The sequence below is a fragment of the Pristis pectinata genome, chromosome 1, assembly GCF_009764475.1.
Source record: "Pristis pectinata isolate sPriPec2 chromosome 1, sPriPec2.1.pri, whole genome shotgun sequence".
Taxonomy (NCBI): Eukaryota; Metazoa; Chordata; class Chondrichthyes; order Rhinopristiformes; family Pristidae; genus Pristis; species Pristis pectinata.
In genome coordinates, this window is record NC_067405.1 from 35872029 (window position 1) to 36016207 (window position 144179).

General features: G+C 39.1%; 1 protein-coding gene across 1 annotated transcript; it reads left to right on the forward strand.

Annotated features, from left to right (window-relative positions):
• Positions 1-2287: 2287 nt before the first annotated feature.
• On the forward strand, positions 2288-74149 carry LOC127575767 (growth factor receptor-bound protein 14-like). Its single transcript, XM_052025833.1, has 13 exons — positions 2288-2546; positions 23513-23669; positions 38284-38405; positions 39166-39237; positions 40061-40198; positions 53793-53903; positions 54190-54285; positions 59424-59504; positions 60801-60917; positions 62859-62928; positions 65322-65409; positions 69179-69272; positions 72607-74149. Exons 1-13 carry the CDS (start codon positions 2460-2462, stop codon positions 72751-72753), a joined length of 1380 nt encoding a protein of 459 aa, XP_051881793.1. The 5' UTR covers positions 2288-2459; the 3' UTR covers positions 72754-74149.
• The last annotated feature ends 70030 nt before the right edge of the window (positions 74150-144179 follow it).

Genomic DNA, 144179 nt, shown 5'->3' on the forward strand with positions numbered 1-144179 from the left:
GATCAATCCTTGGATCAGCCACATCCTTGGAATGGGGGGGGGGGGGGGAGAGGGGGAAGAGGAGGGCGGGAAGAGAATAAGCTAGTTTTAAGTTGCAGAGGTCGGGGAGGCTGGAGTTGCTGTGGAGATGAGCTATTGACACGCACTGCCTGTGTGAAAACAGCCAAAATTACAGATTTTTTTTCTACAGCAGAACTAGAGAAATTCAGTGAAACTGAGTTGAATAGTCTGCATTGTCCAGATGGAAGATAAGTTGTTCCTAAAGTTTTCATTGGGTATTATAACAGGTGAAGGAAGCCCCCACAGTTCAGCATGATAGAATGGTGGAGAATTAAAGTGACAGCCAGCTGGAAGCTGAGTTGTCTAACCACACTGGGTATTTGGTAATGTGGCCACCCCATCCACATTTAGTTACTCTCGTGTAGAGGAGATCACGTTGAGCACAATACAGTAGACTAGGTTGGAAGAACAAGTGAATTGTTACTTTAAACACAAACCCTATTTCTTTCCATAGATGCTGTCTGACTTGCTGTATCTTTCCAGTATTTTCTAGTTTATTTCACATTTGCCAGCATCTGCAGTTTGAGTTTCAGAAGCTTTGTGCTTGCAGACTAAATGGAAAGCTTTGGCAAAGCAGTCAACCAACCAACTTGTGGTTGTCCTCTCCAATATGGAGGAGATGGCATTGTAAACCAAGCATACACAATATTCCAAATTGAAATTCCAAGTCCAATTATGACCTTGTCCTTGTGTTCTAATGAAGCACTTAAGTGGACCTATTGAGGGATTTAAGTGGTGGGTGCCTGGAATGCACTGCCAGGATTGTTGGAGGCAGATATGATGGAGGTGTTAGAGGCTGTTAAAGAAGCAATGAATATCCAGAGAATGGAGGGATATGGACCATGTGCAATCAGATGGGATTAGTTTAATTGTGCATCTTAGTTCAGCACACATCATAGGTTGAAGAGCCCATTCCTGTGCTGTACTATTTCTATAAATGGATAACAGGATGGGACTCTGAGTACATGCCTGTCTTTTTGGATGGTGAATGTTAGTGAGGCTGAAGAATTTCCAGTGACAAGTGGTGGTCACTCCCCTGTCTAGTGAAAAGATGCATGGGGACCCAAAACCCATCAGCTGTACACTGGGAGATGGCACAGTGCCAGCATCCAGCAGCAGTGGGAGGACGAGTTTCATGGTGGTGGGGAGAAGCTTCTGATGAGCAATGATGTTTTCTATTGGACTTCCAGAGGTACTGATGCCAATTGCTCCATCTGTCTTTACCCAGAATCAGCTTTCTCAGCTGACACTTTCCTGGTTTGTCACTCGGCATACTTGTATTTGGGTGCTCCAATGGAAATTGCACCTATTACAGGCCAGCTTCTGCTTTAAGTTAAATAATTTGCAACTGTTTGTATATGTTATTAAATTCCTCTGCCACGTTAAGCAGCAGTCCACCAGTTATGCTGTAAACTATTGCTAGCTGGAACCATTAAAATTTTACTTGTGGTTTTATTTTGGCAGCTTTACTATTGTAACTTAGTAACCTGAACTTTAGATTTAAATTTTTTAAACTTTTTACTGTCATGAAACTTAAGTTGTGTTATTGCTGCTGTTCATGGTGTGAGTGACACCAGGGAGACCTTTTGATAAATGGAGAACTTCTATCTGTGCTCCAAAAAGTAAAGTACATTGTTCATTTTGTGCTTAAATATGGGTTGTGCTTTAGTTCTAAGTAATGTACCCATTTAACTTTAGGGAGGGGAAAGGGAAGAGAAAGGAGATTAAAAGTCACTTCATTGTATCCAAAAATGGTTTTTGTGCTCAAAGGCATTGCTAGTTAGAATCACTACTCTCTGCTAAATTCCAGCTTTTGAGTAATCATAATGAAAATTTGTAGGTAGTTATAAAATTGGGTACATTCAACCATTTTAGTTTGGAACCTCTTAAATATTTAAAATCTTGGAATTCCTCAATTGTTCTGTGACTGTTCAGTTTTGAGTGTTTTATAACATGTTAAAAAGTAGGAGAACCTTGGTGCAGAATAACTTCAATTACTAAAATGTTTTCTGATTTCAAATGGTGGCATGTTTAATACAGTATTTGAAAGGGCTAAAACTAGAATTTCCTGATGAGCAACAGATTTAAAACTATCCTTTAGCAGACAGGAGATTTGTTCTTGCTTTAAGTATAAACAAAGTTAGAATTTGTTTTCAAGGGCAAAGGAGGAGCTTTGTAGTGACTGGCTGCTGATTTGTCCTGTCCTATGATCACATCTCTTTTAATTACTTCGAGCAGCATAGGATTCACATAAGTAGGGTGATATTTGATCCTTTAACTCTGTGCTTTGATAGCTGCTTTTATGCAATGATAAAGAATTTTGTGTTCTGTGTACTGCAAACAACATTGTCAAGAATTTTCATCGACTGTGCAACAGATGTGTCTTTAGTGATTGCTTAATGGTTATGCTTTCCAAAGAACAGATGAGCTTGTATGCACGACGAGTGACATTGCCTGCAATCACTCCACTTGTCCTGCAGAAACGGGTAAGAGACTTTGGTATCTGTGTTCAATTTTCTTTCCAAACTTTCCAAGCCCCAGTACTTAAATATGGAATTCAGCTACATCCTCTTGAACTAACTCCTTAACTGTTTGAAGACTGAAGAACTTTGAAATTTGTAGGCATTTTGCATTAAAATGTTGCAATAGTTTAAAATCTATTTTCTTTTGCTGCAACTCAAGAACATAATATGGTACTTTATGACATGCTTGATGATTTTACAATTTTGTTTGCTTAACAACATTAACAACAAATTGGGTTCTAATGTATGGCAATTGTGGAGGCAGTGGATTGAATTTTCTGATCTGACTGAAGTTTGTTGAACCAATAGTTCAAAGGACTTTGTGCTTGGCTATCCTGATGGAGCATTTGAGGTCAGTCAATAATGTATTAATGACCTTCTGGCATCTGTGTTGCTGCTGATTTGCACAACTCTCATTTGATTGAGGAAGGCTGGGAGTAGGTGAATAGCTACACTTTACCCAAGATCTCATACCAGCATGCAGAGTAGCTTAGTGTATTTTGAGTTTTGTAATATTAACAACTCACCTAATGGTTGCTATGAGTAGGCTGCTCCTATTTTAATACATTTGCAAGATGCCACCACCTTGGTGGTATTGCAATGTTGAACACCACCTGTTGGCTAAAGATAGCAATGTCACATCGTGATTCATGAAATTTTCCTGTCATCAACTTTCAAGAAATAACACTTCACTTACATTTATATTTTCAGCTAAAAACTGAATTTCTAATTTTGTCCAGTGTACCAGTAGTGTTCTGCAAGCCTGCCTGGTAAATCTACTGCCATGACTGAAATCTTGCATGTTATCCTTAAGTTCTGCAAGCACTAGAGCAACTGAGATCAACCAGAATTATAAATGTTACTTGCCATACTTAAAATGAAATAATAGTTTCACTGTTTGACGTTTGGATATCTTCTCTGTCCAGCGTAGTAAGATCTGTGGATAGTCATGGTTTGGTGTCAATGTACTATGGCTTATTGTGACTGATCTGAGATTGGCCACGAGGCATTCATTGTTACTTTGTCCTTTGGCTTGAATTGGCTAAATGTTGGTCATCCATTGACAAGATTCCCAAACTAAAATAATGCAGGTGTTGATGTGGGATTAATAAAGCATGGGTATACTTCCCACATGGCATCAATGGAGAGAAAATTGTATCTTGGGACAATGACCTTATCAGAACATAAACTATTTCTGTCTGCACCTATCCATTGTGTATCTGTATTGGCAGTTGTGTCTAAGTGCCAGTTCAGCTTGCATGTGTTGATCCAAGAGCCCACCTTAGTGGAAACAAAAATTACACATTGCTGGGGTTGGGGAAACTCTGGGTAGCTTCATGGAAAGTTACATTTAATCTGAGACTGCTCACCAGAGCTAAAAGGAAGTTATTTTGTGTAGAAGAGATGGTAGAGGAGGACATTGGGTGGAACAAAGGGGATTTCTCAAGTGGAAAAAAGTGGCCATTAAGGATATTTGAGCACTTGTGTTTTGTATACAAGGAAAGAAGAGGGATGGCAGGCGAAATTGGCCAGTCTTGATACAAATGGAAATTGAGTTACCTAAAGTTATCACAAATTATTTCATACTTCCAGTGTTTGCAGTTTAAGTCTACCTTGTATGTAACTTGTTCCCAAGGCTCTAGACAATTTGGAGAAATACTGAGGTGATTGGAAGGTGTATACTCTAAATACTTAGCAGCTTGAAAACATTTTCACTTCTGTTCATCTACAGTGCATTGGTTAGATGTGCACAGGATTGCAAATAGAAATCAAGATGAAGTTTGAGGTAACATGTTGGGGTGGATAAATAAGTCAAATTAATAAATAGTACAATTCCTATCCTGTAGAGGAACAGGAGTATCTTGGAGTACCTGTTAACAGAAATTTGAAAGTTGTAGATGTAGGTCAGGTAGTTAAGATGCCATGGAATACTTTGTGGCACTAAAGTATACCATTTGCTAGATCTGTGCCTCTGTATATAACTGGAGTAGTAATTCAGTGAACAGGAAGGAACTACCCTTGCAAGTCAATATCAAGGATGTATTTAAATTAGTTGAGGAATTAAGGGGGGGGAAAGAAGTAACTTGTTACTCATGAAATATTGGTGCTCCCCAGCTTGAAGCTGCTGGAGGGAAAAATATTTCAAAGCATGAGCACTTGAAGAGCAATAACCTACAAGACTAGGGGTGCAAAGCTGGGAAATGGGAGAGACTTGAATAGCTCACTTTTTGCCTACCTTGAGCTTTATCAGCTGACTTTATTTTTAAGGCTCTACTATGTAAAGCCCATGTTGAGATTTAGATTTCCTGGTCATGTTGAACATTAGTCATCTGCACTTTGCAAATTGAAGCTTTCATCCTTAAATTGAGAATCTAAGGACTAACGAGGGATGAAGTTTATTAATCCAGCAGCAAAATTTCTATAGACTTTGCAGATCAGTCTGACCCCTCCATCTGATCTTGAGAATGGCTAGCACAAATGTTGATTATCATTGAAAGTTAATACAATAACATGAGTAGCAGAATCTTATTACTATAGCTATATTTTAATTTCTAGTCCCTTCTCTGACTTTGTTCCCTATTTTGAAATGCTTGCTTCTGACTCAAATGAAAATTTGTGGAATCCCACTATCTTGATTTGAGTAGTTACATTTGCTCCTTTTGATGTCTACAAAACAAAGCACAATTGTACATGATAGAATGAGAATTGGTGTATAAATAGTACAAGGCAAGTTTTGTGGTCTGAAAGTTTAAAAGATGAGCAGGAAAAAATTGAAGTTGAAAGTTGGGGGTGAAAATTATTGGGCATTAACTACAAGCAAATAAAGGACTTCAAAATCTGAAATGGAGGCTGAATAGTCTGTGGAAAGTTGGTTGGCTCTATTCACCTCGACATGGTGCTGACACTCATTGCCCTGGCTATCACCTTTCTGTATCCATTCCACAAAGGGTCTTCCATTTTCCATATCTCCACGAGTAACAGTGTGCTCAGTGCTCTACAGCTGAACTGTTTTAATGTTGCTGAGGCACTCTAAAACTGATGCTTGGTCCTTTAAGCCATTGCATGCCTGAAAATTCCACAGCAGCATATGGGCACACTTCCAGTCAGTGGTGTTCCAAATGACTGGATTTGGCTCAAATATTAAAATAAGGCAGACTTAAATTGCTGCAGGGCTAAATGCTAATGGATGAATTTAGGGCTACTTCTTGGCAAGAGCGCTTAAATGAAAAATCTGGCCTTGTATGTATACACACTGAAGCATCCTCATTCTTCAACATGAAGCAGTTTCTCAGTATTTTTGAAATCTCAATGTTTTTGCAACTTTGTACCAGCTATTTGTTTACTATACCCACAAACATTAATTTATTTTGCCATTGGTTCCTACATCATAGCATTTGCATAATTCTTTGCTCTGCAATACAGTGATCTTTAAAACTTTTGCCAACTAAATTTTCTCCAAAGAACAGGAGTTAAATTCACTACAGGACAGCTTGTTCAAATGCCATTCATTTTACTACAAGATGGTCAAATGCATAATTAATAATCTGTTTTAAGACTGTACTGTTACCAACTGGTTTTGCATATACCACATTGCATCTCCTGTCAACAAATGTGATATCTGGATAATTGTGTGCATGAGAGCATTTATAGTACTATTTGCATTTTCCATCAATCCTCAATGGTTGTGTTTCAGTAAGTCTCAGCATATTACATCAATTACTTATTTTCTACTTTGAGAAATGACTTCTTGTGAGCCATTTTAACTTTACTGCATGATGGACACTTGGCTGTGTTCTGTAAAAGGGCTAGTATGTCATGAGGTTGAAATTACTTTGAGGGTGTGATGTGCTGGATGAAAATCATGAATGTCTGTATAGCATTTCTATACTTTGGAATTTCAAACCAGTGTGACTTTTCTAAGGTACCAGGGCTGAATTTAATTCAACTTGTTTGAATGACAAACTAGCAGGGTGCAATTAATATGGTAACCTTTTCCATGGGTTAATTTTAACCTGCTTATTTGAATTTTTGACAGGTATTGATGCATGGAGTTGTAGTTCATCTATAAGTGTTCAAATTTGAGCTTCAATCTACTTTATGGATTGATAAAATTTGAGGCTTTTTCCTTTTTGTCTCCCAGTTTGCAACTCTCTCCTTCAAATTGTTTCTCCCCCCCCCCCCAACAATTCTTTCCATCTCCCTCACCTGCCTGCCCGCCCCCCCCCCCCCCCCCCAACCCACTGTCAAATAACCCCAAACCTCCAACAAGCCATGTATTTACCTACCAAGAATTAATGCATATAGTCCTTGGACAGTGAGCTCCGGACTAGAAATATTACTTCTACTATCCAGTTTAAACTTTCTGCCAGGAAGCCCAGGATTAAGTGTCTTTAGTTTGGCTCAGCAGAAGACTAGGGTCTCATTTGCCTTGACCCCCATGTTTGCATTGGTGCCTAGAACTGAAACTTGGCTCATCGTTTGCTGAGATCTAGAAGCTGATGCATGCAGAGTAGAGATATTCCTCATAAAAAGGAATATTAGTGTTGAAACTCTGCCAGAAGAAATAAATTGTGAAAGTGCAATTGGAATCATTTGCTTTGGTTAATGGTCCAGAAACTGAGAAAATCCTTGTAAATATTAAAGGCACCTTTTGGTATAGATAATTCTGTATCACTATTTTACCCAATGTCCTTGTACATGAAATGGACTTCCAATCACTTTGCAAGTTTTAATCTGCAATAATGCTATGATAAGTAGCAGATGCCATTTGTTTTCTGGTATGGTCATTTGTTGTAATATTTATAAATTCATTCCTGTAAAAATGTTAATGGAATCCAAAACCACCAAATATAACTACTGGAAGTAACTTGATTGCAAACATAGCCTGACACTCAGCTTCTTAATACTATTATTTAAAATTTTACAAAAATCTTGGTTTTTCCTAATTGAGCATCTAACCAAACTTTAATTATATATTCCACCTGCTAGAAATGCAAAACAAATGTGGAATTCGTGATCCACCTTCAGGTGGTTAATTATGGAAATTACTTCACTAATATTGATGTTGCCAATGAACCACAGGAAATTCTATGCAGAATATTTTACAATAAAATAGAGGCTTCTCGAAGCAAATGCATTCTGAGAACATGGAGCAGATGTCCTTTATTAATCATAAATTAAGATTGCTGATCCGACTGAAGGTCATTCTGAATTCCTAGCCCCCTCATCCAAAGGTTTAAAAGAATATCTAAACTTGAGATTTTGCCACCAGCAGTCTCAGTTCCACTTCGTGTGCTCATTTTTTTGAGGAGCAAATGGATCCCTGTATTTAAAACTGTAATACATTAGTTTGAGCCTGTGTTCCTTTTTCCTATTCTTAATTGGACAGCATGAAAATGGGCCCTTCGGCTGAACTTGTCCATGCTGGCCAAGATGCCTATCTAAACTAGTCCCATTTGCCTGCATTTCACCCATATCCCTCAACCTTTTTTGTATTAATGTACCTGTACAAATGTAGTTTTAAGCATTGCAATTGTACCTGCATCTACCACTTTAGCAGTTATTTCCATATACCCACCACCCTCGCAGTGGAAAAGCTTGCCACTTCTCTTCCCACCTTCCAGGGTCCAAACGGTCCTTGTAGGTGAAACAGCAGTTTTTGGAAGTGATATGTTTACTAATTTAACATGCCAACAGAAGGAGCCCATTCAGCTCCATCAGCTTTGTCCATTTAATTATTTCATGGTGAATTTGCACCTTTGTTTCCTGATCTTACAGAATGTAAAATGGTCTTTAAGACTGCTTGGATATCAGGACAAAGGATCATGCTTTTGAGAAGTTGGTGCTGTAGGTTTTCTACTCTTTACTCAGAAAACAATTTAAGTTTTTCCAAGTCAATTTTATTGTCACATGTGTAATGAAAAACTTGCAGCAGGATCACAAGCACAGCATTCACAAAAAACCATTTGTTCTAGTTGTGTTTTTTAAAAAAAATTATTTTAGTGCAAAGCAGTCAGTGTTGCTAAACTGTAGTGATTGGGGTTGTGCTGGTTTGTTCAAGAACCAAATGGTTGAACCAAACCAAATAGCCGTTCTTGAATCTGGTGCTGTAGGACTTTAGACTAGGCTGGCTTTCTGTGGGTCAAACACCTTGCAGCTCATTAAGTCTTACAATGTAGATTAATAAATTATTTTCCAGCCTTGCATTTTTCTTGAGCATCTATGGTCATGACAGCCTTGACCTATGTTTCAAGTGGAGTGGAGATGATCTACAGCAGATGTAAGCAATTTAGTTTGGTGTGGAAGCATAATTGAGTCAAGTTATGAAGTTAAGCTCCACTTAACAGTTGGAGTACCTGAGTCAGGTAAACACTTCATTGTAAATGCATCACCCCTGTTTTAGTGGTGCTATAATTCAAATAGCAAGTTAAATCTAATATGGACAAGCTTCATCCTTCCATCAAAGCTACCAAAAATGCCTTTTTCATTTTGACAGTGATACCTTGCCCTGTGCTACATTTTGCAACTTGGTCCCAGGAATGTGGAAGAAATAGCTTCAAGGAAAAGAAATCTGGCAGAAAGCTTTAGATTTGAAGAAAATTCCTATTTAGTAATTTAAAGAAAACTGAAAAATGAGCTGTCATCAATAATCAAATGAGAGTCTTAAAAGGAAGCAAAACAGTTCCACCAGACAGCAAAATTTATTTACAGATCCTGGCCTCTGGCAGATTCTTCCACTAGGAGCTTGGCTCCCAGCATTTTGTGGCTAAATGCAGCAGAGGCTGGCTCAGCCAAGGCAGCAAACTGAAGTCTCACTGCTGATGGTCATCGAGTCTTGTCAGCTATCTGTGTGACTAGAGCAATTGAAAGCTTGAATATCTGGATATGGGCAAACATTTGGCATTTCTAAAGAAATAATGGTACCTCTTTTGCATTTTAGATGGCAGTGCATTAGTTTTGTTAAATTTAAGATCATTTGTATTAAAACTGAATTTACTTTTGCATGGTCTATTTCCTCCATTCATTTAAGTAGGAAATGATGCACTTGATCTGGTTCAAACATACAAACTTAGTAGGTAGGCTTTCTGGTCAGAGGACTAGGAGACCTGTGGAAAAATCATGTCATCTGGTTGGCTGTGCTGCTAACTGGGATTTCAATGCATCCTCATTAAAGTGTAAGGACTGGTTCTGGGGTCTGCCCCAATAAATTATCCTTGACTTTGCATTGTTATTAAGCAGAAATTATTAGTAAGCCACATCTGATATTAGGATGGTTGACTAAAGCTTGATCAAAAAGGTAGATTCAAATGTCTTGGAGGAATGAGGTAGAATGGATTGGGGAGGAAGTTTGGGGGCTATGTACCTGAAGAAGGCAACCAAATGTATTGATGAAAGTAAATGTTGGAAGAACTACAGGACTTGATGACAAATGATTAAGTAATTTGAGAATGAAGTTTTTGTGGAAGCAAAAATTAAATCTATCTATTTATTTACCAACTTGAGCTACTTCTCTGTAGCCACACTCCTGGTTATGGTGCATCAGTGTTTCCTTACCCCCAATGGATCTGTAAAGGGGGTGTTTTGAAGCAGAAATTTTCCTGAAATTGTTTTGGATTGTAAATAGACTCCTTTTTCATTGTTTCAATCTTTTTAAACAAGATGTGAAAGCTTTGGAGGATGCAGAGGAGACTTACCAGGATGCTGCCTAGATTGGAGAGTTTGTCTTATGAGGCACAGTAGTGTAGCAGTTAGTATAACACTATTACAGCACCAGTGACCTGGGTTCAATTACAGCCACTATCTAAGGGGTTTGTATGTTCTCCCCATATCTGCATGGGTTTCCTCCTACATTCCAAAGATGTACAGGTTTGGAAGTTGTGGGCATGCTACGTTGGTGACACTTATGGGCTGCCCCAGAACACTAAGCAAAAGATGCATTTCACTATTTTGACATACATGTGACTAATAAGGAATCTTGACCATAGGTTGAATGAGCTAGAGGATAATGAGAGGTAACTTGATAGAATTGTACAAATAAGAGGCATAGATTGAGTGGACAGTCAAACTTTTCCCCAGGGTGAAAATGGCTAACACAAGGGGCCATAATTAAGGTGATTGGAGGAAGGTATAAGGAGATGTCAGTGGCAAGTTTTTTTGATTACACAGTGGGTGTGTGGAACACTGCTGGCAGAGGTTGCGGGGGCAGATACTTGAGAGACTCTTGGATAGCCACATGAATTTTAGAGAAATGGAGGGCTTTGTGAGAGCAAAGGGTTCGATAAGATTTCTTTAGTCACATGTATATCAAAACATAGTGAAGTGCATCTTTTTGCATAATGTTCTGGGGGCAGCCCACAAGTGTCACCACACTTCTGGTATCAACATAACATGCCCACAACTTCCTAACCTGTATTTCTTTGGAATGTGGGAGGAAACCCACGCAGTCATGGAGACATAGATAATAGAGCAGGATAAAATGTTGGCACATCGTGGACTGAAAGGCCTGTACTGTGCTATTCTATAAGAATTTGAAAATGAAACTACATTTACCAAAGTTAAAGGGTGTAAGTGCCACCTTTTGTACCAATAAATGCTTCAACTGAAAAATAAGTGTAAACAAGTACATAAAATGGTACTGATTTAACACTAGGACATGAAGACCTGCTCAGATTCCTTTTTGCTGCATAATTTTTCCACATTGCAACAGAGCTTCTGTCAATACATTTTCTCCACTGACTTTGAATTATGTTCTGCATAACTCCAACCCAGTGCTATAGCAGTAGTAACATGTGCTACCTGCAATGACTGTGGGAACACTTTTATAAAATTCTCTTCCCATTTCAGCAAATGTATTACCAACTAATGTATAATTGTCTGTATGCAATTACTCTGAACAAGAAATTTGGATTTTCATCTCCTATACTTGGTTCTTTATGCTGTGTGAATGTTTAGTCTAGGCCATGTATTTAACTTTGCTCAGTAACTAGAAATATTTCTCATTCTGTCTTAAAACTGGGTAGTTCATTTGAAGTGATCTGAGTGATGAAGGCCAGTAACACTTGGCTTGAAGCTGCCACAAAAGGTCAATATTTGTGTCTGGTCTAGATCTTGTTGCAATTAACTCTTCCGCTTTTTGAAAATGGATAGTGAAAGTTGTAATCAAAGCTGATATTTTTTTTTACTCTTTGTGGTATCAGTAGTGGTTCTGGTGTGAATGATGTTGTACCACTTACTGACCTAGTTATTGCGGTACTTGGCTGTCATCTTCAGTCTGGTTCTAATGTCCTATGTTTCAAGCAGGAAATAGATTTGTTTTCACCAATCAGATCAAATGGCACAAAAACCTGGAACTGTGCATCACCAGGCATTTGGCCCGAGGAGACTATCGCCATAGGGTCCTCATTCCAAATTTGTTGTCTTTCTCTTTCAAACTATACTGCATAGGCTGATCAGCAGCATAATTGTATGTTCAGGAAGAGCAAGAGTGCAGCTCCCAGACAGGAGAATGTGCAGGTATAGTTTGCTTTCGTGGGTTGGGGCATGTGTATGTGCCCTTAAAGTGGTATGTGCACCATCTTATTTTCTTGGTGATTATGATGCTGCCCTGCCCCCCAGCTTGTCTCCCTTCTGCAGCTGGAGCATAAACTCTAGCCTGTTGCTGGCACATCCTGTCATAAAGATACAATGGATAAAATGGGCACTTTTTGACCATGCCAGCCATCAACCAATCATTTACACTAAACCTACGTTAATCACATTTAAGTTCTTCTTGTTTCCATCAACTTATCCCCTTTCCTCTTTTCCCCACCCTGATTCTACCACTCACCTATACTCTAGGGGCAATTTAGTGACCAGTTAACCTGCCAGTCCTTATCTGAGGTGTGGGAGGAAACCAGAGCGTCTAGAAGAAACCCATGTCTCAAGAGACTGTGTGCAAATTCCACACGGTGGGAAGAAAAACCAGCACTGGAGACATTGGTCTTTGATAAAAGTATAGTCACACAAGGACTTCATGCTGTGATCACTTATTCAAGCTTGTCCAGGAGGGGGAGGATGGAAAATACATGATCATACTTGCATACCAAACCTTTACAGAATTTGGTTACCATGAAGGCAGATGTAGGAATTATCAACATCCTCTATGTTCACTCCTGACCATCCAAGTTGTAGGTGAGGAAGAATTCTCAATTGGAAACGAGAGTTTCTTGAGTTTCATAATATAATGACCTTCACCAGCACTAAACGAAAGATTTTGTGTGAAAAGCAGTTTTGCTTACAGAATTGCTTTGAAAGTTAATGATCAACAAATGTTGGCGATTAGTATACAGGGCTGAAATGATCTGGTCCAGATGCAGTACTATCCTTTCGGCTTCTGTTTTTGAATGCCAGTAATTTGCATTCATGGCTTATGTAAAAGGGAAATGACTATTGCCAATTCAAGGAATTTGACTCGACTCTATGTAAATTCATTGTACTTTAGGAACTTTGGGGTGCTGCCAGATGTGCAGTTTGGGGCAGTCCAAAGGCTTAAGTCCTGCTTTTTTTCAAGCCAAGTGAATACATAAGTTTCTGTAATAGTAACCTTGACCCAGCTGATTTGGATTAGACTAGGTGTTTAATTGATCATTTGATTTTCTTTGGGTTGAAAGGAAAGCCTCTTAAATTTGGTGGCAGGGGTGTGGGTTGGTAAGCAATTTTACTGTGTGACATACCTTTTCATAGTTAAGTAACAGTGTTTCTGCTTTGAGCAAAATGGATATCATTTCACTTGGTATTGCTTAGCAAGTGTGTAGTATTCCATTGCATTTGGTGACAATATCTGGTCTTGTCTATCTGTAGTCAATAGAAAGCCAAAACATAGTCTTTGCATAATCCCATGTACTTGCAAACCAAGGCTATACCCCACAAATCTTGTATTGTATTTCACTAATTAACCTTGGATTATTATTCAGAAATGTGCTTCAAATATTGAAAATCATAAGTGCTCCTTTTCCTATCAAAGACTAGGACTGCTTTTGGGGGTGAAGAAATGATTTGTCGGGCTAACAAAGTGGTTCTTCAACCATGTCTGACGTGCTCAGTACATTTGTTTTTTTTAAGAAGTCACATCTTGCTAGCTCAGGTCAACCTTTACAGCATATCTCACTGTGCAATAACAGAATTAGTCATAGTTATACAGCATGGAAATGGGCCCTTGAGCCCATCTTGTGCATGTGGACCAAGATGTCTCCCTGATCTAGTCCTGTTTGCCTGCATTTGGCCTATATCCCTCACTAAACATTCCATATACCTGTCCAAATGTCTTCTAATTGTAATTATACTGATATCTCCCACTTATGCCCATGTACCCACCATACACTGCTGTGGTCACCCTCCAGAAAGGAGGTAACAAGGTCTGGCATTCTGAGGTAAAGGTCAGTTAACAAAAAGCATTGCTATTTCCACTTGGAGACTGCCAAGTTTCATACCTGACTTCTGGGCCATAACCCCAGCACAGAATGTCAGGCCATTGGTGAAAAGTAAGGTCAGTGACTAACGGGGAGGTCCTGCCTTAACAACCTCCAGCCTAAGTCTTCCATCTGCAAATGGTCAGTTTTGTTTCTACTTCCTCTGCAGAATCCACAAATTGGACTACTCTGATGGACCTTCTGTTTCACCTGTCTCTTGATCCCAGAACACTACTTCCAATCCTTTACTCATGGGTGTCTGCTTTGCAGAGCACTATATTCTGTCTGTGCAGGTGACCCTGAGTTCCCAATTGTCTGTCTGCCTCAGTCTTTCTGCACTGAACGCAAATAGGAGCAGGCCATCTGGCCTGTTGTGTCTGCTCTGCCATTGAACAAGATCATGGCTGAGGCTGATCTGGCTGTGGACTCAGATCCACCTACCTGCCTTTCCCCATAACCCTTAATTCCCCTAATATGCAAAAATCTATCTGACTGTGTCTTCCCTGGACACAGAATTGCAGAGTTTACTTGGGAAGGGGTGGGTGGTGGTGGAGGGAAGTTCTTCTTCTGTTCAAAGCCTAGTGCCCTGAATCTTGAGACTTTCCTCGTTCTAGTCCATCCCACCAGTGGAAACCACCTTCCTGCCTCTATCTTGTCTACCCCTTTCATAATTTTGTTTTCATAAGATTCCCTCTCATTCCTCTGAATTCCAGTGAGTGTAGTCCCAGGCAACTTGATCTCCCCTTAAACCCCTTTCCATTCAGGAATCAACCTGGTGAACCACCTCAAAAGCCAGTATATCTTCCCTCAGTAAGGAGACCAGAACTGCATGCCATACTCGAGGTGCAGCCTTACCAGTACCCTGTACAGTTCCAGCATAACCTCCCTGCTCCTAAATTCAATCCCTCTAGCTTTGAAGGCCAGCATTCCATTTGCTGCCTTGATAACCTGTTGCACTTGCAAACCAACCTTTTTGCAATTTATGCACAAACACTCCCAAGTTGCTCTGCACAACAGCATGCTGCAATACTTCACCATTTAAATAATCTGATCTTCTATTTTTCCTTCCAAAGTGGATGACCTCACATTCACCAACATTGTACTCCATCTGCTAGACCCTTGCCCACTCATTTAACCCATCTATGTCTCTGCACACTGCATCCTCTGGACAATTTGCTTTTCCACTCAATTTGGTGTTGTCAGCAAACTGATGCTACACTGTCCCCCTCTTCCAAATTAATGTATATAGTGAACAGTTGTAGGCCCAGCACTGACCCCTGCAGCACCTGCTCACCACTGATTTGTTTCTCTGGTTGGCATTCATTTATCCCAACTTTCTGCCTTCTATTGGTTAACCAGTCCTCTATCCATGCTAATACATTATTCCCGACTGCATGCATCTTTGCATCTTTTATGCAAGACCTTATTGAATGCCTTCTGGAAACTGTTACAAGGCCCAATGCAGACATGAGTAATAGCACCTCTCCTGCCTATTGTGTGGGCACACTGCAGCCTTTCAGACTTGATATCAAGTTTTGTAACTTCCCCTCTATCAGAACTGGCCACTGGCATTGTAACTTGCTCATTTTTTTGATTTCAGATTTTCTCTCCATTAGCACTGCTGAACCTACTGGGCATGTATACAGCCCTGCATTTCACAACACCTCTTTGTATTATTACTCTAACTGCAGCCATTAACGCATCATCCACTACTTAGTCCCATGGCAATCCTAGTTTAACTCATCAGATATTTTCTTTTTTCCCCTATGTATTACATTTTTCCACACCCCACTGAAAATGAACACTTGACTTTCAGTTCTGAAGGGTCTTCAACATGTTAACTCTATTTCTCTGCCTGACCTGGGTGTTTCCAGTATTTTCTGTTTCTATTTATGCTTGCATTTGCTGTTGCTTTAATTCCCACTTTCACCTCTGACTTTGGCCTCTTAAACTGTTCTTTACTCAGATCTAATAAGTCACTGTCTTGAATTATTAACAGTTTGTTTCCTCATAAGCTGATTGGCCCAAGTATCCCTAAGATTTTTTGTTCTGAGAATACCATTGGTAGCTTGTTTAAAAATTGCAATCCTTCTGCAGTAAAAAAATTTGGAAATATTTTTGGATTAATGCATTTAGTAATGGAGTATTTAATGTAGTATGAATTTGATGCAGTTTTCTGAAATTTTGAATATGCCAATTGTAAACCTTATTTGCATCCACTAAATGTGCCAGAATACGTTTAGAATAAATGACAATATTCTTTCACTTTAAAAATATTCTCTAGCATAATTTTAATTGTATTTTGAGGGAGTGTTCTTGAACGTGTGATAGTCTAATAGGCTGAGGGCCAGCAAAGATAGAACATAGAACATTACAGCACAGTACAAGCCCTTTTGGCCCACATGGTAGTACTGACATTTTACCCTGCTCTAAGATCTATCTAACCCTTCCCTGCCACAGCCCTTCATTTTTTTTTCTATCATTCATGTGCCTATCTAAGAATCTCAATGTCCCTAATGTATCTGCCTCTGCCAGCAGTGTATTCCATGCAACCACTACTGCTCTTTAAAAAAAAAATCAGCTGACATCCTTCACACCACCACCACCCCCCACCACCACACATCCAAGTCATTTATAAAAATCAAAAAGAGCGGGGCTCCCAGAACATATCCTTGCAGAATACCACTGGTCACTGACCTCCAGGCAGAACACACTCCATCTACAGCCACCCTCACTCTTCTATGGGTGAGCCAATTCTGAATCCGCACAATGTTTCCCTGGGTCCTATGCCTCCTGACTTTCTGAATGAGCCTTCCATGAGGAACCTTATCAATCACCTTACTGAAATCCATGTACACCACATCCACTGCTCTACCTTCATCGATGTGCTTTGTCACATCCTCAAGGAATTCAGTCAGGCTTGAGGCATGACCTGCCCCTCAAAGCCATGCAGTGTGTCCCTAATCAGCCTATGCTTCTCAATGCCTATAAATCCTGTCTCTCAGAATCTTCTCCAGTATTTTGCCACCACCGAAGTAAGATTCATTGGTCTGTAATTCCCAAGATTATCCCTACTCCCTTTCATGAACAAAGGACCAACACTTGCCACCCTCCAATCATCTGGCACTACTTCTGTGGCCAGTGAGGATGCAAAGATCACCAAAGATGCGGCAATCTCTTCCTTCACTTCCTATGATAACTTTGGATATTTCCCATCTGGCCACAGTGACTTCTCTATCCTAATGTTTTCAAAAGTTCCAGCACATCCTCTTTCCTCATGTCAACATGCCCTAGCATATCAGCCTGTTGTATGCCATCCTCCCAAACATCAAGGTATCTCATTGGTAAATACTTCACTTCAGTATTCACTAAAGGACCTCCCCCCTACCTTTTCAGACTCCAGGCACATGTTTACTCTTTTATCCCTGATCAGTCCTACTCTCACTCCAGTTATCCTCCTATTCTTCACATGTGGAATGCGGGGGGAGTCTCTCCTTAATCCTACTTGCCAAGGCTGTCTCGTGCCTCCTGCAGCTTGGGAGTGACTGACTCCCTGCAGCCCTGTTGTCTTTGAACTCGTCATTCTCCTGTAGGAGCTGAAGGTCATAACCTTGATATAAAAGTACTGACCAAAAGTTGATTTCAATAAATCAAAAATATTTAACCTTTATGGTCATTGTTTCTGGAAACCAGAATGACAATTTGATGCATAGCTAATTCTATACGTACTTTTTTCCACTTCTGGCAATTAATGCAGTTTTGGGCATATTTTGCCATGTATAAGTAATTAAAATTGCAAGTGTGGAACAAGTGAAGGTTGAAGACTGGGGATCTGAATGATAGGAAATGTATTAACAGAAGATGGTTAAATTCTTCGGTGCTTTGTCAAGTTGTGTACCTTTTCAGGGATTTAAAGTAATAAGTGCCAGTATTAACAGTGGATAGATGTGTACTTGAAATATATTTATAGTTTAGCAATTCTCTACTCCCATGTTTCAGAAATGTTACCAACTAGCTGCTTTAAATGCTTAAATTTGAATATAGTAATAAACTTTAAACTATAAATTAGAGCCCATAAAACATTGCTTTGAAAATGAAGAATATTTTGGAATGAAATTATTAAATGTGATCTAGAAATGTATCTATTTAATGTGTATGCCAAAATTATACAATTGTTCTGATATTCTAGACATTGGTGCAATTGAAGTCTTTTTAAATCAAGTGTTGGCACTTGACAACATTAGCACTGTTCCTCTCAAATTAGTTCTTGAGCTTTGCATTGTCAGAATCATGTACTGGAATTAAGTGTGACTGAATTTCCAATGTCTTGAGGAAAATACCTTGACATAGAACATAACAGGCCCTTCAGTCCACAATGTTGTGCCAACCTATATTTTCTCCAATCTTTATTAATTTCAAATTAGTATACATAATAGTAATTATACACATGATGTAAAGAGATTGGGATTACAATAATAATTAACACAAACATAAAGAGTAAAATATGTAATCTGAACCTCCCAATCTCTTAATAATTGAACATGAAAAAGATTTAAGAGATTTTTTGAGAAAAAACCCAAACTAAAAGTAATAATGAAACAAAATGAATGGTGGTAATAAAAGCTAACCAAGAACTAAACAAAAGCTGGACTGTTGTATTTCATAAATTAAAAAATATGTCATTAACTCTACTCCTCTATATTCAAATAGAAAATTATTGAGAAGGATTCTGAAAGGTTAACTTGCATCATATGAAAATGCTGGATAAATGGGCTCCAAGGTTCTTCAAAATTAACTGAAGGATCAATAGTACCACTCCTAATTTTTTTCTAAGTTTAAACATTAGTTTGGGAAAACCATTAATATAGTAGGTGGTTTAGGATCTTTCCATTTAAATAGAATGGATCTTCTGGCTATTAATGTAACAAATGCAATCATACAGCAAGCTGAGGCAGATAAATGGCCAGAATCCATCATTAGTAACCCAAAAATTGCAGTAATAGGATGTGGTTGTAAATCATATTCAATACCACTGAAATGATATCAAATGTCTTTCCAATACTTTTCCAAAAGAAAGCAGGACCAAAACGTGTGTCAGGGAAGCCATCTCCAAATTGCATCCATCACAGGATTTATATAGTTGTAAAAGCAAGCTAACTTATTAGATATATGGGTCCTATGAACCACTCTAAACTGTGTCTAAACACATCGAAGAGGTATTAACTAATGGAAGAATTTTCTTCCATCTCTCTATAGGCAGAGGTACCTGAAGTTCTTTCCCATTCATACTTAATGAAAATACATTTAGGGATACCAGATAAAATTATCAAATCAAATAAATTATTGCTATCAAGCCCTTCTGATAAGGGTTAAAACATTTTTTTTCTGTAACTTCAATTGGATGTGATATCAGGAAAGTAGGTAGAGTAACATTTAAAGTTTGATCTGAAAATATCTAAAATATGATTTAGGCAAATTGTGTTATTAGACAACTCTTCAAAAGACAGAAGTTATCAATGAATAGATCACAAACGTGTTATTCCCTTCACTTCCCATAAAAGAAAAGCTAGATCAATTCTAGATGGTGTTTGGGGGGGGGGGGGGGAGGGGGAAATTAGAATAGGACTTGAGAAATTCAGTCCAAACAATTTATGAAATTGAAACCATATTTGTATTTAGTTATTGAATCATTTGTTTATACAATTAAGTGCAAAGGGGAGTGAGGCCCCTAAGAAGCCAATGAAAACTCTTGCACTGACTCACTGAGAGACACCCATCATAGACATTGAGTTACAGCTAAATCTTGTGTCCAAAAAATTAAATACCTAATTGCCCAATAGTAAAATCTAAAATTAGGCAAAGCCATACTGCCATCCTTCTGTAAATATTTCTTAACTTTGGGTTTTTATTCTGCCATATGAATGAATTTTAGCATCTATAATATCAAAGGATAAGAGAAAGGTTGGAACTGCCTGAAATATATACAGCAATTTAGGTAAAATAGTCATAACAGCATTGATTTGACAAATCAGTAAGGACAATGGGGACCATTTAGTAAACAATTGTTTAACATGATCAATTAAGGGTAGAAAATTAACTTTAAATCCTTATGACTTGGTAATTTTAACAACAAAATAGTGCCAACCTATATAAACTTAGTCCATGATCAATCTAACCCTTGCCTCTTACACAGCCCATAATCTTTTTTTTCTTGCATCCATGTGCCTATCCAAGTGTTCCTATTGTATCAGCCTCTACCACCACACCCAGCAGTGCATTCCAGGCACCCACCACTGTGTATAATAAAACCTACCTCTGACATCTCCCCTAAACTTCCCTCCACTCTCCTTTGAATAGATATCCTCCAGTGTTGGCCATTGATGCCCTGGTTTAAAAAGGTGCTGGCTGTTCAATCCTATGCCTCTCTCAATTTCATACCTCTATCAAATCACCTCCCATCCTCCATCACTCCAAGGAGAAAAGCCCGAGTTCACTGAACCTTTCCTCACGACGTGTGGTCGAACCAGAGTTTTAGAGCAGCAACATTTAGCTTGTGGCTCTAACTCAATCCCCTTACTAATGAAGGCAAGAACACCATGTGTTGCCTTAACCACCCTATCAACTTGCACAACAACCTTGAGGGATCTATGGACTTGGACCCCAAGATCCTCCTGTTCCTCCACACTGCTGAGAATCGTGCCACTAACCTTGTACTCTGCCTTCAAGTTTGTTCTTCCAAAGTGTATCACTTCACACTTGTCTGGATTGAACTCTATTGCTACTTCTCTGCCCAACTCTGCAAACTGTCTATATCCTATTGTAACCTATGACAACCTTCTACACTATATCCACAACCTCTCCAACTTTTTTTCACCTGCAAACTTACTAACCACCCTTCCACTTCCTCATCCAAGTTTATAAATCACAGAGCAGGGGTCCCAGAACTGTTCCCTGTGGAACACCACTAGTCACCGACCTCCAGGCTGAATACTCTCCTCCTCCCACTTTCTGCCTTCTATGGGCAAGTCAATTCTGAATCCACAAAGTCAAGTTTCCATGGATTCCATGCCTCGACTTTCTGGATGAGCCTACCATGGGGAACTTTGTCAAATGCCTTTTTATAAAATCCATACACACAACATCCACCACCACTATCTTCAATTTTTGTCACAAAATTCAGTTAAGCTAGTGAGGAATGACCTGCCCCTCAAACCATGTTGACTATCCCTAATAAGACTATGCTTCTCCAAATGCTTAAATCCTGTCACTAAGAATTCTCTCCAATAGTTTGTCCACCACTGATGTAAGACTCTCCGGTCTAATTTCCAGAATTCTCTATTGCCTTTCCTGAACAACATTTGACATCCTCCAGTCCTCTATCACTCCTGTGGCCATGACCCAAAGATCATTGTCAACACCCCAGCAACCTCTTCCTTGCTTCCCTTGGTAACCTGGGATTTATCCTGTCTAGCCCCAGGGACTTAACTATCCTATTTTTTTTAAAGAAGCTCCAACACTTGTCTCTTTCTTAACCTTGACATGCTCTCAAGCACATTGGCCTGTTCTATGCTAACCTCATTTATCAGTCCTGCTCCCTGGTAAACACTTGAAGCAAAATATTTAGTAAGGACCTCCCCTACCTGCTCTGCCTCCAGGCACATGTTTCCCCCTATATCCCTGAGCAGTCCTACCCTGACTCTAGTCATCCTCCTGTTTTTCACATGTGTAGAATGCCTTGGTTTTCCTTTAATCCAACTCACCAAGGCCTTGTGTTCCCTTCTAGCTCTCCCAAGTCCTTGAGCTCACTCCTGGCTACCTTTTTATAACTCCTGAGCCCTGTCTGATTTTTGCTTCCCAAACCTTGTGCATGCTTCCTCCCTCTTGACTAAATGTTCCTCCTCTAATCAACCATGGTTCCTTCACCCTACCATCCTTTCCCTGTCTGTGGGACAAACCTGTCCAGAACCCCATGCAAGTGGCCCCTAAATAACCTCCACATTTCTGTTGTGCACTTTCTTAAGAACATCTGTTCCCAATTTATGCTCCCAAGTTCCTGCCTAATACCATCATAATTAACCCTCCCCAATTAATACTTCTCTGTATCATCTGCTCTTATCCTTGTCCATGGCTATGCTAAAGGTCAAGGAGTTGTGGTCACTATCTCAATGCTTACCCACTGAGTGGTCTGTCACCTGACCAGGCTCATTGCCTGGTACTAGATCCAGTACGGTGTCTCCTTTTGGTCAGCCTGTCAATGTACTGTCAGGAGTTCTTCCTGGACACCCCTACCAAATTCTGCCCAATGTAAACCTTGGTTTTACAAGATTAAAATTTCAGAAGTTTATTGTGCATAAGTTGCTTCAGGAATTGTAAATACTTGCTACTTTAGGAAAGTGTTAAACAGCAATGATAATAGGTTCTTCCATCTAAATTTTGATTATGCTGGAGAATGTCATTAAAAGGGTCCTATACTTGAGGTCTGCTGTTTTGTTCTACTCTGGTTCTCGTTCAATTTTGGTCTAAATTGCTGGGCTGACGTAATGAATTTACTGTTTGGAATAACGTACAAGAAGCTATGCTAATTAAATGGCCATGACTTGGCACTTGACTGCAATTTAGAGGACTAAAATTAAATGATAACCAGAGAACAAAGCACCAGACCTCAAGTATAAGACCCTTTTCATAGCAATTAATAAAGAAATTGAAGTGAGGTAGAAAAAGTGTTTTTAGGTTACAGGGGCACCCTAGGTTACAGATGACATAACTTGGGGAAATCCAACTTTATGCAAATTATCCCATACATTGTTAAAGCATTTTTTCAAACTAGTAATGTTTCATGGTATTCATGACTGGATACAGTATATATTAGCTTAATCATGGGTAGTGTTGGGGTGATTGAATGAAACAAACTTGTAGCAAGTGTATACAATAAGATGGATTACTGTAGAAAATGGATGTTTCTGGGAAGAAATTGGCTTGTGGACAGTTCCCAGGAATAGTAACCTGGGGGCTGCCTGTATTTGCAGTAAGGGACAGTACCAGGTGATTAGGTGAAGTGTGTAGTTGTGAAGTCAAACTGATGTTAATTAGCAACAGTTCAATGGTGCAATGACTTTGACCTACTGTCAGTTTTGTACATAGTATTAAAATTCTTTTTCACATCTGGTAAGTGGTTAAAACTATTGAGACTAGATGGGGCAAATCTATAGAGGTGGCTAAAGGACAAATCTTGCTCTTGTTTCAAAAAAATTTAATTTAAATCTATCCATTTTAGTTGATGGTCCTTGTGCAGAAAAGGTTATTTTGGCTCTTCAAAAATATTTGTAAAATCTGTTTTTGTACCTTTTGAAAGAAATGTGAAGGGATCCTAAATCGAGCAGAATTCTGAAGGATTTGTCCTTTACAATTGTCAGAGAGGTTGATGTAGGTAAATTACATAATGACCAACAATTTCATTTTAGTTGGTTATCTTTTTATATCCAGGTAATTAAGGTATTTAATGAAGATGGCAACAGTCAAGCATTGGAAGTGCCAAGTGACAGTGCAGCTCGAGATGTGTGTCAGCTGCTAATAATGAAAAATCATTATGTTAATGATGGTACCTGGACTATCATTGAACAATTGTCTCATATTGGCATAGGTAAGCAAACAGTTATTGGATACTTGTTTAATTGAAGTAAAATTAGTACTACAGCTTTTCTATTTCACACTTGGTAGATATTCTGTGTAAGTTATTGGTAGTGTTATGCCCATGTAAATATAATGCAAGCATTGTAGTCATATAGCATGGAAATGGGGCCCTTTAGCCCAACTGGTCTATGCTAACTATATTGCCCAGCAAGCTTGTCCCATCTACCAGTGTTTGGCCTATAGCCCTCGACTTCTCATATCCATGTACTTATCTAGATGTCTTTTAAATATTGCTAATGTGCCTGCTCGGCCACTATTTCTGGCAGTTCATTCAAAATATGCACCACTCATGTGAAGAAATTGCCCTAATGTCCCTTTTTAAATTTCTCTCCTGATCTTAAACTTATGCCCTCTTAGTACTCTTTTTCTAGGAAAAAGACTGTTTCACCCCGTCTATGCCCCTCATGATCTTGTATACCTCTATCAGGTCAACCCTCAATCTCCTATATTCCAGGGAATAAAGTCCAAGTCAATGCCATCCATCCTTGTAACTCAGGCCCCCAAGTCCAGGCAATGTCCTGGTAAATCTTCTCTGCATTTTCTAGTTCAATAATCTTTCCTACAACAGGGTGACCAAAACTGTACACAACACGAAGTGCAGCCTCATCAACATCTTGTAAAACTGCAACATAACTTCCCAACTCCTATACTTGATGCCCTGAGGACAGTGTGCCAAATGTCACCTTTGCCCTACCTATTGTGACACTATCAACAAACTATGCACTTGCACTCCTAGGTCCCTGTTCCATAACACTCTAGGGCCCTACCATTTGCTGTACAAGTCCTACCTTGGTTTGATCTCCCAAAATGCAATACCTCATTTTATCTGGATTGAAAGCCACTTGCTAATCCTCAGCCCACATACCCAGCTGATCAAGATCCCCCTATAATTTTTCATAATCTTCTGTACTATCTACAACACCTATTCTAGTATCATCCACAAACTTACTAACCAGGTCTTGTACATTCACATCCAAATTGTTTATATAAATTACAAACAGTGAAGGTCCCAGCAGTGGCCCTTGAGGCACACCACTAGACAGGCCTCCTGTCTGAGAAACAACCATTGGCTGTCACCCTCTGCTTCCTACCACTGAGCCAATTAAAATTCCCATCTGTCACTCCCCCAGATCCCATGCAACCTAACCTTCCAGACTAGCCTGCCATGAGGGACCTTGCTAAAGTCCATATAGACAACATCCACTACCTTGCCCTTATCTACTTGGTTTCCTCTAAGAATTCCAAGAGAGCTATGCTGACTGTCCCTCAGAATCCCATCCAGCAATTTATCCACCACTATTTCCTGGCTTGTTTTTGCTACCCTTCTTAAACAATGGTATCACATTAGCCACATCCAGTTCTTGAACCTCTCCTGTGGCCAGAGATGGAGCAACACTCTGCAAGGGCTTTTGTAACTTCTAGCTCCCCACATGGTCTGAGAACACGCTATTAGTCCTTGGGGATTTATCCACCTTAGTGCACTTTAAGGCCTCCAATACCACCACCTCCCTGCTAATTCATATGTGGCCCAAGATGACACCACTCATTTCCCCCATCTCCTTAGCTTCCATTTTCCTCCACAGTATAAAAAAAACCTGGAGAGAAGTGCATTTTAAAAAATCTTGCCCTCTTCCTTTGGTTCCACACAGCCAGCCATGCTGATTTTTAGAAGGAACTGTTCTTCCCCCGAGCCACCCTTTTAGTCGTAATATACCTATAGAATATCTTGGCTTTTTGCCTTGCCTTCCCTGTCAGATCCTCTTCATGTCCTCTTTGGCCTCTAACTTAAGTGCATTCCTACACTTGTAGTCATCAAGAGACTTGCTAGTTTCTGATTGCTTGCAGGCAATGTATGCTGCCTCTTTTCTGAACCAGAGCCTCACTATCCCTTAGCAACCACTCCCTGAAACCTGCCAGCCATGCCCTTCACCCTAACAGGAATATGCAGGCCCTGAACTTCACACTTTAAGGCCTCTTGCTTGGCAGATTCTCATTCCCATGCAAACTGTTACCCAATCGACCACCAGCAAGATTTTGCCTAGTGGCTCCAAAATTTGCTGTGTCCCAGTTCAGGACCTTAACCTGTGAATTGGTCATATTCTTCTTCATAGCTATTTTAAAACTAATAGAATTATGGTCACTGGACCGAAGGTGCTCACTGACAGACACTTCTGCCACTTTGCCCTACCTCATTCCTCAGGAGGCAGTCCACTGTCACACCCCCTCTAGTCATTTCCTCTATACATTGATTAAGGAAGACAGATTCCACTCCATCCAAGCCTTGCACTATGGTTGGCCCAGTCAATATTAGGGAAGTTTAAAATCTCCCACTAATACTAATTGTTTACAACTAGTTGCAATCTCTACATATCTGCTCCAATGCCTGACTATTTGGGGGGGGGGGGGTGGGGGGGCTGGTGCTATAATACAATACGATCCCATCAGGGTGATTTCTAAGTTCTACCCATATGGCTTCACGGGATGATGCCCAAGAATATCCTCAGAACTTGTTCTCTTTTATCAAGAAGGCAACTTCCCCCTCTTACCTGCACCTGTCACACCTGTAGCATCTGTATCCTGGAACATTGAGCTGCCAGTCCTGCCCTTCCCTCAGCCATGCTTCTCTTTATGGTTGTATCTGATTTCCCAGAGTTAATCCACACACCACGATTTCATCCACATTACCTGTCAAGCCTCTTTGCATTGGAATAAATGCAGTTTAAACCAATGGTCTTTCCCCTCTTACTGTGCTCCTGTCTTTCCTGATGACTAAATATGCTCTCATTGGCTATACAGTATCTCCCTGATTTCTCATCAACCATCCTGCTGCTCATGACCCCATCCTCTGCATCTCTAGTTTTAAAAACCTCCTGAGTGTTATTTACACAAAGGCAAGCAACTTTGCTTTAAAGCAAATGATTTGTAATGCTTGGAATTTAATATACAAGATATTTGTGTGTGAGCTGTGCTTTGATCTGCACATTGTGACCATTGTGTTGCACAGAAGCAACTTTTAGTCAAGTAAGTGCATATAGTACAAAACCATGTTCTGGACACTGAACATCCAAGTTTTATCCTTCTAGAGATAGCAGCTACTCTGGCTCAGTTTACATAACTGGCCATCAGAGGTAATTTAAACCAAATTGTCTGATTTGAAATTCCATTAATACTGTATCAGTCTGTCATTTTACAGCCCCTCCAGATTTTATTTGCCAACAAAATGGGTGGGGTGTAAAGCTGACAGTTGATCTACTTGTTGGTTTTCTACTGGAAATGTAAAAAAAAATCACACTTTTACATGTCCTCATTAGTGTTATCAATTTAATTTGTGTAATAAAGTACTCTTAGTATTCCTCTGTTAAATGATCCATGCTACTGAATTCTAGCTTTTTCATTGATAATGTGGCTGAACATAGTACTTAGTCACCCCCATTAGGTGGTTTTATCATGAAGTTGATTTGCAAAATTTTTTAACCTTTTGGTCAATAGTTTACAGTAAAACATTTTCACTATTTTAAACAATCTTTAAGGATTTCCCTGCCTGCATCCCATGACCAGCTCACTGTAATAACGACTGCAGCTTCAGTCTGGTGCACCAAGGCAGGTCCTCTTTTAAAATGGGGTAGGGCTGCTTCTCTCTCTCTGATTTGGCAGCTTGTCATTCTCACTTTAGTTGTAGGCAAATGGAGCACCTGAGTCAAGCAAACACTGTCAACTAAGTTGAATAATTTCAATATCTACCATAGAACCATAACCAAAGGCATTGGTGACACTTGTTTTATGGGGGGTAAAATTCTGGTTTCTGCTAAGATTTGTGTAGACAACAGCTTCCTACATTCACCCTCAAACTATCTCATTAATGTTTAAAATTATGCTGCCTGTACTAGACAATCCTTCAGAGTTTTTTCCTCTTCCTTTAATCACTAGACCATCTCCAATTAGATCTCTCCTCAAGTAGGGGAAATTTAGGAAATGGCCAATTCAACCTCTTCTGGTAACTTGACCCTTTTCAGTCATGTTGGTTTTTGAATTATGTTGGTACAAATGTTGCTATGCCTGAACATAGTATCTGGCAAGAATCTGATGCGCCCTTGATCATGTAGGTCATTAATTTCTATTGCATTAATTTGATAACTTTGCAGTGAGGGAAACCAGGTACTGAGTAAACAACAGCATTTAATTTTATCTAGATTGGCTAAGGAAATGCAAGGATCAAAGTAAACTGGAGAGGATTAAATTCTGTGCAGTGGGGGGGAGGAGACACAAGGACAAAGTAATTTGAAAATTTTAATTTTCAGTATCCAGTGACAGCCTGAAGCAATGAAATTGCATACACTACATTGCTAGAGTGAGGGACTGATTATATTGTTAAAAGGGCACTTATTGATTTGTGGGATGTGGGTGTTGCTGGCAAGGACGGAATTTTTGGCCATGCCTAATTGCCTTCAAATGTGGTGAGCCTTTTTCTGAACTACTGCAGTATATGATGGTCCTCTCTCAACACTATTGATTAGGGTATTCCAGTGCTAAAGGGATAGCAATGTGTTGACATGTCAGCCTTGTGCCACATAGAAAGGGACTTGGTAGTGACATCTCCATGCATCTGCTGCCCATTCCCAAGCGTAGAGGCCATAGGTATCAAAGAAGCTTTAGCAAATTGCTGCAGTGCATTTTCTGGATAGGTGTTGCATGATGGAATAAATGTTAGTGGATTGGGCACTGAGTGTATTTTCTTCCAGATGGTGTTGAAATGAGATTTACTTAGACTTGAAGTGACTTAACTACTGCACCTGTTTTGTAAATACAGAAACTAGGGTGCTTCAAATGTCAGGTAGATAATGTGCCATTTACACTAACAGTGGAGTGAGCACAGACTGCTGGAGGTCCTTCAATGGTGAGTGAATTATGTTCAAAGGGGCCTAGGTGTGCTTGTTACACCTGCACATTGGCTTTCACTGACTTGTGTACAATCAATTAGGAGGCCAAAAGGGCTGCTGGTGCTGGAGGAGGTGGCTCGTATTCAGCTTGGATAGCTCTAATCCAATGGAATGAACACCTGAATTTTCCAATTCCAAGTAACTCACTCATCCCAATGTTCCTTTCTCACTCCCACCAGTACACCCAGGTCCTTTCCCTTTTTGTTCACCTTTTTCCTTCCCCTTCCTGTCTGTCTTTCTTCACCAACTCTCCCCCCCCCCCCCCGCCCCCCAGCCAATAACCTCCCCAGCATGGTTCCATCTGCCTATCTCTTCACCATCCCAGTCCCCCATCTGGTTCCACCTACCAGCTTCTCTCACCCTTCCCACTTCCATATACTGCCTATCTTCTCTCTACACTGTCCTGATGCAGGTCTCAACGCAAAATGCCAACAGTCCCTTTGCATCCATTGATGGTGCTTGCCTTGCTGAGTTCCAGTAGTTTGTTCTTTATTACAAGAGGGTTTTTAAAATGGGAGTAAGGTCATAGTTGCAATTATATAGGGACTTGGTAGAGATTGCACTTGGAACACTGCAATTTTGGTCTTGCCTAAAAAAGATGTACTTGCCATGGAGTGTAATGAAGATTCACTACACTGTTTCACAGATGGTGGGTTTGCAGTATGTAAACAGTGAATAGACTGGGGTTTCATCTTAAACTTTATAAGAATGAGAGGAAACTTGCAAAATATTTAAAGGACTTGGGAAAAACTAGATGTAGGGAGGTTATTTTCCTTGACTGAAGTCCAATTTTGAGAATCGGGGTTTGCTATTTAGATGTTGTTTTTCTGTCTCTCAAAACAGTGAACCTTTTCACATTCTCTACCCAGGAGGTTGTGGGGGCTCAGTCACAGGTCATTCAAATTGAAGATCAGTAGATTTGCAGGCATTAAAGGAATTAATAAATGGGGGGGGGGGGGGAAGTACTGAGGTAGATATTCAGCCATGGTCTTGATAAATGGCAAAGCAGACATGAGCACCGGATGGTCCACACCTCCTACTGTTGGTGTCTGATGATCTAGGAGAGAAATAGTTATTGGCCTGAAATATTAAATCTTCTGAACTGAAAGGGAGAGAACACGTGGAGAATGAAGGGAAAGGCTGTGATAAGGTGGAGATCAATTTTGTCCAGCTGATATACATCCTGTTCATGCTTCTAAGGGTGAGTACTTGTATCCCTCCAGACACATTAGCTGTAAATAGAGGGAGATGATTGATTGACAGTGGTGAAGTTGCATTGAAAAGTGCATTGGTTGAAGTCTGAGAACTTCCAGCATTTTTTAGATCAGGCAGCATGTCTCAAGATGAGAAAACTGAGTTAATGTTACAGGTGCAGATCTTGCAACAAAACTGGCTAGTTCTGGCACAAATGAAGGCTGGTTATCTGAAATTGTTGAAGTCAATAGAATCTTGTCAGCTGCAAAATGTCTGGATGGTTGGGAGGTTTTGTAAGAGTCCAGAGTGGGAATTGACTGGCAGCCAGAAGTTTGGGATTACCCTAGTGGACTGAACAGATGTTCTGCAAAGTGATGACCCAATTTCTGTTGAGCTTTTCCAACATTAGGGGAGACAATGTCATGAGCACCACTTGGAAACTCTTTGAAAACTGTAAACCCTCCACTTCTTTCTCCCATTTCTGAGGAAGGGTCCCTGACCTGAAACACTGATTTCCCTTCCCACAGATGCTGCTCGACTGGCTGAGTTCTTCCAGCATTTGTTTGATTCTGATTCCAGAATCTGCAGTCATTTGTTTTCTCCTGTCAGCATTTGTCTCCCTCATTTGCACATCAACTAGCTATGATTTAACACTCACTCATACCCTCATACTATTTATCACCTGGACAACCTTGGTCTCTACCCTCTAAGAGTTCTCTCCAACCTTCCTTCTACCCACTCTCCTTCCCAGGTAACAATACACTTTTTCTTTTCCAGTTCTGGTGCAGGGTCACTAACTAGAAACACTAATTTTTCCTTTTTCTCTCTCCACAGATCCTAGTTAACTTCCTTGAGCATAAGTGTTTTCTATTAAATTTTGATTCCAGTATAAGCTTTTCCACACTAGAGGTAGAGTAGACCTATTTCAATGACATTTGAATGCTTGCTTTTAATTGGACACCAAACTCTTTAAACAGAAGTGAAACTGAAGGAATATTGCAAAATTAAGGGAAATGGTGAAAAAAGTTTCAGGTTGGAGGTAAATGTACAATGTTCATCAAAGATTGCAGCTGTATTTTTTTTAAAGTGCCCTGAAGTTTAGAAATGACCAATGCAGTAAGTGGAGAGGATATCAAAACCTGGAGGGCATGAGTAAGTTTCAATGCGCTGAAGTGATGGATGATATTAAACCATGGTAATGGTTCATTTGGGTAGGGAGAATGAATGGTACTGTGGTACTATTTACAAGGAGTATGCAGTAGAAATTTTCTGGAATATTTGTACTTTGAAGATGATAGTTAGTAAAACAGTTTTGAAATGCCTGTGAAAATCTTTGTACAAGGAGCATATGTACCAAAGCAAGTTAAGTGAAACCTTTTAGAGCACTGATAAAGCTCTAGCTAGTTAATTCTAAATGTAAGGCCCTCGGAACTGAGGATGCAGAGAAACATTGAATTTAGCAGAGATGAATTTTAAGTTTAATTTTAATCTGGTTATTCACTTTGGAAGAGAAGAACATCTTGATAGATATTCAAGATATTGGAAGGACTTGGTTAAGAAGTGTTTTCATTTGTCTAAAGAGTTGGAGACAGCATGAGCAATAGCACTTTTGAGTTTAAGCTCTAATGTACTACTGGAAAGTGCAATTAAAGATTTAAAAAGTTTATTTAACAGGAAATGACAAAGTTGAAGCCTTTAAATTTCCCTGCCCTTTTGTCTGAAATAATGACTCCAAAGAGTTGGAATGGGCAACTCTCCCATGCTGGCTCATTCTGAATTTTGCTTCAAAAAGCTGCTGCCATATTTTAGGCCTTTTTAAGATGTACTCTGAGATGTCTGACTGAAATGGTGATCATTACAGGTTTCTTGTAGAGCATTATTTTTTCACTGCTCTCCAAAGGAACACATTATTAATGGATCCTACAAGGATTAGTTTTCAGCCCATTATTATGAATGATCTGCCTATCATGGCATTGACAGAAATGGAATTCATGATTTGAGTTTGGCCATCTCCATGGTGCATAACATATGCCCGATGCTGACCCATTTATTCGATCTAAGGTCAAAAATCAAGGTTGAGTGAAATAAATCTGGTTTTATAGCATAATTCTTCAAGAGAAAGGACTGTAGATACTGGAATCTAGATGAAAAACTCCTGGAGGGAATTCAGCAGGCCAGGCAGCATCCGTGGAGACGCAGGTGATTAGTCTCATGATGGACAAATGGAATTGAGGAGTCTATAAAAATAGAAACTCCTTTCACCTTGTGAATTTGAATGGAACTGTTAACCCCACAAATCTTTTTTTAAAATAAATAAATAAATAAATAAATTATCTTTCTTCCTGATGTGAGTCTCCTGAACGAAAATAATCTGAACATTTAATCTGAAAAACTTTAAAAATCTTCTTGCACTTAACTGGATTGTTTAAACCGTTAACACTCCATGAAATTTAATAGTCTTATCCATTTTAACAGATTAACCCTCTACATACTTTTTTTTAATCTTGGTATATGCGAGTCTTGCCAGCAGGAAGAAGTTTTAAAAAAAAATGTTCAGAGGAAATAGATATGATGACAATTTAGAAAAATTTGTAGTTTAGCCCAGAAGAAAAACCTTAACAGCCCCACCCCCTCCCCAACAGCCTGAAAACTGGCCAATAGACAGCCAGAAAGCTACCCTCTAATTGAACTAACCCCCAGTTCTATTGGTGGCAGTAGTCCAAATTGAAAAATATACAAACCATGTTTTGTCTAAAGGTGAACAACCTAATCCAAACAAAGATATCAAACTAACAACATAGTTGTGAGATTGAAACAGCCGAAGGGATTTAACAGTCGACATTTAAAAAATATAGATTAATTATTTCAAAAAAAGCAAACAATAAGTTTAAATTATTAATTAAAACAAAACATTTAAAATATTAAAAGGAAAAAAGGTTTAAATCTAAAAATTGGATAATTAAATAGGTAGTAAATCAAAGGGAAAAATACTGTCTCTTCAGCATTTCTTAGCTTCTAAAATTAAAAGCTAGTTCAAAAGAAATTCCTCAGCCTCTTGGATGGATTTAAACCATTTGTGAGATTTATGAGGTAGTGTAACTCTCAACCTTGCTGGGAATAATGCAGGATAATTGCTTTGATAGAGATGAGCCATAATTGGTTTGTAGGTCAGACTTTCATAAGTTCTGGGGTGTAATCTTCAACTATTTGAAACTTCCATTGTTTAAATCGAATTATTCCACGTCCACGAGTGGTATGAATCAAGTGTTCCTTGATGTTGACATAATGGAATCTCAGTATTACTTGCTGAGGTTTTTGATCCAGAGCAGGTGAGCCCTATCCAGAATAGGCTGAACAGGGAACATTATGGAACCAAACACTGACCAAAAGTTTAGAAAAGAATTCCATAGGGTCTCTGTTCTCTGGAAGATTGATTCTTAAATTTTTCCTTCTGCTACGTCCTTCCAGGTCAATGACCCTCTGCTTTTCCCGGTTTTGCTTGGTTGTAATTAAGGCTTTTCCAAATGAATGGAGTTCGGCATCTCTCTTTACCAGCTTGGTTGAGTTCAGCAATTTAGTTGCATTTCTTTGGCATTTTCCTGGATAAGAGTATTTTGTTTGTCTTCAAAGTCCTTTTAAAATGGACTTCAATTGGGCAAAGCTCTGTTCAAAATTTCTATCCAGATTAGAAATAGCTTCCAAAGTAGGTTGGTCTCCAATTCCTTTACCATTAACTGACACTTTAGATCTGGTGGTCATCTTAACAGTTAAAGATCAAGATTAAACTTGTGCCAGTATTGTAAAAGACTTATTAGAGTGGTAAATAGTAGATTGAGAAGTGCCAGGACCAAAGCCAAGTTATGACTTAGTCTATCGAGTGCCACCGACAGACTCAAGTCCTGAAGGGTCTTGACCTGAAACATTGACTGCCTGCTGAGTTCCTCCAGCATCAGTGGTTTTCTTCATAATTCAAGAGTTCACATTGCAGAATGAGATTGTTTAAAAACAGTATTCAGGTATATTGTGAAAACTTTCTTACATGTGAACTTTCTCATGCCTTGCTTAGAAAACTGCCTCTGTTACTATTTGTACTGTGGATGATACTGGAGCCTCTGCAGAAGGTTCAGAGGAAAGCTTTTAGCTGAATACCAAGTTGGAAAGCTTGGTTTTCATGATCAGCTTCAGAAAAGTGGCTTTTAGTTTTTAAATTTTGATTATCTAAGAATTTGTCATTTATATCTATCAGCTCTGCCAAAAAAGACTTTGTACAGAAAGAGCAGATTTGCAGCAAATGTTTAAGGCAGAATAAATTCCAAGCTCTGTCCAACGTGGTAATTAAGTGAAGGTAATTTTGATATGGTATAAGGTATTGGAAGATGCATCTTCTAGTCATTCTGCTTTTGTAATTATTTAAATAAGGTTTTAGCCAAAACCAATGAGCTTTGTATGAGGGGCCACTGCCAATCAACTCGTGTTAATGTAATCCTGGGAAATCTTCTGGTGGACTTGGTGGCATTATAGTGAAAACAACTCTGGTTCATCTGCCATCATTTCTGGCTAATCCATTCTATTCATGTTTCCTGATTTCACTTCCCCTTTCACCCTTTCCTGCCTCTCCATTTGTGATTTACAAGATGCTATTTCCTCAGATTCTAAATTCTTGATGTCCAATTTGGCCCTGAATTGAACTTCACTGAGGCTTAGCATCTCTACTTTGAGGTTCCCAAGCTCTTGTTCATTTCTACCAAATCAGCCACATTGTGACCCATTAACTTGTCTCAATTTCGTGTGATACTATTTCTTGCATAGAGTTCAAAATCTGTCGACAGATCTTGTACAGGGCCCTCTTTTCTACCCTACTTCCAAATCTTGTCAAATATAATATGGTGACTTTGGAATTGGTGAGATTTTAAAATCAAAACTGGAGACTTAAAGCAAATTGCACGACATTTTATTGTGTTCAGTGAGGAAATTAAATGCAGGGAAAAGTAGTTGCATTGGAAGAGTCTTATTGTCTCATGTACTGAGGTACAATGAAAAACTGTTGCATGCCATCGATACAGATAATTTCATTACAACAGTGCATTGAGATAGTAAAAGGGAAAACAATAACAATGCAGAAGTTAGTGGCATAATGTGCAGTGCAGACTGACATTAAGGTGCAAGGTCATAGGTAGATTGAGGTGGAGTCCATCTTGCCATACCAGGGGACTGTTCAATAGTCTTATAACAGCAAGATGGCTGTCCTTGAGCTTAGTGGTACATGCTTTCAGGCTTTTGTATCTTCTCCCTGATGGGAGAGGGGAAAAGAGGATGTCTGAGGTGGGTGGGGTCTTCTATGTTGGCTGCTTTACTGAGGCAGTGAGAAGTGTAGATAATCAATGGAGGGGAGGCTGGTTTCTGTGTGCTGAGCTGTCCACAACTCTACAGTTTCTTGTCTCAGGCAGAGCAATTGTCATACCAAGCCATGATGCATCTGGATAGGATGCTTTAAGGTGCATCAGTTAGAAATGAGGGTCAAAGGGAACATGCCAAATTTCTTTAGCCTTCTGAGGAAGTAGAGGTACTGGTGAGCTTTCTTGGCTGTCACATCTGTGGTTGGGCCAGGACAGACTATTAGTGATGTTCACTCCTAGGAACTTGAGGCACAACCCTCTCACCCTCGGCACCGTTGATAAACAGAAGTGTGTGTGCACTGCTCCCCTCCCTGAAGTCAATGACCAGCTCTTTGGTTTTGCTGACAAGGAAAGGCTGTCAGGACATCATGCAACTGGGCTCTCTATCTCTTTCCTGTACTGACCCATCATCATTTGAGAGATGGTCCACTATGGTGTCATCTGCCAACTTGTAGATGGAGTTTGAGCAGAATCTGGCCATGCAGTCGTGTGTAAGGAGTTGTGGCCCACAAAGCTGCGTCCTCCAGTGTTGATAAGCATGGCCAAGGTGTCGCTCCCTATCCTTGCTGAAAGTGGTCTGTTAGTTGGAAGTCAAGGATCCAGTTGCAAAGGGAGATGTTGAGTCCCAGGTCTAAGAGTTTAAAGATGAGTTTGTTTGGAATTAGTACTGAAGGCAGAGCTATAATCGATAAACAATAGTCCAGCATAAGTGTCTTTACTGTCCAGATACTCCAGGGATGAGTGTAGGGCCAGGGAGATGGTGTCCACCATGGACCTGTTTCAGTGATAAGGGCATTCCAATGGGTCGAGATTTGTCTGGAAGGCTGGAGTTAATGCATGCCATGACCAGCCTCTCGAAGCACTTCATGATAGAGGATGTCAGAGGCATCGGGCAGTAGTCATTAAGGCACATTTCTTAGCGACCAGGATCATGGTGGTCATAAAGTAGGTGGGAACCACAATTTGAAGTGGGGAGAAGTTAAAAATGTCTGCATATATCCCTGCCAGCTGGTCTGTGCCAGATGCAAGGACAAGCTGGGGGCACCATCTTGGCCAGAGGCTTTCTCTGGGTTCGATCTCCAGATGAATGATCTGATGTCTGCAGTGGTGACTGGATTCGGGTCCATTAGAGGCTGTTGGGGTGGGTAGTGACATTCCAATCCCCTTCTGTTCAAAATGTACATAGAATACATTGAACTCATCAGGAAGGGATGTGCTCTCGATGCTGCCCAACTTCATTTCATAGCCTGTTATAGCATTCAAGCCCTGCCACAACTGGTGGTAATTGGAAACATTTAGAAATTGTCAATAATGTGTTCCATTGGGAAAAAACTGCATAAGGGTTATCCTCCTGTGGCTAACTAGGAAGTTGACATTAGCATTAGATTAAGATTATTATGTTGCCAAGACTAAGGAGCAGGCCTAAGGATAGGGAGAGGTTTAAAGATAGGATGATTTACTGTGGAAGTAAAGGACATGAGTAAACAAGCAAATAAGGTTGGGAATATTCTTGCCATCTGTATTTTCCTCCTGAGGCTGGAGAAGTTTTGATGGAGCACAAGGAAATGGCTAGGAGTTTGAACAAATGTTTTACTTGACCTTGCAGTACAAGGTGCAGGAAGTGTACCAGAAAAAAATGTGAACCGAAGGAGAGACAGAATCTTTAATGTGTCATGTATTTGTAAATGAAAGTTGAGTGTCTTGATAGACTACAGCTAGAGGTTGTAAAGGAGGTAGCTGTATAAATGGTACGTTGGTTCAATCTTGCAGACTGTCTTGGATTCTGACAGTACTACTGGATTGGAATGTAGTGAGTGGATTATAATGTGGTAAAAATGAAACTTGAAAGAGGAAGGTTCTTGAGTTCAGTGGTTTGGTGGGGGGGGGGGGGGTGGTGTACAAAGAGGATCTTTTAAAATTAGTTCCACCATAACATGATTTAAAAATTGTGCAGTGAACTCTACTTTCAAAAATGTGTACCTTGGATCCAAACTTGTCCTTCCTGTTGAAGATGATTTGTTCACATGAAAAACTGAGTTATTGTCATCTGTACACTTATGCACAGGTGCAATGAAAAACTTGTATGCAGCAGCATCACAGGTACATAGCATTGGATCAGCAGTGTTCACAAGAAAAATGAATACACTTACAAAGAACACAATTAGTACAGAAACAATATGACCACTTTGCACTACACTGGATTTTGTTCTGACATAGTGATTAGGGTTGTACAGATTTGTTCAAGATCCAAATGCTTGAAGGGAAGCAGCTGTTCTTGAACCTGGTGGTGTGGAACTTCAGGCATCTGTTCCTCCTGTCCAATGGTAGCAGTGAGAAGATGGCATGGCCCTTTTGGTGGGGATCTTTGATAGATGGTGCTGCCTTCAAGCAGCACCTTGTGTAGATACTACAGATGGTGGGGATGGGATGTCTGATGTATTGGGCTGTCCACTACTCTGCAGTTTCTTGCACTTGCGTGTAATTTGAATTGCTGTACCAAACCATGATACAACTAGCCAGGAGATACTTTCAACAGTACACATGTAGAAGTTTGGTGACATGCCAAATCTCCTTGACCTTGTTCTATAAAGAATTTTGCATCAAAGTGGAAGTATTTTGGAAATGCTGTATTAGAAAATAATGCTATGCAAAGGCTGCAAAGCCTATGTGTGCCAGTGCTCATTTCTATCTTATCAAAAATAAACTTAAATGCAAGGATGCTTTTGAAAAAGGTTTACCTTATTAAAGTCGGTGGAAAGTGAACCTCTTGTTAAAATTTCTACTTGCACATTCTTTAAATTACAAAGTGTCAGTAACCTTATAGTTGGAATCAAATTTATCACCTATTTGATTTATAATTGTGGCATTTGCAATAGCTATTGTAATTTCATCTAGTTAAAAACTTCAATCTTGCATGCGATACTAGCAAAATCTACTGACTTCCACTAGCTGTGTGCCCACTTTTTTTTTAAATGAGCTCTTGTTAAAAAGATAAAGGGGTTAATGCTCTGGAATTCTATTTTATTCCTTTGTATAGAAAGAATTGTAGAAGATCATGAATCAGTGATTCGAGTACAGTCAAGTTGGGTGATGGATACAGACTGTAGATTCTACTTCAGAAAAAATTATGCCAAATATGAATTCTTTAGAAATCCATCGGTAAGTGAGATCAACAATTTGGGTAACTGAACCTATATCAGTCAAATGGTTTTATTATCAACATTGATATGAGGAGTTAACATGAATGAAAAAATGACTTTTGAAGATGCTGTGTATCTGATGTATTGGGAGTTCAATTTTTTACAAATGCTCCCTGTTTTATTTTGTACACTCAATGCAGTATTATAAAGATTACTTATCCTTAATATTAACAAGTCAGATTTTCCTCTTGTAGGCTTGAGAAATTCTGTGGAGAAATCACGGTGGGAAATTATCCGTGAGAATTGTACACCTGGAAAATGGGTGCATTTTTCTGTTTCAATGAAGAGTTCGGAATTGCACAGGCACTTTAATAGTGTATACAGCAGTACAGATTTCCCTGTTCTCTTGGTGTCTAGTTATGTCCAAGTTCTAAAGAGGGAACGTTGCCCTAATACAACTTTAAAGCAATTCAGTCTTGCTGACCGAAAGGAATTAAACAATTTTCATGTATTGTGATGTTGAGCCAGGCTTTCAAAGCTGTTAACCCCTTTCATTTTAAAAAAAAAAGTGAAGTTTCAAATGTTAAATTTAACTCTTCATTGCTTGGCAACTGTTTTGTACACAAATTCTATCATAAGGGCAGAAGGGCCTGGGCTCTGGCTGGACTAAGGAATGTTTAGTGACATAAGAATGATTGCCTGAGATTGTGGTCAAAATGCTTGTATAAGTGCAGAACTCCATGCAAGAATTTCTTCAAATGTGCTTTTTTTCCTCCTAGTTTTTCCCAGAACACATGGTGTCTGGTTGCAATGAAACAAATGAAAGTTTAAGTTATTCACAATTGATACAGGTGAGGCATTGCATTGTGCAAACAATGCTACTCAAATTTTGGTGGGGTGGGTGGAGAAATAGCAATGTTTAATTTTTTTTGTAATTAGTTACTGGGATGAGTTGATTTGAATGAAAGCTAGGTTGAAATGAAACAGGTGGTTAGTGGTTTGAAAATGCAATTTTGCAGCATCTTGGGCAAGTGCAGAAAATTTTGTAGTTGAGCTGGCGGCGTGAATATAGGAAAATTTGCGATCACAAAGGAGAATGAGATCATGGAATGAATAGATGTGTGGGTCATGGTGAACGTGAAGGGCCTGTGAATATGGATATGTGGAGGAATGGTTAAGAGGGGCAGGAGAGTGAAATTGGATGAAAAGCAACTGTTAAAGGCTTTGACACTGCATTGTATAGTGTGACATTAGTGCACTGCACTGGGATTGTATCAAACTAATTTGCTAAGTTCAGGTGCCCAGTGCACCACTAGCACTCCCAGATTTTTGGAGCTTTCATGCTTATGATGCATGTCAAGAGGTTTGCAGGCATGCACAGTAATCTCTCAATACAGTTCACATCTAATGTAACTTTTGTAAAATTGTTCAATCTGGATAAAGTCCACAAACAAGTTCCTGCATACTGAAGCAGGTCTTACTGGGTGGGTTCTGATTGGCTTTGCCTAAAAGGGTACCTAACTGCCACCATATTCAGCTTCAAGTATATATCCCAGTCTCCATGCTACACCTATCCAAACCCATCACAAACTGTTTTACAGTAGCAAGAAAATTTGAATGAGATGAAAATTGATCTTCCAACTTGCACTCACATTTGGAAATTTGCTTGCTTAGGAATTCCTTAGTTCAAGATCATGTCCTGAAATTCATGGGTACCTCCATAGTAGAGACCAAGGGAAGAAGAGCTGGAAGAAGAATTATTTCATCTTACGAAGGTCTGGATTGTACTATTCTAGTAAAGGAACATCAAAGGTAAGAAATTGGTATTAATCCAATTTTCTGAAATTGTCTTGCTATATTTTAAAATTGTCTGAAACTGGATATTGAAATATTTCTACAATGTTGTAACTCTTCAGAATAACAAGAAATTTGAGGCTCTAGACTATCCATTATATTGATCTCTTAAACGCCAATATTTTATTAGTAAAACGTTATAGCAAAAATCAATGTTGCTTTGCAATAGTGGGTATATTTAGAGTAAATGGGCAAGGTGTTATGAAAAATTGTGACATAGTGAAGTGTAGAAGAGCATGGGAAATTTGGAGAGCAGCTCCATAGATTCTTGAATTTGGACCAGTTTTTTTAAATGTGGTTAAGAAGACTTGGGAAGTACCAGCCTTTATCAGTCATAAAATCAATACGAGAACAAAGTATTGTTAGGCTATGGTGAGAGTACACAACTGTTCTGGTCAATGCATTATGAAGGAATTATTGGTTCAAGAGCGCAGAGGGTGTTGCTAGGAATAGAATTAAGGGTGACTTGGTTAATATCCTTTTTGGAAGAAAGACTGGAGGAAGATTTCCTAGGGATATGAAATGATCAGTGTAGGCGAGGAATGAGTAGGACTCATTTCCTTTGGCCTCCCCACCAGGTCTGGGCAAATAGATTTTTAACTCTTGCTCCAGTATGGCATCTGTCAGTTGCTTGATGTAATTTCTAATCTTAAAGTCAGAATTTCTGACATGTACTATAGGTGGTTCATCAGAATTTGTAGTTACAATGGATAACTTCTCTAACATTTAAATTGGGAAGAAGTTTCAATGGAGCTTCAGAATCTCAATGGGTTGCATGAGAAATCTCTTTTAAAAACTTCCCTGCACTTGCCCTCTATTCACACACAGCTTTATTATAGGAATTGTCGCACAACTGGGATGTCCCTTCAAGTGTTTGTCTTCCCATAGCTCCTTAATAGTTATTTGGAGCCTATTATCATTATTTGTATGATATTGTGAATATTTTACCTCTGCGCACAATTTTAAAAAGCTACTGCAGATTGGTTGTTTCCTCGTCTGTCACTTTCAGCTTGTACATTCACTCTCTTGGTTTTCTAAGGGTGTGCTGGAATATCAAATACTTTGATTCTTGGCTTCGTAGACCACTCTTGTGCACTCCATCCCAGTTCTGACAAAGGTCTCCAACTGAAACATTAACTCTCCCTTCCCACAGATGTGGCCTGACCTGAGTATTCCCAGCACATTTGTTTTTGTTTTGGTGTAGTTTCATTAAATAAAATCGTGCAATCAACTTTCATGGAAGATAATGCATAACTACTAAACCTGTCAACTCTGCAATGGATTATCTGACACTTTGTGGTTAGTATTTAAGCTTAAACTCTAAGCTTGGTACTTTACAGTTGGGGTTAGGAGCAATATAAATTCCCCCTCATTGGAAATGCCAGTAACAGATTCTGTTATTGACAATGCTTTAATTGGTGTATTGACAGGATATAGAAGCTATATTATAGCTATAAGCACCTAACATTATCAAATAGTTGGTTTGGAAAAGAAATGCTGTCCTTTTAATAAGAAAGGAGTCTGAGGTGGAATTATGTAATTCAGTGCGCTGCAGATCCTCTACTTTTTTTTGAAGTGGCTAATTCTTTAATCTTGAAGAAACCTTCTCTGTAGGATCTACTGTGATAGCTTTAAACTTGGTATCTGAGATTGGGGCTAATTAGTACAGAATTGTTAATGTTGAGCTACACCTAAATTTTTTTTGCTTTCGAAGTTACAAAATGTTTCAATTAAGTAAAACAATGTACAGTATTCTTAATACCATATTTTTGCTTACTATTTGGTTAAATATCTAATGGAATGAGCTAGATGAATCAAATTGTGTCAAGCTATAGAGTATGGTTAATTCATATTCTGTTCATTATTTTCAATGTTATTTTTGAGAATCAAGTCAACTAAAATTTGTCAGAACTGCTTCAACTTCAGTTCAGGCTGTTATTCATTTTCCATGATATTAACAGAATTTTAAGGTACTTTGAATATTAAAATACAATGGTAATTGCTCACTTTCATTATTGTACTGTTCATAGACTTTCATTGGCAATATTTTGACTAAATGCATATTTTGGGAAGGGGGTATGGATTTGGAAGGGCCAGGGCTGCTTGCTGGATTGCATATTTGGCAGACATCATTGTTTTGAATGGATTTTAAAATCCATAAAGTTCCAAAGTCTGAATTTTAAAACTGTTCAAGATGAAATGCAGATAGATTCTAAGTTTGTATTGATAGAACTTTGGGGACAAAACCAGAAAGGACCAATAATAGAGTGGTCCTGTCTGGAAGTCATGAAGACATGACTGACCCACTGCATCAACAGAATGGAGTTGAGTGAGGTGATGTTATGAGGTGGAAAGGGAGCATCTTGATGAAAGATGCCCAGGAAAAGGTTGTTTAAGCTGATTTTTTTTCCTTCCCAGGACACCAAGTTTCTCTGGTCAATTAATCTTGACTGAATAACTGGGTAGGGTAAAACCAGAACTTCTAACCTGGATTGTAATAGAGCTGAACTGTAGTTTTTGGCAATGAGTTGCAAGTTTTGTCTCCTGAACAGTAAAGCACGAGGTTAGAGCTGATAGCTGAGCAGTACAGCTTGGTGTAGGTACAAGTATGGCAGCTGACTGTATGTTTTGCCTTACCCTATACAGAAGTAATTCATAAAGTAAATTTAAATGGTTGGTAGTGAAAATTGAAACCACTTTTAGTAGGTTTATTTCTTCTCACTGAGCAGAGGGAAGTCAAGTGGCTCCATGCAAACACCAACTTTAGGAAAAAGCTAATTACTGTACCACTCCTGTTTTTATTCCTTCACTCTACATTTCCTTTTAAATCATTATTTTGCTTCCATATCTTAAGATTCCATGGCCAAAGTCTTAAAGTTCCTCTCCCATCTATGATATTAAATTTATGTAGTGGTGACTTGTGTGCAGGATCATGACTTAATATTTCAAGAGATCTGATTTGTCCAAAAAAACAATTAACCTTTTGTATAATTTTCTTGTTTACTTTGTCAATAACACCTGTGGTTGTGGCTTGCTGAAATCCTCAACTTCAGTTCTTGAAGGAATGGTTTGTGGAAAGTTGCATATTAAATGATGACTATATAAAAGACTTGGCGATGTTGGAGGTGTTTTGTGTGCACCTGGAGCCTAAATATGCCCCATTACTACTAATCACATGGGTGATGTAAAACACTTTCAACTTTAGGATCTGGATGTCATTTGCAAAGCCAGCATTTATTTACCACCCTTGATAAATGGCTTAGCAAGCAGCAAAGAGTTGAGTTGATTGGTGGATCTGGAATCACTCGGGCAAGACCAGGAAAGGATGGCACCAGAAGGATGTTGCTCAACCAGATGGGATTTATTATCTGGTAGTTTTGTGCTGGTTGTTGCTGGAACAAATCTTTATTTTAATCCCTGCAGATTAATAGAAAGTAGCATTTATCCAGATGATTTGAAATTGGTAGATTATCAGCTAGATCACAGGGAATGAAGTATTCATATCTGATGCATTCCCAAGGAGGGGGGAAAAGCAAAAAGACTGGTTACCTCTCCATTGTGCTTTTAAAGTTGTGCAATATTCCAGCCCACCTTGTCAAAATCGGTGTTTATTAATAGCTTGCCTTTGATTGCAGTACAAGATCGTAACCTTGTGAAACAAAGTTCTCCCAAATGAGAGGTCTCAAATGTGTAATGCTCATTTTGCCTTTAATCTTAAATGAGTCGATCTGGATGAGTCATAATTACTGCACTGCTATGCTAACGAGCTATATTGTACTTGTTATTTTATAATCAATTGGTTAGTTTTTTGTTTGATTTCTTTCAAAAGGTTTTGGAATTTAATTTTAGTAGTTTACAATATAAGCAAGATTACATAATAGGAAAAACTGCTTTCCACTCAATTGTTCTATCTGATGAATTGCCCTTTAAATAGAAATAATTAATGAAGCTGATTTATTTGCAGATGAGGGAATTTTGTTCCCTGTTCTAACCTGCATGTGCTCTGAAATTCAGAGCTTGCTTTGCTGAAAGGATTTAGACTGCTAAATAAAGGAAGTATGCCTCTATTACAATGTAGATTAATTTATTACTCGTGTTGTATTGTGGAGTTTAACATCCTATTTATTAAAATGGAAGTTTGTGTTAGGGATTTGAAATTGGAGACTCCTCTAATCTACATTGCTGCACCTACTTAAAATACTAATGTTGCTTTTAGTATTGTGTAAAATTCATTTTGTATAGTGTTCTTGCACAAAGCTGAATTGAGTAGCTGTCAAACCTGGTGCTTGCCAGGATATTCAAGCCTGAGCACAAGTAATTGAGAGATCTTTGACAAAATCTACACCTCAACATAATGTTCACTTCAGTCTGAAAGCATCAACAATGTGTATAATTGGAAACACTAAGTGAACTTAATCTGGTGCAGTCTCATTTACAAAAAAAAACTTTCAAGAAACCAATGCCTTGAGGGTGGTCAGTAGTTGATGGGGTTCTGGATGCTGAGTGGAGTTTTGCAGTGGTTAAAGTCGTAATTTGCACAAAAGATTGTAGCTGTTGAAGATCAATCATCTGAGCTTCAGCTTTGGAGAACTTCCTCGAGGCAGCTGCTTGAGGTCAAAGGTGGGCATGTTAACTGTGCTCACTTCCATGAAGCAATCAATGGTTTTGTGCAACAGAACATGGACAAGCTTCAGCCATAAACAATGTGGCTACAGAAATAGCTGGGAGTAGCTGTAAGTAACAGCATTTGTTGCCTTTTTGGTGAGCTGCTCAACCATTACTGCAACACTTCAGAGGAAGGTACTCCTGTGCTATTTCATTAGTGTTCCAAGATTTAGACTTAGTCATGGTGAATGAACAGGAAGATATTTCAAGATGGGGAACTGAGAGACTTGTGTTCCCATGTGCCTGCTCCATTTTTTCCACCTTGGTGGTAGACAACGTCATTGATTTGGGAGGTTCTGTTAACATGCTGGTGAGTTGCTGCATTAAATTTTGTAGATATGGTGACCATGACAATGGTTAAGAGTAGATGTAACTATCATTGAGTGGGCTACTTTGTCCTGAATGAGTGCCTGTGGTGTTGGAACTGCACTCGTCCAAGCTAAAGTCATTTTTCCAGAGGTGCTGCTGTAGATTGTGGAAAGGCTTTAAAGAGTTGGGTGGGTCATTCACCATGTGATGCCTACCCTCCTGAACTGTTCCTGTAGCTACAATGTTTATGGCTGAAGATTGTCCGAATCTTGTGCACAAACCATTTCTGCTTGTTACGTGCCCACTGCTGACCTTAAGTAGCTGCCCAAAGGAAATTCTGCAATACTGGAGCTCAGTTTGGCTTTCAGCTACAACAATGTTTTGTGCAAGGTATGACTTCAACCATTGGACAGCTCCACTTAACATTCAAAACCCTATTAACCACTCCAGTTTCTCCTTAAGCCAATAAGCCAAAGGCTGTTGCTCCTCTTCCTCAATCTCCAGGCTGCTGCTCACCCTCCTGCTGAACTCTGCCCACTATCTCAAGACACTGCTCCTCCATTCAAACATCCACCACCCCCCCCCCCCCCCCACCTTTCCCTCCACCATTAGGCAGTTCCTCTTTTCAACCACCCAACTCCCAATTTGCTGCTCTTGTCCACGCCCCCTTCCCACCTCCTCTGCTGAACTCTGCCCCCTCCCACCAAAGTGGCTGCTCTGCTACTTGAACATCCCCCATTTCCTTCTCCATTCACATGTTCCTGTTGTATATGGTAATAACATGAAGCAATTGCACAGTTCCCAGGGATACTCCACTTGTTAGTTGCAGTATCTTCCCTCCATGTTTTAATTGAATTACCATCCTAGGAAATGTCTGAGTCAGCCAGTAAATTATTTATCACCAAGACTGAGGTCATCCATTCAGCTAGTCCTGTTGTACTAACATTAATTTGTCAGCATTGTGCAGTGCCAGCAGAAGACCTGATCAAATTTGACCAGACCTTAGAATACGATTGGCAAGCTCTGTGTTATACAGACACAATGAGAAACTTGATAGTCAGCATGGAAAATCCATTGGCTCTTCTGGTAGTGAGCTGGGAAACACTTTCAGGCTAGCAAGGGGTGTAAAGGAGCCAGTTCTAAATTGTGAAATCAAGACCTGGGTGGTAAGGGTCAGGAAATGTGGATGATGGAAGGTTAGTCAAAAAAGAAGTGCAAGTAAGATTTTAGGAAGCTGAAATTGGACAGGGCCAATGAGGAATATGAAGTGGGAAAGAATTTGCAGGGAATTGAGAAGGCCAAAAGGGGCCACAAACTGTCCTTGACAAGTAAGATTAAGGAAAATCCCAAGGCACTTTGTATATTAAAAATGAGGATAGGACGAGAGGGAATTTGTGTCTGGAACCAGAGGAAATCGGTGAGGTACTAAATGAGTACTTTGCATTGGAATCACCAAGGAGGACATGAAAGATAGATACTACGGTCAGTGTGGGGCATGCTGATATCATAAAGGAGGTGTTGGGTCTCATGAACATTTAGATAACTCTTCAAAGCCTGACGGGATCTATCCTAGGTTATTGAGAAGGGAGATTGCTGGGGCCTTTACATATCTTTGTATCCTCTCTAGCCACAAGTGAAGTCACAGGACTGGAGAATAGGCAGTGTTGGCCCTTTTAAGGGCAATGAGGATAATCTGGCAAATCGATCAGTGAGTCTTGCATCAAAGGAAGGGGAAATGATTTGGAGAGGCTTCCTGGGCAGAAGATCTGCATTGGAAAAGTACAGGCTTATTAGGGATAGTCGGCATGCCTTTGTGGGGGAATATAATGCCTTATGAACAATTTGAGTTTTTTGAGGTGACAAAGATTGAGGGTAGGGCAGTGTGTATTGTCCATGTGGATTTGAATAAGGCATTTGACAAGGTTCCTCATGTAGGTTGATCCAAAAAATTAAGACATGGGATCCATGATGACTTGGTATATTGGAATCAAAATTAGCTTGACCACGGACGATAATGGTGGAAGGTGCTCTTCCAACTGGAGGTCTATGACCAGTGCTGTTCTGTGGGAATCGGTGCTGGGACTTTTTATAATATGATTTGGATGGAAATGTAGATGTGTTGTCTGCAAACTTAGCAATCAGCCCAAACAATGGGTTGTGGATAGTAAGAAAGGTTGACAAAGGATACAGCAGGATATTGATCAGTTGGAGATGTGGGCAGAGAAATAGCAGATGGAGTTTAATCTGGACATGAGGTTGTGCACTTTGGGAGGTCAAATGCAAGAGAAAAGTAATGGGAGTAAAGAGCAAAGCTGGAGGAACTGAAGTCGGGCAGCATCTGTGGAGGGGAATGGACAGTTGATGTTTGTGGTCGATGGCAGGACTCATGGAAGCATTGATGTAGAGAGGGATCTTGGGATACAAGTCCATAGCTCCCTGAAAAGTGGCAACACAAGTAGATGGTGTGGTAAAGAAGGCATATGACATGGTTGCCTTCATTGGTCAGTGAGTATAAAAGTTGAACTCCTTTTGCAGTTGTATAAAACTTTGGTTAGGCCTCATTTGGAGTATTATGTGTAGTTCTGTTTGCTGCATTGCAGGAAGCTTTGGAGAGGGTGCAGGACATTGCCAGGATTAAAGCATATTAGCTATAAGGAGAAGTTGGACAAAATTGGATTGTTTTTCTCGTGTAGGAGGCTAAAGGAAGACCTGATAGAAGTATATAAAATTGAGAGGCATGGATAGGATAGATCAGTCCATTTTCCCCAGGGTAGAAATCTTAAATACTAGAGGGCATAGCTTAAAGGTGAGAGGGGGAAAGTTTTGTTTAAAGGAGATTTATGTAGGTGCCTGGAATGTGCTGCCAGGGAGGTGATTGAAGCAGAGACAAGTGCATTTATGCAAGTGTGTAGGGAATGGAAGGATATGATCATATGCAGGCAGAAGAGATTAGTTTAATTTGGCATTGTGGTTGGCATAGACTTTGTGGGCCAAAGGTCCTGTTCCTGTGCTGCACTCTATGAAATTGCTTTTGTTATTCAAGGATTAAGTTGGTAATATTTGGCAAATTTGTGTTTATGCAAGTAAATTGTGTAGCAGTAAAGTAGAAAGTCTGATTATTGATCAGTAACCTCGGTATTCAATGAGGAATAATCTGTAACTTGTGACTCAAATGGACCATTTTGCCTGACCAGTCCATGTTGTTAACTCGAACCTTTTTCCTCATCTAAGCTTATTTGAGCAGCCCTCTATTTTCTTCCTCAAATGCTTATCCAGCCTCTCCTTAAATATGTTGTATAAGTCACTTTGTGGTCATGCATTGATCAGTTGCATTGAATCTGTAACATGATCATGGTTAAAAAAAAAATTGTGCGTCCTTAGATCTTCCATGGAGTCAATCACAATTTAAGTGGCTTTTTTGACATTCAGACTGTTTTGGGACCACAGTGTATATTTTTAGTTCAGACATGTGAATTGGTCATTTATTGGGGTAAGCAAAATAAACTTTAACTCTATGGTAGGTTTGTTCAAAGGTTAATGATTAACAAATGTAGTGGAAAATTCAGCTGAACAGTATTCTAGGAAGTGAACTTCTGAATTCATCCGAGCAGTGTGGTTTGTTTTATTTTTGAAAACACAGCCCTGTATCAGTATGATTAAATGCACCCTTTTACTGAAACCACTCAAGTGAGAAATAACTGGTATCCTAACTTTAAGATATTACCTGAATGATGGGTTATATAAATTAACACATGGTAATTTATGAAAATGTTTGTTCTTTTCTCAGACTTCTTCCAGGAGGTTTTGTAAATATCTACAAGTATGGTTACCTGCACATTAACTGAAGTTGCTTACAAAAAGTTTGTTCATAGTAGAGCACTTTACCTTATCGTCCCTTGATGCATGCATTCAAAGCAAGTAAAGGATTTTTGTTAAAACTTCAGGTTTTTGATTTCAAAGTATATTTATAAACTCTATTGTCATGTATTCTATTTGTTTTGTTTTTGAGGATAGACTTGGATAGCACATCTGGTGTTCCAAAAAAGTGCAGATGCTGGAAATCTGAAAAGAAAGCAATGTCTTTAACAGCTAGGAGGTCAGGCAGCAGTAGAGACCTGTGGAGATGTATTTAGCATTTTAGGTCAATGACTTTTTTGCTGCTTTGATGCCAAGTAGGTTTGGGGTCTCACCAATTCCAAGCGAATGAAACCTAGTATCGGGGCTTGAGTGAGACGATCTTGCTCTCCATTTTGACTGAGTTTCCCTTTTCTGGGTTTAACTTGATAAAAGGTCTCTCTCAATAGAGGCTACACTCACCTACAACTGACTACATTTGTTATATAAATGCACCACATGCCATAATTTTTATTTCCCACTGAAACACTTCCTAAAATGAAATTAATGCATTAGTTATTACAGCAAATGTGCAGACAGATGACTATGCATTTGCACCTGACACTGGCTATTGCTATTTTTGTTATGGGTGTCTGCTATATATCTTCAAGTTAATTTGAATAAAAATTGATTTCACTGACAGTTTTATATAGGGAAAACATTTTTTTTTAAAAGTGGGTACTACATGAAAGTGGGTTAAAGTTCCTATCAGTTTCCTCCAAAACTTCAATCAATTCAAGGTGGGTTTGATGGAATGGTGGTATCCTCAGACTTCTAAGTCTTATCAGCAATGAGTTTAGGTAGCCTCCAAGTACATTTCTATAGATCACTGGAACAAAGCTGTCCCTCTTTTGACCTGATTGTTACAAACCTGCTTTCCAATCAGACAAAGGGCATTTCTGCTTGCTTAAATCTGTACAGTAGAATTATAGTGTAATCTTGGTGTGGAATAACCTCTATCTACCTATACTTATTCTGGGATAATCTGATTTGTGATTGGCCACTATCTGAGTATTGGACAGCTTCACTTGCAGCAACCAAATACTGAATGCAGCAGTTATAGTATCGGCTATTTGGGCCAATGCCAGTTGAACTAGAGCTCTGGTTTGTATCATTTTCTTATCTCATTCTTGTAGAAATTCCCTTTTGAAACAAACTTAAATGGAGCTAAGTACTATCAATGTCCCTTTTCCAGCAGTTTGTCTTTTAAAGATGCTGTCACTCCTTATTTGTAAATATTAAAAATTATAGAAACTGCTTCTGGTGAATATTGGCTTTATCCGTGACCTTGCTCTGTTTCCTGTAATGAAATATTTAAGATTGAAACTGGTATGAAGCCAAACTGAAATTTAACCTTGGCACTACCTTTTGGTGTCCAATTATATAGCTGTACCCCCACCTTCAGTGCTGCATTGCTGTTTAGAATACCAACTTGAAAATGCTTTTTATTTTTGCTGCTCTTCTGAAGATGTACCCCTCCATGTTTTTCTGCATTAAATTGAAATTGCCTCTTTTTATAAATGTGCTTCTCTTCCCAGAGCCTTTTCCAAATTCTTCATCTGGTGGTATTCCTGTTTCAGTATCAGCAAACTTGAACAGACCCTGAAATAGTTCCATCTTTGTCATGCCAGAAACACATTCACTTTCAGTATTGGCTTGCTCCCACAGTTATACATCCTATCTAAGCAGCACTCTTTTAGTACTAGATATCAGTCCTTGCACTATATTGTACAAGTTAAATGGATTGGGGGGGGGGGGTAGGGGGGAGGTGTGGAAATATATATATAGATTACCATTCCTGTTTAGCCTCTGCGTTTCCAAATCCCATTTTTCTTGGAGGTTAAACCATTACTACAGGCCAGATGAAGATCTTGCAAAATCTCCCGTAGTGGGGAAAATATAAAGTTTTGTTTTTGGCAGGATATTTATTTTTAAAGAAAACTGGTGCATTATCTAAATGGTGAGTAGTGTTCTCACATAGAGGGATGTGGATGTCCTGGTGAATAATTCATAAAAGGCAAGGTATGCAGGTAGAACAAATAGGAAAGTTAACAATATAAATTGCCAGGGGTATTTGGTTGGGGGAGTTATACTTTAGTTGTATTGAACGTTGGGTGGGGACCTGTCTGAAACATCGTGCAGTATTAGTGGTCTCAGAAGGACATTTGTGTTTGAAAGCAGTTCAGAGGTTTACTAGACTCATACCTGGATTGAATAGGTGGTCAAATGGGGAAGGCTGGACAGGCTAAACTTGTATACACTAGGGGTGAGAATGAGAGGGTAACTTGATTGAAACACTGGATCCTGAAGGGTCTTGACAGAGTGAATATGGAGAGAAAGTCTTCCCTTGTGGAATAATCGAGAATGAAGTGTTTCTTTAAAAAGTGTTGCCCATTTAACTTCATATCTATCTTCCTTTTAAGGGTTAAGAAAATTTTGCTGGTCTTAAATGGACAACCTCTAAACTGTACCCTACTGTTCTAGATTCTCTCATGAGAAAACATTCTCCTTGGTGGTGGAAACAGCCTTTGAGTATTTTTAAGGTAGAGGTAGATGTATTGATCATAAGTAGAGAAAGGGATGGTGAAGGTTAATCCAGGCAAATGGAAATGCAGAATTGAGATTGCAATCAGATCAACCATGGACTGATAAGTGGTAGAGCAGGACTGAAGAGTTTAGTGATCTACTCTTGTTCATAACTCACTCACAACTTGTTCTGAAATGCAGATCACCTAAGAGCTTGCTTTTTATCTTTAATTCCATTCAATGTTTTTGAAATGCTGCTTTGAGTAAGATGCATTTCAGTAGTCCCATTTTCCTCAATTTGAGGAAAAACTCGTGTTGCTGCAATTTCCCCACCTCCCATTTAAAATACTTTGAGATGACCCACTTCGCACCAAACTGCCCCATCCCTGTTAACTGTGCTTAAATCTACTGCACTTCTAAAGCACTCAAGTTCTTTGTCACTCTTTTCACATTCCCTATTTATACTGTTATATTAAATTAGATTGGAGAAATAATTAGTTTAAAGCATGGAGTTGTTTTACTGCTGAGTAGAAAATTAATCCTTATCCATAATGATCAAACAGCAACTTGTGCTGGAAAATACTTGACATCTTCTATTTGTCAATGTGTTAGTGTGACATCATAGTAGTTTGATGCTCCAAGTAGTTTGAAATAGTTCAAGTTGGAGATTTAATGGCTTAATGTTTTGATTAAAACCAATGTAAATGATTAAGAATGGAAAATGTAAAACATTTGAAAAGATTAGTGTAATAAAAAGCTTTCAATGATTTGAGACAAATATTAGTATACGGGTAGAATTGGGAATTCTTGTAGTCACAAAAGCCCAGATTTTACTATGACTAGATCTATCATTCTTGTAAGTTACAAGGATTCAGACTTATTGAAATGTGGTCCAGTCATTATGACTCACAGGTCATTTGGCCAAACTTTTGAAAGGGTTAGGTGGTGTATGTTCTGAGAGTATGAACTAGAGAGCATAGTGTCAAGATAAAGGGCTTGGCCATTGTGCTGAGATGAAATTTTTTCCATTTGGTGACTTGGTAATCTAGAATTCTCATGCATAAAGTAGTTTGCTCAGTCTCGCTGAGCATTTTTAAAGTAATTAAAGATGGTGATGGACTAGCTAAAGAATTAAATTGAAAAAGGGGGAAGCACTTCTATTCCCTCTATGCAAAGCTGCACAAGCAGGTGATGTGGAGCAGGGTACGGCTGATGTTTGTGGGGCAGTACATTCAATAAAATTTGACAGAACAATAACATCTGGAACAGCTAATGTCACAACACACCCACCATCATAAATATCCTTCACTGCCAAAGACTTTTGAGCTTGATGGCCAGAGAGCTCTTCTAATAAAGCAAATAGGCAAAAGTTTCAAGAAGTGCTTTCAAGATTGTGATGAAGCATGGTTAATCCTCCTCAGTTGGCAAAGAAGATGGTGATCTGCTCTCTTGAATGTTTTTAATCTGTTGGTCCTCAAGTTGGATTCAAGTTCCATGCAACTGTCTGAGTGGCACATTTCATCGATATCCTCCTTGGAGGAACTAATTTTGTTTCTACTGCAGTCTAACAATGACCATGGTTAACTGTGCTACTCTTCCAATTGATGATTGAATTCAATTTCATAACTTTGCATCTCAAGTACAGTATCAACCTATTCTGAAATTTTCCAATCCCAGAAATTTGTTTGGATATTTAATTCCCAGAAGCATGCAGTGTTCAAGAAGATGAGCTGTGTCAGCAAAAGCTAAGTCTGCAATGACTCCATCAGAAGTCTGGGCTATCCTTAAAGTAACCTGTGTTATAGAAATTTCAAATGATAACATTTTGAGATGGAATCATCTGGTTATGAACAGAACATTAATATTCCTCTATTCCCTTAATTGTAAATTGTGATATCCATGATTGATGATATGTCCTTTATAGTGGTCAGCTCTCTAAGTAGGCAATTAATTCATTACCATATACACAGAATTGCATCGTGGTTATCTATTTTAGCAGAGTGGCTATTTTGAACTATTTAGTGAGCTATTTGCACTCCTTTGGTGCTTGCTTGTCATCTATTGCCTAATGTTGAATGGCTCTGACTCTTGAAGGCTAAAGGTAAAGCAAATATCTTGAAATTTATTTAGTGCACTAATGTTTTCCTACCGACAACAGGAACCAAGACATCTGCAGTTTGTTGCTGAGTTCAGTGAGAGCAATGCTTACACATTGTTATCAGGGAAGAAGATGTATGGAGCACCAACAAACTTTGGATTCTGTATCAAGGTATGGATTACCAGATATGAATAGTTGTCCTGTAAATCTAGACCTAAATTTCCTTATTCACAAACTGTATTGTACAACTGTGTGCAAATTGCAGGCTGAGGTTTTCAAATAGTCTAACTTTTTTTATTAGGGAGTAACAGTACTGGTTTAAACTAAACTGAAAATAAATAGATTTAAGGAGATAAAGATAATTATTTCTAAGCTTTAATTCAGGAAGTTTCATCTATTTTTAATTCCAGCAGGTGTTAAGTTGTGCATTAATGCTAAATCTGCTGTGATCTTCTAGTTTAACAAATCGGGAGAGGCCAGAGACCTGAAGTTGTTTTGTGCAGATGATGAACATAGTAGGACATGCTGGGTGACGGTGGTTCGGCTTTTTAAGGTATAATTACAAGAAATTGTCCATTTTTTTTCATGTATTCTTGGTTATCTACTTAAAAATGGCCTATTTTCAATGTCTTTACTCTCAATCAGTTTTGTGTACGTATGAGCATATCAGTTCTGAATAGTGCTTTGAATACACTTTCACAGGTTAAGTCTGGTATGAGTGAATGGAAATTTAATATGTAAATCTGGATTATTGAATTATTTTAAAACTAATTTGTGTTGTCCCAACTTTTTCTTATTGCTGTCAGTAGATAATGTGAATTTTGACTGAAAATAGATGTTAAATTTCTTGACTCGAGCACCACTACAAAGTTTGACTTGGCTTTTGGGCAATGCAAGCTGTGGCTGGCACCCAAACCTAGTCACTGGGACAGTACATAAACACTAATGTTAATGTTTGCAGAGCAGTTCAGCTTGCCAGCATGTCACAAAACAAGCTAGTATCCCTCAATTTTGTTGCAGTACTAGGCTTCCAAACTATATCAGGCTTCTAATTTTCAGATGTTTGAGGTAAGGTAGCCTTTAATGGCAAAGCAAACTCAATGATCCATGGATTGATCAAAGAGCAGGGTGGTATATTTCATCCACTTTGCTATTTTAAATTTCAGATATAAGATTTGCTTCTCAACACCATTTTGAAGTATGAATGGAATTTGAGGCATTGCAGGCTATGCAGTGGCTGAGACTATAATGGGTAATAAGTGCATAATCTATTTGAATGGTGGAATAGACTTGAATATCAAATCCTGTTTCCATTCTCCTTGTATTGGATGTAAAGTTCACCAAGGTGGTGAAAACTTTGAGGGGATGAAGTTAATTGTTTCGGGCTGTATGATTTTTGAATTGCTTCTGGCAGAGACCAGTTGCTTTGGAATACAAACAGTTTCAATATTGTAGTTATCTATAATAAGATGTTTACTTTGTTTCATTGTAGATTTAATAAAGATAGCAAGACTTGAGCTTTGAGCTTGAGCTTTGCTGCCAGTGCGAGGAGTAATATGTAGAATGTGGATGTTTTAACAACATTAAGTTGGCTTTGACTTTTTCTGTTTTTAACAAGATAAATAGAAACAACTAATCCCAAAACCAGTGCTGAAGGTCCTAGCTTGGCAAATTTCTTGCTTTCACAAACTAAAGATTTTAATAGCAGTTATTAGGCACTCACCTGAGAGCATATGAAGTATATTCAACTGCAAGATTCTGTTAGTATAACTACACATTCATTGCAATGATTAGTAACTTGGTTTATTACTGTCACATGTACTGGGGTACAGTGAAAAACTGTTGCATGCCATCCATACAGATCACTTCATCACATCAGTACATTGCTAGTACAAGGGAAAGCAATAATAGAATGCAGAATAGTGTAGGAGTCCATCTTGGCATACTAGGGGACCATTCAAAAGTCTTGTAACAGGACAGAAGCCGTCCTTGAGCCTGGTGGTATGTGCTTTCAGGCTTTTGTATCTTATGGGAGAGGGTGGGAAGAAAATTTATAGGGTGGGTGGAGTCTTTGATTATGTTGGCTGCTTTACTGAAGCAGTGAGAAGTGTAGACAGTTCATGGAGTGGAGGCTGGTTCCGATGATTATGAACAAAGCATGACAGCAGGTTGACATGCAGTAAAATTCCACAATAAATGATGGCGAGTTAATGCATTTTTTTGACTGGTTATTGTAAGGATGTTCAAAGGGAACAAGTGCTCCCAAAAATGCTCTGAATCCATAATATTCATGTGAACTGGTAAAAGTTTGCCAACAGTTATGGTAAAGATGATAAACAGTCATAGGAAATTGTAAGTAAAATATTGATATTGGGTCAACTGATAGATTTTTTTTTCAGTTGAAGATGATCTGTAAGATGTAAACAGCAGTCAAAATAAATTTAGACAGCAAGGGCTTTGTTTGATTAACCTTGACTGTTTTAAGGAAAACTTGTGTGGGGGAAAAATCCTTGTGATTTGTACTCCACTCCCAAAAAAATCTTTTTGATAGAGTTCCACATTAGATATTCCTATTTAAAAAGGAGTTGCACTTTGGAGATTAAACCAACACACTGTATAGCAGCTTATCATTAATGTTGTATCAGTCTGGCTTAAAACAATAGTCAGGTTTAAAACAAATCAAAAATTGTCATGTTAAAGGACCATCTATACACTAAACAGGCCAGTGTGTAATATTAGTAATTGAGTAATTCAATCATGTCAATTACTTTTCTCAAATGTTGGAAGATATTAATGCCTAGAAATGGAATCAATGCTAAGTAATTAAAATCTGTGTAACCTAAATAGGTTTTGACCATTTGAGCATTTCCTGTTCCAAGTTCCCTGTGATCTTGATGCAATATTCTTTCTACCAGGTTCTTCCACCCCCCCCCCCCCCAAAAAAAAAATCTCATAATAGTCTTGCTGATTTTCCCCACTCATTGGCTCTGCTTCCTCCTATCCCTGGAAAATCTGCTATTAGCCCAATCAGGCCAACTTCCCCGAACAAGTTTGGGCTTGGTTTCCTCTGACATTTGGTCATCACTTTTTTTAAAAAAATTAATGCAGAGGGACACTGACCAACATGGTTATTGTTGCGATGAATTCGAACCATTCCTGTGGTGTAAACACATCTCAATCTGTCAGAATTGTTGAATAACATGCAGACATTCACTTCTGCATTGAAGATTATCAGGTGAGATTTTAGCCCTCCTTCCTTCCCCACCTCTTCAGGCCCCTGCCATCCCAGGCATGGTTTCCAGTAGTTCTGGTAACTGGGGGTTTTGAATACCCTCTTCTGCATAAGATGTTTGGAGTTGAAGAATACTAGAAACTTTCTATTATAAGAGTTTTTCTTGCTTGCATGAGATACCTTGGGCATTGATGGAGAAAACAGAGGAAATGAGGATCTATTTTATCTAGGACAACAGTGAAGGAAGTGCAGAAAGCAAAAGAGAACAGATGGGTTGTTTTGCCTTACAACTCTAACATTTATTCTGACTTGGCTTAAGCTGATTGGTACCCAGAAACGCGAGAGATGCTGCATGCAATTAAAAGGTGGTTAAGGAAACAAAGCTGCTGAATTTAATAATTTGCCCATCTAGATTGAGATTCTGGCCATCTTCATCACCTGAGATTTTAAACCACATGAAATTCTAAAATCAATTAGTTCAGTGGTCTAAATAACTTGCTGAACTGATCAAAAGCTTATCAACTCTTGTAGCATGTTAAATGCACTGAGTTTTGCCTTTTATAATTTTGTTTATGACACTTGGCAAAAGCTAGGAGCAATAAAGTAGCTGAGGGTTGCTGCTGCTTCCAGGACACACCCAAATATTAATTTGGGGAAGAGGTGAAGTGCTACGTGCAAATATGCTGTTTCATTTGTTGTGCTTGAATGCTCTAACTGTGTCAAGTGCATAAATGAGAGGAAAAACTTGAATGAGGAGAGAACAGAACTAGCAACTGGATTGGTGATTCACACAGTGCATTTGACACCTTGCCATATAAAGCACCCCAGGTGATCTATAACTGCACATCTATACATAAGGCAAACTAACTGTGACCTTGTGGTTCAAGTGTAGAAAAAATCTGCTACCTGACCCGAGTGTTTTCAGTATATCTTCATTTCTGCTGTCCACCATTGGCTTCTGTTTGGGTTTATTACTAAAATTGGCTCCACTGCCCCTTGAATCTACATGCCCAATCTCAACTCCATTTTAAAATGAAGAGAACTTTTATTAATGCCTTTTGAGTCATAGAATGTTACAACATGAAAATAGGCTCTTTGGCCCACTGATTCTGTGATCACGACTTACAAAACCTACCCTATTTATTCTGAACAATATGGTCTCAATGCAACGCCAGACCAATAGGACATGATATTATAGCATTGTCAAGACTCCAAAACTAATGAGGGAGGAAGCAGTGCCCAATTTTCCCCCTTGGCTAGGTTCCCTCAACCTGCAATAAGATGATTTTGCCATGCATTGTTTAATTGCATTTGCTTTTTGTACTGATGTAAAAATTCTGGTACAAGAGTTGCATTGACTGCCATATAAAACACTGCCCTGCTTGCACGTTCAAAGAATTTGTAAACTGAATGTTTAGGGCAACTAATGTGTGAAAGGGAATTGCATGGTTTTGTTGTATTTCATTACTTTGACATTTCAAAACATTTTACTGTCATTGAAATGTTTTGGAGTAACTGTCAGCCTCTTGACCACAGGAAGGTCCCAAAATTAGCAGTGCTATAAACATGTATCTGGGTAGTGACTGTTGGTAGGCACTCTAAACATCCAATGACACTATTTAAAATGAGAGCTGTGAGTTCTCAATGCTTGCCTGAATGCTACTGGTTCTCAAGTTCAGGTATGTGTACTAGTGCATTATTACTTCAGTACTGCAGTTGCCTATCAGTGTACTTTGCACACTTACAGGATATGGGAAAGGTCCTACTCATTTGTTTTTTATCCAGGCATTTGTTTCACTCCAAAATAGTCTCCTCTGCAGGAGTATTTTTAATCTTGCTGTCAAAGCAGCCGTTGGTTATATTGTTTCTCGTAAATGTTGAGGTCTTAAGTAGTGATTTTATCAGTGACTTGGTTTTCTTAGAATCCTTTCAACCTGTATCACTTAATTGACTTGTCCAACTTGCACCCTTCCTGCCACTGCTGCATTTCATTTTTACTGTCTCTTATACTTGCATCAAATTCAACTAAGGGTGTAGTGGAAAGTGTACAACATTTGGACCTCCTTCCTTGGTCCCACTTTGCTGAAAGAAGCTTTATATTATTTGGAGAGCTTTAGGGAAGAAATTCGTAGTAAAGGTTGGGAACATTGATATTTCATACTCTCATCACAAGGTACTGGCTCAACAAAAGCGTAGTTGAAGGCTGATTTTAGCTTTTGTTAGCAATAAACATATTTATAATTTTGTCAGTGGTGTTTATCTTTGACAGGTTTGTTTAAGTGTCTTTTTCCCCCTAAATTACCTCATAATCTCCAGTATATTTGAAATGGTATTCAGTATATGCAACCCTATATCAAAGTGCAAACCTACTGCATTTAAAATCTTGAAAGCCATTAAAAGGTTTTAATTGTCAAATTATTCTGCTCTATGCATTTTTGTAAGTTCTTGTTATCTTACAGTATGGATTGCAACTCTTTCAAAATTTCAAGTCACCGCAGCAAAGGAGTGGTAGCCTTGCATCAGTGACCACATCACCAATGGTATGTAGTTCAGTCTATACAATTCTAAAAAATTAGGTTATGTCTTTAGTTATGCAAACAGTGATTTTTAGATTGCTCTTAAACAATATTGTGTTATGTTCTTGTAAAAATTGCTATTTAAGTTTAAAATGCCTTGACCGAAGGTTGTCCAGATAAAGAACCAGTAGCTCTGATACTCTGAATTAATGATAAAATTTTGAACATTGTTCTCCCTTGTTAAAATGAATATGTAGTGCTAAATAGTAGGAAGTAACATGATTTAATGAAATTAACATGCGCTGAGGTAGCACAGAAATTCTAATTTCCTCTAACTATGACCCACTGGTTAATGGTGTTGCAAATGCAGAAGGTTTACTTGGATTTGAATTAATTTGCATTCTTGTAATCTTATTGGCTACTTTCATTACAGTACATAAGATTTAACATTTTTCCCACTCTATAATTGGTTGTTGGATCTACTAATAACATGACTTCCCCTAGTCCTTCTAACACTTAAATTCCTTGTATTGGCACTGTTCCAAATGGTTTAAGCATCCAGTCTCTGATGTACAGGCTATATGAAGATTTGGATTTTATAAGATAAGCTTAGCAATTATACTTGGAAATTGGACCGCATAATGTCACAATTGCTGCATAATCAAATTTCTAGGGACAATTGGGGATTATGACTCATATTTTCACTTTGGGTCTGCAGTGCAGCTAACGTACTAAAATGTGCAGGATCCTGGGTATAGTGGCAGCATCCAGTGACCTGCAGTGAACATGGATGCCCCCAGCCTTGCATGCATAGCCCACAGCTCCAGTTGACAACTTGGGAGACAACTTGCAGACAATCTGTGAACCTGACACCGGTCTTAACCTTTTTTGGTAATTTGCACAGCCATCCTCAACAGTTCCACCACTCGCATACCTTGTATCCCTTGCTTGAATTCTCTTGCACCATTCATTGCTCTATCTGATTCAACACTACCCACTATCCAATCAATGATCCTGCTACTCGGCCATGGTGCATCTGTTTCCCCCAACTAATTTCAATGTCTTAATCCTACTGTAAACAGCAGGGGGAAAACTGCAGATGCTGGCTGTCTGGAATAAAAATTGCTGGCAGTACTCAGCAGTTCAGGCAGCATGTGTAATGTATTGGGTCGATAACCCAAATTCCAATGGAAGGTCCTCAACTGAATTAAATGTTTCCTTCTGTACAGATGCTACCTGGCCTGCTGAGCACTTCGAACATTTTCATATATTAAGTCTGCATTAGATGTTCATTTTTAAGACTTTCTTTCTTATTTATAGAGAAGTATCTCAGAGAATTCTTTAGTAGCAATGGACTTCTCTGGACACAAAGGAAGAATAATTGAAAACCCCACAGAGGCACTTTCAGCTGCTGCTGAGGAGGCATTGACATGGCGGGTAAAGTATTGCTTTGATTGTTAGCCAAGAAAAGCTGTAATTTTATCCATTACACTCCTTTCTCAAAATTAATATTTGGTTGCAACTGGTGAGTCTTTGTGCAATGGAATTCTGTTTATAGTGACTGATTTGGCTGTTAGTCTCCAAAGAATCAATGTAATTTGCTGATCATTACAGCAGACAACATTTCCTGTGTCATGTTCCAGTAGTTGGTCAAGTAATATATGTTTGCACTCAACAGCAATTTAAATAGCTGATCACTTTGCAAAGTGCCATATTGCTCCTCCAGATGTGGAGTGCTTTAGTTCCAATGTTATACAGTTCATCTGATGGCAAAATCCATATTTTGGGCAGTGTGGAGGGCTGTCGAAGCTTGTAGACGGATATTGATAGGATGCAGAGCTGGGCTGAGAAGTGGCAGATGGAGTTCAATCCAGAGAAGTGTGAGGTGGTACACTTTGGAAGGACAAACTCCAAGGCAGAGTACAAGGTAAATGGTAGGATTCTGGACAGTGTGGAGGAGCAGAGGGATCTGGGGGTTCATATCCACAGATCCCTGAAAGTTGGCTCACAGGTGGATAGGGTAGTTAAGAAAGCTTATGGGATGTTAGCTTTCATAAATCGGGGGATTGAGTTTAAGATCCACAAAGTGATGATGCAGCTTTACAAAACTCTGGTTAGGCCACACTTAGTGTACTGTGTCCAGTTCTGGTCACCTCATTATAGGAAGGATGCGGAGGTGTTGGAAAGGGTGCAGAGGAGATTTACCAGGATGCTGCCTGGATTAGAGAGTGTGGATTATGAGGAGAGACTAAAGGAGCTAGGGCTTTACTCATTGGAGAGAAGGAGGATGAGGGGAGACATAGAGGTATACAAGATATTGAGAGGAATAGATAGTGGACAGCCAGCGCCTCTTTCCCAGGGTGCCAATGCTCAAAACAAGAGGACATGGCTTTAAGGTATTGAGTGGGAAGTTCAAGGGAGATGTCAGAGGGAGGTTTTTCACCCAGAGAGCGGTTGGTGCATGGAATGCGCTGCCTGGGGTGGTGGTGGAGGCCGATACGTTGGACAAGTTCAAGAGATTGTTAGATAAGCATATGGAGGAATTTAAGTTAGAGGGATATGTTGGGGGGAGGGGTTAGATAGTCATAGATGTGGTTTGAAGGGCGGCACAACCTGGTGGGCCGAAGGGCCTGTATTGTGCCATTTTGTTCTATGTTAAAACCATTTCTAAGTGTGATCAGCAGTTACAAAACTAGTGAACAATTAAAGATATAAAGTTGTGTTCGAAGACCATTCAAGACATTCAGAATTGTATTTAGTTCCTATGTTCAGATTTTGAGCATGCAAATGCAAGTAATCTTGCATAAATTTCCCAACCTTGTTCAGCAGCTTGGAATTAGGGGCATTCTTCCACTTGGTAGAATACACACTGAAGCCAACAGTTAATAGTAAGCACATGGAAGCATGCATGTGTTCAATAAGTCCTTCCAAATGTGATTTAAATTGTCAGCAATGTTGATCTAATTTCTAATGTATTACCTGTTTTCATTGTTCTTGATACAAAGCCAGAGTTTTGAGTAATGTTCAGCTAATGGGTAAAAACCGAGCAGTTCAGTGATGCAAGTGAGTGAACAGAAGGATCCTTTGCAGCCTATTTATGTTGCTCTCCATTGGTGTGCTGAATTGAATATATTAACAACCCACAAGTTAAAGTATTCATTGAATGGTGGTAAACCACCACAGAAGTGAGCACATTTGCAACAATTATGATTAATTATTGTATGGTTGCAATTTATGGAATGTATGTTTGTTACAAGCAGATGGGAACAAGTTTCCAGTGTAGCTGCTATAATTTAAAGGAATAATACCTGGCAATTTATACTTTTGAAGAAATGTGCTTGATGAAATTTAATGCTGCTTAAATTTATTTCAAAACAGAGGAGGAGCTGCCATCGTGTGAACCCACACGGAAGTCCACTCGCAGCGCACAGCTCTACTTCACGTAAAGGTGGTTTTAATGTGTGCTTTATCCTGATAACTTTGTAATTGGCTAATAATGGAAATTTGTAAAACAAACCAATTGTTAATCATTGTTCTAGATAAAAAGGTAAATTGGTTTATTGTCACGTGAACTGAAATGCAGTGAAAAGCTTGTCTTGCATACTGTTCATACAGATCAATTCATTACAGTGCATTGAAGTTATACAAGGTAAAACAATGCAGAATGGTGTTGCAGAGTGCAGTGCAGGTAGACAAGGTGAAAGGTCATATGAGGTAGGTTGAGAGTCCATCTTATTGTACTCGGGAGCTGTTCAACAGTCCTGTATCAGGATAGAAGCTGCCCTTGAGCCTGGTGGTATGTGCTTTCAGGCTTTTGTACCTTCTGTCTGGGAGAAGAGAATGTCTAGGTGTGGGTGGGGACTTTGATTACACTGGCTACTTTACCAAGGCAGTGAGAAGTATAGGCAAAATCCACAGAGCAGAGGCTGGTTTCTGTGATGTGCTGAGCTGTGTCCACAACTGTCTACAGTTTCTTGCAATCACAGGCAGAGCAGTTGTCATACCAAACAATGATGCATCCAGATAGGATGCTTTCTATGGTGCATCAATTCAAAATTCATGAGGGTCAGAGGGGACATACCAAATTTCTTTCACCTCCTGAGGAAGTAGAGGTGCTAGTGAGCTTTCTTGGCTGTGGTGTATACGTGGTTGGACCAGGATAGGCTATTGGTGATGTTCACTCCAAGGAACTTGAAGCTCTCAACCCTCTCCACCTCAGCATCACTCTTGTAGACAAGAGCATATGCACTGCCCCCCACCCCCTTTCCTGAAGTCATTAACAACAAGCTCTCTTCTTTTGCTGCCATTGAGGGAAAGGTTGTTGTCATGACACCACATCTCTAGGCGCACTATCTCCTTCCTGTATTCCAACTCATTGTTTGAGATACTGCCCACAACAGGTATCCTCTGCAAACTTGCAGTTGGAGTTAGAGCAGAATCTGACCACACAGTTGAGTGTATAGGAAGTAGAGTAGGAGGCTGAGGATGCAGCCTTGTGGAGCACCAGTGTTGAGAATCATGACAGGTGTTGCTGCCTATCCTTACGACTGTGTTTTCCTCAGGAAGCTGAGGATCCAGTTACAAAGGGAAGTGCTGAGTCCCACACCCGAGTTTGGAGATAAGGGTTGCCTGGTTCTTGACATCTCAGACACATTTTCTCTTGTACTGATTTTTCCTTATAAATATCTTGGTCTGTTTTTGCTGACTTCTGCAGTTCTCCCAATACCCAGGCATACCACACCTTGACAACATTGTAGTTCTTTTTGCGTTGATTTAATACTGTCTTTAATGTGCTAGCCGTGGGTGGCACAAAGGTTTTTTGTGCCTTTAAAGGAATTCTTTATGGTTACATGGGTTGATGGGATGGGAAAGAAGGCCTTGCCTTTAGTTGAGGCATTGATTTCAAGAGTCAGGACGTTATGCTGCAACTTTATAAAACTCTGGTTAGGCTGCATCTGGAGTATTGTATTCAATTCTGGTTGCTCCATTATAGGAAGGATGTGGAGACTTTGGAGAGGATGCAGAAGAGGTTTACCAGGATACTACCTGGATTAGAGGGGATATGCTATAAGGAGAGGTTGGACAAACTTGGGTTGTTTTCTCGTGGCAGAGGTTGAGGGGAGACCTGATAGAAGTTTAAGATTTTGAGGTGTAGATAGACAGCTGGTATCTCCAGGTTGAAATGGCTAATATTAAAGGCCATGAATTTAAGGGGAGAGGAGGCAAGTTCAAAGGAGATGTGGGGCAAGATTTTTTTAGTGGTGGGTGCCTAAAATGTGCTGCTGGGCTGGTGGTGCAGGAAAATACAATAGTGGCATTTAAGAGGCTTAGGCACATGAATGTGCAGAGAATAGAGGGATATGGACATTGTGTAGGTAGAAGGGATTAGTTTAGTGAAGTGTTTAATTACTAGACTAGTTTGATGTAACATTGTGGGCTGAAGGGGTCTGTTCCTATGCTGTACTGTTCTATGCTCTATTCTTTAAATGTTAGCCATTGCTTCTTTACTGTGTTATTCATTTATCTCGATACAAATGCTGCATATATTTGGGTAGAGAGCCTTCAATTTTGTTTTTTCACCATATTTCCCTGCTCTGACTAATTGTCAGTATATTGCTAGTTTGTATTTTCATTCCTTTCCTGACAAACTGATTATCATTACCAATTTCTGTCCAGTATTATCATTTGCTTTTTAACTTTTTATATTTCCTCTCGCCAGCATCTCTGCTCCACTGCATCAGTAACTTTAAGACCTATGATGGGACAAATTACATTTGAGATGAGAAATAATGATTAAGGCATGCTACTTTTTACAATTCTATCTTCCCTTTTATTATGTAGCTATTCACAGGACCCAGCGTTGGTTTCATCACAAAATCTCCAGAGATGAAGCTCAAAAGCTAATTGAACAACAAGGGCTTGTGGATGGGTAAGCATTTTTTAAGTAACTCTTTCAGATGAGTTATTTCCGCAATTCAATTGATAATGCATGCAGTTATAACAGCAAGGGTTTTCAACTATAAATTGTGAACTCCATCTCAAAACCAACTTTTTATTTTCCCTGTTTTTGCTTATGTCTTCACCATCTTGATGTCTTTAAAATTTAAATAACTAAGCTAAGTGCTATTGTTACTGAGATCTCCTATAACTTTCTAATGGAGTTCATATAATTAAGGTCATAGGTAGTTTGAATCTTTTCATAATTCTCTGGATTCTGCAAAGAATGCATTTAAATACCTAAGGTATATTAATCAGCTTTCACTGATCTTGGTTATTTTGCTATTGCCACTTTAGAGTATGATGTGGCTTGGAATAGGCAAAACAAACATGCATTAAAATATTTCACAGCTTGTGTTGAGCAGAATTAAGTTGTACTTCAATATTATGCTTCAATAGCAAAACAATACAATTTTGAAGGAGGGCAATTTGAAAATGGTTTGTAAATTTTATTGTTAGAATCCAGAAAACAGCATAGAAAGTAACCCAAACTTACTCCAAACAAACTTGGATCTTGCATGTTTTAAGTCCATCAGTTATCATTTGGAATTTGGTCTTGTGCCAATTGAATGGCATTGAAGGCAGATATGAATGTCTTTGTTTGTTTTGGCTCTCAAAATGCAGTTCAAGTTGTGTGGTAGGGAAACCTGTTTGAAAGCAGACAAATGACAGTTCCCAAATAGAACTTGCCTGCCTTTTGAAATAGTGGAATTATTATTACATGGGTGAGATTACTGTATAGAGAAGGAATGTGTTTCTGCACACTCTACGCAGTTTCTTCAGAATAATCTTTCATCAAATGCAATGAAGATTGAGTAAAACTCCTTTTACAAAACATTCTCCTCTGACCGTAGTATCAGAACTACATTCTAATCCAGTGTGGGTTTTTCCACTTTCCATTGGTAGCCATTGAGCTGGATGTGATTCATGGGAATGAAGAGCTAAGCTTTGACTGAAATAAGCTTCATACAGTAAATCTTGCAGCCAAGTAGATATTTTCATTCTTTTGGCCATAAGGGCCAAAACTCTTGTTCCCAGAAGAATAGAGTGTAATCAGCTCTAATTTTTTTTATTAAATTTTGTTCTTGAACCATGTAAAGGTCTGAAATGCAATTATGCTAATACTTCTAGTGGGTGGTATTGTTTCCATTGCAACAAGAATTGCCAGGTCCTAGCAGGAAACCTTTTAAGGCAACATGGCAGGGAGTAAAATGGTTTTCCTCTGGAATTGAGAAATTGAAAGTTGGCTTGTGTTTGTTGAAAGTGTAGTGCTGGAGTGAGAAGTGTTTGGGAGGGAGTTCCAGTTTTTAAAACAAAAAGGCTGAACCAGTGACACTGTCACAAGTTGTGGAATGCACAGCAGAGTGAGTATACATCCTAAGAGCATAACTCAATGAAACGTGAGATTGTAGAGACAGTTGACAAAAACAGTTGGAGTGAGAATCTAAACTTCTGTTAGCACTAAAGTCTATTTAAGGACTTTGGATAGCTTGGATTTTATGGATCATGAAATCAAGAAGCTGATAATTTGAGGTATTTGATAGAAAATTGAATGTCTTGCATCTAATTGCAGATAGTTTGTATTTCTATTTCCCTGTGCAACATGAAGTTGTGGATAACATGGCACAAGCTTTGGGTACAGTTAGTACTTTCATATGGAAGTTGGTATCCTCTGTAGGCTCTGGATCACACTAGTGTTACATAGAACAGTACAGGCCCTTTGGCCTATGATATTGTGACAACATTTTGTGTTCTAAGATCCATTTAACCCTTCCCTCCCACATAGCTCTCCATTTTTTCTGATTTCATGTGCCTATCTAAGTCTCTTAAATGTCCCTAATGTATCTCCCATCTCCCTCCACCTCTGCCGGAAGTGTGTTCCACACACTCATAACTTTTCAGAGGAAAGAACTTGCCTCTGACATTTCTTCCCCCCTTATCCCCCCCCCCCCCCCACACCAATACCTTCCTCCAATCACCTTAAAATGATGCCCCCTGGGAGAAAGTATCTGACTGTCCACTCAATCATTCCTCTTGTATACCTCCAATTCACCTCATCATCCTCTTCTCCAAAAAGCCCTAGCTCACTCAACCTATTCTCATAAGACATGCTCTCCAATCCAGGCAGCATCCTGGTAAACCACCTCTGCACCCTCCAAAGCTTCCACATCCTTCCTACATTGAGGCAACCAGAACTGAACACAATTGAGTCAGTATGCAAATAAGTAAGAAGGATCTGAGGATATGTTCCAGGGCAACTGTAGTGGTGCCTGGGTATGGATGAGAGGAAACAGCAGTTCAAGAGATGAAGTTGCTTGGATTCAGCATGGTACTCGTAAAGCTGAATGACAATCTGGGGGGGGGAAAATGGTGCAATTATTCACTGAAATATCAAGACAGCCAAGTTGAGGCTCAATGCAAATTAGAAGAACAGCACCTTGTATTTTGCCCGGGTAGTCTCCAACCTGGCAGCATGAACATCGAATCCTCCAACTTTCAGTAACTGCTCCCCCTCTGTCCCTTTTTTTTTCTCCTACCTCTCCCTCCTGATCCACCTGGCCCCCATCACCATGTCTCTTTTCTGTTTCCCACCCCCTCCATCTGCCCATTGCCCACACACTCCTCCCACTGGCTTTCCCCCTCACCAACTCCCTCTCATATTCCATGCTCCACCTTCCTCTCCTATCAGATTTCATCAGCCTTATCGCTTCCACCTATTGCCTCCCAGCCTCTGCCATTCCCAATCTTCTCTTTCCCCCATCTGCCTAACCCCCACCTCTCACCCCAGTCCACCTATCACCTGCCAGTTCTTGCTCCACCTCTTCCATCACTTTTTTTTAACTGGCTACCTCCTCTCCTTCAGATGAAGGGTCTTGACCTGAAATGTTGACTGTCCATTTCCTTCCATAAATGCCATCTGACCAGAGTTCCTCCAGTGTTTCGTGAAAGTTTGTCAGTCACAAAGGGATTTAATTTGATCAGAGTGCTCTTGGTGTGAGCAGGGCTAAAAAGGATTTTAATAAGATGTGTGGACATTTGTATAGAGTTGTGAAACAGTACTGCATTGAAGAACCTTGGTGAAGATGTCAAAGGTGGCTGGTTAGAGATTGGGGGATATGATTTTTTTTAAAAAGGGAAAAACATTGAGTCATTGTATTCTTGCATTTCATCGGTTTCCACTTGATGTCAGAGCTTTCAGCTACCTCAATCTATTTTTGGCAGTAACTCCTCAAAAATATCTTCGCCTTTCTACCCTCTTCAATCTTTCCTTTTTTCAGCACAACTTAGTTACTTCTGCTTGCCCTTCTACAAAGGCTTGAAAACCACATCACTTTCAAGTAAAGAATCTTGGGATTCTTTTGTACATTAAAGATGCTGTTTGATGTGAAATTGTTAACAATTAGTAAATATAGAGACAAATTGGGAAGCTGAGTATTGTGGGAATGTGAATCAAGTTGAGTTTAATGGATGAAACATCTTGGTTTATCAGTTCAGTGCAATCCTGCTACATTTACTGCCTTTCCCTTTAATATTGCACAGGCATTTGCAGTGTAGTTTTGTTCATAATCTGATGTATTATAAGGACTGAAATTTTCCTTCTCAGTAACCCAACAGAGGCCCATAAATTCAGTTTTAGTTTTAGTTGAGAATAGGGTGCAGACAACTTGGTGTGTATGAATAATTTCTTTTTGCCCATCTAGGATGTTCTTGGTGCGAGAAAGTCAAAGCAACTTGAAGAGTTTCGTTTTGTCACTGTGCTATAGTCGGAAGATAAGGCATTTTCAGATTGTTCTGGTAAGTAGCTGCGTGTTAATTTGCTACCAACTCTTTTAATATAAAGATTTACTTCATGCTATCTAATTATAAAATGACAACATTGTAATTTTAGTGCTTTTTTTGTTTGGTAAGTGGGGGCTTTAGAAGAAAATCAGCCTTTTAGCTGAAATGATTCTCAAATGCTCATTATACAAACTACACCTTGCATCCATGAATGCTTGGTGTCTCAAGGATCTTTATTTCAGTAGTTGCTAGAGGTTTTGGCTTTTCAGTGATGGGTTGCTATTTTAAGAACCCCTGGGAGTGTTGGGCATGGCAATGTAACTGAGCATCAAATTTGGCTTTTATGAAAGCAAAATAGTTTCTCCTAGCATCTGTACTTCCACAACTAATATCTGCACTTCCACGAAAGCTTTTCATTTCTCAGAAGTGCTGAGTAATAGGGACCAATTTACTTTATGAAGAATGCATGTAAACTTCTGGGGTGGGGGGGAGAAACTTGTAATTGGTCATATGAATTATTTTCAAGTACCCATGAACTCAACTATCCATTCATTCTTGTATCTTGACTCTTCAAAAGGAAGTCTTCAATCGTTCTCCCCTTCTGGATCAGATTTTAACTTTGATCCTAATTTTCTTACATTTTACTGTCATGGCTCCAGTGCTACATGCTCTTTCATTACTATATCAAGTATTGAAATGTTGCCAAATTCTGGAATGTGTACTCTGGCCTCTGGCTGTGCATGCAAGATTCAGTAAGGTCTGCTGGTAGTTGCATTAAATTGGTCACCCAAATCTTTTACACTGCTTGGTGTACCTGAGAGGCATTTGATTTGTATTTGTTTTGTTGCATTAAATTACCTTACATTTGTTGGCAATAAATGCCATTTGCCACTCCTCATCTCAACTTAACCAAATTGCTTTTGCATTTGGTTTGGCTACTTAATCCTACTGCTCCAATTGTATGTTAAGAAAACTCCAGCTCACTTGTGTAATCCTGCAAACAACATTGACACTAATATTCATTGCTATTCCATTCCATGTGATCTCTTGTCCTATTAGTGCTCTTCTGTTAATAACTTTTGGCTTTCTTTTGTATGGCTAGTTTTAAATTTGCCTCAGTCTTGGTTCCTCCAGATTAATGAACTGAGCCTCTAGTACTTTATTAATTTCAAATTGAGACTCTTCATTGGAAAGAACATTAAGGCTGATCTGTGTCAGCAATTAAAGTGCAATAATATTTCCATTCACTGGTTCATTTAATTAGGTAACTCCAGGGAAACCAGATATCTGCACCCCATGTTTAATTATTCCTACTGTAAGGATGTTTCCTTTTTAGTCAGCTACAATAAACTTGTTTAATCCTTAAACAGTACTCCTTCCCCCCCACCAATGGTTTCCATAAGATACTGACAATGCTAGCTATTTCTTTTATATCCTTGCAAATCTGTTTAGGATGCCTTGATTTTGTTTTCACTGTCCACTAGTCATTCAATCAAATTCCTCTGGGTTTTTAAAAAAAAACTCCTGTTGGGAGAATTCGCCATCATCTGCTCCAGGATGTTTCATATAGTACCATTACTACCATTGCACTTTAGTCCTTTGAGTGGCTGCATTTGTTTCCATTTTTCTGGCTGTAAATATTCTCACAGCAAGCTACTTTGTTCTTGGTTTACCATGATCACAGTGCCTTCATACTTCAAGAAAAACTATCTTAATATCACTTATTTCTACCATTACTTTCATTATTGATCCAGAGCAGCTTCCTTCCTTGGCTGTTTTATCTGATGTAGTATATTGATTCTCTCATTGTACCATTATGAAATAGAATGCACTCTTTCCCAAATTCCTCTTGTTACTTTGTTCTTGGTTTGCTAAGATGTACTTTCTTGGAGAGTTGAATATTTCTACTATACTCATTTGGGGGGGTGTATTTCCTCATGAGTTCAAATGTATTTATGTAAAAAAATTTGCACCTGGGGTTATGTCCCATAGCAGTGTGAAGCAGCACCAGGCTACCTAGAAAGGAGGTTCTCTACAGCCAGCAGTACCTCCAGCCTTGAACAACCTGTCACAAAAGCACAATCTTGTTGACCACAGGGCAACAAATTGTTTTTGGGAAATTAGCCTCTTCATTGTTCAAGACACTGGGATGGGTGAAAGGAAGGTGGTGCTTGTGATATGGATGGAATGAGGTATGTAGGATGGAGGCACAGCTGCTAAAAAAAAATTTACCAGCTTATGAAATGGCTTTTAAAACTTTCATATGTGTATAAATGGGGTACTTGGAAGGTGCATGGTGAAATAGCCCCCCCAAAGTGCAAACAAATTCTGGGAAGTGAGGGTTTCAGCAACTTTAGGATTGAATGCCTGAGGAGGCATTTCCTGTGGGACAGCCTTATTCCACTGCACAGGGAACAAGTCCAATGATATGGGCACCTGCAAAGACTTGTCTATGCTTGTGTCTCTTCTGGGGCCTCCAGAATTGCATTACTAAATTTGTATTGTAAAATCCCTCTTGTTTAGGCAAAAGATGTACATTTTGAGAATACTGTAGTTAAATAACACTTGAAACAATGCTGAACTATAAGTGTTTCCTCTTGTCCTTCTGTCCTTATTTGTAGTAGACAGTGAAACCATAATTGGTTGTGACAATTAAATCTAATTGTAAATTAAAATGTGAAATCTCTCAGCTGCATGCACAAGGCTATCTGGTGAGCAGCTGCTTGGAAAATGTGCAAAGGCTTAACTTTGCCTGAAATCAGATCCTTAATCAAAAAAGTGAATTGTATGCAATGATCATTGAGCTCAAACTTTCTGAAGCAGAATTTTTCAAATTGACCATGATAGTGATGATGATCACCACAATAGTTTTACCAACTTAAGGGAGTGGTGCCACATAAACTAATGCCACCCATGCTTAAATTATACTTGAATCTCTGAGACATCAGCCCACCAGGTGTACCAGTAATGAGGGTATTTGTGATAAAGTAACTTGTGCCCTCTGACTAAAAAATGGGGTGGCTAGAATGATGCTACTTGATAAAAGTAGTTTTTCTATCCTGCATGTGAGAAATGTTTGTGGGTGTTTGTAATGGGATTGCTATTAAAATCTGCATGGCATTACTAAAATCCATACTGCTTGAGGAAAGTGAGATAAGAATAGTGTAAGTGTGGTTTTAGCAATTGCAGGACCGTTAGCAAAACCTTTGTGAAAAAGCTATTTATAGACTGAGATCATTCATGAGTAACTAGTGCTTTAGAAATTGAGTAAAAGATGCAAAACAAGTTAAATGTAAAGAATTTTAGTTCATATTAGAAATGTTTCACAACTGCCATGTAATCAATGCAGCTGGAAGAAGATGGAGCAATGTATTATTCACTGGATGAGGGTCGCACCAAATTTACAGACCTTGTTCAGCTCGTGGAGTTCTACCAACTTAACAAGGGAGTGCTACCCTGCAAATTGAAACGCCCCTGTGCCCGAATTGCACTTTAATCTGAAGCCATTTGCTTACCAGAATTGTTCGGAGTGAGAGCTTGGAACAAATACACCAGAACTGTGAGAAGATATTTGTGATAAAAGTGTGTTGTGCCTCAAACCAAAGGAAGACTGCCTGTGGAATTGGATGCTATTCAATACTTGATCTTTGAATTTTCAACCTCATTGTATGCAAGAAATCAGTGTTTTATTGTGTGCTGCTTGTAATGGGAGGACTATACAAAGAAAATCTGTATGGCATTACTAAAACCTATGCTGCTTGTGAGAGATTGGTCTCTGCCCAACAGATGTTTTTTATTGTAGTAACACTGTTTACTGTTCAAAATATTAAGTATGCCATCCTTATTGGAACATGATGCCTCACTAAGTGATTCTTTAAGTGTTTTTAAAAATGAGCACCAAAACCAGAAGCAGAAGATCCCATTTTCTTAATACTTGAACATAAAGCAACAAGTGAGCAGTTTCAGTTTAGTCCATTTTAACTTTGGTAGCGAATTTTGCATTGAATTATCTGTCTGGATATTGTATGTGAATATAATTCATCCAGCACTGTTTTGCACTGAAATTTAAATAGCAAGCATTTTCAGAAACTTTCAGATTTACTTGCCTATTTTATCACTGTTTCAAGTACTGCAAATGAGTTTTGTGGTCCATTTATTTAGACATTTTGTTCTAATAATTGAAGTAGTAAATGTTGTACTGATTTTTTTTTTACTGCAATAATTATGATCATACCCTCTTTTGAATATGGCATTTGGGTTTTCATTGTAAAGCTAGAAAATATTATTTGGTCATGATGTGTACATCCATGTCCAATATGATTAACAAATCCATTCCATTAAAGGGTCTGGCTGAGAACTGGTTTAACAAGCTTTTGAAATTAAAGAGAAACCTTGTCTCTCCAAATTTACTGGTTTCATCAAATTATTTTAAAAGCTTGTTAATGAAAGTGTACTGTAGCTTTAACAATGCTTTTGCATTAAATATTATCTGCCTCCTTTCCTGACAGTTTGACAGTAGAAAGTTGTACTGAAATTATTTCCCAAGCATAAATCTGAAGTTGCACATTGTCTGTAGAAAGGCAAATTAATCTTGCTGCTTCCTGTAAACTTGTAAATCTGACTTTTTGTCTTTGTAACCTCAGGAAATAGAGAGATCTTGTAGTATTTCATTGTGCACATGTTGTTATTTCCACAGAAGTCTTCAATGATGGTTGTTCTTCTGAGAATATAATCTGTTTAGGGAAAATTTTTTAATGACTGTAAGCTTTTGTGTTCCAATGATTTACCGGTGGGGTAAGTGAGAGAACCAGCTGCAAATTGACCTATTTTCTATCAAAGCAAATTGATGTTTTTGTCATTTTCTACGTAAATAAAGTTTTCAATTTTCTTTCTCTTGGTTTCAATGTCTCTATCCAGACTTGAGAGAATTGTATTCCAATCTAGAATTACCATTTATGCTACTTGCATGAGGAATTCCTTGTATTTGAACAAACCTTTATTCTGGTCCATGGGGAAATGTAGCAGAGAGTAGAAATACCATTCATTTCATTGTCTATTCACAAATGTCCAAAGTAAGTCAAAAGAACAAATCTTATTTGTGTTCACTTAGCTTGCTGCCAATTCTCACATGATCTTTGCTTTTCTCATCATTACTGTTGAATACTCTTATAGTCCCTTCTATTAGGCTCTTGCTGAGTAGAGAAATGAGGTATTTCCTGTAAATATTGATGGTCAGTTGATGTAAAGTATCCCATCTTTTAAATCAGCAAATCATGCCATCAATAAATAGTGAAAGTTTGGTCATATTACAGGTCCTGCAATTTTCCATCAAGTTGGAGTAGAATTGAGCGACCATGAATCCAAGATGGGTACTGATGAATTCATCAGGCATCTTAGGATAAATTCCAATGAATACACAGAACAGTATAGCACAGGAACAGGCCTGTTGGCCCACTGTTGTGCCCAACTGACTAAATGCCTAACTAAACTAATCTCTTCTGTGTACAGTGTCCATGTCCCTTCATTCTCTGCACATTCATGTGCCTATCTAAGATCATCTCAAATGCCTCAGGATACAGGCAGTCTACTCTTTCTATGCCACTCAAATTTCTTAAACCTCTCAGGTTTCCCCTCAGTCCCTGCTGCTCCAGAGAAAAGTTTTATAAAGCTGCAACATAACTTTCTGACTCTTGAACTCAGTGCCTTGACTAATAAAGGTACAGTAAGCATGCCATAAGCTTTCTTTACCCACCCTTTCTTGGGGGTCCAAGGCCATAGCTCTCAAAGTGGATGCACTTTCAGAGAGCTATGGCCTTGGACCCCCAAGATCCCTCTGTACATCAACACCATTAAGGGTCTTTCCATTAACTGTGGGAGATTGAATGTAAAAGGGACTACAAAGTGCAACAATGCCTACACAGCTGGTTTAAACTCCATCTGCCATTTCTCCATCCATAATCCTGCTGTATCCTTTGGCAATCTTCTACACTATCCACAGTGCTACTCATCCTTGTATTGTCTGCATACTTACTAACCTGCATACCTTCAGCCAGAATAAGCCCCACCAACCACTACTCTGTCTTCAATGGGCAAGCCAATTCTGAATCCAAATGACCAGGTCACTAGATCCCATGTATCTTAATCTTCTGGATGAGCCTACCACGAGGGACCTTGTCTACATGGATTTTAGTAAGGGCATTTGACAACATCTAGAGCTCTACCTTCATCAATAGTAGGTCTTGCTATCACTGCCACTAGATGGTGGCAAATGACATGGGTCCATTAAAGGTGGCAGTCCATAAATATGAGGGAGAAAGTAGCAGTAGGACATATTCATGGGATTAGATGAAAGATCAACCAAAGTGTATTTGAAGGTGTTGGGCCAAAGTAGCCTTTCTTTCTCCATCCTGTAAATTGCTAAACTATGCTGTTTAGTTTCCTCAGGACAACTTTTTTTTTAACTAACTTGACTGCATTTTTATTAACCTCATGCAAAGGCTTAAAATGCCTTGTACAAATGAGAACAAAGTATTTGTACCTGAAAATTCCAATTATGAATTAATTTAATGAAGTTCAGGATATGGGGAAACAAGCAGTTGTGCTGCTCAGTCATTTAGAGAATGCTGGAAAATTTTATCCAGTGAACTTTCGGCATTAATGAGTTGGATTAAAATGAGCTGCCTCTGCAGTTCTTCTCTCTTCTACACCTCCCCACCCCATGCTCAAATCTTCAAACTTCAGAACACCAGTTTCCTGTTTTAGTGACTGAAATGTCGCCCATCTACCCTGCAGCACCATCTGGTGGTTTGGAAGCTGTCTAAATGTGTTTAATGGATTTTATACTTAAACATCTAGAGCAATTAAAACTTATTTCAAATTATATAAGATTTTCAGTTTTTTTTTAGCATTAAGGGTCAATATGCATAAATTGCAAAAGTGTGTTTGGTATATCATTAATTCTGGCCCTGAGCCTGACACTTCTGACTCTTCACAATTGTATCTTTTAAAAAAAAATTAGGTGGAGGGGGGAAAAGTGTGGTTTAACAGTTTGACTTTTTTCACTTTCTTGTCTAACTTTCAAATGTTTAATTGTCATTTACAGCACTTCCATAATTAACCCACAGCTCTATTCTCTGGCCAAAGGCAGTAGTAACTCTATCTTGCAACATAAGAAATTGCTAATACTAACATCTGGGAAGATGACCCAAAGATCCCTTTCTGCCATGAAACAGACTCATACCCTTACCCTACTGTAACTTCCCAATTCCACTTGATCAAGGGAGCTCTATACTCATTTTCTTTTATCTTGAGATGTGACAAACTGGTTCACAGTGCCTGTCCCAGATGAGCCCCCAGCAGATGTGTTCTTAAAATGGCAAGAGACTGCAGAACTCAGAAGCAAAAGGATCTTGGTGGCCTAGCCCATAATTTGCAAAAGACTGCAGCTACACCAGGATGTTAGGAAAGCTAACAATTTTGTTATTGCTAGGGAAATTGAATAAAAGTGGAGAGGTTATTTTCAGTCATAACAGGCATTGGTGAGATCCCATTTGGAATATTGAGTATAGTGTTGGTCTCCCTATTTAAGGAAGGGTATAAATGTATTGGAAGGAATTTAGAGGAAGTCTATCAGACTAATACCAAGACTGGGTAGGTTCTTTTGAGGAAAATCAGGCTAGACTTGTATCCACCAGAGTTCAAGAGGGGACGTAATCCCTGAGAGATTTTGACAGCACATGTGGAAAGGATGTTTAAAGCTGAAATGAAGAAAAAAACTTTTGAGGGTTCGGAGTCTTTGGAACTCCCTCAAAAGATATCTTTGAATATTTTTGAGGCAGCGGTAAATATTCTTGATAAGCAAAAGGGGTGAAATATTATAGAGGATGGGAGGGAATGTATTGTTGAGTTGTATTCCTACGGAATAGCAGAGAGGGGTGGGGGGGGGGGGGGCTGCACGGAGTGCTGAATCCTGCTTGTATTTTGTATGTATGTTGAGCCAGTGACATTGATACAATTCCACACTGGAAAGTATCTGAATTGGAGAATTTGGAGATAATGTTTCTGGACATTTATCATTGTGTACTTTTGGGGGGCTTAAGTAATTACAACATGCTGTCGACAAAGCCTTGCATGTTGCTGCAGTGTATCCTATGGGTAGTATGTGCTGCATGCATTGCTGTTGGTGGAGGGTGACTACTTCAGATGGCTTAATAGAGTTCTGATCCTGGATTCTAGTGAGCTGATTTACACCTAAGCAAAAGACAAGTATTCAATGAGCGTAGTAACAAGCCTTTTGGCCCATCATGTTTGTACCGATCATGATGCCAATCTAAACTGAGGCCATCTACTTGCTTGTGGTTTATATCCCTCTGTTCCATGCCTCTTCATGTGTTTTTCTAAATGACTCTTAAATGTTGCTTTCATATCTGCTTCTATCATGTTCTCTGGTACCATATTCCAGGCACCTGTAACTTCTTTAAAAAAAATACTTGCCCTGAAAATTAATTTTGACCCGAGCCTTCTAGATTATGGAGAGGGAATGAGACCTTTACCATATAATTGCCAACCTGTTTGAGTAGCCACATTTATGTAGCTGTTTTTGGTCGATGGAAGCTGCCGGACGGTTGATGATGGATTTATTGAAAGCCATGCGATTCAATATCCATGAAAGGTGTTTAAAATCATTAGTTGGACAACTTCTGTGGTGGAAATGATGCATACCATTTCTCAGATTGTTTCGTAGATGATGCACGTGATCTGTATTGTTGGAGTTGTTAAATGCATATTGAAGCACGACTTTACAAGTTATACGTAAGCTTTGAGGACCCGGGTGAGCCACTTGCTGTGGATGCACTGTCTCTCCGCAGGTTGATACTGTGGGAGACCTCAATAGTAATATCATTGCAGTTTGGGAGCAGGAGTGTCTTCCTTGTTGGAAATGGTCAATACTTGGCTGCTGCAAGTGCCCTTGTCAGTCTGAGACTGAACATGATTCAAGTCCTGCTGTAAACTATCGTTGTCAGGCGCTTTGTGGATCAACAGTAAGTGGCTTTCTTTAGACCAGGCAAAGGTAAGCAATTGAAGGTGGAAGACTTTCATGAGGAATTATAGCAATCTTGTCAGGCTTGGAGGATTTATCCAACAACAACCTTTATTGGTATTAATGATTACTGGCAGCTGATTGGACAGTAATTAGATTGTTTGTCCTGCCTTTTCTCAAAGACACCTGGGCAATTTTCTGCATTGCTGGCTAGATTTAATGCTATTGTTACAGTGAAACGGCTTGATTATGGAGAGCAAATACAGGTCCCAGCATGCCAGCCATCAGTACTGGTACAGAGATTTGTTTCAGGTGTCTGATTTTTGCTGACTTGTGAACTCGTCGTTGCCCAGTGTCAGATGCGAGGACTTTGCATACTGTTGGTTGTCTTATGTTGTGTAGCAATTGTGAAAGTGAATTGAACTGGGACAGGTCCATTAAGGTAATAAGTTTAAGTCTTTTTGCATGTTCTCACCTGCAAATACCCAGGAGCTTAACTTTGTGGTTAATTATCTATGATAAATGTCATCAAAATAGCAATAATCAAATCAGAAACACTCTGACCTTTTATCTTTTAATATAATTGGTAGCTATAACTTATTTCTGTAACCTCTATCTTCTATTTAGCATTTCAATTATCAATAAATTTTGATTTATTATTCAGTAATCCATAAAGCACAATATAGCTAATAGATTGTAATACTCTTGAGAATAACCTATAAACAGTCTTTTAAATTAGTTTGCTTGTGAGATGAATTATATATTTCATTGTAATTGTTGAAGTTTCTCAGTACAGCATTTATTCAAACTTTATTGATGTATACTTGAATGAAAGTGGTTTTAAGTGAAAATAGAATGCTTATCTACTATTGTAAATGCAGGTTGTGAATTGCACTTTTGTGAAGGAACATAGTCTTTAACCTTTAGGATGGCTATGGTTAATTTACAATTTAATGTTTCAGAAATTCATCAAAAATATTATTGTCATTTGCACCATTGAATTGTTTAACCATCCCCACAGTTTTTGTATGGCTATGCGATATTCCAAGAAGCAGATACCAGGTTTTCATGTTTTTTTTAATTAACTATTTTATAAAGTACTTTGACATCGAAACAAAATAACTATTTATCAACTCATTTCTGAATTGATGTATTTCAGTCTGCTCTGAGTATTCCACACTTTGCTTTGTTGACGGCTTTTTATTTAGATATTTGCCACATATTGAAAAATCTGTTATTCTGTTAATGATGTAGACTGACAGTTAACCTCAAGAGCTTAAAATGATTGATCAATTGTAACATCGTGGCAATTTCATTAAGATATATGTGATATAGAAGGAAAAACAAATCAAATGATTCTGATGCATATGTTCATTAAAACAGATTGCTTATTGGCAGTTCTGCAATGGCTTGCGATCAATAGGCTTGAGGTGTGCCCAAATGTGACTTAAAATATTTCTGGAATATGTTGAATATAATGAGCATCTATAAATTGATGAAGTTCACATGTAGTTTTCAGTGTATATTGTATGGTAAACTAAACTTTTATTAGTAGTGTAATTAACTATAGTTAATTAATCATCCCAGGATTTTGAAAAATATTATTTTGTACTTTTTAAAATTCATTTGCAGGATTGACGAAGCCAGCATTTGTTTTCTGTCCTAATTAGACAGGAAGGGCACTGGCAAGTTGTGGCACTGCTGTGCACCTGCTGTTTTTCTCCTTCTGGGTGAAGAGACCATGGGGTGAGAGGTACTGGGGAAAAGAAGCTTATTTTTTTAAATCCCCTTTATCAATGGTTACTTTAGTTATTGGGATTGGTCTGATTATTAGGTCAGCTGTGAATGATCTTTTTACTCATTGTTTGGAGGGATAAAAAGATATTCTGCCTCACTAGGATGTACATAGACCTACATGTATGCAAACATGTGATTTGGCAAAAAGTAAGATATTGTTGGATGTGGATATCTGAAAGAAAAGCAAAAGGAAACCCACCGAAGATCAGAAAACATCTGTGGAGCAACTGAACTCCTCTCCACTATAGTGTTTTGCTTGGGTGTGTGCTCCCACCCCAAGCAATAATCCAATCTCTCTGCCCTTGCCATCTCTAGTATTGCTCAAACGTTGCCAGCACCTCCCAGTAGAAACAAATAGTCAAGGGTGAATTGTTACTGTTGATATCAAAGCCAGAGGACTGCTGTTCCTAATGCTGAATCTAGAACTAGCATTGGGTTTCATTGTAGAAAACCAAAGATGACCAGTGGTTAGGTTTTTGGGATGGAGGCATCCTTGGCACAGCAAAGTAGTGTGCCCTCATTATGCTGAACTATTTTATTTCCTTGTGGGTTAGTACTACCAGCTATGCTTTTTCAGTTTAGTTTCCCTTCCTAGTTGTCTTTAGTCCACTTCTTGAGCTCATTAGCACCTTCTTGTATCTTAGAGTCCTAAGATAAGTCCTACCAGCATAGGACTGAAACTATGAATGGTAGGGTACTAGGGAGTGTAATGGAACAGAGGGACCTAGGAGTACAAGTGTATAGTTCGTTGAAAGTGGTGATGAGTGGAACATAATGAGGGAGGGATGGTGGGCAGATTGGAGCAGTAGAGGAAGGGGATAAGGGACCCAGTAGGTTAAGTGTGCACGTAAAAGGCAGATGGAACCAGGCGGGGGTGCAGGAGGTGGCTGTTGTTTGCCTGAAATTGGAGAATTCAATGTTCATGCCATTGAGTTGTAGACTAGCCAGGCAGAATGAGGTGCTGCTCCTCTAGTTTACATTTGGCTTCACCCTGGCAGTGGAGAAGGCTGAGGGCAGACAGGTTGGTGTGGGAATGGGGAGGGGAATTAAGATGACTTTTAACTGGGAGCTCAAGATGGCCTTTGTGCAGGTGCTTATCAAAGCAGTCGCCTGCTCTGCACTTGATTTCACTGATGTAGAGGAGACCGCATTGAGAGCACTGAATACAATAGACAAAGATGGAGGAGGTGCGTGTAAATCTCTGCCTCACCCGGAAGGGCTGCTTAGGTCCCTGGATGGTGGCGAGGGAGGAGGTTGCACTGGGCCCCCTGTCCCCTATCCCCCTCCCCCCCCCCATTCCCATCAGCCCATCACCCCTCCCTTATCCGGTTCCATTCAACACCTTCCTTTCCTATCATTCCATAATCTGCAGCCTTCTCTTGTCTCCACCTATCACCTCCCAGCCTCATTATCTTCACCCCTCCCTCCCCCACCTGGTTCCATCTGCCCATCAACCCGTCCTCACCTGGATCCATCTATCGCTTGCCAGCTCCTGCCCCTCCCGTCCCCTCCCCTCCCGTCCCCTCCCCTCCCCTCCCCTCAACTCTTTATACTGACCATCTCCCCTCTACACACTCAGTCCTGATGAAGGATCTCAACCCAAAACATCACCTATCTCTTTGCCTCCACAGATGCTGCTTGACCCACTGAGTTCCTCCAGCAGATTGTTTTTCTTTGCTCTTTCTGATCAGATTTATTTTAGATGATTGTAAGAACCACCATCTTATTTGATTAGTTAGTTACAGACATTTAAGACTTTGTTTTCATCAAAAACAAACATGTTAGCCTTTAACATCCAACTTCTTTTTCTTCTGATTATGTAATTATTTTTTCATTCTGTCAATTTCTCCGTGATTCTCCTATATAAAGCCTTATTCTTTTTCCTTTTCAATGAGTGAGTTGCCATAATTTGCTTCCTAAAGCATGAACCTTCCTTTCAGGCAACATTGATCTTCTAACAGGACCTCTAATCAAATATATTAAGTTGAGTCAATGCTAGTATTTATGCTCCACCTGAGCCACCTCCAGTCCTCTCATCTAATTCTATTCCCCCCCACCCCCCCCCCCATTTGCTACCCGATTTCTTCTCAAATGCATCTATTCTACATAGTCAGCAGGTTGTCCACATTAAGTAAAGAAACTTCTCCGAAATTCCTTTGAGAATTTATTAGTCATTTTATATTAGTAGTCATTTTTGGGTCCATCTTCCCTTGGTATGTCCTATTGAATCCCTTTATCATATTAAAGGCCTTTGTCATTATTTGTCACCATTCATTCATCCTTCCTAGAGATAAAAACCCGAACCTACTTGATATTTGCTGATGGTTGACATTTATAGGAACCCCAAAGACATATCTGAGAAAAGTCCTCTAATTACTTTGCACTTGTTTCGCTATTGTATAATTCAGTCTTCTGTAAAACCTCGTCTATTTTGATTACAGATGTTCTTGTCTTGCAAAATTGAATTCAGTAATGTTATAAAATGAAATGAACTAATATCTTAAGATATTTCTGATTCAATTACTTTAGTCAACATAACACATTGTTTTACTTTTATTATTTTCTTTATGTATTTCTACTCAGTAAAAATGTTTAGTAGCATTTGCTGAGCACTGGGTAGCAGTATTGTTTCATACATATTATTCAGCTGCATCGGTATAAGCCCATCATCTCAATAGTACACACCGTGTCCTTTTAGCCCTGCTCACAGTGACAAGTGGAAGTGGGAGGAGATTTGAAATGCCATTGCCTACTCTGTATGTAATGCACTTGTCATCACAGGAGAACTTAATTTTAGTGTTGAACTGTGGGTCTAGACATTTGATGCTCGATTTTCCAATGTTTGCATATGTAGGACATTCTGTTACATCTTTGGCAGATGACATTCATTGTTGCTTGGAACTAGAGAGTAGATCTGCTATTGCGTGACGTGGAAAACCTCGCATTCAGATATCCGGTCTGTTAGTTTGCTGTACGACTTCCCGAGATGCCAAGTGTGGAGATAAGGTGCCTCCCGCCACGGATCATATTGAGCAGGTTGAAGTGATGTGTTCTCTGCTTTGGTGCTCGTGGTCACAGTTGAACTTTGGGTCATCTGGCAGGTTCCATTAGTGGAGCAGGTGGCCACATTATCTGTGGCCTGTGCAGTTATGTTGAAGGCTGTGCATGGTCTTCAAGAGAGGTTGAAGCTAAAAACCTCCAATCTGTTCCTGCAGTTGATGTGAACAACAATTCCTTCCATCCTGGTTGTGAGTTTATGCTCATGCCACAGATGTTGGCTGCTGTTTCCCAGAAATGTCGCTGTGATTTTAAACACTTTGGTGGGTTTGCATAGACAATAGAAGAATGTCCATTTTAATATAAAGTAATTAATTAATATTGTATTAAGTTTATCTTTAGCCAACTCTCTTCAATCAATTGTTTTAATATTTTTAACCCTCTGAGCTTTCCATCGGGAATTCCCTATCCTGAATTCCTTATTTGAAGGAGGAAACTGCAGAGATGCCAGGCAGGTAAAGTTGCATTAAAGTTGTTGTGCATTCACCTTCATTACCCTCATACCTCCACTTGTAGATGAAGACCACGGTGCATCATTTGTGTGAGAGATGTTCCCCATCTCGTCAGGGCAATGGAACAGCAGCTTCGGTGGCATAATTTCCTGCTGCACCTCACCTCTGTCCAAGGTGCTGAGTGAGTGAAATTAACCTCCAAAGCTAATGGGAAACTGTTCAACCTACTGCGACTATCCTCTGGAACCAAGGTCTCCTGAATTTCGGTAATTGAGCAGTATGCAGATAATGCTTTCGTTTACGTGCACTTGGTGCTGAGTTCCAACCCGTTACTAAGTCATTCACTTCAGCAGATGAGAGAATGGGCTTTCACTCAATACCTGCAATGTAAAAGTCCTCTTCTACCCTGCCATTCCATACCACACTTCATTCTGAAAATAAAAGTTCAATCCATAGACCCTGGAAGCTATGAATCATGAGAACCACCTCGGCAAAGGCAGACATAAATGATGAAAATCATCATCATCTTCAATGTGCCAGCATAGCCTTATGTTGATTGAGATTCAGGAAGAGGGTATTTGAAGATCAGTACTGCAGACCTGGCATGATACTCATGGTCTATTGGGCAGAAGTCATCTTTGCCCATCTACACACTTCTGAACATGGACTACCTGAAGTAGGCCCCTCAAGACACAGGAAAGATATCAGCAACACTGTCTCTGCAAAATCCTCCAAATTCTCTGGAAGGGAACCAATGTCAGTGTCCTTTCCCAGACCAACGTCCCCAGATTGAGTCCCTAGTTAGACTCACTGGGCTATGTTTGGCAGGCTATGTCATTTGCTCTTTGGAAACAGATACTATTTCAACAGTCCTTTCATGGAAAGAGACTACCAATTATTCGGAGGAAGCGATTCAAGAATGTGCTTAAAGCCTCCTTGAAGAAATGTAAAATTCTCATTGACTCCTTGGAGTTTCTGACACACAGCCACTCAAAGTGGAGAGGGAGCATTCAGAATCCTATTAAGAATCTTGAGTCCAGGCACCAGGAGTGTACATGGGCACTGCATAAACAGTGGAAGGAGCCCACCACCTCTCAAACTACCCACCTACATACCACATGAGGTAACCCCTGCCCTATTTGTGGAAGAATCTGTGGTTGCCAAATGTTTCACATCAGCTGCCATAGAACCTGGAATGGAAGCAAGTTGTGCTCAATCCTGAGGGACTGTCTAAGGAAAAGAAGAAGAATTATGGTACGTGCGTGCCCAACTAATATTGAATGGAGATTGCTTTGCCCAAGGACACCCAGAAACAATATTTCATGTGGCATTCCGGTTATTGATCTTTAGAGAGGCAGACAGAGACTTGCAAAGAAAGCAATGGATTAACCTCCTTGTAGACTGCAGCAATTCCAGCTTATGGAAAGAGTATTATGGAGTGGCAGAAAGGGGGCCATTTTATGCAGCAGTACCTCCACCATCAATACCCTTCAAATAAAGGGTTAGGTGCCAGGTTGCTTCATCACTTTCCTGTATTTAGGATTTCCTTTCTCTTCATTTTTACCTGCCACTAAATATTCTATAGCCCTAACCTTTCCAAAGGTCAACGTGTTGAGATATCTCTTAATCTTTTCTAGGGAGTCTCCAACCTGCTGGCCTCAACATCGATTTCTCTAATTCTTGTAACCCCCCCCCCACTCCTTTGTCTTCCCTTATTTCTGTGGCTCCCTTCCCCAGACTTGATTACCTGCCCATCTCCTCTCCTCCTTCATCCTTTATTCCATGGTTCACTGCCCTCTCCCACTGGATTCCTCCTCCTTCAGCCCTTTGCCTCTTCGTTGACTGTTTATTTCCCTCCATGGATGCTGCCTGACCTGCTGAGTTCCTCCAGCACTTTTTGTGTATTGCTCCAGATTCCAACATCTGCAGAATTTCTTGTGTCTCTGGAATCTTATCTCTAGTGTTACACACCTTTTTAATTGTTTAAATGCAGTTTTCTATTTTGTCTTCATGTGAATCTGTGAATAATTATGCTTGTAGATTGTTCCTGGGAAACTGAGTCCAAAAGCACATCAGCACCAAGAAATATTTCTACCAGTGTTTACAGCAGCACATGGAATTTATCTCCACTGAATTCTTGATCGTTTTATATTCAAGCCACCTGCTGTGGTTATCATTTAAATATTGCCAGGTTTGTATGCTTTTATTTTATCTACCATTTTGTTTTTTTCTGAATTTAGAGCATGGTTTAACAAATAGTTAAAATTTAAATCATGTGAATAACTTTGTGGGTCCTGAGAATTCTCATTATTAGACTTCATAAAATTTAATTTAAAAATACAAAAATAAAGTTATTGATTTATTTGTAATTTTTGTGTTTGGAAGCATATTCAGTAATGGTATTGATGCTGGTGATACTTAATTTCCACCTTAATCTTTTATTATATGCCTCTGGTATTTTGAGGTTAGTGTACTCTAGGACAAACATAAATCAAATTCCCTTTACTCCATTACATTGTACCAAGTTTTGCAAGTTGTTCATCCAACATTTATCTGTTTAAACAGATGTGAGTCTCACTTCCACATATGCACTGTGAAACTCATGAGTCTGGGAGTTACCATCGGTTTCAGAAGTCCACTGCGGTGCTCCACATACAGTAGTGGAGACCGATCTTGCTGGCCCAGTCACCATGCTGCTAGGCTCCAGATCTTGTGGGCTAAAGAGGGGGTCTTCATACCTTGCCAAGGCCCAAAGCGGTGTGGGCTACTGGGGTGGACAATTCCGCACAACAGACTTGATTCTTCCTTAGTCTGAAGCTCCAAGTCTCTTAGCTTGCACCTCTGTGACTTTTTGCCAATTCTGACACCTAACTAACAATTCAGAAACACAAGTTCAAATCCCAACATAGCAGATGTGGAATATGAATTCAGTTAATTATCTGGAATATTTCTTAACAAACCTAGTAATTGGTAATGACTAGCACAAAATTCCTGTTTTTTTTTAATTCTATCTGTTCACTATGTCCTTTAGGGGAGGAAAAATGTCACCCTTGCCTTGTCTGATTGATATGTAACTCCAGGTGTGTGAAATTCTGAACTTGGCTATCAAGCCAATAGGTTCAAGGGCAATTAGGATGGACCATAAATGCTGGCCTTGCCAGTGATACCCAGATCCTGAAAAAATGAATAAGTAAAAAGCCTTTATTTCTGTCGTAATTTATGCTGAATGGTAAAAACAGTGCTGTGGGAGCAAAACTGTTAGCGTTTCAATTATTCAAGGGAAGTGTATTTATAAAATATAACAGTATAAAATAAAACCTGATGTTGCAGTCCAATTGAATAAAGTCATCATCAGAATTCCTTGATTACATTCCAGGATATTTCAAAGCTATCCATGAAAGCTGATTTATATAAATTTTATTTCCCAGTATGCTCCTGTCAAACTAATTTTTTTTGCAGAATAAATAATTCATCCTAATTAGGACTTCTAAGAGCAAAGGGACTCTAATATACTCCTTATTTTGTGTGAGCTGTCTCTTGTCTCAGCCAGAGTTGACTGCCCACTATCTTAAAACCTCCTTAGTGGGAGTTCTGTTAAAAATAATTAGGAGCAAGTTCAGAAATGCAAATGTAATATGTAAATATAAAATTATTCCTATATCTCTGAGTTTGTTAAAATCTCAAATCTGAGTCCTTTAGAAAGCTCTTTTTTAAAATGGTCATAGTATAACAGTACTGAAATGGTAATAGTTGGATTAAGCTCAAGTAAAGGGATTCTGAATTTAATAAACCTCCAGGCAAGATATGTTGGTTCTTTGCAGGCATTGAATGTGCTTATAGACAAATAACATGGCCTCTGCTTTAACACACAACTTACTTATTTAGTGTTCTCGCACTGGGTGTGTCATCATGATAAGCTGAAGATGTCTTGGCTGGATTGCTTAAGTATCAGTGATTTAGTGAAGGGGTGCTGATTGTCTGTTCTGTATAAGGTCATTTTCTAGCATAAGGGAATGGTATCCCTCATAGTCACTGGTGGCTGGCTAGCTCCCCAAAGAGGCTCAACAGTTGTCACTTAAAGTAGGACAGCTGATTTCTTTTTTGGGGTGGGGATGGGGGAAGCCTGCCAATGTGCAAATGGCGATTTAATATATTTTACTTCTCATGCAATTATCCTTTCTTATCAAAGTGAACTGACGATTGTATGAGAAGCAAATACTTAATAAGATGTTGTCCAATGAGATTTTGGAGGATTAGACAAAGTTCATTATATGGTTAGGATCATTCCTTTGATACAACCAAATGCAGTGTAATATCAATTACCACCAACCTCCCCAACCCTCATTCTAAAGTCCTTCTGTGCTTTTCCAAGTGATAATTTAGTCATGTACAGCAAGTAGCCTTGCTAATTTACTTCTCTGAAAGCCGCACTTGCTACCATTTGTGTTAATTTGAACACTTGAAACCCTGAGAAAATATAGATCATTTCAAGGATTCTGTGTATGGTAATTCTCAATGTTTAATAACTCTTAAGAGTGCCACTACAGATCTACAGAGAATTATTTTCAGCCACTAAAATCTTCAGTATAAGCAAGCAACCTTATTGCTAGTCATTTTCAACAGAATAAATGTTTTATGCATAGCTTTCTATTCTGACAGCAACATGATATTGCTGAGATGAGCTAATATCAGGTCCTAGTAATAGGGAAAAGTTATGTAAAGAACTGAGTAATGCAGGTTTATGTTTTGTAGCATATCCAAGGTGCAACAGAGCTGCAGTATTTTCTTCAAGGACAACTTGTCAGTTTAAGGTCGCTTCCATAAATTCAGAGTGAAGTGATCTCTATCTACCCAAGTTTACAATGGAGAGAAGCTATGAGCAGAAAACAGACTATCACAACTGAAATTCAGGATTTTTATTTTTGGGGAAGAATGTACATATTAAGTCCCCAAAATAATTGAAAATTATTCATTCGTTGAGTTAAATCTCAATACTGCTAGAAAAATAGCCTTCAAAAACAGAAATATGTCACATCTTTCTTCTATTTTAAATATGATACTGGACAAATTTGAAGTTCAACATAAAGTATGTGAACATTTATCTGTAGCTAAAGTTTACAACATAGCAGTTGGATTGTGACACTTTTCCATCCACTTCCGTTATTTGCCTTTCAACAATTTAAAGAAAAATTGGTTGACTACAGACAGGAAAAAATAACGAACTAATTATAATAGCATTCTTCATCAGCTCGTCACTTTCTCTCCTTTGTATAGATTCTCACCAAGAGCAATGTATATTCCACGTGATGTTTACCAGCTGAGACCAAATTGTAACATTTACCTTCCCTGCTCCAGTATCATTTCAACCCCTTTCATCAACCACCTGTTCAATCTAATTTTGAATACTGACATTGTTTCTGTCCCAACCAGAGAAGTAAATTTAACAGCCTTGCCGCTCAGTATATAGTATCCCTTTTGCTAAATCTTATACTTAATCTTCCATTGATAGGTTCCCATTCTAAACCTCTTTGCTGCAGCAAACATTTTGCTTCAACGTGTCTTGTTTATCCTATTAGCTTTTTAACAACCTTTATCATATTTGCATAATTTGAATTGACTATAAGTATCACCCTTTGTAAAAAGGGCACACCACCCATCTGAGAATGACATACTGATATATCTGTCGTTTGGCTTATTTGACTTCCAGTATTCCCTACTTGTTATATAACTAACTGGCCATCTCAGCAATGATTATCTATAACAATGAGCACATATCACCTGCGTGTTGTAAACATTTTCAATTTTCTTTACACTGAGGAGATAAATTGCAGGTAGAGGGGAAACATAGAACCATTTCTTCCCATGGTAATTTGTATAATTTACTGTCTGCCTTTAATATTGGTTATAGCTATTTAAAAATGTATTAACCATCGAACAGAAAAACCTAAAGCTGGTCTGAAGAGAATGAAAGTACTGGAGCAGACAGACAGGAGAAATACATTTTAACCAATTGGCATGAGATCTAGAAATGTTTGCCCCTGGCTACTTTAAAGTCTGGGCATATCTGCAACATTCCTCAAAATAACCAGTGCAGGGGCTGCTAGAAAGAGCACTGAGTTGTGGCATGTAGACAATGACAAAATGATTGATGATCATTTTAATATAACAAAATATTACACATGCATTTGACCTACTCGTATGTGGTTCTGGATTAAATTAACTTGCTTTGTTTTTACAGTCAATTTAGTAATGGCTGTAAATATAACCTGCAAAGTGATGCAACTTCAAGCGAGTTGAAAATGAATTGTTCCATCTTCTCAATAAATGCAAAAGAATAGAGAGCAATTCTTTTGTTTTTAAGCATGGACATGAGGATTAAACAGCAAATTCTTGCAGTCGATTAGCTTCCCTCGTGATGTCTCAGATAAACCCTGCGTGATGGAATATTTTATAAAACTTGAATTTGAGTGTCATGGCAAAAATAAAGGGAGTGTTTATGGTTCTTTTTATTGGTCTTGTAAGGATGAGGGCAATTCCAACAGAACAAAAGTTCTGTGTTCCCTTATATATGGAAACAACACCGATATGATTATTAGAACATTGTGAATGCTGAATCAGGACAAAATAATTATTCTTGAAAATGCATCATCTTAGAAATTGTAATTTGCATTTTTAAATTGTGGCTTTAAGAAGATGACATCATCATCATTTGCTGGAAATGGATGCAACCCTCCCCCTTTGTCCCGTTGTTCACAAGGCACTGACTTGGATTTTTAACCACTGGAGCTTCCTTCGGGAACTCCTTTCTCCAGCATTCTGTAGTCTCTGACAAAAGGTACATTGTTATCGGTTGTCTTATTAACAATGAAACCATCTAAAGCCAATGTTCTTTCACAACCCTCATTATCGGCACACAGAGATCCCAGTCATTTAAAATTAGTTATTGGAGATCCTTTTTAAAAATGGATCAATGTTTTCAGCTGATTTAAACCAGGAACATTCTTCATGTAAATATTTGCATGTAGATTATTAAATAGGTATTTATCTGATGGAAAAGTAGGAAATCTTCCTCAAGTACCAATTATGGTAATTAGTTTTTAATGACTTGATGGATATTTGTAGTGACTTTCATTCATTTCAGACACTGCACTGCGTTGTAATGTAACTCCTCACAACGTATATGGTGTTAAAATGTGGTTGAATAAATCTTTTTATGCACATTATTTTATACAAATTTCATTATAGGAAATTGTGGGACAATTTCTAACTCCTGCACTTATACACTGCTGTGAGAAAACTGCTGTAGTTGCTCGTATAACCATTATATTTAAATAAATGATTACTGAACTTGTTTAAATTTTCTGCTCTGACTCATTAGGACTGGAAAGAGAATAGGTTCATAAGACCACGTTGGAGTCCCTGGAATAGCACATTACAGATGACGTGTTTGTAAATACTAATGAAGGAAATCATAAAAACATGACTTGCATCTGAGGAGATGAACTGTAAAGAAGCTAAAGATAAGCACAGCCCAGGCAGACCTTCAACATTCATTCACGTCAATGCCACAAACCTCTTCAGGGATATCTCCAAATATTCCACTTTATTTTAAGTCAAAACTCGGGAAAAATGGCATTAACAGGCTTCCAAATTTATGGCAGAAGATTGTGAGAATTCGTTAGAGATTCTATTTGCAGAGATTTTGAATGATTCTAATTTGCAATGTGAAATGCTTCCTTTGTGTATGCAGGGACCTACCCTTTGCATATTCAGGGACATCTTACATTACAGCAGGTATTTACAGTGCAGCTTGCTACCTTATACAAAAGGAACTCCTGACCTTCCTTTCAAACCACCCTCTGTACTTGGTGAAAAATTGACAATGTATCATTTCTGAACCTAATAAAAATGAATATCCTATCTACCACCTTTTTCAAGATGCAAGCAATCGTAGTCCTTGTCTGATTCAAAGCCAGAGCTGGCTGCAACCTGCTCCCAGTTTCGCATATCGGTCTACAATACAAAAGTGACACAAAATGAGCAGAAGAAAGCAATAACTCAGACTTGACTAAGAACAGTTGTAGTGGCTGATAGGGGAAAAAAAAAACATCTTGTGCTTTGGTGGTGCCAGGAGAAGTTTCTGAGACTTGGCACAAGTGCTGCTGAGATTTAATAGTATGAAAGGAAATCTTTGCCATAAAAAAGGAAACCTGCCTTCTGCTGAACTGTGAAAGAGATATCTGACTGTTGGCAAAACTGAGGGTGGGATGTACATTTAGGCTGACGGAATATTAAGCTTTGAGAGTAGCCTGACAGTAAGTGACATTTTGATGGATAATTTCACTATTATCTACATTATATTACAAGTATACATGGGCAGAAAGTGTGCTATGCGCAGACTGTCCATTGAACTGCAATTGGAATAGATTAACCCACAGGAAGTATTGTTGGTAATTTTTAAAATTAACTCCCATGGAGACTGGAGGTGTGTCCTCATCAACTAGTGCCACTCTACCAAAATTGTACAGACTATGAAAATGCTTCTTTTCAAGTGGGTGATGGGGGGATGGGGGTGGAGGGAGCTCCTGCCATTACCAGTGGCTGGATAACGCAGTTGTTCTAGCTTCTGCTTTCTTCCTACTTTGTTCGAATCACCCAACCCAATGTCATTCCTTGACATGAAAAATGCCCTTGATCTTGATTATGGATTTTCCGTCACTTTGCTGATGGGAAATTGGGGGAACTGACTCATACCCCTGAAGACTAATTAATTTAATGAACGGAGCAATCATTTGATGGTAATGGGATTGGGCGCTAAGTCAGACATTTTTGCACATGTTTATTAATTAAATAAAAGTGGCTGCTGTTTATAACAATGGATTTGCTCCAGCATCCATTAAGTAAACAAAATGAACAAATATAATAGGCTTTCACTGAAAAAAGAATTAATTAAGGAGCAACAAGACAGCTACAAGAGTTCCGCCAAAAATATTAATAAAGACAGAAATTATAATGGTAGCTACAAAATAATTGTCGGTTAATAACACCAGAAAAATAATCCGACCTACACCAAGATGAGGTCTGCATCCCAGATTTATCATTCAGGTTGGAGCAGTGAGCATCTAACTGGGAGTGAATTGTATATACATTAAGTCAGAGTTTAAAATGGTGACAGGATTAGGGCTGGGGTTTCTCTGAATGAATTAAATATATTGATTGATTATGCATTTGAAACTCTTCAATATCAGTCCTAGTTCTTATTTTAATGTAGTGTTCCACTATTTTAAAAATTCCTGCATTTAATTAATTAAGCAAAATCAGTTGATGATCAGAAATTTTAAAACATTGCAATAATATTTTGTACATCTTTATGTTGTGGTTGCCAGTTGACTTCAATTAATTAAATGTGGAGAAATCAGCTGTTTAAAATAGGAACATGATAGTGAATTGAGAACCAGGACTGATATTCAAGTCGGGAATACAAATTAATTGATGGATACAAGGACATAAGAAATGGAAACAGTTGAAGATCATTTGGCCCTTGAACCTGTTCCGACATTCAATAAGATCAAGGCTGATCCAACTTTCTTCAAATCCACTCTTCCGGCCTCTCTCCATAACCCTTGATTTCCTTATACTAATTATAAAAAATTATCTTGGTTTTGGAGAGATTCATGGCTTTCTGGGGCAAGGAATTCTAAAGACTTACAACCTACAAGAGAAGAAATTCTTCCTCATCTCAGTCTTCAGTGGGCTCCCCTTTATCCTGAGACTGTGCTCTGACACTCTCCCATGAGGAGAATTATCCTTCCAGCATTTACTATAAGAATCTTGTTTGTTCGACAAGACCATGTCTCATTCTTCAAAATTCCAATGAGTACAGACCCATCCAGTTCAACAAGGCTTCATGCAAGGGGATTCCCAAATACCATTATGCTTCTGCTTTCTGCAGCCTTTTGTCATTTGTGTAATAATCTGTTTTATTATTATTCCCTCCAAAGTGAGCAGCTTCACATTTTCACACAGTACCATTTGCAAGAGTTTTGCACACTCACTTAACCAAATTTACAGCTTGTCTTCCCATCTACTTTTGTATCAACTGAAAATTTGTCTACAGTTCATTTGCTTTCTTCCTCTAAATCATTAGCATATTTTAAGCTGTTGCACTCCACTGTTTGAAGATTGTCAATATGATCCCCGCTTCCTACTAGTTGGCCAGTCATTTAACCATGCTAATATATACCTTCCACGCCTCTTTATGTGTATCTTGTCAAATGCCTTTTGAAAATCCACACGTATTACATCCACTGGTTTCCCCTTTATCCACCCTGGCTGACACTACTTCAAAGCGCTATCATAAATTTGTCAGATTACATTTCTCCTTTATGGAGCCATGCTGACTCTGCTTGATCAGTTTAAGAATATCGAAATGTTCTGCTATTACCTCGATAACTAAATTCTAGCTTTTCTCCAATAATAGACTTTAGGCTAACTGGCCCATCATTATTTGCTTATTGCCTCCCATCTTTTTTGAATATGTATATCACATCGCGAGTTTTCCAATCTTTTGACATGTCTCCAAAATCTGAGGATTTTGTAAGATTGGAATGATTGCATTACTATCTCTGTAGCCACTTCTTTTGGGATCTGAGGATGTAAATCTTCATATCCTGGGGATTTATCAGTCATTAACTCTATTAGTTTGCCTAACATTATTCTTTAATTATTTTATTACAGTTTTTATTAGTAATATGATGGTTCTAGCATTTGCTACTGAAAAGACTGATGTAAAATCTCTCTCTGTTTAACTCCTCTGCTGTTTCCTTGTTCCCCTATTTTCCCAGCCTTATTCTTTAAGGAGCCTATGTTAACTTTGATTCTCTCCTTGTTTCAAAGTACATAGGAAGGCCCTTGTTGGTTTTTATATTTCCCTTTCTTAATTGTTTTCCAGTCCTTTGCTGAATTAAAAAATTTAGCCCAATCTTTGGACCAGCCTAATTTTTGCACCTTGTATGTTTTCTCTTTAAACTTAATAGTAGCAGCACATTGACACATCTGGTAGAGCTGCTGCCTTACAGCTCCAGGGACCCAGGTTCAACCCTGACCTTCAGTGCTGTCTGTGTGGAGTTTGTGATGTTTCCCTGCTGTATCTCTCTGTCCCCCACCTCCTTAGTTCTTTGGTTAGCTATAGTTAGTTCATTTCCATCTTAGAATCTTTTCTTATTGTTGGGTTATATTTTGATGGAAGTCATGAATTTTCTCTCTAAAGGTCTGCTACTGCCTACTTATCATTTTACCTGCTAATCTATTTGCCCAGTCCACATTAACCAATTCGCTTCTCACTCCTTTGTATTTCCCTTTATGTATGTTTAACAAAGTTGTTTCAGACCCAAGTTTTTCATTCTGAAGTTAAATGCTAAATTCTATTATGCTATGATCATTACTTCCTATGAGATCTTTTACACTGAAATCATTTATTAAACCTGTCTTGTTACTCATTACCAGATCCAAAATAGCCTGTTCCCTGTTTGGCTCCATTACTTATTGTGCTAGAAAGCCACCCTGAATGCACTCCATGAAATCATTCTCATGGCTGCCATTTCCAATTTGATTAACACAATCTGCATGAAGATTAAAGTCACTGATGACTAATGCACTATTCTTTTTACAGGCTCCCATTATTTCTTGATTTATAATCCTTTCTACAATGAGGCTATTGTTTGGGGCCCTATACACCACTCCTACCATTGTCTTCTGTCCTCTGCTTTTTTTAAAATTCAACCCCAAAAAATTCACATCTTCTCTGCCTAGATCATCTCTCACAACTGGACTTATTTCACTTTTTATTACTAGAGCTACCCCACTATTCTTTCCTTCTTGTATGTCCTTCCTAAATGTCAAATATTTCTGAATATTGAGTTCCCAGCAGGGTAACTATATCTCTGTAATGACTATTGGATCATATCTGTTTCTCTCAAATTTGCTGGTAATTTATTGATCTTGTTTTGAATACAACATGCAATTAGATATGGAGCAGTTAATATTCACTCTTTGCCATTTTTTTCTTACACTAACTATATCTGCTTGCTCTTTTATGGCTCTATTTACTCTTTGTTCTTCTTTTGCCTGCCTTTCTTTTTTAGCTTTTTTTTTACTGTCTTTCATTTCTATCCACATTTCCTTCTCCTCTAACTCCTTGCTCGGGAATGCATCCCACTTCCATACAAGTTAAAATTCTCCCCGGCAGCAGTAACAAACAACCCCTTGAAGATATCTGCCCCCTTAGCGTAACACTATTACAGCACCAGTGACCCGGGTTCAATTCTAGCCGCTGTCTGTAAGGAGTTTATACGTTCTCCCCAAGTCTGCGTGGGTTTCCTCCGGGTGCTTCAGTTTCCTTCCACATTCCAAAGCCGTACGGGGTTAGGAGGTTGTGGACATGCTACGTTGGCGCCGGAAGCGTGGCGACACTTGCGGGCTGCCCCCAGAACACTCCATGCAAAAGATGCATTTCACTGCGTGTTTTGACGTACATGTGACTAATAAAGAAATCTCAAATCTTAATCTTCCTGCCTGGCTGTGACCCATCCAGTTTATACAAGTCCCACCTTCCCCAGAACCAGTCCCAGTGCCTCATGAATCTAAAACTCACCTTCTTACATTGTTCCTCTAACTATGCATTCACCTTATCGCTCCTCCTATCCTTGTTCTCACTAGCACAAAGCACTGGGTACAATCTTGCGATTTCTATCTTTGATATCCTGCTTTCTAATTTACCTCCTAACTTCCTGCATTCAGTCCTCATTCCTGTCCTTCCACAATGTCTGGCAGCCTCTCTGTGATGTCCTTGACCCTGGTACCAGGGGTCGATGTACCATCCAGGTGTCACATTTGTGGCTGTATAGATGCCTGTATATTCCCCTCACAATAGTGTCCTTTATCACTGTAGCTTTCCTACTCTTTAATTTTCCTCCGTCTTGTTCTGCCTTGATTCTTGACGCATTCCCCTGAGCGGCCGTCTCCCCCCAACAACATCCAAATTTATGTGTGTTTGGGGGTTGGCCCCAGGGGACACCTGTGCTACCTGCCTCCTACTCTGCCTGACATTGACCCATTCTCTTTCTGCTTGTTCAGTCCGGTTTGGGCTGTCACTGCCTTTGACAATGCTATCCACAGACATTTCAGTCTTGCTGATGCTCCGCAGTGACTCCAGCCACAGACTCAGCTTTGAAATGCAGACTTTCAGTATCGACAGCCTTTATTCATTCAGAAGAAGTTGGGATGGAATTAGTACAATATGCATGAAATCTCCACAAGCTGTCAATCAGGGATAAGTGTATGTGGGAACAGCTGTCGGACAGAGTTTAAAGGCATTCATTTTCTGGAATCAGTGACTGCAGCCTGTCTTGGCAGAAAAAGGCAGCTGTGAGATTTCAACGAAAGAAGTTAGCAGCGCCATCTACTGCTGTCAGTCAATAAAAGCAAAAGTTGTAGAGTTAAATATTAAGTCATTCCGGAATATATCATTGATTGTCACATGCAGGGGAAAAGTAATATGAAAAGACAAAATCTTATTAATTTATGAGATGGGCATTTATTTCTCATCTGGCATGGTAGCATAGCGGTTAGTGTAAATCTATTACAGTGCCAGCGACCTGTGTTCAATTCCCGCTGCTGCCTGAAAGGAGTTTGTACATTCTCCCCGTGTCTGCGTGGGTTTCCTCCAGGTGCTCCGGTTTCTTCCCACATTCCAAAGACGTACGGGTTAGGAGCTGTGGACATGCTATGTTGGCACCGGAAGAGTGGCGACACTTGCGGGCTACCCCCAGCACATTCATAGCAACACAAAAAGATGTGTTTCACTGTGTGTTTCGATGCACATGTGACTAATAAATAAATAATATCTTATTATCCTTGATGGATAATGAAGGAATGGTGTTTCATATGTACATAAGGATCGTATGTGACTTGGGTGGGGGTTAGAGGATAGGTACCTGAGCTTGTGGTGAGTGGAAAGTTCCAGGAGGATTTGCTTCCATGTTCTTCTATGCAGTAGAGGTTAGGGTTTGCTGTTGTGCATTTTGTAGATTATAAACATTGCAACCACCATTTGCCAGTGATGGAGGGAGTGAATGTTTAATGTGGTAGATAGCATACTGATAAAGAAGCATCAGTGCTTTGTTCAGCAGTTTTGGAGCTGCATTCATCCAACACATTAAGAGTTTTGTATTATATACCTGATATCTTTCTTGTCAATGTAGAAAAGCTTTGGGGAATCAGGAACTGAATTACTCACCGCAGAGTGACCTGCATCTGATTTGCTCTTGTATCTACAGTTTAATGTTGCTGATCTACAATAGCTTGTGATTGGTGACTCCAAATTGTTGACGGTGCCAAACCTGACAACAGTAAAAACATAAACATGAGAAACAGAAGTAGACCATTTAGTCTGTTAAATCTGCTCATACAATCAAGTGGAATTAGAAGAAAATGGCTGGTTCTCTGTTTCCGCTTTCCTTTCTAACCCTTAGATACCTTGATTGCCTTATGTCCAAAAATCTTTCACACTCACCCAATGAATATGTTCAACAACTGAGTATATCAGTTTGAGGTAGAGAATTTGTAAGATTCTCATGACTGTGTGCAGAAATTTCTCTTCATCGGAGCATTAAGTAGCCAACTACTTAGCCTAAGTTTGTGCCCTATAGTTCTTGACTTTTCAGCCAATGGAATTTAGTGTGTCAAGTCCCTATAGATTCTTTTAAGTTTCAATTAGGTCACCTCTCATTCTTCTGAACGCAAGTGAGTGAAAGCCCATACTACTCAATTTCTTCCCACAGGATACAATGTCTTAAAATAAGAAACAGTTCGTTTTCAGGTTGGTCAGTTGGAAATAATGAAGTGCATAAGGGACCAGTGCTGAGCTCTCAGCTAATTTAATTTAATGACTTAGATGTATGAACTAAGTACAATGTACTCAAAGTGCTGGAAATGTTCAGCTGGTCGGCCAGCATCTGTGGAGAGAGGGATAGAGTTAACTTTTCATTCTAATCTTTTGTCATTGGCCTGAATCATTAACTCTGTTTCTCTCTCCACAGATGCTCCCTGATCTGCTGAGTAGTTTTAGCATTCTCTTCACTTATTTCAGATTTCAGCACAGGGGCACAGCTTGCAGAGCTGCTGCCTCACCGCTCCAGTAATCTGTGTTCAATCCTCACCTCCAATGCTGCCTGTGTGGAGTTTGCGGGTTCTCGCTGTGTCCGCATGGGATTCCCCCAGGTTCTCCCTTTTCCTCCAACATTCAAAAGAAATGCTGATTGGTGGGTTAATTGACCACTGCAAATTGCCCCTGATATGTAGGTGACTGGTAGTACTGGGAGTGGGCGGTTGGGTTGGGAATGTAGGGAGGATAAAAGAGAATTAGTATCGGATTTTTGTAAGTAGGTGCTTGATGGTCAGCGCAGGCTATATAGGCCAAAGGATCTGTTTCCAAGCTGTATGTTTCTACTTTTAGCACCTGTAGTTCTTTGCATTTTGTTAATTGTCCTATAAGGAAGAAAGGAGTTGTAACGAATTCAAAGATAGATCTAAAAGAAAGCTGCAAATAATTATACATCTTGCAAAGGGACATGGGCTAAGTGAGTAAAAATGTGGCAACTGAGGTTTAAAGTGGGTTAATCCACATTGGTAGGAAAAATAGAGAATCAAAGTAATATTTAAATTGTTAAGACCACGAAATGTCAGTCTTCAGGAAAATCTGGGTGTCCTCACATAAGCATAAATTTAGCATGCAGGAAGAGCAAATAATTAGGAAGGCAAATGAAATAATTGGCCTTTGTTGAAAGGGAATTGAAATATAAAAATAGAAAGCCTTGTTATAACTATGCAGGGTTTTAATGAAACCACATCTGGAATATTGTGTGTTGTTTTAGTGTTCTGCATACAGATCTGATTTAAAGGAATTTGATTCAATTTGCTAATTACAATCACTCATTTACTTCTCCAAATGAGAGAGTGCTGAATGGAAAATTCAGGCCTTTGTCTCATATTAAAACTTTGCCAGTGGTATTGGAAATTTTGGGATATATTTCTTTCAATTGCTACTGAGAGTCATTGAGCCTGATTGTGACAACATTACTGAATTTGTTATTTTGATATTGCTTACGTTGTTGTACTCTTCCATCCTGACATTTATTCTATTCACATCACCAATGTGACTCCATTGTATCACAGTGAACTGCAGGATGAAAACACTTATGCCTGGGAATCATCCCCTCGCAAGTGCTAAATGATCTATACACTGGGATCAGTACATTATAATCTGAACTCAATGGAATGATTTTCATTGAATATAGCACACAGACATCACTAAATAATAGCACAGTTGCGTAATTGACCAGGGATGAAAGTCCAGGCAATAGAATGCAAATAGAAGCATGGGTAGATGAACTACCATCTCATGGAGAAAATAACTGTTTAATGGAATAGTTCACATGTAAATTTATTTTATTACATGAATTCTTTTTCATCCTTAACTAGCTAAAGTAACCATGCTCTTACATGGAGTTGATGGAGGCCTTTGTAGATGGGTTTTCACACAACCACTTTCTTGATAAGGAAAAGTTTAAAAAAAACCTTCCCAAATTGTTTTCCTTTTTCTGCCAAGTTATAATATAGGGTTGGGTCTCAGTCGAGGACAAGAGTGGAGTGTGCTGTGAGGTCCCACTGTCAGAGTTCCTTTGCTCTTTAGACTTGCACTTGAGGAAATCACTCCGATAAAGTTCACAAAAGAAATAAAATCAATTTTAATTTCTTTAAAGATGAATCAAAGCTGTTTGTTAATTTATTGTTAAGGAAATTTGCTGGTGATCTAGTTCGACCTTTGTGGTACACCAGCAATATCATTACAGAATTTTACTGAGTTTAGATTCTGTTAACTCCTAAATTACCAAATGATAATGAATTCACCAGACAAAACCAAAGTTTATATTGAAATTCCACTGTTAATGTTGATCAGAATGCAGTGAATGTTAATCAGAAATAATCACTGCAACTTTTGTTGACATTACTTATTTCTCAAAATGTCAACTTAAGGATAATTAGACTACCCAAAAATATATAAATACCTGCTGCCATCAATGGGATATCAAACAGAAATTCATCCCATGGTTTTCATAGCAGCCAATCATCACAGCCTGAAGGCCTATGTGCAGGAATTCCTTAGGGAAATAATTTCCAACTGTTTCATCAATGACATTCCCCATATCATTAGATGTGTAATGTAATTTTTTGCTGACTACTTACAGTGTATGGCTTCTTTCACTACCCCTCCAGCAATGAAGCTGCTCATACCAATACACGGCAGGAACTCTATAACATCCAGGCTTGAACTAACAATGAGTAATTCACACAATGTAAGTGCCAAGTATTTTCCATATTGCACATAATGTAACACAGCCTACTTCCCATAATGTCCAGTGGCATCATCACTGCCGGGTTAACTCTTATCAATCACTAGGCTATTTGTTTAAGCCAGAAGCTTAACTGGAACAATTATACTAACCTAGCTGCTGTAATAGAGAGGAAACATGCAATGAATGTTTTCTCACCTGATCATTAAGAGCTATCCACCATTAATTTATTCAGGTTAGGTGTGTGGTTGAATACTCATCACTCGTAATAGTGTCAACACCTAAGAAACTGGTAACCACGTAGAACAGTGCAATTTGTTTGATTGATGCCTCATTACTGGCCACAAGCTCCACCCCTCCATCATCTCCCTATTCTCCAATAGAGAGAAAGGTAGGAATAGCAATGTTAGAAGAATACATCACTTTCAAGTTATCCTGCAAGCTGCTCACATTCATAATTTGGACATTTATCACCCCTCTGACAGCTGGAAGTGAAGTGGTGCTGCATGAAGTAGATCTGAGGGACGTTACCCTTTGTGTTCTTCCATGTTTGTCAGTATTGCACTCTCCAAGGATGCAGTCTTACGTTTCTGGCTGTAGATAACCATTACTACCAGTAATGCCAGCCTATAGTATGCTATAGCTATGGTCACGTTTGTCATTTCCAGACCCATTAAGGAGAGTTTCTCATAGTTTATGTTCCAATGGATGCAAATAAGGTTAATTGCATCTTGGATCATATGCCTGATTAAACTGGACTGACTCTGGATTAATCAGATAGGAAAACACTGCCGTTCAGCATGATTGTTATAACAATATTGTTCTAACAGTTTTATCTGAAAGTTATTGATGAAGATGCACCAATCCATCAGAATAAACTAACGTTCACGTAATACAATCGACCAGCCCCTGGTTGGTCATTTTCTATGGATCAATGCATCAACATGGGCTATTTCTTGAACTGCAAGGTAACCTGAACCTCATTTTAAAGGAATCTTTCAATGACAGATTGCATGAACTTATTAATACAAAATATTTTTATTGGGTTTTTCTACAAAAACTGTTAAAGCTGCAGCACACTTTTTCTGAGTAAACACCAAAAAGCATGGGTTTGGGACAACTGGAATGTAAGAATATTATAAATCTTAAATTAAAAAACAACGCATCTCCAACTTGCTGACTTCCAGTTTTAGTGGAAGTGAAAAGAGGGATGAGCAAGCAATGTGCTCCCAAAGACCGGGTTAGAAGTTATTTAATTATTGTAATGAAATAGCATATCTTCATTTTAGCTGGTGGGAAGGGGAAACCAAGCTGCTGATTCAGTTGTGCCCTGCGGTGGCTTTCTGGTTACTTTCTAAATCCAGTTTACCAGTTTCTGTCTCTACCTCATAACCGAAAGCTCCTGCCACAATTTCCCACTGATCTGAACACTCTGATCACCCATTTAATCACCTCTACCTGATATCTCCAATTTTTACCCACTTTGTTCCCCTCCCTCCATCCCAATACATAGGCTTCTGACCTCTCTTTCTGTGCCCAAACACAAATGATCATCAGTCTCTGAAGTTATTTGGCACCTGCTGAAGGAAACATGACTGCAGGCCAACCCCCCGCTCCTTCCCCAGCTCTATTCATGTTAAGGCCATATCTTCAAGGTGACAGATTGGTAGATGGGGAAGATTAATTGAGTGAATCACAAGTGTAACAGATAAAGCATGTCTATAAACAATATTAATTTTAGCCATTCAGCACTGTATGTTGGTTTCTTTTTCAACTGGCTTGGGTTCTTGTAGACAATGAACACAGGGAGTTTGCTTACTACATGAATGTTGTTCAGTGAGGAGAGTACTACAGAGTGTTAAATGGATAGCCTTTCTTACACCCATCTGAAATAACTACAGAAACAGCAAGACAGCTACTGTACCATTCATCAAGTTTGTGTTTCTGCATTGGATTTCTTCAATTTATTTATATCTAACACCTCACTTTCTCCCTCTCCCATAGCTGGACTTGACAAATAAGTGAAGTTGATTTTGTAGCACCAGAATAATGAATAAAAATCTGTTAGCAAACACAGACAGTCACTGCTTTAGTTTAGACCTGAGGGCCAGAAATTCCGTTTGGTCCAATGAGCTGCCTTTTTGCACAGTTGCATGTGTAATTATTGTAATGAACTGAAGTGCAAATTGTGAGGCAGCCACTGACTTCTGTACTGGGTCAGTTTGCTTCAGCAATACAGGACAAAACATTTCTCCTGCATCAGGAATATAATTGCGAGCCTTTAATAGGTTGGTTCCTAATGGCTGCTTAACATTTCAAGATTTATAGGAGGAATAAATGGAACATTTGATTTCTGTGTTTTCTATTCCTTCACACTGATACCTATTAAATGAATTAAACAGCTTCTGAATCATTAATATTTAATTGATCGGGTATTTAATTGGTAGCTAACCAAGCTATTTCAAACATGCTTTCAATAGTATTTTCTATGGTTATCACTATTGTTTTGTCCCAAAGGTTTAGAGCCAAAGGTTTGGTATTTTTGAGGGTCATGTTTTAGAAGCTTTGCAACAGATGTACATAAGAGATGAAGCATTAAATGAAATACTGTGCTTGTATGGTCACTACATAGTCAGTGGGACCCCAAAATTATAATGAATCCTGTGTGAAAAGATACAGTTTGAATTTCTAGTTAAATATGATGTTGATGCTTTCAAGTAACATTTGGGGCAAAATTATGAAAGACCTTTATGGGAATCATAAATAGACTGGCAATAATGGACTAAGATAAAAATGCTATGTGGATAATTAAGGATTTGCACTGCAGCTGAGTGGACTCACTTACCAGACATACAGGCCTAGAAATTGGACGATTTTTGTATTTTTATGCAAAAATCATGATGTAAAAACATATAATTGATGTTTGATTATGCTAGTGATAACTTTTGAGACATTTAGTGCCCATCTATGCATGATTCCCCTTTGTCCCTTTGTCTGGCTGATGCTTACCTGGTATTGGCCATGCACCTCCTAATGATATCACAGGTCACGTAGAACACATTACCTCCGCCGCCAGCAAAATTACTGGAGCTTTGGTGGGGCTGGGGGAAGGGAACCTACAATATTCACCGTTCACTCCAAAAAAAACCTAGGGTCATATTATACAGGTTCAGGAGTGAGATGGCAATTAAAGGGTTTGCACCATCACATCGACATCTTACAAACAGCATCGCCCAGTCTCAGTCTCTTATGGTCAGCACTATGGAGGATTAATCAATGGTACTCCCTTCACTGATCACAGCCTATTTTTAAAAATCAATTATGAACTGCATGCTGCGATTTCTGGCCCTTTGATCAGTTTGTGCCTTTCACTGGCTTGTGGCTACATGGCATGGGAGTTGATCGGGTCAGATCATTGCACTGCAGCTCGGTGTTCTCACTTGCTAGACACAGAGGCATATAAATTGGACCAATTTGTATTTTTCTGCACAATTCAGTTGTTCTCTCTCCCTCGTGCTCCCCCACCCCCACACTTCCATATCAGCCTTTTCTGCAGCTGTATTGTGGCTGCCATGACTCACTTAATGGAGCTCTGCATAAAGGTACTGATAGGAACTGAGCAGGACCTATTTTAGAGTAAGAATCTGGTGCCAACCACTATAGGACTGCTCTTTATGGAATTTTGCCTAATTTGGTCTTTTTTTTGGGGAGATCTAAGTGGGCATTAGCTCTGTAAGTAACAATTGTTTAGCACACCAAAAGAACATGAAACACAATCTCTAGGTAGTACTATGCCAGGTTGGATATATAATGTGCATAATTGTCCAACAATTTTCATTGTGTCGATAAATTGCGGTCAACTCTCAACCAAGTGTCTAATGTGCAATCCCAATGACAAGCTAAAGTTAAAAATAATGCCCTTTCAATTTTCCTTTCATGATTCAGCTTCATATCCATCTGATCTTTCTGGAATGAAATATTTCTTTCTTCTATTAGCTGTGATGGTTCTAAATGAAAAGAGATTAGCTGGTTACCTCCATGTTAATATTTTTCCCAAGCAATTCATCTTCAGCACCCTGGATAGAACTTAATTGTCACCCAGTGGGATATTTAATTGAGTTTGTGAGAATTAATGAAATGTTTCCCTTTATATTGCTGGACACAGTTTATCTTATTTTCTTTGCATTCTTCTGTCTATCCTGTAGCTGTTAAGGTCTTGACCTTTCTGTAGCTCTCTTGTTTCATTTACGTTCAGTTTCTCTTGAACCAGTTAGCTTTACACTTATTTTCTTTTTGTTGGGTGGTCCTTGAATGAAGACCTTACCTTGTTGTTTTTGTTCATGGGGAGCCAAACAAGAGATTATAGGCATTATTGGGAAGTGGGCGAGTGATCTGAAGGGCACCAGGTCAGCTGCACTTGGACCAAGTTGACATGCAGCCTAACCACTTGAATTGTGGGCGATAGATGACATGCAGAAGAAAATACTTACCTAAATGGAGATCTCCATTGTTGCAAAGAAGACTACTACCAGACCCCCTTATGGTCATCCCTTTTACTTCTTGAGGTTCCTTTGTTGAGTGCTCATTCAAAATGATTGACAAAGAGTGCTTATTCACTTAATTTGACCGCACTTGTGGCTTCTATCTCCTTGTAGGGCAAGTCTGCATGTAACAGGAGGCAGCAAGGCAATGCGTTACTAAAGCTTTACATTGTGTGAAAGAGGCCATTGAGATTATGGGTGAGGAAGCAGTTATCAGAGTAATGGAAGCTACAGTTAAAGAACAAAACCAAACCTATCACTGCTCCTCTTTATTTTTTATTTATTATTACTTTATCTTTCTACACTGGGGCAATGTTTTTGCAACATGTTGTATTTCTTGACACATAGAACTATGTTTCAAAGATGTATTGCTACAAATATTTTAAAGTAGATTCTTTTGATCCTGCAGATACCCAGGAAGAGGTCTTAACTAACTGTACAACCTTGGCTTAGGACATGACAACATTCACTTTCTGCAGTTGTTGGCAATAGAACTTGCAGAGCCGATCTGGGTAGCAAGTTGTGGGAAGAAAAATTAGTAGTTATTTTCAATTTTTTTTATGTGAGGAGGAAAAAGAGCAGCTGGAATTGCGATAGGCAGAACCTATCGTCATAAATGTTGGTTCAAAGCCTCTTTTAGTTGTTATCCATAGGTATTATGACATCACAAATTCTAGCAAAAACTTATTGGATAGCTCAAAGTCAGTATTTCATGGAGAAAGGCTGTTGGATAACCTGTACAGTTTATGCAGCACAGCAAACTGCTGTGTAACTGAGCTGCTGGACACCATACAGAAGATGGTCACTTAACGCCTCTGCACTGGAATTTTTTTTTGGCTCGGGTGTTAAACATAATTGCATGAATGCAGACTATGATGAGCTCGAACACCAATCTATGGTAGTTTGTTTGCTGTTGAATCACTGCAGTGGGGAGTCAGATTGGAAGAGCCATAATGCAGAGCTTAAACTGGCTCAGTGTTTTCACAGAGATCTATATCTGCTCTGAAAAATGGCACAGCAGGAGGGAATGATAGCAGTTAATGGAGATGGTACTCTGGGCCACAGATGTTCCTATCCTCTCTGATATCAAACTCAAATGACTGCCAGTACATCAATATCAGTGAGGGAGTGAGTCACCTTCATCTCTAGTCATGATTACTGGCAATCAACAGGCATCCACATGTTTGTTCCCGGTTGAACATTCGAAGAAAGTGGCACTGAGGTTAACATGCCCATCGTAACTACTGGTAGGTTTAATAACTATTGCGCTAAATATATCTTGAAAGTTCTATCAGTGTGAGGCCAATCAGGTTGCACCAGAGAATGAGACATAGTAGGTACAGCTGGGTCAATGCAGGGAAAGTTTTAATAAACGTAATGATTAACCAGATATTTGAAACTCTTTGGCCGCGTAGGTTGCGTTGGATGCCTGCAGTAGGCTTAGCAGAGTGGAGCCGAGTTTAAAAGAATGGGAAGCCCAAGACTTCAGAGGAATGTCCAAGAAAGGGAGCACAGTTCAGGTTAACTGGGAGACCCAGACCTGGTCAAAGTTTGTTCCTGGTTGCCGGTCCCAGAGTGTGATATTACAGGACAGCGTGTAGGTGATTGGCGGGTATTTCTTCCAAACATAATTCCTCCTTCAGTCTCTTCTGAATGGCCAAGAGATTTAAATCAGAGTATAACAAAGGAGTGCATGTTGAAAACAATTCAATCCAATCCAAACGAATGAATTAGTTCAGCTAATGAATTATATAGATCAGAGATGGTTGGGCAGGGAATGTGTTATGGTTGCAACATGTGGGAACTGGTTCATGACCATATCTGTTGGCTGTTCAGGGAACTTCGACTCAAGGTGTGACTGCAAGAGAGAAAGGTTGCATGATCCAGAGAATATTTTGGGAGGAACTTTATCCCTTACCCTTGTGCAACAGGTATGAGGTTCTTGTTCCCCGTTTGGATGAGGGTGGGGACTGCAGGAAGGATGTGCAAACTGTCCATGCACCACAGCACAGGGAACCATTCAAGTCAAAGGGAAAAAAAGAAATGTCATAATTACCAGGGAGCATATGGTTAAGAGAATTAATACTGTTCTCTGCAGAGACAGAATCCTGAAGATTATGTTGCCTAAATGGTGTGGGGGTTAAGGATATTGCCTCTGGGCTGGAGAACAGCTTTGTTTGGGAGGGGGAGTATCCAGCTATCATTGTCATTAATGCCTACATGGACATAGGTAGTACTAGGAGGTTCAGTCGAGGGATAATGAACAGCTTCAGGCAAAATTGAAAAGCAGAGTCACAAGGGTGAACATCTCTGGATTACTATCTGAACCATGTGGAACTGATATTAGAGAACTAAATACATGGCTCAAAGGTTGATGTGGGAGAAATGGGTTCCAGTTTATGGAGCATTGGAACAAGTACTGGGAAAGAGGGAGGAGCTGTTCCGCTGGGACTGGGTTTATCTGCCATGACAATTGTGCATAGTGTTGGTGAGGCCACACCTGGAGTACTGTGTACAGTTTTGGTCACCTTATTTAATAGCATTGGAGTCAGTCCACAAAGATTCACTAGGCAAGTTCATGGGATGAGAAAGTTGTCCTATTACAAGATATTTAATTACCTACAAGGTACTTAAAGGGATATTTTTTTGAAAGATCAGGGAATTCACGGCTATGGGAAACTGGGATAGGAAAGGGGTTGAAGCCTGGGGCAGATCAGCTCATGAATATGTTGAATGGCAGGACGGGCTTGGAGGAGAGATGGCCTACTCCTGCTCTGATTTTTCTTTGTTCCTGTGTTCCAGCATTTGATCAGCACCAGGCATTCTGTATTTGAACTTTTCTCATGCTTGTTGGTATTATTGCTCCTTCTGCTCCATTGTCAGTTTGCTCTGCAACTAGAACATATTAAGTGCTGACAATTTGTGAGGGATTAGGTAGGGTTGTACTGCAGCATTCTCCCTAAATGTTCTAGACATCAGAATTTCATGTTTAGTTTGCTCTGCTATAACTCTGATGGCCACAGTCCATCTTGCTGTAATTCTAGTCCTCACAAAATATGTTGATGTCAAGAATGTAAACTGCAGAGCATATTTTTGATTCTCTAAAAGCAATCTGGGATCAGAATCAGGTTTATTATCACTGACTTATGTTGTGAAATTTGTTGTTTTGTGGCGGGAGTACAGTGCAAGACATAAAAATGATTAAAAGTTAGCAAAAAAAAAGGTGCAAAAGAGGAATAGTGAGGTAGAGTTCATGGGTTCATGGACCATTCAGAAATCTGACGGTGGAGGAGAAGAAGCTGTTCCTAAAACATTGAGTGTAGGTCTTCAGGTTCCTGTACCTCCACCCCGATGGTAATAACGAGAAGAGGGCATATCCCGGATGGTTAGGGTCCTTAATGATGGATGCCACTTTTGTGAGACCCCGCTTCTTGAAGATGTCCTTGATGGCGGAAAGGGTTGTGCCCATGATGGAGCTGGCTAAGTCTACAACCCTCTGCAGCCTCTTTTGATCCTGCACGTTGGAGCATCCATACCAGTCGGTGATGCAACCAGTCAGAATGCTCTCCACCATACAGCTGTAGAAATTTGTAAGAGTCTTTGGTGACATACCAAATCTCCTCAAACTTCTAGTGAAATAGAACCGTTGGCATTCCGCCTTTGTAGTTGCATCAATGAGTTAGGCCCAAGATAGATCTTCTGAGATGTTGACATCCAGGAACTTGAAGCTGCTCATCCTTTCCACCGCTGACCCCTCAATGAGGAACTGGTGAGTGTTTGCCCGACTTCCCCTTTCTGAAGTCCACAATCAACTCCTTGGTCTTGCTGATGTTGAGTGCAAGTTTGTTCTTGTGATGCCACTCAACTGACTGTAGTCTCCTGATAAGGAAGTCGAGGATCCAGTTGCCTATGGGAGGTACAGAGAGTTTTGGTGGCCTACTGTGATAAGAATGATGCCAATGATTAGTATACGATGAATGGATCATTGAGGTTGCCAGGAAGGAAGTGCATGATTCTGTTGCATTCATAATAGCCACCTGCTGAACTGTAATCCCCTTTATTCACTGATAGGGAGCTGGAAGCATGTATGGTTATGAATGCTGTAAGTAGTGCCTTGCACTCCTGGTAATTTGCCACAAGGTAACAATGAAGAACTTGTTGTTGCACCTGGTCATTTTCCACGTAAAATATGGTAAAACCATCTGCAAAAATGCATCCAAATCCATTGATAGTAACTTGTATTCAATATGAAGAAAGATGCAGCAATGCACAAAGTTCAAGGTTGAATTCTTTCATGAATCATAGTTGGCACAGAAAACTTCTGAAAGGAGCAGATGAGTTCTTAGCAATTAACTATCAGCAGACTTGTCTGGTATGCCGCTTCTGCTCCTTCTCCAGTATCTAATGGTTATGGTGGTGTGTTCAAAATTGATCAAAGCCAAGTGTAAAATTAAATTCAACGGTAAGGATACCATGTTAAAGATAGTGGTAAAGCTGCTGGTATTTGCCATAATTGCTCTTTGAAATTCGTAACAACGTCCACATTTTTGCACATTTGGATAATGTGGAAATCCTAGAGTTGTTGTCAACAATCCTGTGATCAAAATGAAATGACTTAAACTTGATAAAATAAGTTTCCTGCAAACTATTGCCTCTGTAAAATAATCTGAAAATCTTAACATCTACTTACCTGAGGCTGAAGTGATTTTGCTTTTAATGGCATGCTGAGCCATAAGTGCTGCTTAGCAAATGATCTGGCCCTAAAAAAAAGTTTTTTTGTATAGGTATTATAATTTCATGGCATGAGTATTTGAAAATATAACAATAATTGTCCTCTTTTGCATGCTCTAAAAACATGAGATAGCAATGTCTGCACTTTGAACTATGCTTCTGAAATTTGGTTTCATTGAAGTGATTGGAACTATATATCAGAATTGAAATTTAAAGTATCTGTGTTACTGCATCGTGTAATTAGTGCATGCAACAGAATGCGTTTCTATCCCGACGGATGCCGATGTTAAAAGAAGTTTTGTAAAATTATTGATGATTATTCAGATTCTAATTAAGTTATAAAGATATTTCTCACTTTTTAGCACCGTGCATAATATGTTGATTAACATTTGACTCTGTTTGCTTGTCTGTGAGAATTCTTCAGCGTGATTGGCTTCCTGTTCAGCTTGATGACATCATTGCTACTGGAAGTTTGCGGTTTCAACTGATAGCTGACAGCACTTGGATTCAGAAGAGGTGAAATTCTGAACTTGGAGATCACTAGGTCTATGAGGGAAGCTTATTTCATTGCCAGTGGAAAGTATTGTTGCTTTACAGTTGACGCCAAATTCTGGGTCACTGCATTTGGCAACATCACCAGAAGAAGAATGCTAGATTGTTGTCAGGTCCAACTGATTCAATAAAGACCTGCAGAGAAGGAAGTCTCAACCGGCATTGCTTATATGTGGCTTACTCCTGATATCTTGGGGAACTAGAGAGAGAAAATAAATAAATGCTGTTTTGCAATTGTGCCAACAAAAATAACCACAAGTCTAGCCTTAGCTGGACACTAATAAACTGGCTGACAACTCTAGGGACATTAACAATCTGAAAAGGAAATACAAAGTAGCTGAGAAGAAGGCTAAAAAAGTGGCAATGATTTCACCTGAAAAGATATGTAAAATGTCCATGTTTTACTGCACGTGAACACCAATTTCACGCACAATGCATCTTTAATAATGGACCTACATATGGGGAACATTGCCCTATTTTTGAGATAGTAAACTAATTAGGCCTTAAATCATATTATGGCAGTCTTGCTCATATTGTAGACTGGAATGGGAGTTATTTAGACCCATACAGATTTGTCACAGTATGATAACCAGGGTATGCAAATTAGCCTCATGCCTGATAAAATGGAGGTCCGGCACTTAATTTACATAAATGCAACAAGTATTAAGATTTTATCATACTGTCTCATTGTATTTATTTTTGTGGCTTTTAAGACTTGCTTGGTGAACTACCTTTCCAGTAGGGTAAAATTTTCTGTTAAATATCTACATTGGGCATGGTGAGAGGGAAGTAATTTAACTTTCCTGTGGCTCAGAGAGCCAATAAAAGATCGAATCCCTGTAACATGCCACCTTGATAGAGGGACTGTACCCAAAAGTACACATTGCTGGAATATGGGCACGAGCTGTAAAAATGAGTAGTGACATTGGATTTTGCCTCAGATTCCATCTGTACACAGTTAGCCTGCTTTCTGTCCTTGTTCTAGTTGAGGCTTTTTGCCATTAGTTGCTGTTGAAACCTACATATATTATCTTCTTTGCATATTTCATAGCAATAATAATTGGGAAATTCAGCAATCAGGAATATTACACTGATTTTTTATCTAAATGAAATACTGGGTATTTATGTTCCTTGCTAATAAACTCCTAACACATGTTTTGTATTCTGGTCTATCTTTCATCCAGTGATGCACCTATTAAAAGACAATACATGTTCCTCTGAAAATTATAACAAGGTTGTTAATTTCTAAAGTGTAATAGCATATAAATTGCTTGATCAGCCATATGGAACTAAACATAATTAAGACCAGTAAGGTTAATTTGTTTCATAATTGCATAATATAAGTAAATGAAAATTGCTTCTTTACCAAATTGCTTTCCATTAAAAACCACAGAGATAAAAGTAATATACAGTGAAAACACATGAAGCATATAGACATTAAAGACCAACAGTAATATAATTTGCTCTATCTGCCTTAACCAATTTTTAATAGATTGTCACTTAGTAATATACAATGGTTCACATCCTTAATGGTTTGTCAACAGTACTTTAATGTGTAAGTGCAATTTACTTTGAATATTTTTATAAACTCACTGAATTGATGCCTTATTTAGATATTTTAGAAGATTTTTAATTTGGGTCTTTGTATTTTTTTCTAGTAAACAAAAAGCAAATGGAATTAGATCAGGTGGTGTGCTGTAGCGTAAGCTAATTATCTACCCTAGGGAAAGAGCTCTCTCTTCAACCATTTAGGGTCTGAGATCCATTTGAAATCCTGGAGTGGGACGACTTCACAAAACCCTGGGGAGTCTCCCACATCATGCCAAGCATAACCATCGCAAATTAGGATGGCTGTAGTATATTTGTCAGTTATGCACACATTTTTAGCTTTTTTAAAAACTGTTGCAGAGTCTATTATACACAGTTTTTAGAATGCTAGTCATGTAGTGACTAACCATGAAAAGGACAACAAGGCAATAGTCAAACTGGTCTATGACAAGCTAATTATAGAGGCTCCACTGTAAAACCTTTTACAAGGGTCACCTGGTACAAATAATTAAAATGCATTATAAATCCTCTTTACTGATGCAATTAAATTATAAAGCTAAAAAAGTAATTATCTATTTAACTAATAGCTTTGTTGGTCAGCAGCATTTAACTAAGGAAGAGGCAATGAACCTTCTACATATTTGAGTTCAGAGAAACCCTCTGACGTGAGGATGAAAAATAAAAGTTCTCCAGTATTTATTCATGCAGAAAATAAATGATAAAAGATAAAATTTATAATGCAAAATATTCACAATACTGGACTTCTACAAGTAATAACTAAGTGGGCAATATACTATTTCTTACTTTGTCATTGCTTTCTTTTGTACATATAAGCTCTTGAGATGTTAAAATTAAATCTTATTGATCTCTGTGCGCTGTTGGAATTTCTTTTGCTGCTCTAGAAATTTATTTTACACAGTTTGGATTATAATTAATCTTTCACTGCAAGATAAAGCTGAGAGTTAAACGTTAAATAATTTTGTATTTTATGTATTCATTATATAAATGAATATTTTATAAAAGGTCTTCTTCATTTATTTCCAATTTATGTCTATGTATTGCCCCACTATATAATTATCCTTTGTAAGAAACATGGGAAAAAGCCTTTAATATTACTTCGTGAACGTTGTATGATGATCAGAAAAACAAAAGGACAAGGTAAGCGATATAAATCAGACCAGGCGAACAATTTTTTTAACAGCACGGTCCATCCAGGAATTTGACTGAGAATTGCGAGAAGTCATTCTGACTTGAGTAAGTGGGTAATTGCACAGAGAGCTAAAATGTCTGAAGCCTGGCAGGTCTAGTATTTGAAATATGTGGTAAATCGCCTTTTCCCATTTTAGAGTACACATAAATGTGGAGGTATTTTGAAAATTTAAATTCAGATATCAACATGTACATTTGGAGTGTTTTCTTTAAATTATCACTACTATCCCATTTTGTTCTTTATGTCTATTGGACAGTAGGGGGCAGTTTAAACACAGAAAAATTCTTATGTTCCACAGCAAGGAATGCCTACAGTATTCCTGTGAAATTTCTCATTTTTGTAAGGTTTACATTTGTAAAAAAATATTTTTAAAGTATTTTTTAACCATGATTGTGGTGTGCAACCTAAATGTAATCTAATCACTCCTACAAAGGTAATAAGATAATGATCAAAATTTATTTTTATATAGTAAATTGAATTCTCAATTTATAGTTTGAGTGTGTTCTAAAGATACAATCCATTATGCTTTTTTATTTGAAATTTAAATATTTTGTTGGTTGCTTTGGGTGGGGGGGGGGGAGGTTGCGAGTGGTGTTTCAGTTCACTCTGAATCAAAATGATAGGACGATGATTTCCCCCACCAATAGTTCTTGACTTTTGTTTGATCATCTGGGGAACACAGCAAGTAAAAACTCCTTAGGGAAGGAGGGGAAATAATCATTTGAGTCACTTCAGGTTGCTCTCAAGCTGCTTATAGAGTTGTGTAGCAGATCACTTCTCTCTTCTTGCTAGGGAATGGTGACTGATGCCCTGGACCAAACACAGAAAGAAAATAATCTGCAGTTTAAAATCAGAAAAGTATATCTGCATTTATATTTATCTTAACATGATGGGGGCAAAATTATTCAACAGTGAATTGCTAAATGACTAATAATGAATCAGCAAGCCATTGGCTTCAATAAAAAAAATCAGGTGTGGTGTGTGACAAGCTGACAATTTGCACTTGCTCAGTTTGGTGAAGGATAGAGAGAAAATTCTTTGTTTATGTTTATATAAACCTTGACACAGGTAGTAACCAAGACCCACTTGATTAATTTTGGCAATGCAGTTATTATACAATGGAACCATATTCTTTAGAAACAAACAAAAATGACGATCTAAGTCTGTTTTATTGAGCAAAATATATAAAACTTTTTTTGACTTCTCAACACTTTAGTCCATATTAGATCTTCTTTGCAGATATAAAACAGTTAATGAAAAATTATGTTTGTCTCCACTTGTCTGATTTCATAAAGCAAAATGGGGCTTAGAAAAAGGATAACTTTATCAATCATATATAAGTTACTTAGATTAGAACAATGTTTGCTTTTTTTTCTGTTCATTTACACTTAAGGTAGTTATTTGCTTTTAAGGAATCATACTCAAAGATTGCAACAAATAAGAAAAGGTAGGAAGGCAAGTTGTTGACAATTATTTTTTGTTAAGAAAAAATACCTTAGTAGAACAGTTTTAAATTTAAATGATAACTGTGTCCAATACTCATTTTATTAGGTATAACTCGGTAAACATAGAGTGACAATAACATTTCATGCTGCCCTGAATAAATATCACAACTGTTTATTTCTAGTGCAAAAAGCTATTGAAGTCCACAGAGGTTAATTAGCCTCTTCTGTTTAGTATAAATTGAAGTAGGTCACGAAAAATCATCAGCAAATTGCTAGCAGAATTTTACAACCTGTGTTTAATGTCATTAACATTCTTTACTTTTAAAATCAATTTAAATCTCATTGTCTACTGTAAATAAAAATTGCTAAGATTTTGTTGAGTGTACACTGCAGACTTAGGAAAGCAATTCTGGCTAAACACACATTTTCAAGGTTATTCTGCATTTTCTTTTTGTTTTGTTCTTTTTAGATCTGTTTTCTGTCAGGTTGGACCAGCCTAAATCTTGCTGAGCTGCAGGGCTGCAGAGCTATGGGAGTTGCAAGTTTTATAAGATGAATCTATGGCAAAACACAGTTATTATTTATCACTGCCACTCATTTAATGGCAGAATGTCATTTTTCTTTAAGTGAAAAATGCTGGCCAGAGGTGGTGTGTTTAAATGTTTCTTTCCACAAGTGAAACAGCTCTTACTTTCTAAGGCTTCCAAATGTATCTTAACTTACCATATTTGAATGTGTAATTATTCATTTTATATTACCAATATCTGGACAGTGCTATGCAAATATAACATATTTAACTTCTTATTACACATTTTTTGATGATTTGTTATTTTCTTTTCTGTTTGTTCAACCCCTTTACATGTTCTACCAAGCTGAGAAGGGAACACTGATGACTTGTTGTGAGATCTGTCAACAGACCGTGAGTGTTCATCAGGATACCTGCAAATAAAAATGAACATGACTGACATGTATTCTTATTTTTATGTAACACCTTTCTCAGATGGCATGGATCATATTAGTGAGTCATAGTGTAGAAAATTGAATTCATAAACTTCCATCTGATTATATACAGTTTTTTTGATTATGCCAATAGGAAAATATCAAAGAGGAAAAAAAAATCAAGAATCAGCTCATACAAAAAACACCTACCAGTTTTCTGGTCACACCCAGCATGTATCCAGTTGTATTTTGGGAAAGATTTTGTTATTGTTACTTTGGGTTTATATTTGTTTTCTTGCATTTAAATCCTCTTTTTGCAAATGCATTTCCTCTTGTCTTACTGAGCTTGAAGTCACATTATGCATTTATCTTCTCTACATATGAAGTATATATCCAAAATATACCCCTTTTAAAATGATTGTCACTAATTTCAAAAGTTGAAATTTCTTTAATCCCTCTTCATTGCTCACTTTAAATTAAGTCTTTAGACTTTTCAAAATTACAGATGATTGCATTTTTATGTCACTCATGATTTTGAGTCAATATCCAATATTTTATGTTTCTCAGGTTAAATTTAATCTTTTAGGTCTCTGATCACTTGCATAAATGACTTAAACCTGTTTCCAATGTTTTATCTACATTCTCTCCTACTTGTAGGTACCTTGAAGGTACTCAGCCATAAGAATATTTCCACATAATACAACACAATGATAGACTTTATAAATAATCAGTTTAAGTATTGATTTTAACATTTTGTGCAGAAGTTCATGAAGCAAGGATTACTGGCAAAAATTAGCTTCAAAAATCATAATATACCATAATTTACAATTACTTTAACCTGCTGTGCCTCTAAAAGTAATTTCCCCAGATGATGTATAATACCATGTACTAATGACATCATTCCATCAGAAACAATCATCCCATTTCAAACGTCCGCACCTGCCTACTTGGAATTTAGGATTTTGCAATAGTTTCATTTGAAGATCCCATATAGGACTTTTAAGCACAATGGAGAGCTCAGGAGAGCTCCTTGTTGAAATAAAAAGCAGCATAAACTTTATCCTGACTTGTGACATTTCTTTATGGGAGGTTGAAACCTGTGTCATGAAATGTCACAAGTCCAAGTGCTGTGGGACCACTTGTGGTTTAAAAATAACCAATCTGTTCTCCTTGTTTCCCTGCCTATGGAAAGATGATGGGTTACATGCAGCTCAGCATATCCAAAAGAATCAGAATCAGATTTATTATCACTGATATATGTCATGAAATTTGTTTTTTTGCGGCAGCAGTACAGTGCAAGTCATAAAAATGACTGTAAGTTACCAAAAAATAATAAAATAGTGCAAAAGAGGAATAATGAGGTAGAGTTCATGGGTTCATGGACCATTCAGAAATGTGATGGTGGAGGGGAAGAAGCTGTTCCTGAAACGTTGTGTGTGGGTCTTCAGGCTCCTGTACCTCCTCCCCTGATGGTAGTAACGAGAAGAAGCAAAAAACCATTTACCACCTTCAGAAAAGCTCCATCAGATACGGCTGCATGAAATAGAAAAATATTATTTCAATTAAATTACTTTGGAAAATAGTATTATTATTTATTACCATGAAAATTAGTGGGCTTGCAGTCTGCTAGGTTCACTCGGTCTTATGTATGCTACAAATAGATTTTCCACTGCACATCTATCTATTGGAGGCTTGTGTGTAATCAGCGGTCAATATATTGAATTTTACTCTTGCACAGAACAGGCCAGACCAGGTAAGGGTGGCAGACCTGATTTATTGAAGGAGATACTGTACCAATTTGATTTTTATGAGAATCGGCTGATTCTTCGGCACCTTTACTGTTACAAACATTCTAATTCCAGACACATCATTACTTGAATGCATGTTCCCAATTTGCCACAGAGGGAGTCAAACTTATAGATCTATGTCAATACTCCAGACCTTTGGATACTAATCTGGTAGTTTAGCTGCCATGCTACGGTACCTTAATAAAAACAGAAAATGCTGAAAACACTCAGTCAGCACCTTTGGAAAGAGAAACAGGTTAACATATTAGGTTGAAGACCCTTCATTAGAACTGAAAGAAAAGGGGAAACTGAGGTTTAAGTTGCAGAGAAGATTGGATAGGCATAGATGAGGAAGGGGAATATCTTTGACAGGATGCGATCTTTTGATGCAGTGATATGTTATTTACGAAGCTGTCTGGTTGATCAATTAATGAGGGTAGTTACAGAGAGAAAAAGCAAGGAAAGGGATATGTAAAAATTGTGAAATACAGATCTGAACTGGCTTTTAATTCCCATCCATAGTTGCTTTTGAGAAGGTGGTGGTAAGTCTCCATCTTAAACTGCTGCTTGCCTTCTGCTGAATGTACCTTTATGGTGCTGCTGGACTTGGATATAGACATAGTGACAGTGAGGGAGCAAATCTGGAAGTTGTGTGACTTATAGGGGAACCAGAAGGTGATGGTGTTCTCATGTGCCTGCTGTATTTGCCCTCTTTGTTGGTAGAGGTCACAGGTTTGGGAGGTGCATTACCCTTTTAGAGTAACTATTGTGCATTTTGTGTATAAGTATGCACTGTAACTAGGGTGTACCAATGGTGACTGTCCATTTATGGAGGTGCCATCAGATGAGATGCTTTATCCTGGATTGGCCAGAGTTTCTTGAGTGTTCTTGGAGCTGCATTTATCTAGGCAAGTGAAGAGGGCTTTACATACACCTGAACATCTGATATATAGCCATGTATTTATGTTGTTGTAAGCTTGTGTTCAAAGGTAAGCTCCAGAATATTGGGAGTACTTAGTGGTGGCAGTGCTATTGAATGCCAAGGATAAGTTGTTAGACTGCCTTATGGAACATCATCACAGCCCGGGTTATGTAATGCAAATGTTTCCTGCTATTATCAGCCCATGCTTGAATGATAGATCTTAGGCTGGTTTATTTTGTGATGAGTTGCTAATAAAATTCTACAATTAGTCATGAACAGTCTTGAGTAATTGTAGACCATTGATGAACCAGATGAAGGTGTTTGTGTTTGGAACTGCCCTAAGGATTTTCTGCAGTACTCTCCCAATAACGATGAAGGAACAGTGGTAGACGTCCAGTCCAGGGGCTTGTAAATAATTGTGATTTGAACGATAATGTGGAAGGAGCAATGTTCCCATCTCTTTCTTGGAGTTGCAAGAGTTTATTTACGGTGCTGCTATAGATAACTTGGTGGTTTGTGACAGTGTAGGTAATTGCTGATGCAGCCACATTGTACTGGTGTTGAAGGTGCTGAGTGCAGTGATAATTAGACTGGTTGATTTGTACTGGATGATTCTGAGCTTCAAGATGCATCACTGCAGTTCAGGTGGAAGGTATTCTCCAACAATCTTGGTGTGAGATTTGAGGTATGATAGCATAGTGGTTAAGTTAGCAGCTAGAGTTCTGGTGATTGATCCAGAGATGAGTATAAATCCTACCATGGCAGCCAATGAATTAAGTCTGGAATTTAAATTTTAAAAAATTGGTCTCAGTAATAATAACCATGAAACTATTAGATGGTTGTTTAAGATCCATCTGGTTCAGTAGTAATGGTGAAATGATTGGATCTAGTTCACTAACGTCCTTCAGGTAGAAATCTGCTGACCTTAATCAGCCTGGCCTATTCATGACTCCATGCCCCTGAACTCTGGTTGAATCTTAATTCTCCTCTGCAATGGCCGAGCAAGCTCTTCAGTTGTAATCTAATTACTACAGTAGTTCAAGAAGGTGGCTTACAACTAGCTTCTCCAGGGTAACTGAGAATGGGCAATAAATGTTGTTCTTCAGGGAAGGAAATCTGTGGTGCTTCCCCAGTCAGGCCTATGTGACCCCAGACCTATCAATGTGGTTGAATCTTAATTATCTCCTCAGTTCAGGGGTTACTAGAATGAACAATGATCGTTGGTATTGTCTGTAATGTGCACATCTTGTGAATGAATTAAGAAGAACACATATAGCAAGGCTGTGGGCATCAGGAATTAGGGAACTCGTCACAAAATACCTTGACTTGCTCTAGTGGCTGTGACACTTGTTGGTCTAATTGAGCACCTAGGTCAACAATTTCCCTTTGATTGGTTTGACAATGATTTAACTTGTGAATCCAGGCAGTAAGTGGTACCAAGTTAATTAGGCACTGGATGCATGATGTTAACTCCAATCTGGTTCTTCTTGGGAGTAATAAAGCATTAACTACTTTGGTTGAAATAAAAACAGAAAATCTGGAAATATTCAGCAGGTCAGACAGCACCTCAGAAGGGAGAGGCAGAATTAATCTGTTTTTCCACAGATGACGCCTGTCCTTCTGAGTATATCCAGCATTTTATTTCCAATTTAAGCATCTGTAGTTTTTTCCTTTCTTTTGGATGTCCGGCTCTAAAATTAAGATAAATTAAGATAAGATATCTATCTTTATTAGTCACATGTACATCGAAACACACAGTGAAATGCATCTTTTATGTAGAGTGTTTTGGGGGCAGCCCTCAAGTTTCGCCATGCTTCCGGCGCCAACATAGCATGCCCACAATTTCCTAACCCATACATCTTTGGAATGTGGGAGGAAACTGGAGCATGTGGAGGAAACCCACGCAGACACGGGGAGAATGTACCGACCCTTACAGACAGTGGCAGGAATTGAACCCGGGTCGCTGGCGCTGTAATAGCATTACACTAACTGCTGCACTACCGTCACCACGTTTTACAACCTCATTTGCATTGTAGCTAACATAATGCTTACCAGAGGCTAAAAGTGGAAGCTTCTGGGATATAGGGGTTAGCTTGTGCTGAGTCACTCTGAATTGGAAGACCATTCACTGCAAACCAGTATTGACCAACAGCACTTAACTGAGCAGGAGTCATAGTCATTTTATACCTAATGCACAAAAATAGAGATGTCAAATGAATAAAATATTACATTGAAGTATTTTAGCTTTAACTTTTGTAATTTGAATGTTTTTAATTTGCTGAATAAAACATTCAGATGTCAGTGGAATTGGCTGTGATTTGCAGTGTAAACATGAAAAGATGTAACCTGAGAAAAAAACGATTGTACAACTATAATTGAGAGTAAACGTTAGTAAAGATAAAACCCTACAATGTTTGGATTTTCAATAGTTTGAAGAAGCTTTCATGGATATTCATTCAACTCCTCTGAGTCCTAAAAGACACTTTAAGCTTCTATTATGCTTTCAGAATATGCAAGTCTTCTGTGTGACATCTGTAAAAAGGATTTGCTATATATTTGAAGCTGAATTTTGTAAGGGGAAATTAGATAAAAATAAAGATGATCAATTACTTATTAACAGAATATTCTTTTTTTTAAACATCGGTGCAGTAATGAGGGTGCAATTCTTTTTAGAGTTAAGTAGAATTCAGCCGATGCCTATAATTTTAAGTGCAAAAGAAATGCAAGGTCTGGATAGACTGTATTAACGTTTTCATTTTAATTTGTTATATTTTTGCAGTAAATCTAAGCCACTTCCTACAACAGCCAAGTAGGTGCGTAATTTCCCTTGCAATATATTAAGCTTAAAATCTAAACAAAAATGCATTTGTTTAATAGGATTTTAGCTAAATGTGACTGAGGAAAAGAGATGTGCATTTCTTTGTATGTCTCTATATATATTCTTAATGTGTGTATTTAACTGAGATATTGTCATCCCAGATAATTCATAAATTGCTATGCTATTCAATTTTCTTGCTTTGAGTTATTTTAAAATTGGAATTTGCTATTTGTCCACTGTGCATTAACTGCTAATGCAGTAAACTGTAATTGCACCATAATAATAGCTTTATCTTATTGTGAAGTGTAAAAGTAATCTCTCATTTAGTGGCAGCTATGTTTTAGTGGCATAGAAATTCAAAATTTGGTGATAAATTGGCAACTGAATTTTCCATAATCAAATCCAAGCTGTGGGCAAGTTTTTTTTACAAAGCTGGCATGCTAATACACTGACAATTCCAGGTATGTGGGCCTGCAGAAAAGAGGAAAAGACAGTCTCTGAAAAGAAATTCAAATTATTAGTCAATACAATCCACATTATGAAGATTCTTAAGTGAGGTATCTAGTGAGTGAGGAATTAAAACTCATGAAAGCTTCTTTGAAACCAAAACTACAGTGTTACAACACTCCATTTGAGCAGAGATTTAGGACAGGTCAAATAGGACATTTCACGGGCAAGAGCAGGCCTCAGTAATCATCCAGGGGTTGATTTTTAGGTGTATATTTATTTCAATTACTTTTTTCTCAATGCCAGTATCACTGGCAAGCTCACTTATTGCCCATCAATAGTTACCCTGAAGAAGCTGGTGGTGAGCCACTTCTTTGAACTACCGTAGTAATTCAGTTAAAACTGAAGAGCTTGATGAGTCATTTCAGAGGGCAATTGAAAGTCAACTAGAGTTCAGGGGTCTGTAGTCATGAATAGGCCAGGCTGTGTAAGGGCAGCAGATTCCCTCTCCTGAAGGACATTAGTGAACCAAATCTAATAGTTTCATCATCACCAGTACTGAGGCTATTTTTTTAGTAAAATTTCATATCACTTAATTAACTGAACTTAAATTGTCGAGCAACATGGTGGGATTTGAACTCACATCTCTGGATAGTCTCTCCAAGCTTCTGGATTACTGCTCTGGTAATTTAATTGTCACTCCACCATCATACCCTGGTGAATGTCACACGTTTAGGCATTTAAATGAGGTGGTGCACAGTAGATCAACGAGCATTTGATAGTGGGCCTGTTTTTATCTCTGGGTGCAACTGAATATGCCTTACATGGTGAAAGGTCTTTCTACTGTCTGTGTTCCACTCAGGCAAGTCCCATAAAGTTGTCAAATCAAGTTGAGTTTATTGCCATGTGCACAAGTATGGAGAGGTTGAAGTATCGTCTATAAAGCAAGCCTCGTGAGTACATTGAAAGCCTACTTCTGCATGCGTATCCATGTGTCTGTGGGCTACATTTGCTTGATCCAAAGTTCCAAAACTGGCATCCAGACAATTGGATGCCAATGCAGGTGTCCAGACTCCTCCATGGTTAACATGTCAAATGTATGGAGGACCAGGAAGGAATATTTTGTGAATTTGCAATGAGTCTGACTTCCCTTTGCAAATAATTTGCCAGTGTTATTGAATCTCTTCTTGCAAAATTTGTGATGCTGGCTAATTTATTTTCTCAAGAGTTGTGTTCATATGTCAAAGTCATAAGAACTGGACAATGGGATCCTAGGGTATTGCTTGCTGGGCTGATTTGGTAGAATGTATCATCATTAAACTGATATTCAAAAGGTTTCAGCTGTTTTTATTCAGTAAGACACTCACTGACTATTCCAAGCATGAGAAATGTTGTTACTGTTCTCTAAATATTTGACCAGTTAAGAGCTTTATCTAATCTACATGCCTTATTTTATCAGCCCTATGCTAGGTTACAACATTGTACTGAAGTGTCATCAGCAGTGGTTGCATCATGTAGCCTGGTTTCAGAGGAATCAGCTTTCCATCCTTCTCTCTCCTTCAAAAAGCTCAGTGACATCTGAGTGCTTCAGAATGAAAACATCATGTTTCCTCTTGGGAAGTGTGCATTGACCTGAATTATTTTCTGGCAAGAGTTGCATATGATTTGCACATTGATGGCATAATAGTCCTACCTATTTAGACGTGCCATGGAGTTATCAGTAGATGTATGAATGTCTACATGTGCAGAATGATGCTGTTTACCTTGGGGAAGAAACTGTATCTTCTGCAGCTGCTGAGGCATATGCAAGTGGATATATGGTGAAACAGCTTTTTTTTAACCAAGGTAATTCACAGAGGGAAATAATTTCCTTTATCTTAAGGCTTAATCAAAACTGTTTGCTCTTCACATCATTGTAAGTCTGTTAAAAATACATTTGAACTGATGAAACAGAAGTGGGTAGTAAAATAACATTTTGTTTATATTTTAAGAGTGCTGACAGTAATAAAGAGTTTTCTTCTCATGTTCTTGCTAATATTTCCAGCCTAACTAGTGATGCCTAGTTGAAGAGCTAACCAGTGGCATTTCCTCACTGTCAAAAGTAGATTTTAATGAGTCTCCTAAACAAATAATAAATTATAAGATGTAGTCATAACATGTTTAGCACTTTCACTTTGATCACCATTCAGCGTATGAAACATTCTGGGTCTCATTAGAAAAATAGCAGCTGTTCTGCCATGGTCATTTGTGATTAGCATTTTAAACAAAATAGACAACTTTTTGTTTTTGTTTTATTGTGCATGTGGCACGCAAATACTAATTGCATGTTAAAATAATGTTTTAAAGAAGTGAAAGTAATTCTATATGTTTATATACTGAATTTAATTAGCAAGACAGCAATTAGTTCCCCAGAACATGATAGCTATTGAACACTTCCATTTATTATCTTCAGAAAAAAGTGTCTAATTGCTCATTCACGCCTTTCCTTTCTCAGTCTTTGGTACACTTCGGTTAATGAATTTTTCTAAATTGCACTCTGTGCATGTATGTGCGCGTGTGTGTTTGTCTGTGTGTTTGCATTAAAACATTATCCCCATGTATTTAAATGACTTAAGAATACATAGCAAATATTTGAGGAATTTGTCTCTCTGGCAAAAATTGAAACAGCAATTTTACACTATTTGAACTGTGATTGTTTATTTGTCACTGCAAAAATGCATATAAATAAGATGCTACAAAATTTATTTGAATAAAACGAGGGAAAAATGAAACAATAAGAACTTTTTGAGCGTACAAAGACACAACTATATTTGATTTCTGATCTTACCAAATAAACTAGCAGCATTAAGTGTACCATATATAAAATAAATGTCAAATTTAAGATTATACCGGCACTGTACATCTTTGGTACCGCACTCAAGAGGATGGGAGACTAATATGTGAAAAGGCCTTTGCCAATCTAATTGTGGATTCCAGAAAACGATATGGGTTCTAGAACCCTGCACATATCATCTGGAGTAAGCAACCCCTGATTCAGTCTTGCAGTTGTTGATCAAAAATATGAATCCAAAGGAATAGCAAGTGAGTCCTGGAGTCAAACCTACATTGTGGATTACTAAGAGACAATACTCATAAGCAATTGACATATCACTTAAAACTCAGATGGGGGCCAGGAACCAAGCAAAGAATGTTTGCTGCAAAAGAATGGATAACACCTTGGAGCAAAGAGGAAGAAAAGAAATTTAATTGAATTGGACAAATTTAGAAATAATAAATTGTGGGAAGTTCTTTCGATTAAGAAATGGTTCAAGGTCCATGGAAACATAGAAGTAGAGTAGGAGTAGGTAATGTTTCCCTTTGAGCATGCTCTGCCATTCAATATGATCATGACTGATCATCTAAATTTAGTATCCTGTTCCTGCTTTCTTCCCATATCCCTTGATTCTTTAGCCATAAGAAATATATGTAATTCCTTGTATTTAATTATTTAGTCCCAAATGCCTTCTGTGGTAGGGAATTCCACAGGTACACCACTCTCTGAGTTTAGAAATTTCTCCTTATTTCAGTCCTAAACAAATTACCCCATTTCTTAGGCTGTGATTCCTGGTTCTGAACTTCCCTAGCATCAGGAACATTCTTCCTGCACCCAGTCTGTCATGTCCCATCAGGATTTTATAAGTTTCAGTGAGGTCTCCTCTTATTCTTCTAAACTTTAGTGCATATAGGCCCAATTGTTCCAATTGATCTTCGTCGGCCAATTCTGCTGTCCTAGGTATCAGACTGGTAAAACATCACTGAACTCCCTCAACGGCAAGACCATCCTTCCTCTGATAAGGAGACCAAAACTTTACATATTGTACAAGGTGTGAACTCACCATGTACATATACAATAGCAGTAGGCCATCCCTACTCCTGCATTCATATCCTATCACTATAAAGGACAATATACCATTTGCCTTCTTAACTGCTTGCTTCACCTGCATGCTTACTGTTGCACAAGAACATTCACGTCTCATTACCCCTCCCCCTTTCTTAATCCCTCGCTATTAAGATAATAACTTGCCTTCCTGTTTTGCCACCAAGGTGAATAAACTCTCATTTACCTAAATACTGCTGCATCTGTCAAGCATTTTCCCACTCACTCAATCTGTCCAAATTACTCTGGAGCCTCTGCATCCTCCTCACAGCTCACACTCTCACCTAGCTTTGTGTCGCCCACAAGTTTGAAGATATTACATTTACTTACCTCATCTAAATCATTAATAAATATTGTGAATAGCTGGAATCCAAGTGCAGAACCCTCCAAAAAGAATCTGTTTGTTCCTACTCTCTGCTTCCTGTCTACCAATCAATTCTCTATCCTTGCCATTACATTACCCCAATCCTGTATGCTCCAATTTTGCATGCTGGTCTCTTTATTTGGGACCTTCTGAAAGGCCTTCTGTAAATCCAAATACACTATATTCATTGCTTCTCCCCTTCCTACTCTACTAGTTACTGCCTCATAAAATTACAGTATATTTGTCAAGCATGATTTCCCTTTTGTAAATCCAAACTGACTTTGACTGATCCTGTCCCCGTTTTCCGAATGGTCTCCTGCTGCACCTTTAATAATGGACTCTAGCAATTTCCCCACTGTCAATGTCAGGTTAACCAGTCCATAACTCCCATTTTTTTTATTAATAGATACCCTGTAAGAAAGGATGAAGAATCCAAAGAATGTTGGAAAATGCTCCCCACTGTTTCTGGGGCCAGTTTCATAACAGATTATTGGGCTCTGAGGATTTAATGGCCTTCAATCCCATGAATTTCCTTAATTTCTAATACTGATTTTTTTCAGTTCCTCCATCTCACTAGATACTAGGTTCCCTAACATTTCTGGGAAAGTATTTATATCCTCATTTCTTTAATTGGTCTACCATTTCTGCCTGTTTCCAACTTTAAGGGCTCTATATAATCTTTTCTCATTTCTCATACCTACAGAAGGTTTCACAGTTAGTTTCTGTGTTACCAGCAAGCTTACTCTCATACCCTATTTTCCAGTCTTAATTAATCCCTGGGTCCTCCTTTGCTGAGTTCTGATCCATTCCCAGTCTTCAGGGTTTGAGGATTTTTTGGGTTAATTTATATGCATTCCCCTGGGATCTAAGACAATTGATAATTTTCTTTGTTAGCCACAACTGAGTCATCCTTCCTGTTTTATATTTGTACCAGACAGGAATAAACAACTGTTGTAGTTCATCAATGTGCTCATTAAATGTTTGTCATTGTTGATCCATTGTCAACCCCAGAAGTAACTTTCTCCAGTCTACCTTAGCCAACTCACCTCATACCATTATGATTTCCTTTATTTAGATTCAGGACTCTAGTCTCAGAAGCAATGATATTATTTTCTATCCAAATGAAGAATTCTATCATATTATGGTTGATCCTCCCAAGATTCTTCAGAGAACAAGGTTATTAAATAATCCTTTCTCAACACCCAGTCCAGGATGGCCTACTCGCTCAGGTGGTTCCTCAACGCCTTGGTGCTGAAACCCGTCTGGCATACACTCCAGGAATTCTTTCTCTGCAGCATTGTTACTAATTTGGCTTGCCCAGTCTATGTGTAGGTGAAGGTTACCCATGATTGCCTTTGTCCCTTTATTGCATGCACTTCTAATTTTCTGTTTACTGTCATCCCTAACATCACTACAACTACATGGAAGTCTGTATATAACTTGTACTAGCATTTTCTACCCTTGATATTTGTCAATTTTACCCATACAGATTCCACATTAACTGAGCTAATATCTTTCCTCATTGTTGTGATCATCCCTTTAACCATCAATGCCTACGCCACCTCCCTTTCTTTTTTGCCTGTTCTTTCTAAATGTTGAATATCCCTGGAAGTTCCTTTCCCATACTTGGTTCCTGTGCAGCCATGTCTCCACAATCCCAATTATATCATACCTGTTTACACTTATATGCATGATTAATTCATGGACCTTATTGTGAATGTTCTGCTCATTAAGACACAAAGGTTTGTCTTTTCAACATTCTTAGTCCCGGTTGCTTTATTTTACATTGTGGCCCTGTTTATTTTTTTTTGCTCTAACTTCCACTCTCACTTTTACCCTTCCTATCTTTTGCTTCTATCTTTATCTCCCCTTCTTCTGTCTCCTTGCACAGGTCCCTATCTCCTTGCCACTTTAGTTTAAATCTTTCCTAATGACATGAGCAAATACTCCCCCCAGAACATCGCCCCTTCCCCCTCCTGCCCAGGTACAGCCCTTTTTGCTTCTACTAGACCTACCTCTCCCACAACGAGTTCCAATGTCCCAGGAATTTGAATCACTCTCCTTTATACCATCCCTTTAGCTATATCGTTGTCTGATATAGCCTGTTATTTCTGCTCTGACAAACATGTGGCACTGGTAGCAATCCTGATGTTGCAACCTTGAAGGTCCTATTTTTGAATTTACTTCCAAATATCTGATTTTTAGCCTGTAGAAACCCACCCATTTTGTTTTACCTATTGTGGATACTGATATGCATTTCAGCAAGCAGAATTTCCTGAGGTAGACAATCAACGGCAGCGTCAAGGGGTGGAGGACTTGTGTCAAGCTTACCCACCTTGGACCCCAGCAGCAGAGATGGAACTAACATCATGATTCAGAAAGTAATGTATAGTGGGGGGAGGCAACTGATTGCTAAGTAGGAGCAGGTGACTATTTCCATTGCTTTTACAGTTTATTGATTAACTTAAAGACAATGTCCTCTGATTGTGTAGGGGAGTGTTGAGAGTAAAATAAGCAGGCTTTAATTTAATTTTAAGTAATTAGGGGTTAAGTCATGACAGGAGAACTCATGCTCCTTCTGCATTATGTAGGAAATCAGAGACACCTTCATTTTCCCTGGTAACCATGTGTGCAGGAAGTGTATACAGCTGCAGCTACTGGTTAGCCATATTATGAAGCTAGAACTGCTTGCTGATGGACTCAGTGTGGACAGGGGGCATGAAGTTAAAGTGAAGGGGAAACTTCTGTTTCAAGTGCAAAGACTAGCTATCATCTGGAACTCATTGCCTGCACTTACAGTTAAATAGCTTGGTCCTTTTAGAAGCCTTGCATGATTTTGTTATGTGTTCCTTTTATAAGTACTTGTTTCATGGGCTTTTGCACTATTTGCCCTTTTAATTTTGGTTTTAGCTTTCTATTTTGGCACCAGATGTTTTATCAATTTCGATCTTCCATGACGAGAGTCGATTGCAGAGGGATGCTGGACAGGGAATGTGGTTCCAAAAGGAACTCACCTTAACATCGTGAATTAATAGATGTAGAACTTCTGAAAGCAGACTGCCCCTCCCACTATGTAGCACCGCTACAAAATATGAATGCCTGAATGGCCATTGATAATGTCTCAAAGCACCATTTAATGTGTTACCTTGCACTCATAAGTGAAGACATGTCAGGACAATCACTATTGCACATGGATAGTGTGGCTATGCCCTGAAAGCTGTCTCCACATTCTGACAGGTGTACTCCAATACAGATTATAGGATGGTGCGATGTCTTTGCATGCATCAGGCAAGACTATGTCTACTTCAGTGACTATCTAACTGAGTTTGTTTACTGCCTTCTCCTGCTTGCACGTGTGGATCCCTTTTCTTTACAACCTGACCTGTCTTTACATAATAGCTCTATACCTTCAGCTTTGGTAAGAGTAACTGATGGCTTGAGATGTATTTTGAGGACCTGCAGAAGCTTTCTCATGTCCTTCCTCCACTCCTGTGGCACACACCTTCAAATTGTCTCATCCCTTTGAAATGACAGTGCAATCTTTCGCTATTCCAAGAACATAAGAACGTAACATAAGAACATAAGAAATAGGAGCAGGAGTAGGCCACCTGGCCTGTCGAGCCTGCTCTGCCATTCAATAAGATCATGGCTGATCTGGCCATGGACTCAGATCCACCTACCTGCCTTTTCCCCATTAATTCCCTTATTCCCCTACTATGCAAATAATCTATCTGACTGTGTCTTAAATATATTTAATGAGGTAGCCTCTACTGCTTCCCTGGGCAGAGAATTCCATAGATTCACTGCTTTCTGGGAAAAGCAGTTTCTCCTCATCTCCGTCCTAAATCTATTCTCCTGAATCTTGAGGCTATGTCCCCTAGTTCTAGTCTCTCATACCAGTGGAAACAACTTTTCTCCCTCCATCTTATAGAATCATAGAACCATGGACCAATACAGCACAATACAGGCCCTTCGGCCCACCATGTTGTGCCGCCCTTCAAACCACACCTAAGACTATCTAACCCCTTCCTCCCACATATCCCTCTATCTTAAATTCCTCCATATGCTTACCTAACAATCTCTTGAACTTGACCAACATATCAGCCTCCACCACCACCCCAGGCAGCACATTCCATGCACCAACCACTCTCTGGGTGAAAAACCTCCTTCTGACATCTCCCTTGAACTTCCCACCCATTACCTTAAAACCATGTCCTCTTGAGCATTGGTGGTCTGGGAAAGAGGCGCTGGCTGTCCACTGTATCTATTCCTCTTAATATCTTGTATACCTCTATCATGTCTCCCCTCATCCTCCTTATCTCCAATGAGTAAAGCCCTAGCTCCTTTAGTCTCTCCTCATAATCCATACTCTCTAATCCAGGCAGTATCCTGGTAAATCTCCTCTGCACCCTTTCTAACACCTCCACATCCTTCCTATAATGAGGTGACCAGAACTGGACATAGTACTCTGTACTGTGGCCTAACCAGAGTTTTGTAAAGGTGCATCGTTACTTCGCGGCTCTTAAACTTGATCCCACGATTTAGGAAAGCTAACATCCCATAAGCTTTCTTAACTATCCTATCAACCTGTGAGGCGACTTTCAGTGATCTGTGGATATGAATCCCCAGATCCCTCTGCTCCTCCACACTGCCCAGAATCCTGCCATTTACCTTGTACTCCACCTTGGAGTTTGTCCTTCCAAAGTGTACTACCTCACACTTCTCCGGATTGAACTCCATCTGCCACTTGTCAGCCCAGCTCTGCATCCTATCAATATCCCTCTGTAAGCTTCGACAGCCCTCCACACTACCTACAACACCATCGATCTTTGTGTCATCTGCAAACTTGCTAACCCACCCTTCCACCCCCTCATCTAAGTCATTAATAAATATCACAAAAAGCAGAGGTCCCAGAACCGATCCCTGTGGGACACCACTAGTCACAGCCCTCGATTCTGAATGCACTCCCTCCACCACAACCCTCTGCTTTCTACAGGCAAGCCAATTCTGAATCCACACTCCCTGGATCCCTTGGCCTCTGACCTTCTGAAGAAGCCTACCACGCGGAACCTTATCAAACGCCTTACTAAAATCCATGTAGACCACATCCACTGCACTAACTTCATCAATCTTCCTGGTCACCTCCTCAAAGAACCCTATCAGGCTTGTGAGGCAAGATCTTCCCTTCACAAAGCCATGCTGGCTGTCCCTAATCAGTCCATATTTCTCTAAATGCTCATTGATCCTTTCCCTTAGAATCCTTTCTAACAGCTTACCCACTACAGACGTAAGTCTCACTGGTGTGTAATTCCCTGGACTATCCCTTCTACCTTTTTTGAATAAGGGGACAACATTCGCCACCCTCCAATCTTCCGGTACCATCCCCGTGGACAACGAGGACTCAAAGATCCTAACCAACTGTTCAGCAATCTCCTCCCTCGCCTCACGAAGCAGCCTGGGGAATATTCCGTCAGGCCCCAGGGATCTGTCCTAATATTTTCTAACAGCTCCAACACATCCTCTCTCTTGATGTCTACATACTCTAGAACATTACCCTTACCAACACTGTCCTCAGCATCATCAAGACCCCTCTCCTTGGTGAATACTGAAGAGAAGTATTCATTGAGAACCCCACCCGCTTCCAGGCACATCATCCCACCTTTGTCTTTAATCTGACCTACCTCTACTCTAGCCATCCTTCTGTTCTTCATGTACGAGAAAAAAGCCTTGGGATTCCCCGTAACCCTACTCGCCAAAGTCTTTTCATGTCCCCTTCTCGCTCTCCTCAGCCCTTTATTAAGTTCCTTCCTTGCTACTCTATATTCCTCACGAGCCCTGTCTGATCCTTGCTACTTACACCTTATGTATGCTGCCGCCTTCTTCCTAACTAGTTGTTCTACCTCTCTCGTCACCCACGGTTCCTTCACCTTGCCATTCCTTCTCTGTCTCACCGGGACAAATTTATCCCTAACATCCTGCAAAAGATCCCTGAACGTTGACCACATCTCCATAGTACATTTCCCTTCAAAAATGTCATCCCAATTTACACTCTGAAGTTCTTGCCTTATAGCCTCATAATTTGCCTTTCCCCAATTAAATATCTTCCCATCCTCTATGCTCCTATCCCTGTCCATGACAATTCTAAAGGTCATGGAGCAACGGTCACTGTCCCCCAAATGCTCACCCACCGATAGGTCTGTCACCTGTCCCGGTTCATTACCCAAAACTAGATCTAATATGGCATCTCCTCTAGTTGGTCTGTCAACATACTGTGTCAGGAATCCGTCCTGGACACACTTAACAAACTCCACCCCATCTAAACCTTTGGCACTAAGCAGGTGCCAATCAATATTTGGAAAGTCTCCCATTATAATAACCCTGTTATTTTTGCATCTTTCCAAAAACTGCCTCCCAATCTGCTCCTCATATCCCTACTGTTACCAGGGGGCCAATAGAATACTCCCAGGAGGGTAACTGCTCCTTTCTTGTTCCTAACTTCCACCCATATTGACTCTAAAGAGGATCCTTCTACATTATCTACCCTTTCTGCAGCTGTAACAAGTGTCCCTGACTAGTATCGCCACCCCTCCTCCTCTTCTTTCCCCCCCCATCCCTTTTAAAACACTGAAAACCAGGAATATTCAATATCCATTCCTGCCCTGATGTTAGCCATGTCTCCGTAATAGCCACAATATCGTAGTCCCATGTACTTGTCCGAGTTCTCAGTTCATCTCCCTTATTCCTGATGCTTCTTGCATTTAAGTTAAATGCACTTTAGCCCATCCACCTTACTACTTTTATAGCCTGTACTCTGCTTCTCCTTCCTCAAAGCCCCTCTACCTGTCAGATCTGACTTTTCCTCATCCCCTTCTTCCTCTGACCTACTCCTCTGCTTCCCTCCCCCCTTTAATAATTTTATAAGTTTCTGTAAGATCCCCTCTCATCCTTCTGAATTCCAGTGAGTATAGTCCCAGATGACTCAATCTCTCACAATATGAATTTACTTGTGGGATTATGAATAATTTTGCCAGCAAGCATGGTTCAGAGAATTGGGGGATTCTGCTTGCACAGAGCTCTTTATCAGCAACATCCCACCTCACATATATATATATATAGGCTGCATGTGCCCTTCTTGAAGGGGCTTTTTACTTGAATGTTCTGATTGGCTGCCTCAATGCAACCTTACAACCTTTCTCACACTGATCATCAGCCTTGTTCCAGCACCAGAGGAACTTGCACCGATGAAAGTGACCATTCAATAATTTGGGGTGGTTTATATGGGTCAAGTGAGTGATGATGCCTACGTTGGGCAAGAAATGCTTTGAATCTTATCTATTGGCTCTGGTTAGGCCAATGAAATTCCTCTAGCTTTTCTGTGTAAGGAAATTGAGTGCCTGGAACACATTCCTCCAAATGGCAACACTGACTATAACCCTAAACTGACCTTCAAGATCCTGATCCATTTCCAACCCAGCCCTCCTTCCTCACCCCCAACCTTCACTGCTTTACTGCCGACTTTCTTGGCTCTTTCCCCACCATCACCACCTGCCTTGCCCCCTCATCCCTTAATCAAAATACCTGACTTATCTGGTTTCTTCCGCAGGGTCATTTTCCTCCAGAAGGCCTTTAAGCATGTTAAATATTCAAGGACTATTATATTGACTACAGTGCCTTGAGCCTTACCCCTTGTAGCAGTGGGCACTGTGCACTGTGCCAGTCCTGCAAGGAAAGTGACTAAATATTACCTACCCTAATGGAGCCAGGTGGCTATACAGTAGAGAAAGGTTGTGGCACACAAATCCAGAGGCTTGATTCCCAGCGTGACGCAAGAGAATGCCTAAACTGGGAGAAAAGAGATAGAGGGAAATTATTTGCTAAGTTTACCCATGTGTTTTCATTGAGACTGTGGTTTTTGAATATCACAAGTCTAAAATATTTGCAATATAGTAATCAAAGATACTCAAAATGTCTGTCTCTTTATTCAAAGTCTTCAGAGGCTACTTAGGCTAGGGGAGGAAGGAGGAGTGTGAAACTTAGTGTTAGATGCATGGGGAAGTGGCAATTTCAGTTGCTTAGGGTTGGTGGGGTTTTACCTTAAAAATAAGACTTCTCAGCCAGAAGGGTACAGTAGAGAAAGAAGGATGACCTGGCCAGTGACTCGAAGATGTTGGCCCTGAGACAGAAGCTACAGTCAGGGGAGGTCACCTGGTCAGTCACCAGCAGATGTTGGCACAGAGGCTGAGGTTACAGTCAAGGAAGGGTCACCAAATCAGTTACCAGAAGTCAAGCCTCATCAGATCATCAGTAGATGATTGTGCATATGCAGGGCTTAGCTCATAATATAGAAAGCTAGAGAGGAAGGGATGGCTTTCAATCATATTAAGGTTACTGTAATCTCTCAACCTTATTAAAGGTATAACACCACAGAATAAAGAATTATGCTCTCTTGTCATTTGCAAAATCCCAAGCCAGGACTTTGCACAACTGGTGGTAATTGAACTATTGGCCCACTGTAAACATGGGTAGGCGGGGGAAGGCACCATTCTACCAGCTTCATAAAAAATGTGTTTTGCCCACTGCACACTGTGCATTTAAATTACTCTTCCAGACTCCAGAGCAATTATAATTCTTCTGACTAGTGATCCCCAACTAATATGTTGTATTTCAATATGATTGTTTTGTAGCAGTAACAATATGGAAAATAATCCCACCATTAACAATAAAATTACAGTGGAATTAAAAATCGTCAGCAATTTACTTGCATTCCTTGGTTCCTCTATGATGGTTTTCTAAAGTGAAACTTTACTCTTTATGCTGGTTTCCAAGGAGGCAAAGTGGCATCCAATGTTGTCCAGTGATGCAGTTCAATGAACGCTGTTGCTACGGTACATTCCTACGTTGCCAATAGTCCTGTAAAGATGGTAATGCAACATCGACAGGGCCACTTTCATTGTGAAAATAATAGCTGGTTTGGAGGTGGCATTACTGAAAAAACACAGAAGATAGGCCTGAGAGATGAATTTGTATGTGGTCTTGAATTGGTTTGGGATTCTATTGCCACAAACGTGCATCCAAACCCGAAACTAATGAAAGGCAGAATAAATATCTGTTATATATCATTAGTTGATACTGTGGCCATGATGTTGTGCCAAATTAATTAAGCTAATGATACCTAATTAAACTAGTCCCTTCTGCCTGTACTTGCCATTTTCTGCATAGTCATGTGCCTATCTAAAGGCCTTTTAATTGCCTCTTAAACCACCACATTCCAGGCACCCACTGCTCTCTGTATAAATAAACTTGCCCTGTTCATCTCCTTTGAACTTACCCCCCTCACCTTAAATGCATACTCCCTAGTATTAGACATTTTGACCCTGGGAAAAAGATACCAGCTGTCTACTCTATATATGCCTCTCATAATTTTATAAACTTTTATCAGTTCTCCCCTCAGCCGCGGCTGCTCCAGAGAAAACAACCCAAGTTTGTCCAGTTTTTGAGGAACAAATTTGTTGTTGAATGTGAGAGCTGTGAAGAAGGTCAATAGAAATACAAAAAGCTTAAATTATTTCAGGAGCATTGAATGTGCCCTAACATTGTTAATCTTTACTCAGACCTTATTACATTTTAACAAATATTGCATGAAAAAGGTCAAAGAAGCAACCTTAAAACTCCTTTCTCCCAGTGATTTTGTGTCTCCTGGAGTTATCTCCTGAAGCAATACTTGAACAGGTGACACAACTGGACTAATAAATAAGTAAGGGAGAGAGAGAGAGAGAGAGTGTGTGTGTGTGTGTGTGTGTGTGTGTGTGTGTGTGAGAGAGAATATGCAAATTAAATTTTAAATTTATATTTATAGTCCTTATAGCAATAATATGTCTAAATTTATGGAAGCCAATGAATTAATTAGGGGCAGATTTTTGTGATAGCATCACTAAAATCTCAAGCAGTGCTCAGACATCTCATGCATTATTGCTTCTTGATTACGACATAGGAAAGGTGGGGATTTGCATCATCCTTTTTTTGTCAATTGTTTTTAATCTGCAAATAACTTATAGGTTTTTATCAGCTCTCTGAATTTAGGAACACAAACATTCGCAAAACAGGGCAGAAGGGCAATGCATTAAGGCAGTTATCATGTAGAGTATTAAATAGTTAGACGACTTACCTCAGGTTGTTCTTGCACATATTTTGTGGTGGCTTAAAGGGCAATGTTGATAGAAAATTGGATGTAATTCACCAGCTGACTTTTTGGGGTAGGATTATTTCAACACAGGATATAAAAGAAAAGTGGAAAAATAGCTAATGTTACTTACAACAATTTAAAAAGTCCCACAGAGGTCTGAGAACTATTACGAGGAAGGTTATGGCAATTAAAGCAATTAATTCTCTATGCAGAGCATGCTTCAAATTATGGACGTTGTGGCAAACTCCTCTTTTGTAGAAACCATGTTTGGATTAATTGAGAATTTGGTAGATACCTTTCCATGATAATGAAAAAAGCAACCATTGACTGACTCTCTCTCACTGTGTCTCCAATTCAAAAGCCGATTGGATATCCTTTTCTGTTGATAAAACAATTTTTTGCCTGTTTTCAGAGGTTTCACTGTCTGTCTTCATGCCTTCAGCTATCATGCTTTCATGTGCCTGCCATTCATTCACCTCATGCCAATTCAAAAGCTGATTGTTTTATCAACAGTAAAGGATATCCAATCTCTTTTTCTGCCTTGAATATTTTTTATGATCATGCAAAGAAAATTAAAGAAAACCTTCTTAAGATATAGAACACAGAGCACTATAGCACAGGAATAGGACCTTTGACCCATGATGTCTGTGCTGAGCATGATGCCAATCCAGACTAATCCCATCTGCCTGCATTATGTCCCTCCATTCCCTGCCTGTTCATGTGCTTGTCTTCATCATTGCTATCGTATCTGCTTCCACCACCAACCTGGCAGCCTGTATCAGACACTTATCACTGTCTGTGTAAGAGAAGCCTTGTAAATCTCCTTTAAACTTTACCCCCTTGCCTTAAAGCTATGTCCTCTAGTATTTGACATTTCCACATGGGAAAAAGGCTTTGACTATCTACCCTATCTATGCCTCTCATAATTTTATATACTTCTGTCAGATTGCCCCTCAACCTCTGATGCTCCAGAGGAAAAAATCTAACTTTGTCCAACCTCTCCTTATTACTTTCTAATCCAGGCAACATCCTGGTGAACCTCTTCTGCACTATCTTCAAAGCTTCCACATCCTTCCTGTATTGTGGTGACCAGAACTACACACCGTACTCTAAATATGGCCTAACCTAGGTTTTATCCAACTGCACAACTTTTATACCCAGACCGATGAAGGCACATATGTTGTATTCCTCATTTATCACCATACCCACAAGATCTCTCTGTATGTCAATGCTTCCAAAGGTCCTGCCATTTACTGTATACTTTCACCTTACGTTTGACCTCCCAAAGTGCAACACCTCACACTTGCCTGGATTAATCTCCATCTGCCATCTCTCTGTGCACTGTTCCAACTGATCTATATCCTGCCGAGAAACACTGTGATGCTGGAGGAACTCAGCAGGCCAGGCAGTATCCATGGAGAAAAGCACATGGTCAATGTTTCGGGTCATGACCCTTCTTCGGGACTGAAGATAGGAAAGGGGAAGCCCAATATATAGGAGGGAAAAGAAGAGCAGTGATAGGTGGACAAAAGAGGGGAGGGGAGGTGGACACAAGGTGGTGATAGGTAGATGCAGCTAATAGATAGTGATTGGCAGGTGCGGGGGAGGAGGGGAGAGCAGATCCACCAGGGGGGATGGGTCAAAGGTAAGGAGAAAAAAAGGGGGCTAGAAAAAAGAGAGAGAGGCTAGGAAAGGGAAGAAAAGAAAAGGAGAGGCATGGTTGGGGGTGGTTGTGGGGGTGGTGGTGTGGGGATTACTTTAAGTGGGAGAGTTCAATGTTCATGCTGTTAGGCTGCAAGGTTCCAAGATGGAAAATGAGGTGCTGTTCCTCCAGTTTGCGCTTGGGATTCTCTTGGCAGTGGCGGAGGCCGAGGACTGACGTATCTGTGATGGAGTGGGAGGGGGAGTTGAACTGACTGGCAACGGGGAGATGCAGATCATGGTTACGGATGGAGCGCAGGTGTTCTGTGAAATGGTCACCTAGTCTGTGTTTGGTCTTGCCAATGTAGAGGAGGCCACTTGCTTTTCTCCACAGATGCTGCCTGGCCTGCTGAGTTCCTCCAGCATCATTGTGTTTTTCATCTAGATTCCAGCGTTTACAGTCCTTTGTTTCTCTATATCCTGCTGAATTCTTTGACAACCTTCCTCACTATCCATAACTCCACCAATTTTAATGTCATCTGCAAACTTACTAATGACCCCACCTACATTTTCATCTAAGTCATATTACAAATGACAGAGGTTGCAGTGCTGATCCTTGTGGAACACCACTGGTCACAGATTTCTAATCAAAATAACACCCCTCCACCACTACCCTCTGTCTTCTAAGGCCAAGCCAGTTTTGAATCCAATCTACCAAGTATCCATAGATCCCATATGTCTTATTCTTCTGGATCAGCCTACCAAGACAGACCTTGTCAAATGCCTTCCCAAAGTCCATGTATATAACATCCACTGGCCTGCCCTCATCTATCATCATCATCATCTCCACTTCTCTTGGTTATTCCTTTGTTGTCACTTTAGCATTTCTATTTTCACTACTTCAGATTGTACTGCTATCTTTGCACCACTCTGTTGTTTTTGCGCTTGTCACTGTATTCATTGTTGGATTTATTATTTACCAGGTATACTGTTTAACATTGTGAGGTTCACACGAGCAACAAACTTTATTGCACCCTGGTGTATATGATAATAAGCTAATCTGAATCTGAAGTTTGTAAGACATTGCCTCTCCCACACAAAGCCATGCTGACTATCCCTAATAAGTCTATGCTTTTCCAGATGCAAGTAGGTCCTATTCCTAAGGATCTTCTCCAAAAATTTCTCCACCACTGATGTAAAGCTCACCGGCCTACAATTTTCTGGTTTGTCTCTGTTGCCCTTCTTAAACAGAGAAGAAACATTGGATATTCTCCAGTCTTCTCAGATCTCACCTAAGACCAAAGAGGATACAAAGATCTCTGTCAAGGCCCCAGAAATCGCCTCTCTCAATAACCTGGGATAGAACCCATCAGGCCCTGGGGACATCCACCTTAATGTTCTTCAAGAGCCCCAACACCACCTCCTTTCTGATATCAACATGCCCTAGAAGATCAACATAGCCTTCCTGATCTCACTATCCTCCATGTCCTTTTCTTTGGTGAATATCAATGCAAGGTACTCGTTTAATACCTCATTCACTTCATCTGGCTTCAGGCACAAATTCCCTCCTTTGTCTGTGAGTGCTTCTATCCTCTTCTTAGTTTCTCTCCTTTTTTTGTCTGTATCTATAAAATGCCTTGGGATTCTCTTCAATCCTACTCACTAAAGACATTTCATGGCCCCCTTTAGCCCTTCTGAGCCCCTGTTTAAGTTCTGTCCTGCTTCCTTTATATTCCTCATGGGCCCTGTTTTAGCTTTCTAAGCGTTTTTCTGCTTTCTTTTTCTTTTTGACAATGATTTTTATGATTTTTCTCCTGAGTTCTTTCACACAGGTCCCTGGGTGCTAATCGTCAATCCCTGAAAGACCCAAGGACCGTCCTCGAGCGATGCAGCCCAAGTGGCACGGCATTCTTTGGGCAGGAAGTTCAAAATCACAAGGGAACTACATTGGCTGTTTTAGGTGCAGAGATTATGCTCCCTTTTAATTGTTTTATTGATTCTCTACTGTACCCAAACAGGCAGAAATTCCAGGTGAAGCATTGCAGTACTGCTATGGCTTTAAGGTTATTAGTCTAAGAGGTGCTTTGAATGAAACATATTTCAATTTCATACATGCTATTAATAGTCATATAAAATTCACTTCACTTTAGTCCAACAATCTGCCTTCATCTGAATTTTAGGGTAACACATTCTAGAAATAGTGGCATTCCTACTTATTACCATTTCCTTGTGTGTTTTACCTGAGTAAATTTGCAAATGTAGTAGTTATTTGTGTGAAATTATGGCCTTCATTCTGTAGATTTGTTGGGTAAACACGTTTTACCACTGTAGCTGCAGGAAAAAAAAGATAATTATTACGAGGGTGCATATTGAACATGTTGTGAATACTACTTTCAAACTCTAGGTTTAAAGTGTGACTTATGAAACACTTTCTCTTGTGTGAAATATCTAAGTCTGATATGTGATCATTATGTTCAATGAGATAAATGTATATTTTTACTGCTTTCAAGCACCCATGGTGCTACTAAATTACTGGACCGGTGTCCAGAGGCCTGAACTATTGATCTGGAGACATAAGTACAAATCCCACCATGACAAATGGGGAACTTAAATTCAACTGATTAAATAAAATCTGGAATTACAAACATAAAGCTAGTTTCAGTATGTTGCAATGAAGTTTCCAGATTGCTGTAAAAGCTGATCTAACGTACTGAAGTAGTTCAGGGAAGGACATCTACTGTCCTTATGTGGGCTGACCTCATGTCTACAAAAGCGTGATTGGTTCTTAGCTGCCCTCTGATATGGCCCCATCAGCCATTAAGTTCAGAAGCAATCAGGAAGTGCGTCAAATAGCCCCTCTGTATGGGTAAGTTTTAAACTAAGCTCTCTTTGAATGGTTTGTGGGCTTGGAAGAGATGGATACTTCCCTCTCTCCCAATAAACTGCAAGGAATTGTTTGGTCTCATCCATCCAATTACAAGGAAAACCCCAGATATGGGATCCCCACCTGCATGTAGAGGAATCCCAATCTCCAGCATCCCCATCTGAACGTTAGAAATTTCCTGTCCGATCATTACCCTCAATCATGAGTAATCCCAAGTCTGGGTAACACTCCACTACTCACGAGGAATTTCTCTTTTGAGCATTCACTTACAATCACAAAGAATACCCAACCAATTTAATTCTACCACAGTTCCAGGGGATTTCCCAGATGTGCTATTTCTTTCTGGTCACGAGTTATCCTCAGCCTTGGTATTCTGCTCACACCTTACCTCACAAGGGTACCCTAGGCTTGGCATATCCCAGATCTTAGTAGGAAAATGGAATCCCCAGTTGTCCCAACCTGCAACCATGCAAAAGGATTCTCCAAGCCTCTTCTGAATCACAACAGAATTCAACTGCCCAAGTGCCTACGAAGTTGTTTATATATATATATACATATATATATATAAAAATAAATACACACACACACACACACACACACACACACACACACACACACACACACATATATATATATATATATATATATATATATATATATAACCTTGGACTCTGCCTCTGTGGATTGAATTGATGAGTTTTCTTTTGATCCTTAGGCAGAAACCTTATCATTGTGCATGAACACAGTTCAAGATTTTTATACAAAGCAACATTCCCACAGATCCTCAGTGTTAATCACAGGCTTCTGGATTGCTTCTTGCATTTGCTGACCAGATAATCTATCCATCCATGTAATGTGTAGAACTCCACAACTACTCATTTTCTGTTGAGGTTGGAAGGAGCACTACTTCTCCGATTCTCCAATTTAATGGGCGTATGATGGCTCATGCTTCCTTCCAGTTATTGTGTGAGAATCACTGCCCGTGTTCGTGCACTTAGACAAGGTTTCTACCTCAGGATCTAAAAAAAGCTCATCAATTCAATCCCCTGAGGCATAGACTGGGGTTATTCAATAAAGCAAATTTGTAGGCATTTGTTATGGTTTGTGAACACTTTTTGGCTAGTAAGCCAAACATGAAGTTTAATGTGAATATAAAATACATGAGTTTTAAAACAACAGAAGTAATCTAGAACCTATTAAAAAGATGAAAAATGTGATAAGTTTTGTCAGCTGTAAATAAATAAGCTGCGAAGTACAGATCAGTAGGCCAGAAGTAATTGTATAAAGGCAAGACATGGATGTCCAACACTTTTGTCTTAAATTTTTCTAACAAGCTGTACTAACTGAGTTAATCCCTTTGCTGGAATCATGGATGAGAAATTCCTAAATTAAAAAAAACAATTTCTGATCATAAGTTTACTGAATTCTTACAGTGTAATTTTGGAAAATTAAGTTCTCTGAACTCAAATACAACATATGCTTAGAAATTCAATCTCATAATGCTGTCTCGTTCAATGATTTTTCTCCTGGAGTGAAATGTGATAATGACCATCTCTGGGCTGTTTTGCATCACTCTGGAAATCTGAACAGCCACCTCTGGGTATGAGCCACCCTTGCTTCCCTGCTATGCTTTTCTGGAGGAGATGGTGTCATTCCCTATGTGACCCCTTTTGGAGTGCTGCAGGGAAGGTTAGAGCTGAGAATGGTAAACCAGAATCTAATTATGTTTCCCAAAATAGTATAAAGTAAGGACAACAGGATATATCAGCTTAGACATTCATAGAAGCATAAAAAAGAAGAGCATAAGTAGGCCATTTGGTCATTAAGCCTGTTCTGCCATTCAATATAGTCACAGTTGATCCTCTAACTCGAAAATATTCACATTCTCTCCCCATGCACCATGATCCCGTTTGTGTCTAGAATTCTATCTCCCTCTTAAATATATTCAGTGACTTGTCCTGTACAGCCTTCTGTGATAGAGAATTCCATAGTTTCACCATTCTCTGAATTCCCCCTCATCTCAGTCCTAAATGTCTTGCTCTGTATCCTGAGACTGACCCCTGATTCCTAATATCCCTGGCATGTCAAACTCCGGAAGAATTTTGTAAATTCCAGTGGGACCCCTCCCTTCTACATTCTAGTGAATATAGGCCTAGTTGGTCTAATGTCCCACTGTCCCAGGAATCAGTCTGGCGAATGTTTATTGCACTCCCTCGATGGCAAGTATATCTTTTCTTGGGAAGGGAGACTGAAACTGTACCCAATACTCCAGGAGTGGTTTCACCAAGGCCCTATATAATTGTAAATATTAATTAGTTTCACTTGCTTTTTACATGTAAATTGGGCAGTTAAGCATCCAAAAAATACCGGTTGTGTACCAATGTAGAATCTGTGCCAGAAATGCTCTGCTTGCTGTATTAAGATTGGGTGCAGGAAAGGTAACTGTAGTTTATGTTTGAAACAAACGTCAAGCATTTTTCATTTGCCAATAGCAGGCACGTGCTGGTTTTGGGTCTCTACCCAATGACTAGATTGTCCTCGACCAGTCAGTACCAGATCTGGAGTTCAAGAGAGGCAAGTATACGTTTATCTTGATGAACCTTCTTCAAAAGAATCACAGAATCCTGCCACCCAAAAGTTTGTTTTGCTCACAGTACTTCCCTGAATATGGAGACCCGAAGAGCTGAATTGCTCCTCAGACTCCACAGCAATGCCAATGACTGACATTGCTCCTCAGCCGGCCCCTTCCCAATTATTTTCCCTTCTCAAGGAACCTATTGGAGAACTGCTTAGGGATCTCAATGGCTTGAAAATGATGCCCACTCTGCTGGTTTGAATCTTGGGGACATTACCCTTGTATGTACTAATTTAAATCAGGCTTGTGGTCAAAGCTCTCACTCAGCTGTTCTGCAGGATCAGTCCCCAAGGCCAGTTTTTCTTGCAGGGAAGATCTATTTTCATTTCCTGCAATTAAATCAAAGAAGTTTACACCAATTAAACTGGAGATATTGGGTGAAACTTCACTTTCAAACAATTCTTTATTCTGACAAGTTGGCATAGGAATGCGGGACCAAACGTGACTGGGAAAGACAATTTCAGTCCTTCTGGCGGTCCCCAGAGTTCAAAAACACAATGCTCAGTTCCTTAGCTACATAATATTCCTTTAAGTCATTTGCCCCATTGCCATCTGTCCAACTCCTCTTCAAATTACTGCTGCTATCATTCTCATTTGTTTAT

What these genes read in the sequence shown, in the direction of transcription:
- LOC127575767 (XM_052025833.1), top strand. Translation starts at nt 2,460, where the DNA reads ATGGTTATGCTTTCCAAAGAACAGATGAGCTTGTATGCACGACGAGTG. An exon ending in GTTATTCACAATTGATACAG is followed by an intron (nt 39,238 to 40,060) that starts GTGAGGCATTGC and finishes TTGCTTGCTTAG; the next exon opens with GAATTCCTTAGTTCAAGATC. An exon ending in CTAGTAAAGGAACATCAAAG is followed by an intron (nt 40,199 to 53,792) that starts GTAAGAAATTGG and finishes TACCGACAACAG; the next exon opens with GAACCAAGACATCTGCAGTT.